At 46.6% G+C, this 144179-nt stretch overlaps 3 protein-coding genes across 3 annotated transcripts; 1 reads left to right on the top strand and 2 right to left on the bottom strand.

The window, feature by feature from the left end:
• Positions 1-20654: 20654 nt before the first annotated feature.
• LOC138350049 (UDP-3-O-acylglucosamine N-acyltransferase-like) lies at positions 20655-27747 on the bottom strand. Its single transcript, XM_069300331.1, has 3 exons — positions 27713-27747; positions 23490-23620; positions 20655-20929 (listed from the first exon to the last, which is right to left on the bottom strand). The coding sequence occupies exons 1-3, from the start codon at positions 27745-27747 to the stop codon at positions 20655-20657; spliced, it is 441 nt and encodes a 146-aa protein (XP_069156432.1).
• A 34826-nt stretch (positions 27748-62573) lies between these two features.
• LOC138350048 (proline-rich protein 36-like) lies at positions 62574-71638 on the top strand. The gene is made up of 3 exons (XM_069300330.1): positions 62574-62705; positions 64883-68164; positions 71564-71638. The coding sequence occupies exons 1-3, from the start codon at positions 62574-62576 to the stop codon at positions 71636-71638; spliced, it is 3489 nt and encodes a 1162-aa protein (XP_069156431.1).
• LOC138350047 (putative uncharacterized protein ENSP00000383309) lies at positions 71635-119485 on the bottom strand. The gene is made up of 2 exons (XM_069300329.1): positions 119397-119485; positions 71635-74515 (listed from the first exon to the last, which is right to left on the bottom strand). The coding sequence occupies exons 1-2, from the start codon at positions 119483-119485 to the stop codon at positions 71635-71637; spliced, it is 2970 nt and encodes a 989-aa protein (XP_069156430.1).
• Between the last annotated feature and the right edge of the window lie 24694 nt (positions 119486-144179).

Genomic DNA, 144179 nt, shown 5'->3' with positions numbered 1-144179 from the left:
CAATTATTGATAATAGCCTCTTAATTAGCCTCTATGAAACTTCTAATATTATCAAGAAGTATTAAATATTATTAGTGACCGCGAAATAAACTCCACAAAATTCATAGATAATCTCTCGCGAAATGTAACACCACGAAATCCGTGAACAATCTTGCGAGGACACAGCCACTAATTTGGCTGGCTTCTATATTAGCGCTGTCATTTCACGAAATAACACGCCACCAAATATCTGTGGGTGTCCCTGAAACCGCTGATGAGGCAGATCTGAACTGAGCGGGGCTCGTGAACTCGCACGAGTCAACGCCGCCGTCTTGACTGGCTTTGTTTAAATCACACTGCACTAGTTTATTTAATGAATCCACTGGTTAACTGGTTCATCCGGTACTAAGATGACCAAATGTGGGTTCAAAGGATCAAATAATCCGTCATCCGGTTCGAAGATGACCAAATAATGTGGGAACCGACCTGTGAGATTTATATTTATTTAATTTATATGAATTTATATTTACGTTAATTTATATACTTCGATAGCAATTTGTATAATGATAAGTGGACTGTATTTCTGCAATAATCTCATAATCTCACAAATCGATCCTCTACACATTAGGGGGGTTTATTAAATTAATATATGCAGCCAATCAAACTACAGTAACTACATACATTGAAAAGGTTCCTTATCTTATAGTACAGCAGGTTAGTCCACCAGGTATAACTAGGGTGTAGACACCAAATTATCCTCTTTGAGGTAGCTTCCATCACCCAGTAACTGGTGCACAAACTCTTCCTCGTCTTGACCTGTCAAAAGTGCGCTAGCTGTGAAGCCAGAATCCTATATATGACAAGTATTTCAGAGAAAACTGTACATGGAACATGAAGACCTGGCTTAATTACCTTTAGTTTGAGACTTCCACGTGCTCTAACCGGTTCACCCTATATAATGACATTAATGGCCATAAATGAAGATACATGGGTTTCGGAAAGAACACTTAACTTGAATTTGTTGACAGCGTGTTGGAGATGGTACCTTTGGTTTCCATAACACTACGTCCAAGTAAATTTAACAGGAGCCGAATTTGCTCCCGTGTGAGCCTCTGGTCTCAATATAAACAACAATGGCTGCCCCTTCCTCCTCACTCTGACGCCTGGCTTACATTGTCCACATTTCAGAAAGTGATAGAAGGGTCACATTTACTTTACTTTAATATTGATAATTAAGTTAATTTATATAAGATGTTTTATGATGGTAAAGTCCAAAGACTAATGTATTTAAGAATAATTCCCACCATAATAGGTGGTGAATTATAATAGTATGTGGTGATGATATCCCGTTTTCTATAGACGGTAATTCCACTACAAGTTACGTTTTCTATGGGTAACTTGATTATACAACACAGCTCTTATCTGTCTGTATGATATTATTAAATGGTGTCGGATTTTCCGACAAATCTGCCGCAAAAAGCTCCCTACAGTGTGTGGCTCAGTTGTTGTGCCTATAATCTTCTGTAACTGAATGTGTCTCTTAACCCTGATAAAACTGTTCACTATATTCCCCCTTGGAAAGATGTGGAGGTCTCTCTGCATTATACTCCCATCAGTGTAAAACAAATGTATAACACTGACATTTTGAGATGTATAACATTAGAAGCTATTGACAATCATCTTCAAATTCTCAAACCGACTGAATCCTATGCCTTTACTGATGGCTCTGTGCAGTTAGGCACTGGTAGAACAGGTTGTGCATGTGCAGTGTATAAAGGGAATGAAATGATCATGACTAGTACACAGAGATTGAACAACTGGGCAAGCACGACACAGACCGAGCTATTGGGTATTTATCTAGCCACTGAATACCTTAAGCTCAATGGTGGTGGAGTTATTTTCTGTGACTCTAAAAGTGCTCTGCAGTCCTTAAATAACCCATCACAATGTATGTCGGAAGTAGCTTGTAATATTAAATGGAATGTAATTTTTGCCAATGATAATAACTCTTGTATAAAATTTGTGTAGATCCCATCCCATGTTGGAGTTGGAAAACATGACTTTGTAGAATGATTGGCCAATGAGGCTTGCAGGAAAGAAAACATTGATTATGACTTTGGACTATCTAATGCAGTTATTAGAAACATACAAATTAAAGAAATTAATTCAGATTTAGAAGAACTAAGAAATGCACAGAGACCTGAAAGCTGCAGTATTAAAAGTTATGACAAGTTCTGTAATAATAGGTATTTGTATGGTCAGCACAGTAACCGGACCAGGCAATGTGATGTAGTAATTGCGCGAATTCGCCTTGGCTATAGACACATCTGGCAGGTTAGTGAGGCTGAGCCACTACCAGAATATTCAGATTGTAAACTCTGTGATAAACCTTTAATGCATTCACTAGAACACTATATTGATGAATGTGAAACCGTAAAGGACTTTAGACCTCCTGGCCTATTGTACCACCAACTGTGTAACTATTTTATTGACTCAGGTGTTCTGGACGACATCCTAACAATTTACCCAAAATTTGCTTGTCCATTTTAAAGAATGAAGAACAATTTCTATTTATACTCTAAGCTGCATCACTTATGAACCCATCCCTGCCCTTGTGTGGCAGTGCACAATAGAAAGTTGTTTTCACATATCCACACATTAAAACATTGATTGTAACCATGATATATATGTGCTTCAGCCTACAGTTTAGACCTATTGTCTTATGTATGACCCTCTGTCCTGCGTGACAGTGAATACTAGCATTAACCTCAATTTAATAAGACTATCAAAATCCTCAGATTAGGCAAAATTGTAATTAATTTTGTCAATAAAGATGTTAATAATAATAACACAAAACCCTGGGGTCACGGAAGGAACAACCAAGAAAGAGAAGCCATCCACAATATGATAAGGAACGTAAATCTAACCCACCTGGGCCCAGACCTCCCAACTTACGTCAGACAAGGCCACAGTGGTAAACCAGACATAATACTGTCAAACAACCACCACTTCCTAAACACCCACATAGAAAGGGGCCCCTGTGAGCACAAGCGACCACCTACCAATAATAATGACGCTGTCAACTAACCCCATTCAGAAACCCTCACCACCAAGACTTTCCTTAACTGTAGCCTCTGTTTAACGCAACAGTAAAATGTGTACTTGGATGAAAAAACGATTCTTCGCGGCGGGGATCGTATTCCAGGGACCTGCCCGAAACGCTACGCGTACTAGTGGCTGTACAAGAATGTAACAACTCTTGTATATATCTCAAAAAAAAAAAAAAAAAAAGACTTCAATACACTAAAACTGACTGGGAAGCGTTCAAAAGCAGTGCACAGGAAATCAGTGTCACAGATTTTAATGGAAAGGAAACATCATGCATAAGCAATGACTTAAATACATGGATTAGCACCATAGAAAAAGGCATGAACGATCATATCCCCGTAGCTTACCATATAACGCTCCCCCCCCCCCCAGCCACTGAGGCACTCAGGACACAACAAACCAGATATAACAATCATTTACAACTCATAACGCACAGTGGGTGGACGGACGAGTGCAAAAGACTACAAAGAGAACTTCAAGATGAGCTGCAAGATCTATGCAAAACAGAGAACACCAAACAATGGGATGACCTAATAAACAAAATCCAAGTCGACTACAGAAACCCGGGAAAGTTCTGGAAAAAAGTAGAAACCCTGATGGGAAATTCAGCTGAGGAAACACCCTATATCATAGACGCCTCAGGAAACAAACTCTACGAGGAAAGAGAACAAGAACAGGAATTCAGGAAGTTCTGGGAAAAAATATTCAGGATAAACCCAGAAGAAAATGTGAACTTTTGCCCTATTAATGAGAGGGACATTACAACTCAAGTCGATAACAGAGCTGCAGCACTACTCCCGACGCAAACAATAGACCTTAACAACATCCGCGATGACTGCCACCTTATGAAACACATAACCATTGCAGAGGTCCATAAAACAATTATGGGTTTCAAGAACAAGGCGCCGGGCAACAGCAAGATAAATAAGATGGTATTATCCAACCTACCAGTGATTGCACTCCATCATTACACATGTATAATAAATGCAGCTCTTTTATCTGGACTATTCCCCATGTTACGTACTCCTAGCTGAATACGTATATAAATTTAAATAACCTTATTCTATTCCATTTCATCATATATGTACATATATTATATTTTTGTAAATTATTGTGTGGTGTGGCAATGTCAGTGGGGACAGGAGCGCGGTGGCTCTTCACACGTCTAATACCTGTTAGATTCGGGAAATTAGAATTGCTGGACCTGTTCAGTTATGGGAGTTCCAGATGTCACTTTTACTAAGTTATATATAATTGTTATTTACTGTAATTAAGCAGGTGGCATTGTACTTATATATTTTGCAAGTAACTATTATATTTAATTTGCATTCTTATGTGTTTTAAGAACAAGTGGTTGTTCAATTTGTTTTAAATATTAAAAAGTTTGTATTTTCCATCCCTCATCCTGGATGAGGCAGAGAAGGAGAGAATTATGGGTAGCGACAGAGCGAGTAGTCAGTAGCTGATACGGGCCAGGAGAGATCACATCTTTGTAGAGTTAAGTCTGTAACATTCATGTTGTGCCATATTTTTATTTTATTATATTATGTGAGAGACAATACTTTTGTTGGTTGTATAAGTTAACTTGACCATCTGTGTTTTTATATTATACTGTATTGAATATATATATTATAAGTTATATGTATAATTCTTCAGTCCTAAGGGAGAAATACTTTTAATTCTTAGCCTGTTATCATTTATGGGGTTATACTGGTAACCCGCTTTAGAGAGCAGCAGTTGTATCCCTAGACAAAATTAAAGCTTGGCTGCTGTAGGGTCACGAGCCTTAACGAACGATAGGTAACACCCCACGTACTTCAAGAATGCCACAATAAGATTCATCACCAACCCAGGTAAACCCCCCCACCCCACATCCAACCCAAACTGAAAACTACAGGCCAATTTCCCTCTTCGATGTACCAGGTAAAATATTCGAAAAAATAATCAATCAGAGACTTTTGAAGTACATGGAAGAGGAAGGGAAGTATAACACCAGGCAGCATGGGTTTAGAAACCGCAGAGGGGCCCATACAGCTATAGCCCTGATCTACCAGCATATAGCCAATACAGTGTCGAAAAAAGATCAGTGTAATATATTGCTTAGAGACGTTTCGAAAGCCTTCGACAAAGTGTGGCACACAGGCCTAAAATATAAGATATCTGAACTAGGGCTTCCTGAGAGATTTACTGCTACTCTCTGCAGCTTTATAGACAACAGAACTGCTCGGCTTAATATCGGCAGCTACTTGGGTGACGTAATAGAACTGAAAAGTGCAGTACCACAAGGAAGCTGCCTCTCCCCCTCTCTATTCAACATATATACAGCTGACCTACCCCAACCCCAACATGGAGAATACATCACATACGCTGACGATGTCACCCAAATAATATGCCAACCGGGCCCATCAAAGCCGCTACTAGCCGACAAGACCAAGGCGGCAATTGAACTCATAAACAACTTTGAGAAGCAATGGAAAATTAGCACCAACAAACAAAAGTTTCAAATAATACACATTGCAAAAAGAAACCCGGACCCCATCATCCTTGACAACCATCCGATCCAATATGCGGAGGTAGGCAGAATACTGGGACTCATGATAAATAGAACAGGGATACAAATTCATGTAAGGGACCGACTAAACAAAGCCAAAGCAGCCTTAGGAAAACTGAGGAGATTCCGAAGCCTCGGTACTAACATACAGATACATCTATGTAAGGCTCCATTTCGGCCGCATTTAGAGTATCCCCCAGTACCACTACACACCATAAAGAAAACTAACATGCAGAAACTGCAAACAGTGCAAAATAAGGCGCTAAGGAGAGCAGCAAAACACCGTCCACCATATGATCAGACAATCCAGGAGCTCCACGAACTCCTGAACATACAGCCACTAAACATCAGACTGCAGCACCAAGCCATCAGGATGTGGAACACCATCGAAATGTTAGAGGACCCAATGTTAGAAAGATTACTCCAAGATGAGACGCCCCGCTCCCACAGCTGGTGGCCCAAGATGAGACGCCCCGCTCCCACAGCTGGTGGCCCAAGATGAGACGCCCCGCTCCCACAGCTGGTGACCCAAGATGAGACGCCTCGCTCCCACAGCTGGTGGCCCAAGATGAGACGCCCCACTCCCACAGCTGGTGGCCCAAGATGAGACGCCCCGCTCCCACAGCTGGTGGCCCAAGATGAGACGCCCCACTCCCACAGCTGGTGGCCCAAGATGAGACGCCCCGCTCCCACAGCTGGTGGCCCAAGATGAGACGCCCCGCTCCCACAGCTGGTGGCCCAAGATGAGACGCCCCGCTCCCACAGCTGGTGACCCAAGATGAGACGCCTCGCTCCCACAGCTGGTGGCCCAAGATGAGACGCCCCACTCCCACAGCTGGTGGCCCAAGATGAGACGCCCCGCTCCCACAGCTGGTGGCCCAAGATGAGACGCCCCACTCCCACAGCTGGTGGCCCAAGATGAGACGCCCCGCTCCCACAGCTGGTGGCCCAAGATGAGACGCCCCGCTCCCACAGCTGGTGGCCCAAGATGAGACGCCCCACTCCCACAGCTGGTGGCCCAAGATGAGACGCCCCGCTCCCACAGCTGGTGGCCCAAGATGAGACGCCCCTCTCCCACAGCTGGTGGCCCAAGATGAGACGCCCCGCTCCCACAGCTGGTGGCCAAAGATGAGACGCCCCGCTCCCACAGCTGGTGGCCCAAGATGAGACGCCCCACTCCCACAGCTGGTGGCCCAAGATGAGACGCCCCGCTCCCACAGCTGGTGGCCCAAGATGAGACGCCTCGCTCCCACAGCTGGTGGCCCAAGATGAGACGCCCCGCTCCCACAGCTGGTGGCCAAAGATGAGACGCCCCGCTCCCACAGCTGGTGGCCCAAGAGCCGCGATTTACTAGATGAAAACCCCGCCCCACAGTACATAATTCCCAGATGAAATACTGACCAGATATCCTTCCCCCATAATTGGAAAAAAGTGAGTATGTATATATATATATATATATATATATATATATATATATATATACATATATATATATATATATATATATATATATATATATATATATATAAATATATATATATATTATATATATATAAATATATATATATATATACATATATATATATATGTCGTACCTAGTAGCCAGAACGCACTTCTCAGCCTACTATGCAAAGCCCGATTTGCCTAATAAGCCAAGTTTTCATGAATTAATGTTTTTTCGACTACCTAACCTACCTAACCTAACCTAACCTAACTTTTTCTGCCACCTAACCTAACCTAACCTATTAAGATAGGTTAGGTTAGGTTAGGTAGGGTTGGTTAGGTTCGGTCATATACCTACGTCAATTTTAACTCCAATAAAATAAAATTGACCTCATACATAATGAAATGGGTAGCTTTATCATTTCATAAGAAAAAATTAGAGAAAATAAATTAATTCAGGAAAACTTGGCTTATTAGGCAAATCAAGCCTTGCATAGTAGGCTGAGAAGTGCGTTCTGGCTACTAGGTACGACATATATATATATATATATACACATATGAATAAATCAATAAATAATAATAATAAAATAAAGAGCCTGAAACAGAATAACATGTGTGGAAGCATCGGAGTGTGTATATATGAATGCTACACAGTATTCATCTATAGACATCCATATATGGTGAAACACATGTGAAGAACCTCTCACACACTCACAGCTCCCTGACAAGAGGGAGCCAGCTTAGCTTAGCTGCCAACACCCACACATGGTGTCAGCAAGGCGGACAGCCCGCCTGCTTTCATACCTCTCACTGTATTTCCCTCTTCTATACTTCCCTTCACCTACGCCTCTCCTTCCTCTTTACTCCCTCCCTCCCATCCCCCACCAAAAAAAGGTGAAGGGGCCGACCATTGGTATACACATGTTCTCTTTTTTTTTTTTTTTGGAGTAAAGAGGAAGGAGAGGCGTAGGTGAAGAGAAGTTTAGAAGTGGGAAATACAGTGAGAGGTATGAAAGCAGGCGGGCTGTCCGCACATGCTCTCAGGGGTTAGGGGAGGGGGGGGGGAAGACTACCGGGACGTGCATGGGCCCAGGGGTGAGGGGGGAAGACCATACGTACAGAAGTTGTCTATGGGGCGAGTACAACAATTTAATGAACGATTACCGCCATTATGATAACGAGGTGATAAGTCAGCCAACTTGAAAGAGAGCGAGCGAGCCTGCATTGTGTAATCCTCTATGTTATCTTCACGTCAAGTATAATATTCCAACACTTCCAAGGATTTACTTTTTTTATAAATTCAAGTGCTTTATGACATTTTAAATGTCATAAAGCACTTGTCCAGGGGCTGAGTGCCTCTCATCTGATGTGCCTCACTGGCCACCCACCAACCTCTTCTCACTAAAAGCTAGGACTTTCCTCTCTTGAGATGATTTTGGGGCTTAGCGTCCCCGCGGCCCGGTCCTCGACCAGGCCTCCTTTTTGTTACACCACCCCAGGAAGCAGCCCGTAGCAGCTGTCAAGCTCCCAGGTACCTATTTACTGCTAGGTAACAGGGGCATCAGGATGAAAGAAACTTTTGCTCATTTGTCTCCGCCTCCACCGGGGATCGAAACGGGAACCTCAGGACTTCGAATCCGAAGTGCTGTCCACTCAGCTGTCAGGCGCCCGTATATTTCCTGCCATCAAATACAACAGAACATTATAATACTGTAAATAACTGCATTTCGATATATTGTATCAATACACTGGCTTTAAATTCCACTAAAGTAAATTTGGATTAACGTGTGAACAGTCGTTTGTGGAGCGCGAAGTGATTTGTGCCGACTAACCTTTGAGTGAAGGGAGATTGTTAACATTTCAGACCACAGGTTAAGGTCACCTGATATGTTGCACTCTACCGCCGTCTCGGACCATGGTCCTCTTTATTGTCTCACTTCAACTTTACTGGGAAATACATAGCAATGAACAATATGTGTACATATATTATTGGCACAAATAATATTAATAACAGTAATATTAAGCTTATTATATTTATCATTTGAGAAGAAGGATAATATATAGTTCTCGTGGTTTATAGTAAGTTTGGCCGCAGCTGTTTTGCTCACTATGTACACTACGTTCACTGAATTGTTTTGAGGGGAAAAAAAATCGGGGGGGGGGGGGGCGCCGGCGCCAACTCTGGCCTATTGAGCGAGAAAGCCTTACTCCCGCGGATTACCATTATATTTAGGAAATAACTTAGCTTCAATCTCTAGCTAAGAGGATGGAAGTAATACATAACCACCTCTTTCCCATCATTACTCGGTAATGAATCCCGAAACTCGGGATTCATTCCCGAGTTTCGGACAAGCAACTCGGCAGTCATACTATAGAAGTGATCCTGTGAAGTATGATCATAACACTATGTACAGAGTAACACTGAACAAGAACATTAAGATCTTTCAGTGCTAACAAGAGTTACACCTGATTTACAGAATATTGGCTCATAACCTGATGGGCCTTATGGCAGTGTACTCACCTAGTTGTGCTTGCGGGGAGTTGAGTTCTGGCTCTTTGGTCCCGCCTCTCAGACGTCAATCAGCAGGTGTACAGGTTCCTGAGCCTATGACTGTGGAGTAATGATGGTTGTGTGTAGTTAAGAGTGTTACAGGACTAAAGATGGTTACAATTACGGTCATGTGGAGTGGCGATGGTTAGTGATTAGAAGATTGTGTAATGATGATTGTGATGGGGTAACCAACAGTGGCCGGGTAGTGAAGATGGTTACAATGAAGAATAGTGTGCAGTGAAGATGGTTACAATAATGTGGTAAATAATGAGAATGGTGACACACTGTCTACACTACTCTGAGGGTAGTTCATAATGAAGATGGTTATAGTGATTACAAGACTGTGCAACACAGGTGGTCATCGTGAAAGGTTGTGAGAGACTAGCCCTAAGCGTCTACCCGCCCACCAATATTGGACTTCTATTTTTTTTTTTTCTTTTTTTTTCTTTTTTTTTTTTGAGATATATACAAGAGTTGTTACATTCTTGTACAGCCACTAGTACGCGTAGCGTTTCGGGCAGGTCCCTGGAATACGATCCCCTGCCGCGAAGAATCGTTTTTTCATCCAAGTACACATTTTACTGTTGCGTTAAACAGAGGCTACAGTTAAGGAATTGCGCCCAGTAAATCCTCCCCGGCCAGGATACGAACCCATGACATAGCGCTCAGTTAGATTATGTCCCCATGTGTTTAACAACTTCTTCCGCTCTGTTGAATCTAAGTTTGCTTGACGCTAAGAGACGCGTTGTCTTAACACGTCAACATCTTCAAAGGCAGAGATGAAGGCATACAAGTTAGTTTGAGCGACCAATGCGTAACCATGAAGGATGACGACTAAGGTGTCCCGTGGGGCTAATAGGCCTTCTGCAGGTTCCTTATTGATGCTTTTATAATGACTGGAACAGTGTGTTGGATAGTTTACCTTGGTTTACACCATAGTTACTTGTACCGGAGTGTGAGCTGGCTCTTAATAAAGCCTTCATATTGTTGATGTGCCGTGTATCTAGTGTCTAGTGTCTAGTGTCTAGTGTCGGTGTATCTAGTGTCTAGTGTATCTAGTGTCGGTGTATCTAGTGTCTAGTGTATCTAGTGTCTAGTGTATCTAGTGTCTAGTGTCCAGTGTCTAGTGTATCTAGTGTCTAGTGTCTAGTGTATCTAGTGTCCAGTGTCTAGTGTATCTAGTGTCTAGTGTCTAGTGTCGGTGTATCTAGTGTCTAGTGTCGGTGTATCTAGTGTCGGTGTGTCTGGGTGTTGGTCAGGACACGTGGGTGTGTCTGGGTGTTGGTCAGGACACGTGGGTGTGTCTGGGTGTTGGTCAGGACACGTGGGTGTGTCTGGGTGTTGGTCAGGACACGTGGGTGTGTCTGGGTGTTGGTCAGGACACGTGGGTGTGTCTGGGTGTTGGTCAGGACACGTGGGTGTGTCTGGGTGTTGGTCAGGACACGTGGGTGTGTCTGGGTGTTGGTCAGGACACGTGGGTGTATCTGGGTGTTGGTCAGGACACGTGGGTGTATCTGGGTGTTGGTCAGGACACGTGGGTGTGTCTGGGTGTTGGTCAGGACACGTGGGTGTATCTGGGTGTTGGTCAGGACACGTGGGTGTGTCTGGGTGTTGGTCAGGACACGTGGGTGTATCTGGGTGTTGGTCAGGACACGTGGGTGTATCTGGGTGTTGGTCAGGACACGTGGGTGTATCTGGGTGTTGGTCAGGACACGTGGGTGTATCTGGGTGTTGGTCAGGACACGTGGGTGTGTCTGGGTGTTGGTCAGGACACGTGGGTGTGTCTGGGTGTTGGTCAGGACACGTGGGTGTGTCTGGGTGTTGGTCAGGACACGTGGGTGTGTCTGGGTGTTGGTCAGGACACGTGGGTGTGTCTGGGTGTTGGTCAGGACACGTGGGTGTGTCTGGGTGTTGGTCAGGACACGTGGGTGTGTCTGGGTGTTGGACAGGACACGTGGGTGTGTCTGGGTGTTGGTCAGGACACGTGGGTGTGTCTGGGTGTTGGTCAGGACACGTGGGTGTGTCTGGGTGTTGGTCAGGACACGTGGGTGTGTCTGGGTGTTGGTCAGGACACGTGGGTGTGTCTGGGTGTTGGTCAGGACACGTGGGTGTGTCTGGGTGTTGGTCAGGACACGTGGGTGTGTCTGGGTGTTGGTCAGGACACGTGGGTGTGTCTGGGTGTTGGTCAGGACACGTGGGTGTATCTGGGTGTTGGTCAGGACACGTGGGTGTGTCTGGGTGTTGGTCAGGACACGTGGGTGTGTCTGGGTGTTGGTCAGGACACGTGGGTGTGTCTGGGTGTTGGTCAGGACACGTGGGTGTGTCTGGGTGTTGGTCAGGACACGTGGGTGTGTCTGGGTGTTGGTCAGGACACGTGGGTGTGTCTGGGTGTTGGTCAGGACACGTGGGTGTATCTGGGTGTTGGTCAGGACACGTGGGTGTGTCTGGGTGTTGGTCAGGACACGTGGGTGTGTCTGGGTGTTGGTCAGGACACGTGGGTGTATCTGGGTGTTGGTCAGGACACGTGGGTGTATCTGGGTGTTGGTCAGGACACGTGGGTGTATCTGGGTTTTGGTCAGGACACGTGGGTGTGTCTGGGTGTTGGTCAGGACACGTGGGTGTGTCTGGATGTTGGTCAGGACACGTGGGTGTGTCTGGGTGTTGGTCAGGACACGTGGGTGTGTCTGGGTGTTGGTCAGGACACGTGGGTGTATCTGGGTGTTGGTCAGGACACGTGGGTGTATCTGGGTGTTGGTCAGGACACGTGGGTGTATCTGGGTGTTGGTCAGGACACGTGGGTGTATCTGGGTGTTGGTCAGGACACGTGGGTGTATCTGGGTGTTGGTCAGGACACGTGGGTGTATCTGGGTGTTGGTCAGGACACGTGGGTGTATCTGGGTGTTGGTCAGGACACGTGGGTGTATCTGGGTGTTGGTCAGGACACGTGGGTGTATCTGGGTGTTGGTCAGGACACGTGGGTGTATCTGGGTGTTGGTCAGGACACGTGGGTGTATCTGGGTGTTGGTCAGGACACCTCTGGAGGTGATCTCGCTGTGTGGAGAAATATGTTTTTTTGATGGAGCTTAGTTGTTCGTGCATTGACCAGACGCGTCTCATTAAGAGCTATGTTTTGCTCAAGCTCTATATATATAACTGAAAACTCACACCCCAGATATATATATATATATATATATATATATATATATATATATATATATATATATATATATATATAATATATATATATATATATATATATATATATATATATATATATATATATATATATATATATATATATACACACCATGTAAAACAAGGGTACTGGGCAATATATTTCTACATTCTCATTGGTGTAATTGGACACTAGGGATAGTGTCTATGTATGGCAGTTTTGTATTGATCATGTAGGTGGCAAGGTGCACCTACGTGTGAGCTGCTTGGTAACTGTTTGATGAGTGTGTTTTATATGTAATGCTTAGGCTATGTCTAATTGCCTATTGGTAATAGTCTGGTTGTCTAGAAATAATGTGATCTGTGATAGAGCCTTGTTGTGTGTTCATGGTCAAGCACCTTGATGTTGCCCACGTGACTATGCATTAAGATCGTTGCGCCTGACAGTCCCTAAGTAGTCCACAAATGCTTTCACTAGTTCATGCTGGACCTCCAGTAAAAGCACATTTCGTACTGGCAGTATGTAAGCAAGCTACTGATCTGATCAGCCATTGTTTGGTTATCGATGACGAGTGGCCGTCGATGGCAGAAACAAGGCCTGGCGGAGATATATAAGTACCTTTTTGCTCGCAATAGCAACATTCACAGACAAGTTACTTGTCAAATGAAAGAAGTTCAAAAGTGGGTTAATTGCAGATGGGAGTCAGAAACCAAAAAAAAAAACTTGCATCAGGAAGAATTGATTCCAAAGTCATGTGATCTCTGGTTGAAGATCGGTACAAATATTCAGGTGTGGACACAATCCAACCACTATAACGAGAAGATGGAACTGCTGCAACCAGCAATCGGGAAAAGGTTGACATACTGGCAAACCATTTTGCTTCCAAGATGCAAATGTCTTATCCAGAACGACAACTTTTACAGCTTGATCCAAGCACACTATAAGTTGTCTGAAGTAGATATTCAGCAAGATTAAGTCTACCATTTACTTAAAATTAACAAAACACAGGTCAAGCCTTGGGGCTGGAATGAGATCAACCAAAGACTATTCACATCGTCGTGCGGACGTGTTGGCCTCACACACGACTCTTATCACAACTCTGCCTAGCTCAGGAAATTTGACTCCCTCTATGGAAAAAGGCAGATATAGTTCCAGTCGACTAAAGTTCAGTAGTCGGTAACCACAAACCATTGGCTCTGCTTTCAATTGCTGGAATTTTCTTTAGACATTAATCTCTTGTCAAGTGACGGCCTTTTTTGACCATTGGTTACTATGTGGATATGAATTTGGGTTTGGGAAAAGTCATTCTGCGGCTGAGCTAAACTTCTCCACTAAGTGGCATCAAGCAGCGGATGATTCCCAAACAAGTTGTGTTATTGCACTGATCATTGCAGAAGACTTTGATCTGGTATGGGATTATCTTGAGATTATCTTGAGATGATTTCGGGGCTTTAGTGTCCCCGCGGCCCGGTCTTCGACCAGGCCTCCACCCCCAGGAAGCAGCCCGTGACAGCTGACTAACACCCAGGTACCTATTTACTGCTAGGTAACAGGGGCATAGGGTGAAAGAAACTCTGCCCAATGTTTCTCGCCGGCGCCTGGGATCGAACCCAGGACCACAGGATCACAAGTCCCGCGTGCTGTCCGCTCGGCCGACCGGCTCCGTAACAGTAGTAGTAGTCCAGCGTAGTCGTAGTCCAGCGGGACGCTGGACTACAAACATAGTTTCAAACACTTGGTATTTCAAGCTTCATTTTATTGCTAATAACAGACTACCTTCAAGAACGGACTCTCAAGAGCAGTCTTCAATGGAGCAGAATTTGAAAACCAGTCAATTGGTGCCAGCACACTACAGGGTAGTATGCCTGGCCCTTTGTTGTGAAATACCTGCTTCAAAAATTCCACTATACCTTATCGCTGAAGCTCAGACCTATGCTGACGGCTGCATTCTGACCTTTACATATGGAAAATAACAAATACCAACTGCCATAAGGCTCATTAATCACAAACTTCCAGAAACAGCTAGCTGGGGAAGGCGATGGCAAGTCACACTTGCGGCAGAAAATTAGAGGCGAGGTCCATAACAAGACGGCATGATATTGCAAATGTGACACACATACAAATGAGTGGCAAAAATCTAGTGTTCAGTTTGAAGTTGACATGTTGGGAGTTGTTTGACTCTTCACTGGCCGCGAAAGTCAAGTGCTAAACCCAGAATGCAAGACAGACAATAAACCTTGTGCCTTAAGGCGAATCTCAGACCTTGACTGAAGGTGGTTACAAAACATTATACGAGGCCCATTGATTTTGATTGTTGCCGCCGGAGGCGGCTAGTTTATTGTGTACCCCCAACTGTGTAACTATTGTGTACCACCAACTGTGTAACTATTGTGTACCCCCAACTGTGTAACTATTGTGTACCACCAACTGTGTAACTATTGTGTACCACCAACTGTGTAACTATTGTGTACCCCCAACTGTGTAACTATTGTGTACCACCAACTGTGTAACTATTGTGTACCACCAACTGTGTAACTATTGTGTACCACCCAACAGTGTAACTATTGTGTACCACCAACTGTGTAACTATTGTGTACCACCAACTGTGTAACTATTGTGTACCACCAACTGTGTAACTATTGTGTACCACCAACTGTGTAACTATTGTGTACCACCAACTGTGTAACTATTGTGTACCACCAACTGTGTAACTATTGTGTACCACCCAACAGTGTAACTATTGTGTACCACCAACTGTGTAACTATTGTGTACCACCAACTGTGTAACTATTGTGTACCACCAACTGTGTAACTATTGTGTACCACCAACTGTGTAACTATTGTGTACCACCAACTGTGTAACTATTGTGTACCCCAACTGTGTAACTATTGTGTACCACCAACTGTGTAACTATTGTGTACCACCAACTGTGTAACTATTGTGTACCCCCAACTGTGTAACTATTGTGTACCACCAACTGTGTAACTATTGTGTACCACCAACTGTGTAACTATTGTGTACCACCAACTGTGTAACTATTGTGTACCCCCAACTGTGTAACTATTGTGTACCACCAACTGTGTAACTATTGTGTACCACCAACTGTGTAACTATTGTGTACCCCCAACTGTGTAACTATTGTGTACCACCAACTGTGTAACTATTGTGTACCACCAACTGTGTAACTATTGTGTACCACCAACTGTGTAACTATTGTGTACCCCCAACTGTGTAACTATTGTGTACCACCAACTGTGTAACTATTGTGTACCACCAACTGTGTAACTATTGTGTACCCCCAACTGTGTAACTATTGTGTACCACCAACTGTGTAACTATTGTGTACCACCAACTGTGTAACTATTGTGTACCACCAACTGTGTAACTATTGTGTACCACCAACTGTGTAACTATTGTGTACCCCCAACTGTGTAACTATTGTGTACCACCAACTGTGTAACTATTGTGTACCACCAACTGTGTAACTATTGTGTACCACCAACTGTGTAACTATTGTGTACCACCAACTGTGTAACTATTGTGTACCACCAACTGTGTAACTATTGTGTACCACCAACTGTGTAACTATTGTGTACCACCAACTGTGTAACTATTGTGTACCACCAACTGTGTAACTATTGTGTACCCCCAACTGTGTAACTATTGTGTACCACCAACTGTGTAACTATTGTGTACCACCAACTGTGTAACTATTGTGTACCCCCAACTGTGTAACTATTGTGTACCACCAACTGTGTAACTATTGTGTACCACCCAACAGTGTAACTATTGTGTACCACCAACTGTGTAACTATTGTGTACCACCAACTGTGTAACTATTGTGTACCCCCAACTGTGTAACTATTGTGTACCACCAACTGTGTAACTATTGTGTACCACCAACTGTGTAACTATTGTGTACCACCAACTGTGTAACTATTGTGTACCCCCAACTGTGTAACTATTGTGTACCACCAACTGTGTAACTATTGTGTACCACCCAACAGTGTAACTATTGTGTACCACCAACTGTGTAACTATTGTGTACCACCAACTGTGTAACTATTGTGTACCACCAACTGTGTAACTATTGTGTACCACCAACTGTGTAACTATTGTGTACCACCAACTGTGTAACTATTGTGTACCACCAACAGTGTAACTATTTCATTGACTCAGGTGTTCTGGACGACATCCTAACAATTTATCCAAAATTTGCTTGTCCATTTTAAAGAATGAAGAACAATTTTTATTTATATTACTTCTAAGCTGCATCACTTATGAACCCATCCCTGCCCTTGTGTGGCAGTGCACAGTAGAAAGTTGTTTTCACATATCCATACATTAAAACATTGATTGTAACCATGATATATATGTGCTTCAGCCTACAGTTTAGACCTATTGTCTTGTGTATGACCCTCTGTCCTGCGTGACAGTGAATACCAGCATTATCCTCACTTTAATAAGACTTAATCGAAATCCTCAAATTAGGCAAAATTGTAATTAATTTGGTCAATTAAGATGTTAATAATAATAATAATACTTCCCCTCTGCCTCTTAAGACGTTGACAGCCTCAACGAAACGCATCTCTTAACTTCACGCCAAACTGAAAAATGAACTTTGGAAAACTAACTTTTTAACTTCCTAAGTTAAGATGAAAAAGAAATATAAAAACTTGGTTCTAGAATCATTTATACAAACCATAGGTGGCACACATGATGCCCGCTACTCCAACCCCACCTTTAGCACACAATTAACATAGTTAAAAATACAACATAGTTATTCGAGGAAACTGAATCATTATAAATATGAGCATCAATATTCAGTGTTTTTTTTACTTAGTCGTGTCAGCAAACAAACGATCAACAAATGGAGAGCGTCGAGTTGTATAGGAATAGTGGAAAGAAGTTAACTTTTTAATTAAATATAACGAAAACTAACATGTTTGATTTCAAAACAAGAGACAGCTGGCTGGAGCTGAAGGTCTGACAAATATACAACTTTTCGAAGCCTTTCTCAGAATGGAACTTGATATAAAAATATATAATTATGTCTTCGTAAATTATTTGCTCGGAGAAATGGGAAGATTTTGCAGAAATAAGATTATCAAGAAATACAATTACCGAATAGATCTGTAAGTTACCAGAGAATATTAACAGTCGACTCTAAGTGAAAGAAAATGGTCTTACTGCATTTTATATTACAACTGATGCAACTGATACAGCATAATTGTATATGTAGGTTGTGATACAACCTACAACTGGATGTGATACAGCTATGTTATATGTAGGTTTGAAAGTTTGCAGGTAACAGAAGAGTTTGTGGAGTTGGTACCATGAAAGGGAAAAACAACAGGTGGAGATATATTTATAAATATTATATTAGTCCTGGACAAATTGGACATTGATTAGACAAAATCTGAGAGTGTGGCTACAGGTTTAGCACCGCAAATGATGGGTTGAACACCTGCTGTAGCTTTTAAATTGAACGAAAACTGCTATCATCTTAATTAATTTAGGAATGTCTTAAATTTCATTACATTATTTATAAAGAAGTGTTGTACAGTAAAACACTAAACATGAATAATTCGTTGTTGTTAGTAACAGTAGGCATCCATTAGTCTCAGGAGACTATGGCGTTGCGCTCTGGTTGTCAGTCTGGAGCAGCAAATTTGTCACTGTGTTGTTATAGTGACAATTACCGTTATACGAGGGTGAACTACAGGCAGTTACACTACAAGAGGGAAGAAAATAAGAACCCTTGCGGACTGCCACATTACACGGTTATTGATTGGTTCAGTCACGGAGCTTTGCTGAAGCGCTTTAACAACCAACATGATGAAATATGGATTTTTATGAAACAAAGGAAAGAAGGTTCATGTGCTGAAAGATAATGAATAGATTGAGTCATTATGGTCATGTAACATCACACCTAAACTACATGACTACAAGGATGCAAAGTCGCAACAAATTGGTAACAGTTTATGACAGTATTTCTACCTTCAAGATGAAACTATAGCCTTTGAGAGTCCCAACTTACAAAGTAATCTGTTCATCATAGTGTATTGATTGGTTCAGTAATCTGCAGAGTAATTACAGTCCCCCGTGGCGTAATGGTAAGACGATCATGTGGCATTTCGCGAGCGCTTAGTGCTGGGTTCGTATCCTGGCCGGGGAGGAATTACTGGGCACAAATCCTTAACTGTAGCTTCTGTTTACCCAACAGTAAAATGGGTACCTGGTTGGTAAACAATTTGGTGGGTCGTATTCCAGGGAACACAGGATTAAGGACTTGGCCGGTACGCTACGCGTGCTGCTGGCTGTACAAGAATGTAACAACTATTGTATATATAAATAAACAAAAATCAAATCTTTCACTTTCCAACCATGAAATCCCTAGAAGAGCCGTCTGAGAGTTATACTGATACCCACAGAGGAAACTACTCCGGCAAGACCTCTCAAGTTAAGGAATGAGTAACGATGATGAAGAGTAACAAACTTAAATAACTTGAGAAAGAGTTTCCATTTTTCAATTGGACTCATTTTTTACCGGTGTAAATAAATAACAATTTCTTCAGCTAGAAATAATTGTTACAATATGATAGTGTTCAGAGTGTATAGTGGCACATCTGATGAGTATCTGACACTGCATCATTACCTATGATAGTGTTCAGAGTGTGTATAGTGGCACATCTGATGAGTATCTGACACTGCATCATTACCTATGATAGTGTTCAGAGTGTGTATAGTGGCACATCTGATGAGTATCTGACACTGCATCATTACCTATGATAGTGTTCAGAGTGTGTATAGTGGCACATCTGATGAGTATCTGACACTGCATCATTACCTCAGGATTAAGTATTTTGCCTCAGATTATATCCTTGTTTGGAATTATATATATATCCGTGAAAAGTTCTTTTCTGTGATGAACATAAGAGATCTTGGCATGGTTCTAAGGTCACTAATGTGCACCTAAACTCACTACTGAGGGCTGGTAAGAAACGGCAGCAATCAGGCAATAAGAAAATTATTTTTATTATTTAACAAACAGAAATCACACTATAGTCATATATATCTGGTCCGGTGGTATATGCGACTGGCAATGTTGGGGTCGCAGGTTCGCGCCCACCTCACAGCCCTCCTCGGCTTTCTCATTATTATTATTATTATTATTATTATTATTATTATTATTCAGAAAATTATTTGGGGCAATGAGGTGACTTGAACCGGTGATCAAGTGAGTCCCAGACACCTGCCCTTAACCCACTCGGCCACGCTAGGACGAAAGCAATTTAACCCGAAACTCTACTGAACTGACCGGGGCTGGAGGTCCAATATTATAGTTTGCGAGACCGTGACGTTTGTCCCTGGGCGAGGAAGGTGTCCTTGTCGTGTCTCTCATCACGTACACTCACGTCATCACGTACACTCACGTCATCACGTACACTCACGTCATCACGTACACTCGCGTCATCACGTACACTCGCGTCATCCCGTACACTCACGTCATCACGTATACTCACGTCATCACGTACACTCGCGTCATCACGTACACTCACGTCATCACGTACACTCACGTCATTACGTACACACACGTCATCACGTACAATCACGTCATCACGTACACTCACGTCATCACGTACACTCATGTCATCACGTACACACACGTCATCACGTACACTCACGTCATCACGTACACTCACGTCATCACGTACACTCACGTCATTACGTACACACACGTCATCACGTACAATCACGTACACTCACGTCATCACGTACACACACGTCATCACGTACAGTCACGTCATCACGTACACTCACGTCATCACGTACACTCACGTCATCACGTAGTCACGTCATCACGTACAGTCACGTCATCACGTACAGTCACGTCATCACGTACACTCACGTCATCACGTACAGTCACGTCATCACGTACAGTCACGTCATCACGTACACTCACGTCATCACGTATACTCACGTCATCACGTACAGTCACGTCATCACGTACAGTCACGTCATCACGTACAGTCACGTCATCACGTACACTCACGTCATCACGTACACTCGCGTCATCACGTACACCCGTATAACAAAGGGGGGAAATTTGTAGTTCTTCTGTTAGTAAATTCTTACGCTGTTTACATGTAAAACAATTATTATGTATTACGTGTCTATCGTCAACCATTTTAATTTAAAACGGTATAACTCATACAATAAGAACTGAATTAAAATAAATAAAAAAAATAAACAATGAATTCAACCCGATTTTCAGGTTTTCATTTAACTTGAGAGTGATGATAACCGCTGTTAATAAAGAATTAAATAATAGTAACTGTTAATGATAGTAATGATACTCTTGCCTCCCACCACCACAAGTACAGACAGGCACCGCTGTAACACCTGTAGTTACCTGTGTAACACCTCTGCAGGATTAGCTACGTTTGCTTTTAAACTAAACGAACTTTGTTGACCAGACCACACACTAGAAAGTGAAGGGACGACGACGTTTCGGTCCGTCCTCGACCATTCTCAAGTCGATCGTGCTTCAAAAGATTTTAAATAAAAACACTACTAAAATAAAATACTTAAGATCAATACACTTCATTTTTCGCCCTCAACATAAGAATATACCGTTCCTCCGGCGCCGTTCGGTGGGGGCGGGGGGGGGGGGGGGGAGGTCGAGGGTCTGAGGGGCATCACCTGTGGAGTGGGAGGTGAGGGGGGGGGGGGGCTGTGGGGGTCATGACCAAGGTGAGGTTCTTGTGCCTCTGCGCCTCTACGCCAGCTGTCAGACCCCCCCCCCCCCCCCGGCCCCCCCCCCCCCTTGACCGCTGTCAGGGGGGCCTCACTTATATTGCAAGCTTCCATCTCGCTTTTTTTATATTTATTTAGTGTAGGCCTTGTTACAGCACTCGGTTTGTTGGTAGTGTAGTGTTGTAGTTGTTGAGTCGTGTTCTGAAGCAAGGCGCAGCTGAGGGAGGCCGGGGTACAGGTAACGAACACAGCGCCACACATGAGAGACTGTACCACAGAGTCACACACATCAGACTGTACCACAGAGCCACACATGAGAGACTGTACCACAGAGCCACACACATGAGAGACTACCACAGAGCCACACACATGAGAGACTACCACAGAGCCACACACATGAGAGACTATACCACAGAGCCACACGCATGAGAGACTGTACCACAGAGCCACACATGAGAGACTGTACCACAGAGCCACACACATGAGAGACTGTACCACAGAGCCACACACATGAGAGACTACCACAGAGCCACACACATGAGAGACTGTACCACAGAGCCACACACATGAGAGACTGTACCACAGAGCCACACATGAGAGACTGTACCACAGAGCCACACACATGAGAGACTGTACCACAGAGCCACACACATGAGAGACTACCACAGAGCCACACACATGAGAGACTATACCACAGAGCCACACACATGAGAGACTGTACCACAGAGCCACACATGAGAGACTGTACCACAGAGCCACACACATGAGAGACTGTACCACAGAGCCACACACATGAGAGACTACCACAGAGCCACACACATGAGAGACTACCACAGAGCCACACACATGAGAGACTGTACCACAGAGCCACACACATGAGAGACTACCACAGAGCCACACACATGAGAGACTGTACCACAGAGCCACACACATGAGAGACTACCACAGAGCCACACACATGAGAGACTGTACCACAGAGCCACACACATGAGAGACTACCACAGAGCCACACACATGAGAGACTGTACCACAGAGCCACACACATGAGAGACTACCACAGAGCCACACACATGAGGGACTGTACCACAGAGCCACACACATGAGGGACTGTACCACAGAGCCACACACATGAGAGACTACCACAGAACCACACACATGAGAGACTGTACCACAGAGCCACACACATGAGAGACTACCACAGAGCCACACACATGAGAGACTGTACCACAGAGCCACACACATGAGAGACTACCACAGAGCCACACACATGAGGGACTGTACCACAGAGCCACACACATGAGGGACTGTACCACAGAGCCACACACATGAGAGACTACCACAGAACCACACACATGAGAGACTGTACCACAGAGCCACACACATGAGAGACTGTACCACAGAGCCACACACATGAGAGACTACCACAGAGCCACACACATGAGAGACTACCACAGAGCCACACACATGAGAGACTGTACCACAGAGCCACACACATGAGGGACTGTACCACAGAGCCACACACATGAGAGACTGTACCACAGAGCCACGCACATGAGAGACTGTACCACAGAGCCACACATGAGAGACTATACCACAGAGCCACACACATGAGAGACTACCACAGAGCCACACACATGAGAGACTACCACAGAGCCACACACATGAGAGACTGTACCACAGAGCCACACACATGAGAGACTATACCACAGAGCCACACACATGAGAGACTGTACCACAGAGCCACACACATGAGAGACTGTACCACAGAGCCACACACGATAGACTGTACCACAGAGCGACACACGATAGACTCGCCAGAGTTATGTCAACAGTAATGTCATTCATGCATACTGGATCATTGAAACACTGTAAAGTATTCAGTCAAATGTTTGTGTGTCATGCTAGGTCAGAGAGGACACACCTTGCTGACTATTCCACAATATTGTCACCGTAGATGTGACCAGCTGCCTGGCGCCGTCATGTTCTCCTGTGCTAGTGATGTTGAATATGTTCCACTTGAGAGCGTTGGGCTCCCAGAGCTCACTTGTTGCACTGTATATTTCAATGAATCTTACAGTTTACCTATTTTTAATGTCCTCGTGACTCCACTGGTGTGCAGCAGCCAACATGCCACAGTGCCAGCTGGTCGCCGATAATTGACAACCATCTAGCAGTACAACCAGCTGCTGTGATAAAGTTTCCAACCATCCAGCAGTACAACCAGCTGCTGTGATAAAGTTTCCAATTGTGGGAAATATGGAGCCTCTTACGCTTAGCGAGTTCTCCGAAGCCAACAACAATGGACTAACTCCCAGGTACCTGTTTTTTGCTAAGTAAGCAGAGGCAGTGTGGTTAGGATAGAGGACGAGACATCTCGCCCCACCCGGGAACAGTACCCTGGACCAACTGCTTGCGTGTCCAATGGGCCTACTACAGCGTTGCCTTTTTTACATTATGCAAAAGACACATCGAACACTTTATGTAGGACAGACGTAAATCTGTGTATTTATGAATTTCTGTATGTAGGTTAGATTAGTTTTTTATAAGCACTACAGTCACCCTCTGTGGTTGATTGTTCAATAAATCACTGAACTATATGTTTAACACATCTCTCACCCTGTCCATGGAGGACAGAAGAAAATGTATATATGCTGGTTAGCATTGTGAATGTGTGGCCACGTCTGTGGTAGACAATAATAATAATAAACTGCGCTGCCTACCAAGAAGATAAATTTGATTTAATAACAATTTTGGCGAATACATACAATACAGTCGTATTAGTACACGCAATAGCTACAACATAATATATAGAAGCAAGTGAGGTATTCCGGCAGGGGCACCAATACCTGCAGGTTGTCGGGTCCATTCCGTACATCTAACGCAAGAGAAGGAACGGGTGATTACACTCAATAACGTTCACACTGTCAAGCATCTTGATGCATTCGTGCTTTTCAATTATTTGCAAAGGTAAGACAAAGAAGCTGCAGGCAGTGTTTCCTTTGTGGGTTTGAAGCCTTCATTAGCTCCGCCAGTGAAGGCTCGATAGCCATGCAAACTCTGCGATAACGGCTAAAGATAACTACTGCAGCCCGTTGGGTACATTCATGGTTAAATAGGTACACTTTTCCTGCTCTAGAGTTGAAGCAAGACTGAAAGTCTACCAACTGTCGGGTTCACAAGGCCGCAGGCTACTTCCTTTCTAGCCGTCAAGTTTCCTAAATCCCTGACAATCAAGGCAGAAAGTAAACTACATATTGCCCGAGAAAATTCCCGCGGTAATATACACGTTAAGAACTACTCCCAAGTTCTGGTTGGTGTCAAGTGTAATGTGTGTTAATAAAGGTCGAAACGACCTTAGTTGAAAGATGTGAACTTAGGACGCAAATATTTACAATGTTACGGTATCGAATGTAGAGAAAGATGAAAGACAAAATACATAGAGTGAGGTGGAAGGGAGTGTAACACCGATATTTGTAACCCCTATAATTGTACCACTGGAACCAAAGGTACCCTTCCAAGGAAATGCTACACAGGATTAACTACGCTGCCACCATCTGCCTTGTCCATTAACTATATCAAGCAACGAGACAAGAAACATTGCTTGACTTGGAGTCCTTTTTTTTTCTTTAACTGCCAGTAATTACAGGACGGTTGATAGCAAACTATATCCAGAGGCTAAGAGGGTCCAAAAATTGACAAAGACGGAAAAGTTAACAGGAGTTTATTGAGAACAAATTATGAAATTCACCAACTATAAATCCTTACTTTAACACTGGCAATTATTACGGGATCCAGACATGGAAAACGTATCAAAGATCACACACATTACCTTAATTAAGACCACTCTCTGCCTCTCAGTCTGGTGGACTCACTCTGTCTCCTGAGGCTTGCCTGATGACCTGCAGCCTCACACTGCCTCCGACACTCCAGCACTGTCTCTCTCTCCTAACTATCATACAGGGGTATATATACAACTGAATCAGGAGGGGGGAAGGGGGGGGGGCGTTTTACACTGTTGTGGGAGAGTCTGGTGTGGACCTGTTCCCAGCTGATTCAGCCAACTCGGGAAAAGTGTGTTTTGTACACCTAAATGGTTGGTCAGCACATCAGGGCGTCAGCTTACCATGTCGAGCAAAACAGCAATCAAGCTGCACCATTAAGTTGTTTGTCAAGACCATCAGGATTATTCATAAACAGGAACAAGCTGACTAGGGAGGAGCCAGATGATATTTCAATTAACTCTAGCTGAATCTGAGGTTACAAGCTGATCTTACCGGGACGTTCCCATGGTGAGTCATGGGTGCACTCTCCCGGCGTTACAGGAGGAGTGAGGAAGAGTGGTCATGAGAAATGGGATGTTTAGAATGAGAGAAAATGGGTAAGAGTAGATAAAGTAGGTATGAGGTAGATAGAAGAGTAGAAGTAGAATAAGTGCTAGAAAAGAGGAAGGAGGAAAAAGTGCTGCAACCATCCATTCAAAAGTTGTTTATAAAACAAGGAACTTGTCTGTACCACAATATTATCTGATGTTACCAAGTAACAACTGCAAAACATGTTAGTCATATAGTCAAGAATCTTTAAGTCATAATTTTTATCAAGTTCAGTTCAGAGTTCTCTCTACTCTAGCTCTCACTATATCATAGACATGAATCCAAGATTAGGGAACAGAATTAAAGACAATTTAAAAGCATGTTAAGCAATTATTAATTTAATATTACATATTCCCTAAGATTCAATCATATGGACGTCATAATTCAACCATTCCACTTGACGATCAAATGTCAACCTTAATTCAGAATTTGAGTCACCACACAAGACATTGAGAGCAACTACGGCTGACTGATGTGGGAAAATATCCACATATTTTGCATAAATTTTATACAATTAAATATACCCTAAAGAATTGTATTTCAGTTGTGGCAGAAACCTTAATAAAACTAAATATACACGAATAACAGCCATCATGATTAAATTCTCCACTCCATGTGGAGAACACACGAAATTGCGTCTCAATAAGTATAACATATCAAGTGTATTTACGACTTTATTTAAATTCTTCACTCCGAGGGCTGAATTACGCTTCATTAAATTCATTTAATTATAATATTAAACAACATAAGTCTACACCCACTCCTTCCTAAGAAATAAATATTAAAATACAGAGCCTCATTATAGAAAACGAGGCGTGCTTTAAATTTTTTTTATTTTTTCCCCGAGGGGCGAGTTTATTGGGCAGCGCCACTCATCCCGTGAGTGAACATACCGCCATAGTGACAGTATTGGGCAGCGCCACTCATCCTGTGAGTGGACACACCGCCATAGTGACAGTATTGGGCAGCGTCACTCATCCTGTGAGTGGACACACCGCCATAGTGACAGTATTGGGCAGCGCCACTCATCCTGTGAGTGGACACACCGCCATAGTGACAGTATCGGGCATAGCCACCCATCCTGTGAGTGAACATACCGCCATAGTGACAGTATTGGGCAGCGCCACTCATCCTGTGAGTGAACATACCGCCAACGTGACAGTATTGGGCAGCGCCACTCATCCTGTGAGTGGACACACCGCCATAGTGACAGTATTGGGCAGTGCCACTCATCCTGTGAGTGGACACACCGCCATAGTGACAGTATTGGGCAGCGCCACTCATCCTGTGAGTGGACATACCGCCATAGTGACAGTATTGGGCAGCGCCACTCATCTTGTGAGTGGACATACTGCCATAGCAGCATGTACAACACTCCCCAATAGGAAGAAAACCCGCTGGGTTGTTCATCCTGTCACTTGTACCCAGACACAGCTGGGACTTGCTTAACTGTCTCAAGTGAACAGCTCCTCAAACAAGAAGATTAACATCTATCAACCCTTGAAAGCTTACGTTATCTTGCGGGTGCAAAATGGGGGAAACTTTTAAGAACAGTATCAATATTTGACAAATAGTGTTTTCCTAACTCAAACAATGTGGGGTTTATTATTCTACACATATTCCTAATGTCTCTCAGGTGTTGACATTCACGTAGATAGTGGTCAAGGCGGTGTCCATCACTCTCACCACAGATTCTGCAACTTCGCTGATCAACTGTTGTTTCCATTCCAAGTCATCATGGGTATTTGTATCCAAGACGGATTCTCGCTATTACTGATTCTCTCCCTCGTCGTCCTCCTCTTCGGCCATAATGATTGGGATTGCCAACTGCAACCATGTTGTACCATCGTATAGATTCACTGGTTTGTGCTTCTATCCTCCTTTCCTCAGTTACCTTGTCACGGTGATGTTGCCTGACAATACCTCTAATTTGTAGTTGAGTTTTGGGTATGAAGTATTCAATATGGTCTCCTTCAGCGCCTTCAGTAGTCAGCACATCTGCTCGTTCATTTCCACATATTCCAACATGGGAGGGGATCCACAGAAACTTGATGACTCTTCCCTGATTGGTAAGTACTCTCACAGCTCTCTTAATTTCAGCGACTATTGCAAGATTTTCGTGTGTGGGAGGAGGGAGAGACGCCATTAGCACATGTAACCCTCTGGTCGTGATACAGGCAGCGCGCCGCTGGTATCTAAAATTAAAAGATACCTATAAAGTCTGAGCATTTCAATCGTGACATCAAACATGAAAGTGAAAGTGTCAGATAAGCTTGTTCTGTCATTACTTTCGTGTATACGATTGAACAATTGTGTTGCGTGTTAGGTATTGGTGGTTAGGACGCAGGACTCTCACCCCAGAGTGGCGGGGGTATCTAATAACTCGACTTGAATGAGTTAAGTTCATCAAATAACAATGAAACATTTTGTGTTCGTAGCTAAATTGTAATATTTTGGCAGGCTGGAGTCTGGCTACACAGGTGAGGAGGAACTTGTCCCTTAGTGAGGAACTTGTCCCTTAGTGAGGAACTTGTCCCTTAGTTGAGACAGCGTCACCAGGGAGACGACGCCATTATTCTTTAGCCGAAGACCGACACACGTGTACCACACACCTGACTGTCGGACCGACTCACGTGTACCACACACCTGACTGTCGGACCGACACACGTGTACCACACACCTGACTGTCGGACCGACACACGTGTACCACACACCTGACTGTCGGACCGACTCACGTGTACCACACACCTGACTGTCGGACCGACACACGTGTACCACACACCTGACTGTCGGACCGACACGTGTACCACACACCTGACTGTCGGACCGACACACGTGTACCACACACCTGACTGTCGGACCGACACACGTGTACCACACACCTGACTGTCGGACCGACACACGTGTACCACACACCTGACTGTCGGACCGACACACGTGTACCACACACCTGACTGTCGGACCGACTCACGTGTACCACACACCTGACTGTCGGACCGACACACGTGTACCACACACCTGACTGTCGGACCGACACGTGTACCACACACCTGACTGTCGGACCGACACACGTGTACCACACACCTGACTGTCGGACCGACACACGTGTACCACACACCTGACTGTCGGACCGACACGTGTACCCCACACCTGACTGTCGGACCGACACACGTGTACCACACACCTGACTGTCGGACCGACACACGTGTACCCCACACCTGACTGTCGGACCGACACACGTGTACCACACACCTGACTGTCGGACCGACACGTGTACCACACACCTGACTGTCGGACCGACACGTGTACCACACACCTGACTGTCGGACCAACTCACGTGTACCACACACCTGACTGTCGGACCGACACGTGTACCACACACCTGACTGTCGGACCGACTCACGTGTACCACACACCTGACTGTCGGACCGACTCACGTGTACCACACACCTGACTGTCGGACCGACTCACGTGTACCACACACCTGACTGTCGGACCGACTCACGTGTACCACACACCTGACTGTCGGACCGACTCACGTGTACCACACACCTGACTGTCGGACCGACACACGTGTACCACACACCTGACTGTCGGACCGACACGTGTACCACACACCTGACTGTCGGACCGACACACGTGTACCACACACCTGACTGTCGGACCGACACACGTGTACCACACACCTGACTGTCGGACCGACTCACGTGTACCCCACACCTGACTGTCGGACCGACTCACGTGTACCACACACCTGACTGTCGGACCGACACACGTGTACCACACACCTGACTGTCGGACCGACACACGTGTACCACACACCTGACTGTCGGACCGACACACGTGTACCACACACCTGACTGTCGGACCGACACGTGTACCCCACACCTGACTGTCGGACCGACACACGTGTACCACACACCTGACTGTCGGACCGACACACGTGTACCCCACACCTGACTGTCGGACCGACACACGTGTACCACACACCTGACTGTCGGACCGACACGTGTACCACACACCTGACTGTCGGACCGACACGTGTACCACACACCTGACTGTCGGACCAACTCACGTGTACCACACACCTGACTGTCGGACCGACACGTGTACCACACACCTGACTGTCGGACCGACTCACGTGTACCACACACCTGACTGTCGGACCGACTCACGTGTACCACACACCTGACTGTCGGACCGACTCACGTGTACCACACACCTGACTGTCGGACCGACTCACGTGTACCACACACCTGACTGTCGGACCGACTCACGTGTACCACACACCTGACTGTCGGACCGACACACGTGTACCACACACCTGACTGTCGGACCGACACGTGTACCACACACCTGACTGTCGGACCGACACACGTGTACCACACACCTGACTGTCGGACCGACACACGTGTACCACACACCTGACTGTCGGACCGACTCACGTGTACCCCACACCTGACTGTCGGACCGACTCACGTGTACCACACACCTGACTGTCGGACCGACACACGTGTACCACACACCTGACTGTCGGACCGACTCACGTGTATCACACACCTGACTGTCGGACCGACTCACGTGTACCACACACCTGACTGTCGGACCGACACACGTGTACCACACACCTGGCTGTCGGACCGACACACGTGTACCACACACCTGACTGTCGGACCGACTCACGTGTACCACACACCTGACTGTCGGACCGACTCACGTGTACCACACACCTGACTGTCGGACCGACTCACGTGTACCACACACTTGACTGTCGGACCGACTCACGTGTACCACACACCTGACTGTCGGACCGACTCACGTGTACCACACACCTGACTGTCGGACCGACTCACGTGTACCACACACCTGACTGTCGGACCGACACACGTGTACCACACACCTGACTGTCGGACCGACACACGTGTACCACACACCTGACTGTCGGACCGACACACGTGTACCACACACCCGGCTAATGTGACTCGCAGCTACGAAGTCAGCTAAGCTGACAAAAACTTTAAATTAACCGCTATTAATTACTAATTAATCATATTCAAATTTAATATGAATTGCCCCATTAACCGTTTAGTTACGGCTTAATGGAACTTAATGATGTGCTAACTGTTTAATTACTGGGTAGTAAAAGTTAATTAGAAACCCCCCAAGCTTGTGATGAGTTTATTAGTGGGAGAAAATTATCCTATACAGTCCACTTGGAGATAAATAATTTAACAAGAAAATTAAAAAAACTATTTAATTAAATAAATAATAATTTAAATAAATAAATAAATTATTTAAATTAAAATAATAACCCACTGGTAAATTGTACACAACTGCCCCTGAAAATCACACCACAAATAAGTTGGAAAACACAATATACATCAGCCTTACAATTCAACTCTCCAGAGTCTGAGTATAAGATGGTTAGAGAGGAAGAGGAGGAGAGGGAGACAGTCAAAGTCCCCACCGGCCTGGGAGTTGGCCAAGACTTTTGCTCGTAAAGAGAGAATTCATTACCAGCTTGGATTGCCTTAGAGCAGCCTGAGGGCAGCAATATTCCGGGAACATCAACTAAATTTCGTAGACTTGAGGAAAAGTGAAATTCCACCAGGCATTCCATCTATCATCATTCTATTATGCAGGAAGAACCACACGTCTATGGGTCATCCAATAATGTTAGCAGACTTCTAGATGTTACCACTGCTAGGCTTAGGCTCGGCTACAAGTACCTCTGGCAGTTTGTAACATCTGCTGATGTAGATTTGACTAAATGTAAACTCTGTCAGCAGAACTATTCGCATACTTTGCGTCATTATATAATGGAATGTGGAAAAAATAGAGGAATTCAGAGACAACACCATCAATAGATTCCAAGAAATGTGACATTACTTCATTCATAATGATATACTGTCAGGAATCTTAGCGAAATATCCAAAATTTGCTTACTGTAGGTGCAGCCTGCACATGACTGTAAAGCTGCCGCCCAGTTGAGTGGGAGTGGAGCACATGACTGTAAAGCTGCCGCCCAGTTGGGTGGGTGTGGAGCACATGACTGTAAAGCTGCCGCCCAGTTGAGTGGGAGTGGAGCACATGACTGTAAAGCTGCCGCCCAGTTGGGTGGGTGTGGAGCACATGACTGTAAAGCTGCCGCCCAGTTGGGTGGGTGTGGTGCACATGACTGTAAAGCTGCCGCCCAGCTGGGTGGGTGTGGTGCACATGACTGTAAAGCTGCCGCCCAGTTGGGTGGGTGTGGAGCACATGACTGTAAAGCTGCCGCCCAGTTGGGTGGGAGTGGAGCACATGACTGTAAAGCTGCCGCCCAGTTGGGTGGGTGTGGTGCACATGACTGTAAAGCTGCCGCCCAGTTGGGTGGGTGTGGAGCACATGACTGTAAAGCTGCCGCCCAGTTAGGTGGGAGTGGAGCACATGACTGTAAACCTGCCGCCCAGTTGGGTGGGTGTGGAGCACATGACTGTAAAGCTGCCGCCCAGTTGAGTGGGTGTGGAGCACATGACTGTAAAGCTGCCGCCCAGTTGGGTGGGTGTGGAGCACATGACTGTAAAGCTGCCACCCATTTGGGTGGGAGTGGAGCACATGACTGTAAAGCTGCCGCCCAGTTGGGTGGGTGTGGAGCACATGACTGTAAAGCTGCCACCCAGTTGGGTGGGAGTGGAGCACATGACTGTAAAGCTGCCGCCCAGTTGGGTGGGTGTGGAGCACATGACTGTAAAGCTGCCGCCCAGTTGGGTGGGAGTGGAGCACATGACTGTAAAGCTGCCGCCTAGTTGGGTGGATGTGGTGCACATGACTGTAAAGCTGCCGCCCAGTTGGGTGGGTGTGGAGCACATGACTGTAAAGCTGCCGCCCAGTTGGGTGGGTGTGGAGCACATGACTGTAAAGCTGCCGCCCAGTTAGGTAGGAGTGGAGCACATGACTGTAAAGCTGCCGCCCAGTTGGGTGGGTGTGGAGCACATGACTGTAAAGCTGCCGCCCAGTTGGGTGGGAGTGGAGCACATGACTGTAAAGCTGCCGCCCAGTTGGGTGGGTGCGGAGCACATGACTGTAAAGCTGCCGCCCAGTTGGGTGGGTGTGGAGCACATGACTGTAAAGCTGCCGCCCAGTTGGGTGGGTGTGGAGCACATGACTGTAAAGCTGCCGCCCAGTTGGGTGGGTGTGGAACACATGACTGTAAAGCTGTCGCCCAGTTGGGTGGGTGTGGAACACATGACTGTAAAGCTGCCTCCCAGTTGGGTGGGTGTGGAGCACATGACTGTAAAGCTGCCGCCCAGTTGGGTGGGTGTGGAGCACATGACTGTAAAGCTGCCACCCATTTGGGTGGGAGTGGAGCACATGACTGTAAAGCTGCCGCCCAGTTGGGTGGGTGTGGAGCACATGACTGTAAAGCTGCCACCCAGTTGGGTGGGAGTGGAGCACATGACTGTAAAGCTGCCGCCCAGTTGGGTGGGTGTGGAGCACATGACTGTAAAGCTGCCGCCCAGTTGGGTGGGAGTGGAGCACATGACTGTAAAGCTGCCGCCTAGTTGGGTGGATGTGGTGCACATGACTGTAAAGCTGCCGCCCAGTTGGGTGGGTGTGGAGCACATGACTGTAAAGCTGCCGCCCAGTTGGGTGGGTGTGGAGCACATGACTGTAAAGCTGCCGCCCAGTTAGGTAGGAGTGGAGCACATGACTGTAAAGCTGCCGCCCAGTTGGGTGGGTGTGGAGCACATGACTGTAAAGCTGCCGCCCAGTTGGGTGGGAGTGGAGCACATGACTGTAAAGCTGCCGCCCAGTTGGGTGGGTGCGGAGCACATGACTGTAAAGCTGCCGCCCAGTTGGGTGGGTGTGGAGCACATGACTGTAAAGCTGCCGCCCAGTTGGGTGGGTGTGGAGCACATGACTGTAAAGCTGCCGCCCAGTTGGGTGGGTGTGGAACACATGACTGTAAAGCTGTCGCCCAGTTGGGTGGGTGTGGAACACATGACTGTAAAGCTGCCTCCCAGTTGGGTGGGTGTGGAGCACATGACTGTAAAGCTGCCGCCCAGTTGGGTGGGTGTGGAGCACATGACTGTAAAGCTGCCGCCCAGTTGGGTGGGTGTGGAGCACATGACTGTAAAGCTGCCGCCCAGTTGGGTGGGTGTGGAACACATGACTGTAAAGCTGCCTCCCAGTTGGGTGGGTGTGGAGCACATGACTGTAAAGCTGCCGCCCAGTTGGGTGGGTGTGGAGCACATGACTGTAAAGCTGCCGCCCAGTTGGGTGGGTGTGGAGCACATGACTGTAAAGCTGCCGCCCAGTTGGGTGGGTGTGGAGCACCTGACTGTAAAGCTGCCGCCCAGTTGGGTGGGTGTGGAGCAAGACTAGTAACTGTGCGACTCACCATAGATGTAAAGTGCCTTGTATAGTGACTGTTGTGAGCCTCTTGTTGAATCACTTGTGATTTAGAAAGATTATTGACATGTATATGTATTTGTGTAAATGATTGTATATGTGACGCTGAGCAAGTAACAATCTTGTGAAGCTAGTTACACAATTATCAATGTTATATACACGCATGTACATATATACATCCATATACATAAATACATATGTATATTAATAATCTTTTTATATCACAAGTGATTTAACAAGAGGCTCACAACAGTCACTATACAAGTAATTCCATTCACTAGGCTACTGTGTGTTGCAAGGTAGATTGTGATAGACTAAGGCATTATCTCCCGCACCATTCCGTTACCATACAACTTATAAGCAGGTTTATTTTATTTGCGACAAAATGCATATTATGTATCGCGAAAGACATTATAGAGTGCGCTACCACATACCGTACAATTGTTCCAAAACGATACAATTTGAAGATAATAGTATTCGACATTATCGAAAAGTCCTATTTCGCTAATTTTTTCTGTACCACAAAGAAATCTATATTTTCTCCCTACATGAAGAATAGCATTTGTAGATGAAACAAAACAAATACACAAAAATACAACACGGACGGAGTCTTATCCATATGAGGTGTTACTGATAATGTTCTTCACTCAACATTATACGTTTAAACAGTTAGTGACTGTTGGGCCCCATCAAAAGCCAGTAAAGTGACTGGGTTACTGTTTAGTTAAACAGTTATAAATCACAACGTAAGAACGACAGCCCGCGAACTCGGCCATGATGAAATGTAATAGCGTAATGATTTAGTTTCGTAATTTTTTATAAAAATGTGTTTTCATCGGCAATATTGGCTGGTCTTCAGGAACTTTCCCAAAATGTTAATTAAATTCATACCATCAATTTCACTCGAAATAGTTCGGATTTTGTAAATAAAAAGTAAGAACTTATATTAAGGAAATGACTGATTACAAAAACGCTTCGTTTAACGGGCTCAATGTAATTAATTTACCTTGCATTAGTTTTTGGGATCAACGTACCCTGCGGCCCGGTCTCAGACTAGGTCTCCTGGTTGGTCGTCAGTTCAACGAGGCAGTCAGTTGCAGCTGTTCACAACTTAACGAATGGTTCACAGACTGAATGATCAGATATCCTTATAAGGTATTTCTTAGGCTCGCTCTCGAACACACTGAGAATTCGGTTAGTTAGGCCCCTTATGTGTAGGGGGAGAGTGTTGAAGTCTTGGGCGCTTGATGTTGATAAAATTGTCTCTAGGCAAATCTATTGCATCTCTGCTTTTTAATGAGGTTATTCAGCAGTTCCTGCCATGCCTCCATGTCTCATGAGGCATGGCAGGAACTGCATCAAATCTGCACAGTCATTTCCGCGTGCAGATTTGGAACCAGTTTCTCTAATATTTTCCAATTGTAAATTACTATACATCTCTCCTGCTTGCACTCTAGGGAATACAGATTTTTAAATTTTAAGTGGTCCCGATATTTTAGATATTTAATTGAGTGGATTCTAGCAGTAAAAGATCTCTGCGTGTTCTTCAGATCAGCTATTTCTCCAGCTATGAATGGAGCTGTTAATTTGAAACAATATTCCACCCTATAGACTATAGAGCACTAGTTAAATTTACATTTTGCCCCGAGGGGCGAGTTTATTTGGGGAGCGCCACTCATCCTGTGAGTGGACACACCGCCATAGTGACAGTATTGGGCAGCGCCACTCATCCTGTGAGTGGACACACCGCCATAGTGACAGTACTGGGCAGCGCCACTCATCCTGTGAGTGGACACACCGCCATAGTGACAGTATTGGGCAGCGCCACTCATCCTGTGAGTGGACACACCGCCATAGTGACAGTATTGGGCAGCGCCACTCATCCTGTGAGTGGACACACCGCCATAGTGACAGTATTGGGCAGCGCCACTCATCCTGTGAGTGGACACACCGCCATAGTGACAGTATTGGGCAGCGCCACTCATCCTGTGAGTGGACATACCGCCATATTGACAGTATTGGGCAGCGCCACTCATCTTGTGAGTGGACACACCGCCATATTGACAGTATTGGGCAGCGCCACTCATCCTGTGAGTGGACATACCGCCATAGCAGCATGTACAACACTCCCCAATAGGAAGAAAACCCGCTGGGTTGTTCATCCTGTCACTTGTACCCAGACACAGCTGGGACTTGCTTAACTGTCTCAAGTGAACAGCTCTTCAAACAAGAAGATTAATATCTGTCAACCCTTAAAAGCTTACGTTATCTTGCGGGTGCAAAATGGGGGAATCTTTTAAGAACAGTATCAATATTTGACAAATAGTGTTTTCCTAACTCAAACAATGTGGGGTTTATTATTCTACACATATTTCTAATGTCTCTCAGGTGTTCACATTCACGTAGATAGTGGTCAAGGCGGTGTCCATCACTCTCACCACAGATTCTGCAACTTCGCTGATCAACTGTTGTTTCCATTCCGAATCTCCATGGATATTTGTATCCAAGACGGATTCTTGTTATTACTGATTCTTTCCCGTGTCTTCCTCCTCTTTGTCCGTAATGATTGGGATTGCCAGCTGCAACCATGTTGTACCATCGAACAGATTCATTGGTTTGTGCTTCTATCCTCCTTTCCTCAGTTACCTTGTCACAGTGATGTTGCCCGACAATACCTCTAATTTGTAGAAGTCTTGGGTATGAAGTATTTAATATGGTCTCTTTCAGCAGCCAGCATATCTGCTCGTTCATTCCCACATATTCCAACATGGGAGGGGATCCACAGAAACTTGACCACTCTTCCCTGATTGGTAAGTACTCTCACAGCTCTCTTAATTTCAGCGACTATTGCATGATTTTCTGCTCAATTTTAATTAGGCTTTGCAGTGCTGCTTTTGAATCAGAGCAAATCACTGCACCATTAATGTTCCGTTGAAGAAACGTTAACGCCATAACAATGGCAGTTAGCTCTGCTTGCGTTGAAGAGGCATAGTTTTCAATACGCGTTTTTTCTTCATTTCTGCGTTGGAAAGCATTATTCTTAATTACTGTGTATGCTGCACCAGCCCTGCCATTGTCAGGATTAGATGATCCATCAGTGTAGATTTGATCCAGTTCATCTCCGGCTTCTTTACAAATTTCCTCAAGATATTGTGCCTCATTTCTTGTGGTATTATGTTGGATTTTTTTTCGTTGCCATTTCATTGATGATGATCTTGCATGAGTCATCCTCCCAGGGAGGTAACCTCTCTACAGGCAGGAGCTCACGGGCTTGCTCAAGCAGGTGAAGCTCTTCCAGGTAGCAGACTGACCTGTGATGCCATTTTTTGCTTCTCCTGTTTCCACCTGCAAGTAACACAGAGCTCAGTTTTTTCTTAGCAATACCATTGTAATGGGGATCTTTGGCTATCCTAATTGCAAGTTTAGCATTCAGTTCCTTAATTCTGCTTTTAACACTGGGGAGGGACAACTCCTCTCGTAGATTAGAAGTTTTGGCAGTTCTTGGAACTCCGAGAATGATTGTCATGGCTTCATTTTGAATGCTTTCGAGCCTTTTCATATCGCTTTGGGAGTAGGTGCACAGACCTGGTGCGGCATAGTCTATGACGGAGAGCACATAGGCTGTGTACATCATTTTAAGCACGGCAATAGAGGCTCCATGTCATAGCTTTCAGTGCCTGAGTCGACTTTTACATGTGCCTATGAGTTGGTTGAGCTCCTCTTTCTTCCCCTTGTTAGAGCCGACAGTGACGCCAAGGTACCGATAGTGGTCAACCCATTCAAGTGTTACACCATTAATCTGTAGTTCTTCATTTTCTCCCGCTTGTGATGAGAGTATGCTTTTGTCTTGTTCGTGGAGAGAGTGAAACCGAGCTCAGTACATTTCCCCGAGAAATCAATATTTACAATGGTGTTGATAAGTACATTGAATAGTGTGGGGTTTAAGACTCCGCTTCGGGGGGTGGGGGGGGGTACCGAGTTCCATATTCATTGTTCTTGAGACTGCTCCATTGAAGTAGACCTTGGTTTTCCTACCTGTGAGATAGTCTTCAATCCATTTCATGAGTCTCCCCTTGACACCCATGCATGCAAGCTCGTCCAGGATCGCAATCCCCTGTGTTTTGTCGAAGGCTCCTTTGATGTCAACAAATACAGAGTACTTAGATGTGTAATGACACAGCCAGGTAATTAACTATACAATTTGCTGTGCTCCGTTCTTTAACAAATCCATTGACCCCCTCCCCTAACCTGCCTATTTTGTGCAACGGTCGGTTTAGGATGATCCTTTCAAGCATCTTGCAAGTGCATGACATGAGACTGATAGGTTTGTAATTGCCAGGGTCATTGGGCTTCGGTATGGGGACAATTATTACGTGTTTCCATTGTGTGGGCAACACTCCACTTAGGAATGACTTGTTAAACAGGTGGAGTAGTGGATTCCCAGACACTTCACACAGTGCATTGAGTATGTCGTAGGTGACGCCATCCTCACCAGATGCTGTACTTTTACCCGTTTTTCATAACCCTCTTTACTTCCTGGGCTGTGATTGGTTCCCCATATTCGTCATCACTAGATTGATAAGATAACTCTTGTTATCTTAATCCTTCTGTCATTATGTCGGAGGAGCTGTTCCCTGCTTACTTCTACAGGGAGGGAGGAGGAGGATGCTGCATCACTCCACTTGTGAATTAGTTCCTCAGCCTTACCCTGGGGGTCTTTGTGAGCCGCAGGCCGGGCTCTGCCCCCCTTAACTATCTGAATTTTTGCCCACACTTGTCTTGCAGTTGTTTCCCGTCCAATAGAGTTAGTGAAGTCAAGCCATTGTCTTTCCCGCTCTTTAATCTTCTCTTCCCTAGCTACTTGACACACAGTTTTAAACAGCTCTTGGTTACTTTCAGTGGGATGTCTCCGGTACTCTCTACTCATGTTCCTAACATTTGCGTTAAGCATCTTTATGTAATCGTTCCCATACCATTTTATTTTCTTCTGAGGAGCACTTCGCCCAGGCGTACGGCGCGGTACTCTTAGACAGCTCTCAATTTGGTGATTAAGGTAATCAACAAATATATCAATGACTTCTGGGATTTGGTATTCCGTGAACCAGTCACTCATCCTGTTTATGAAGTGCGGCCTCATGTCTGGTCCGAGTGATATCCTTTTTCTTTTATTTGTCTCTTTCCTTCTCTTGTTCATGTCGACGGTGGTAATCAGCGCTCAGTGGTCACTACATAAACTGTGCACAATGTGTGTACTGGCATCCGTGTCCTGTGCATTCAGCAGGAGAGCATAGTCTAATCTTCCTCCTCTGAGGTGAGTTGGCTGTTCATCACGCAGGACTCTAAGGTTTTCACTTCCCCTGACAAAGAGTGACAGTTTCCGTCCATTGACATTGGGCTGATGACAGTTGGCACCAAAGTGTGGGTGTCTGGCATTCAGGTCACCGACCAGCAGGTAGGTTCTTCATTAACAAACTCAGGCAGTGTGTCAAGGTCAAGTTTACTCTGTGGCACATATAGGTTGATTATATGTAGGGCATTATTGTTTAAGTAAAGGGTTACTCCCAGTGATTCAAACTCATCCCCCATGTGCAGGTCATCAATAATCTGTGCGGGAATGTTGTTATTTACAAAGGTAGTGAGACCCTGTTTTCTTTCCCCAGCTGGAAGGGAGAACTTCTGATAACCGCTGAGTCTTGGGTTGAAGTCATCACCCATCAGTGTTTCTTGTAGCACTATGACGTCAGTGTGGTGTTCACGGACGTACTGTATGATGTCATTAATTCTATTGCGAACTCCATTGCAATTCCATTGTAGTATAGTGAGATGTTCTTTCCTGTTAGTATCCATTTTGAAGTTGTTTGCTAACAGATGCACTTTGAGCATTATTATGATGTTCACTTTCGTTGTTGTGTATTCTATGGTGACTGGTGTGTGCACTGGTGTTACTATGTGCACCGGGGGTACTGTGTGCACTGGTGTTACTGTGTGCACCGGTGTTCGTGTGCTCTGGTGTTACTGTGTGCACTGGTGTTACTGTGTGCACCGGTGTTCGTGTGCTCTGGTGTTACTGTGTGCACTGGTGTTACTGTGTGTTCTGGTGTTACTGTGTGCACCGGGGGTACTGTGTGCACTGACGTTATGGGATCATTGTTGTGTGTGCTGTCATGTACCATGAGAGCATGTGCTGCATCACCTTGTACCAGACTCTGGCATGTTGGGCCTTCACATGATGGACTCTACTGTTGCAGGAGCTGGAGGATTTGGTCCTGTGTCCTCTTCATTTGGTCAAGGGTGTTCCCAAGTTCTGTTTGCTTTTGCATTATTTCTTGGACGACTGGATGATTTCGAATCCTATTTGTATGTGAATTCGGAGTTAGGTTTGGTATTACGACTACTCTTACGTCCTTTTTTTCGAGTTGTTACAGGGAGGTAGTTTTCCTTCTTTGTGTCCTGTCCCTTTGGTCTTCTGCCTCCTGTTCCCTTTTCCATCACTTTACACTAGCTCGCGTTGACCTCCAGTAGCCATTTCTCCGACCATCTCTCTAAGTTGCTTAAGTCCGCTTTGAGAACCCTTCAATCCTCATCTATCACAACTCGCCTCAATAATTTTGTATCATCTGCAAACATCGACAAATAAAACTCAATTCCAACAGATAGGTCGTTTACGTATATACAAAATAAAACTGGTCCCAGCACCGATCCTTAAGATACTCCACTTGTATCGCCAGTCCGACTTCTCGCCCCTTACTGTTACTCTTTGGCTCCTTCCTGTTAGGTAATTAGTTATCATTGTTAGGACTTTTCCTCTTAGTCCTGCCTGCCTCGCAAGTTTGTATAGTAATCACTTGTGAGGTTCTGTGTCTAAGACTTTTTGGCAGTCCAGAAATACGCAATCTGGCCATCTTCACTGTCCTGAATTTATCTTATTACATTATTATTCAACTCCAGTAGGTTCGTTAGGTACGTTTTCCCTTCCCTAAAGCCATGCTAGTTTTTACTTACATACTTAATTTAAAGTGTGTAACTACTCTCAAACTGAGTATTCTTTCAAGTACTGTGCAGGGGATACTTGTGAGTGACACTGGCCTGTAGTTAAGTGCATCTTCTCTATCTCCTTTCTTGAAGACTGGCACCACACTTGTCTTCCACCAACTGGGCAACTCTCCCTTTGTAAGAGATTCATTATTATCCTTACTTGAGGTATGCCGAGGGCCTCTGTTGCCTCTTTTAATATCCACGGTGGTACGATGTCTGGTCCTACAGCGTGAAGTTTAATTTAGTGATGCTAGTTGTTACTTTAGTTCCTCTGTCGTCACCTCAATATTCAACACATCTTCTCTTCTAACACGGAACGCCTCACCACATGTAAACTGGCGTTCAGCACCCCACACATTTCCTTAACACTTAATGTGTATACTCCTTCAAGATATCCTCACAGTCTACCCAAAATTTGTTAGTGCCGGCTATTAAACACATGGCTCTGTATGACTAACCATCCTGCGAGATGGGGATTTATTAGCATCACCTAGTTAGCTTTTTTGACACACTGTACTCCACTTCATAAAGTCTAGGGTAGCTGCACTAATGCAGATGTACCTCATGTATTAATAATAATAATAATAATAATAATAATAATAATAATAATAATAAAATACTCCTCCCGTGTTAAGTAGTCTTGTCACTTAGTAGTTTACTGTTGTCTTCCTTCTTATATAGCTGGGTAGTACCTTCTTATATACCTGGGTAGTACCGTCTTATATAGCTGGGTAGTACCTTCTTATATAGCTGTGTAGCACCTTCTTATATAGCTGTGTAGTACCTTCTTATATAGCTGTGTAGTACCTTCTTATATAGCTGTGTAGTACCTTCTTATATACCTGGGTAGTACCGTCTTATATAGCTGGGTAGTACCTTCTTATATAGCTGAGTAGTACCTTCTTATATAGCTGGGTAGTACCTTCTTATATAGCTGAGTAGTACCTTCTTATATAGCTGGGTAGCACCTTCTTATATAGCTGTGTAGTACCTTCTTATATAGCTGTGTAGTACCTTCTTATATAGCTGTGTAGTACCTTCTTATATAGCTGTGTAGTACCGTCTTATATAGCTGTGTAGCACCTTCTTATATAGCTGTGTAGCACCTTCTTATATAGCTGTGTAGCACCTTCTTATATAGCTGTGTAGTACCGTCTTATATAGCTGTGTAGCACCTTCTTATATAGCTGTGTAGCACCTTCTTATATAGCTGTGTAGCACCTTCTTATATAGCTGGGTAGTACCGTCTTATATAGCTGTGAAGTACCTTCTTATATAGCTGTGTAGTACCGTCTTATATAGCTGTGTAGCACCTTCTTATATAGCTGTGTAGCACCTTCTTATATAGCTGTGTAGCACCTTCTTATATAGCTGGGTAGTACCGTCTTATATAGCTGTGTAGCACCTTCTTATATAGCTGTGTAGCACCTTCTTATATAGCTGGGTAGTACCTTCTTATATAGCTGGGTAGTACCGTCTTATATAGCTGGGTAGTACCTTCTTATATAGCTGGGTAGTACCGTCTTATATAGCTGTGTAGCACCTTCTTATATAGCTGGGTAGTACCGTCTTATATAGCTGGGTAGTACCTTCTTATATAGCTGGGTAGTACCGTCTTATATAGCTGTGTAGTACCGTCTTATATAGCTGTGTAGTACCTTCTTATATAGCTGTGTAGTACCTTCTTATATAGCTGTGTAGCACCTTCTTATATAGCTGGGTAGTACCGTCTTATATAGCTGGGTAGTACCTTCTTATATAGCTGGGTAGTACCGTCTTATATAGCTGTGTAGTACCGTCTTATATAGCTGTGTAGTACCTTCTTATATAGCTGGGTAGTACCTTCTTATATAGCTGTGTAGTACCTTCTTATATAGCTGCGTAGCACCTTCTTATATAGCTGTGTAGTACCTTCTTATATAGCTGTGTAGTACCTTCTTATATAGCTGCGTAGCACCTTCTTATATAGCTGTGTAGCACCTTCTTATATAGCTGGGTAGTACCTTCTTATATAGCTGTGTAGTACCTTCTTATATAGCTGGGTAGTACCTTCTTATATAGCTGTGTAGCACCTTCTTATATAGCTGGGTAGCACCGTCTTATATAGCTGTGTAGCACCGTCTTATATAGCTGTGTAGCACCTTCCGCTGTCTTTGCTGTAACAGCAATATCGCGTTCGTAATTTGTTTCCGATTCTCTTCTTGTGTGTACTCAACCTAGTTGTATTCACCTAGCTGTGTCCGAGGGTTGAGCTCTGGCTCTTTGGTTCCGCCTCTCAACTGTCTATCAACAGGCGTACAGATTCCTGAGCCTACTGGGCTCTATCATATCTACACTTGAAACTGTGTATGGAGTCAGCCTCCACCACATCACTGCCTAATGTTGTTCAGTAAACTCTTGAACTATATGTTTAACACATTTCTAACCCTGTCCATGGAGGACAGAAGAAAATGTATACATGATGGTTAGCATTGTAAATGTGTGGCCACGTCTGTGGTAGAAAATAATAATAAAAAAAATAAAAAAAAAATAATAAAAATAAAAAAAAATATAAAACTGCCTAGTGCATTCCATTTGTCAACTACCCTTACATTGACACAGATGTATAATGCCTCATGTGTAATGTGCCTTGAGGAGTGTTCTACACGCCACAAGCACAGTGTACTACACACTACAAGCACAGTGTACTACACACCACAAGCACAGTGTTCTACACACCACAAGCACAGTGTACTACACACCACAAGCACAGTGTACTACACACCACAAGCACAGTGTACTACACACCACAAGCACAGTGTTCTACACACCACAAGCACAGTGTACTACACACCACAAGCACAGTGTACTACACACCACAAGCACAGTGTACTACACGCCACAAGCACAGTGTGTTACGGCCCTATTGGGTCGCAACTGGGTTCTTCTCTGATGTTATTAGAGTTTGGGTATCCGGCCCCAAGTTAGTAGTGGCTTTCAAGGGGTGTGTTCCGTAACGCAAGTAAATTAAAGGGGAAGGGATACAAATTCACTAATTTAAATATATATTCACCACCACCAATAAATAAATATATAAACAGTCACTCGCTGGGGCTATAACTACACTTATGTACATTAACTAGTCTTCCTCTGAAGACACAGGATGCTCTACGGTGCTCAAGACGAGTAGCCCTGGTTCTCTTCTTGTGGCCTCACGATGAATCCTTCAATTCCCTAGGCGAATCTACCCTGGCCACAGGTCAGCCAAATCACAGTCCAACTGGGTGCACCGTCGTGGAGGCCTTCAACCATAAATCCAGCCTGTAGCTGGCAGGTTCAAATCAGCTCTGCTTCGTAGGCCACTCCACGACCGATACTAGGGTTGCGAGCCCTAGGCAGGAGCCTCGTGTGATCCCGCTGATCACTCTCCTCTATATAGCACCACAGTGGCTAGTCTCTTCCACCAGTCAACCCCCGGGTACAACGATTCCTCAACTCTGCCACGTCCTAGGCAGGCTAACACTCTCAGCAGTGTTCGTCCGGGAGTAACTCACAGCTTCTTCAGCAAACACGTGGAGAGACTTTGGTTGCCTTGGGTAGACTGATCCACCGTCCGATTCAGCAGTCCCAGGTCGACTCTGTAATCAGACTCGTCATTAGTACTGGGTATACTCTAGGGCACCTCACTTACAGGCTTAGACACAAACGCCCACCTATCCACTCCATAGATGGCGTTGCTGTCTAAGCGTCACCTCACCAGAGGTCAGCAGCGGCTATGTCATGAGCTGATCAAGACGGGAAACCAGCCCCTGTGGCCGGTATACCTCGTCCTCACTAGATGGCATCGTCCATTTGGAGGGGGTTTCGGGAGCTGACCCACAGATGGCGTGGTCGTCACAGCTCCGTGCTACGACGCTGGACTCTGGTTCGTAACACAGTGTACTACACACCACAAGCACAGTGTACTACACGCCACAAGCACAGTGTTCTACACACCACAAGCACAGTGTACTACACGCCACAAGCACAGTGTTCTACACGCCACAAGCACAGTGTACTACACACCACAAGCACAGTGTACTACACACCACAAGCACAGTGTTCTACATACCACAAGCACAGTGTACTACACACCACAAGCACAGTGTTCTACACGCCACAAGCACAGTGTACTACACACCACAAGCACAGTGTACTACACGCCACAAGCACAGTATTCTACACACCACAAGCACAGTGTTCTACACGCCACAAGCACAGTGTACTACACACCACAAGCACAGTGTACTACACGCCACAAGCACAGTGTACTACACACCACAAGCACAGTGTTCTACACGCCACAAGCACAGTGTACTACACGCCACAAGCACAGTGTACTACACACCACTAGCACAGTGTACTACACGCCACAAGCACAGTGTTCTACACACCACAAGCACAGTATTCTACACACCACAAGCACAGTGTACTACACGCCACAAGCACAGTGTTCTACACGCCACAAGCACAGTGTACTACACACCACAAGCACAGTGTACTACACGCCACAAGCACAGTGTACTACGCCACAAGCACAGTATTCTACACACCACAAGCACAGTGTTCTACACGCCACAAGCACAGTGTACTACACACCACAAGCACAGTGTACTACACACCACAAGCACAGTGTACTACACACCACAAGCACAGTGTACTACACGCCACAAGCACAGTATTCTACACACCACAAGCACAGTGTTCTACACGCCACAAGCACAGTGTACTACACACCACAAGCACAGTGTACTACACGCCACAAGCACAGTGTACTACACACCACAAGCACAGTGTTCTACACGCCACAAGCACAGTGTACTACACGCCACAAGCACAGTGTACTACACACCACTAGCACAGTGTACTACACGCCACAAGCACAGTGTTCTACACACCACAAGCACAGTATTCTACACACCACAAGCACAGTGTGCTACACACCACAAGCACAGTGTTCTACACGCCACAAGCACAGTGTTCTACACGCCACAAGCACAGTGTACTACACACCACAAGCACAGTGTACTACACACCACAAGCACAGTGTTCTACACACCACAAGCACAGTGTTCTACACGCCACAAGCACAGTGTACTACACACCACAAGCACAGTGTACTACACGCCACAAGCACAGTGTACTACACACCACAAGCACAGTGTACTACACGCCACAAGCACAGTGTTCTACACACCACAAGCACAGTGTACTACACACCACAAGCACAGTATTCTACACGCCACAAGCACAGTATTCTACACACCACAAGCACAGTGTACTACACGCCACAAGCACAGTGTACTACACGCCACAAGCACAGTGTACTACACGCCACAAGCACAGTATTCTACACACCACAAGCACAGTGTACTACACGCCACAAGCACAGTGTACTACACACTAGCACAGTGTACTACACACCACAAGCACAGTGATCGCCACATGGTCCCAGGGAACCCACGAACCACCCAACAGGTACCGCCTAGGCATCGCACAATCCGCACCGTCAATCTAGACTAATCACGAGCCGAAAATGTCACATAATTGCATAACACACCCGGTATACAACTTTGACTCTTATACCTCACGACGTTCAGTTCATATTGGCACACGCTGTTGGTGTGTGGTCCGCCCTTCTGGTGATCCCAGGGACAGAAGAGCGGCTGGTGAGTGTGAACCTGAGTACAGTGAACAGTGTGCGGTGAATGGTGTGTGTGGTGCCGGCCCTCACTCACACTCCTACAGTACCTCATCTTAGCTAACCATAAATGTCTATACCATTTATTGCGTCAATTAGACTGTAAATTAATCTATTACACATCGCAATAAATGGGTTAACAGTTGTAAGCCTGGTGCGATTGTGAGAGGTTGTAAACTAGCCCCTCGAGGCGTGCTGGGGGAGGGGGGGGGGGGGGAGTAGGGGGAAGGCGGTGGACGGATGTGTTGGATTGGACGGCGGTGGACGGGTGTGTGTTGGGGTGGACGGGTGAGGAGCTAGGCAGCTCCAAGCGTGACTGCAAGCAGCGGACGCGACCCACACCTGCATACACCACGCCTAACCCACAACCAAACGCATGTAAAGTGTTGCTGGGGTAAAATACATGTTTGGTGTTCCAGTTCGTCTTTCATTTGTACCTTTTTAATCGATGTTTTACACTAAAGCTGAGAGCAGGTATTCCTCGGAGACGGGAGGGGAGGGGAGGGGGGGGTGGCCCTTCTAAGAGACGGGAGGGGAGGGGGGGGGTGGCCCTTCTAAGAGACGGGAGGGGAGGGGGGGGGTGGCCCTTCTAAGAGACGGGAGGGGGGGTCCCTCCCTTACACGGGAAGGGGGGAGAGGGCCACCCAGAGACGGGTAGGGGTTGGGGGGGGTTATAATTCGGACACGGGAACCCTGAGACGGGAGGGTGGGCCCTCTAATAGACGGGAGGGGGTGGCCCCGCCTGGAGACGGGAGGGGGTGGCCCCACCCGGACGCTCCTGGGGGAGACAGTCGGCCATTATTTATGAGCGTAGATTGGTCGTTGCCCCTGACGGGAACAGTGGGCCAACTCTCCCTAAAAGTTGCGGGACGGTGGCCCGGTCTTCCTCTCACCCCGTCACACGCTGGGGGATAGGGTCGGGTTGCCAAAAGTGAATTAATAGAGGGAGAGACGCGGTAAAAAACCCACACCGCTTAATCGTAAACATTACAGTGTCTGCTGTCTTTCTTCTGTACAATATTACGAAATAGAGTTGTGTATAAACACATTCATAATACCATGTTCTTATAAACAATTGGTACCGGTAGCTCACAGCTATTCTGTTTATATACGTATGCTATTACGTGAAGATATCCCTAAACGACTCTAGTACTAAGGCTATTTGGCTGGGATGAACAAAGATGCTTGGAGGGAAGGTAGGCCACGACTAACTCTATATCAACTTCACCCAATTTACCTCAAAACTACAGAGAAAAGGTGATAAAGCATAAGGAGAGGGGAGGAGGGGGGGGGGGAGAGTGGGGGTAAGGTTGTGGACCATAAAAAGATCCCCCTCTGTGGGATACGCCTTCAGACGCCCAAGAAAGATTTTATTTTAGTCACTATATTACCTAGAGTTACGGGTGAGGTTTGCTAATCGCAGGAAGACCTTCAGGCAACCATTTTATTCAATGGTTTTTCATGCTCATATCCGCCAGTGGAGACTTCCCAGGGGCCTGTCTGGTCCTTTAAAGTAGATATCGTCTCGTTATACAGTCTACCACCTTATCCGGAACCGCATAACTGATACAAAGCAGTAAGCAGCTGGATCTCATCCATTCACTGCTATACAGCATATCATTACCCAATAAACTATAATTTGAGGTTATTAAACACAAGAAAATGCAACGAATTGAAAAACGCACGTGAACCGTACCTCCGCCAACACCAGCAGAGAACGTGGGCTTCAAGGTCGGTTACAACACCATCACCCAGGAGGTGGTGGGCGCCCTGCTCCACACCCAGGAGGTGGTGGGCGCCCTGCTCCACACCCAGGAGGTGGTGGGCGCCCTGCTCCACACCCAGGAGGTGGTGGGCGCCCTGCTCCACACCCAGGAGGTGGTGGGCGCCCTGCTCCACACCCAGGAGGCGGTGGGCGCCCTGCTCCACACCCAGGAGGCGGTGGGCGCCCTGCTCCACACCCAGGAGGCGGTGGGCGCCCTGCTCCACACCCAGGAGGTGGTGGGCGCCCTGCTCCACACCCAGGAGGCGGTGGGCGCCCTGCTCCACACCCAGGAGGTGGTGGGCGCCCTGCTCCACACCCAGGAGGCGGTGGGCGCCCTGCTCCACACCCAGGAGGCGGTGGGCGCCCTGCTCCACACCCAGGAGGCGGTGGGCGCCCTGCTCCACACCCAGGAGGCGGTGGGCGCCCTGCTCCACACCCAGGAGGTGGTGGGCGCCCTGCTCCACACCCAGGAGGCGGTGGGCGCCCTGCTCCACACCCAGGAGGTGGTGGGCGCCCTGCTCCACACCCAGGAGGCGGTGGGCGCCCTGCTCCACACCCAGGAGGTGGTGGGCGCCCTGCTCCACACCCAGGAGGTGGTGGGCGCCCTGCTCCACACCCAGGAGGTGGTGGGCGCCCTGCTCCACACCCAGGAGGTGGTGGGCGCCCTGCTCCACACCCAGGAGGTGGTGGGCGCCCTGCTCCACACCCAGGAGGTGGTGGGCACCCTGCTCCACACCCAGGAGGTGGTGGGCGCCCTGCTCCACACCCAGGAGGTGGTGGGCGCCTTGCTCCACACCCAGGAGGTGGTGGGCGCCCTGCTCCACACCCAGGAGGTGGTGGGCGCCCTGCTCCACACCCAGGAGGTGGTGGGCGCCCTGCTCCACACCCAGGAGGTGGTGGGCGCCCTGCTCCACACCCAGGAGGTGGTGGGCGCCCTGCTCCACACCCAGGAGGTGGTGCGCGCCCTGCTCCACACCCAGGAGGTGGTGGGCACCCTGCTCCACACCCAGGAGGTGGTGGGCGCCCTGCTCCACACCCAGGAGGTGGTGCGCGCCCTGCTCCACACCCAGGAGGTGGTGCACGCCCTGCTCCACACCCAGGAGGTGGTGGGCACCCTGCTCCACACCCAGGAGGTGGTGGGCGCCCTGCTCCACACCCAGGAGGTGGTGCGCGCCCTGCTCCACACCCAGGAGGTGGTGCGCGCCCTGCTCCACACCCAGGAGGTGGTGGGCACCCTGCTCCACACCCAGGAGGTGGTGGGCACCCTGCTCCACACCCAGGAGGTGGTGCGCGCCCTGCTCCACACCCAGGAGGTGGTGGGCACCCTGCTCCACACCCAGGAGGTGGTGGGCGCCCTGCTCCACACCCAGGAGGTGGTGGGCGCTCTGCTCCACACCCAGGAGGTGGTGGGCGCCCTGCTCCACACCCAGGTGGTGGTGGGCACCCTGCTCCACACCCAGGAGGTGGTGGGCGCTCTGCTCCACACCCAGGAGGTGGTGGGCGCCCTGCTCCACACCCAGGAGGTGGTAGGCGCCCTGCTCCACACCCAGGAGGTGGTGGGCGCCCTGCTCCACACCCAGGAGGTGGTGGGCGCTCTGCTCCACACCCAGGAGGTGGTAGGCGCCCTGCTCCACACCCAGGAGGTGGTAGGCGCCCTGCTCCACACCCAGGAGGTGGTAGGCGCCCTGCTCCACACCCAGGAGGTGGTGGGCGCTCTGCTCCACACCCAGGAGGTGGTGGGCGCCCTGCTCCACACCCAGGAGGTGGTAGGCGCCCTGCTCCACACCCAGGAGGTGGTAGGCGCCCTGCTCCACACCCAGGAGGTGGTGGGCGCTCTGCTCCACACCCAGGAGGTGGTGGGCGCTCTGCTCCACACCCAGGAGGTGGTAGGCGCCCTGCTCCACACCCAGGAGGTGGTAGGCGCCCTGCTCCACACCCAGGAGGTGGTGGGCGCCCTGCTCCACACCCAGGAGGTGGTAGGCGCCCTGCTCCACACCCAGGAGGTGGTGGGCGCCCTGCTCCACACCCAGGAGGTGGTGGGCGCCCTGCTCCACACCCAGGAGGTGGTGGGCGCCCTGCTCCACACCCAGGAGGTGGTGGGCGCCCTGCTCCACACCCAGGAGGTGGTGGAGGCAAGGAAAATTGAGTGTTCCATCAATCAACATAAAGAACAGTGTGAGAGTGTGTTGTATCAGCACAAGCAACAGTGTGAGTGGTTGTATCAGCACAAGCAACAGTGTGAGTGGTTGTATCAGCACAAGCAACAGTGTGAGTGGTTGTATCAGCACAAGCAACAGTGTGAGTGGTTGCATCAGCACAAGCAATAGTGTGAGTGGTTGTATCAGCACAAGCAACAGTGTGAGTGGTTGCATCAGCACAAGCAACAGTGTGAGTGGTTGCATCAGCACAAGCAACAGTGTGAGTGGTTGTATCAGCACAAGCAACAGTGTGAGTGGTTGTATCAGCACAAGCAACAGTGTGAGTGGTTGCATCAGCACAAGCAATAGTGTGAGTGGTTGTATCAGCACAAGCAACAGTGTGAGTGGTTGCATCAGCACAAGCAACAGTGTGAGTGGTTGTATCAGCACAAGCAACAGTGTGAGTGGTTGTATCAGCACAAGCAACAGTGTGAGTGGTTGTATCAGCACAAGCAACAGTGTGAGTGGTTGCATCAGCACAAGCAACAGTGTGAGTGGTTGTATCAGCACAAGCAACAGTGTGAGTGGTTGCATCAGCACAAGCAACAGTGTGAGTGGTTGCATCAGCACAAGCAACAGTGTGAGTGGTTGTATCAGCACAAGCAACAGTGTGAGTGGTTGCATCAGCACAAGCAACAGTGTGAGTGGTTGCATCAGCTCAAGGAACAATTGAGAGGAGAACTAAAGTTTGGAATAAAACTGGGAAGTGAGAGAAGGGGAAGAATTTAGAGAGAGGGAACAATGAACACTCGGGATGGCAACATCCAGGAGACATATACATGACTATAAATAAAACATGTTAATGTCATTAAGTACATGTGAGAGAGCAGGTGAAAAATATCCCAGTACGATAATAAGATTTAAGACAAATTTACCAACACTAATAAGAGACAATTACAAAATTATAAGGATGTGGAGAAGGAAAAAAAATGTAATGCGAGGTAATAGGAAGGTTGCAAGCAAAGGCAGTTTCAATGGTAGGGCAGTTGCAGGAAATTTATGAATGGAAAGAAGGTGGAGAGAGACAGAGTGAAAGAGAGAGAGAAAGAGAGAAAGAGAGAGACAGAGACAGAGACAGAGAGAGACTAGAGAAGGTCATAGAGGTAATAAAAGAAAAGCTTGACATGAAGGACGAACTTCAATTAGCTTCATTGAGGGTAAATAGCCTGAAGCTTGCATGCATGGGTGTCAGGAGGAGACTCTTGAAATGGGTTGAAGACTACCTCACAGGGAGGAAAGTCAAGGTCTGCTTCAATGGAGCAGTCTCAAGAACAATGAATATAGAACTCGGTAACCCCCAAGAAGGAGTCTTAAGCCCTACACTATTCAATGTACTTATGAACGCCATTTGCAAATATTGATTTTCCGGAAGGGACGCAACAAGTGGATTATGCAGATTATATCCTAACACAAGCCCCAACCTTGGGAAAAATTAAACAGTCCATTGAACTTCTTGGAAGGAAATGTACTGAGCTCGGTTTCACTCTCTCCACAAACAAGACAAGAGCATACTCTCATCACAAGCGGGAGAAAATGAAGAACTACAAATTAATGGTGTAACACTTGAATGGGTTGACCACTATCGGTACCTTGGCGTCACTGTCGGCTCTAACAAGGGGAAGAAAGAGGAGCTCAGCCAACTCATAGGAACATGCACAAGTCGACTCAGGGCACTGAAAGCTGACATGGAATGGTCATGGAGCCTCTATTGCCGTGCTTAAAATGATGTACACAGCCTATGTGCGCTCCGTCATAGACTATGCCGCACCAGTTCTGTGCACCTACTCCCAAAGCGATAAGACAAGGTTCGAAAGCACACAAAATGAAGCCATGACAATCATTCATGGAGTCCCCAAGAACTGCCAAAACGTCTAATCTACGAGAGGAGTTGTCCCTCCCCAGTGTTAAAAGCAGAATTAAGAAACTGAATGTTAAGCTTGCAAATAGGATAGCCAGAGATCCCTATTATAATTATATTGCCAAGAAACAACTGAATTCTGTGCTGCTATCAGGAGAAAACAGGAGAAGCAAAAAATGGCATCACAGATCAATCTGCTACCTCGAAGAAGTTCATCTGCTTAAGCAGGCCTGTGAGCTCCTGCCTGTAGAGAGCTTACCTCTCTGGGAGGATGACTCTTGCAGGATAATAATTTCTCAAGATTAGTAGTATTGGGCTACTTCCATTTCCAGTTAATCATTCTGCTTCACCGTGCTTGTCATCACTGGCATGACGGCCCTTCCTTCTCTACTACCGCTGTCATCTGTGCCGCGCCTGTCGCCACCACCGCCATCGTCACCGCTGCCGTCTGCTGCCATAGTGACCATGGTTGCCAGCGTGTCTGCTGTCACCACCACTCCTCTAAGACCCGTGTATGGGTGGGCCGTGGCGTTCCTTGTGGAGTATCACTGCGGCGTCGGTACAATTGGTACCAGTGTGGCTTCCTGTGCACGCCAGTCTGTCATCAAGCGTTGTCTCAGCCGCGTGGGTGTTGATGGTGTCAGGATCATGCCATGGCTCACACTTACTGCAACCTACATCATTATGATTTCTTGTGACACTGGCATTTGGCTCCCTGTGCTAAGGTGCCAGTGTCTTGTGCTCCCTGTGCTAAGGTGCCAGTGTCTTGTGCTCCCTGTGCTAAGGTGCCAGTGTCTTGTGCTCCCTGTGCTAAGGTGCCAGTGTCTTGTGCTCCCTGTGCTAAGGTGCCAGTGTCTTGTGCTCCCTGTGCTAAGGTGCCAGTGTCTTGTGCTCCCTGTGCTAAGGTGCCAGTGTCTTGTGCTCCCTGTGCTAAGGTGCCAGTGTCTTGTGCTCCCTGTGCTGCCAAATAACACCGGGCGGACCACAGCGGTCAATTTAGTTTCGCACAAGAGCCAGTTTATTGGGATTTGATTTTATATTTTGATTGTTGCCGCCGAAGGCGGCCAGTTTATTGTGCACCCCATACCCATGCTGTGAGCGGTAGCGCAAAAGCATTACAGAGGGCACAAAAGGTCTTTATCAGACCTCATCTTAGATTATTACATAAACAACTTCTTCTATCCTTCACACCTTACAGTTACAATGTCAGATAGTTACAGAGAAAGTGCTATTTCAAGAGCTATATATTTACAATAAGTCATCATACATTAATGGTAGGTCTTATCGCTAATACATAATAGTTTGACCAATGGGGATATTACAGAGTCATAGGGGAGCTTCTGTTTATTATTAGTCCTCACAACTTGTTTCTGAGTCTCATATGTCGTTCATCTACTGGAAGCGAAATGTGGGTACAGTGCAAGGACTTCAGGTATTTTATAATTAGTAATAAGATAGGTTGCCATATCATACAGCGTGAACTTAGATTTATCTCTAAAAGGCTCAATTTTACTACAATCCAAGATATAGTGTTCGAGTGTGTATCCCTGTCTTTGTCCACACACTTTACACTTTACTTCATCAAGATCCCTATACAAGCCGAACTGCCAGAGATACTTGTAGCCAAGTCTTATACGAGCTGTGACAACATCTGTTAGTCTACTGACTTTGTTACTTGCCCCATACACATGTTTTACTTCACACATTTCATTGTGATGAACAATGGACCTGCTAGTTCCAGTTTGCACTGTTCTACTTTCTTCAAATTCATCCAGGAGTTCTCGTCTAATGACACTTTTAAGGAACCTATTTGATAACTCAAGATTCCGTTCAATACTGTCTTTATTTACTGCAAAATAAATAATTTTTACTTATTTATTGTGTAGCTGGGGGGTGTAGCTGGGGGTGTTGCTGGAGGGTGTAGCTGGGGTGTTGCTGGGGGTGTAGCTGGAGGGTGTAGCTGGGGTGTTGCTGGGGGTGTAGCTGGAGGGTGTAGCTGGGGGTGTAGCTGGGGGGTGTAGCTGGAGGGTGTAGCTGGGGGTGTTGCTGGGGGTGTAGCTGGAGGGTGTAGCTGGGGGGTGTAGCTGGAGGGTGTAGCTGGGGTGTTGCTGGGGGTGTTGCTGGGGGTGTAGCTGGAGGGTGTAGCTGGGGGTGTAGCTGGGGGGTGTAGCTGGAGGGTGTTGCTGGGGGTGTTGCTGGGGGTGTTGCTGGGGGTGTAGCTGGAGGGTGTAGCTGGAGGGTGTAGCTGGGGTGTTGCTGGGGGTGTAGCTGGGGGTGTAGCTGGGGTGTAGCTGGAGGGTGTAGCTGGGGTGTTGCTGGGGGTGTTGCTGGGGGTGTAGCTGGAGGGTGTAGCTGGGGTGTAGCTGGGGGTGTAGCTGGGGGTGTAGCTGGAGGGTGTAGCTGGAGGGTGTAGCTGGGGTGTTGCTGGGGGTGTAGCTGGAGGGTGTAGCTGGGGGGTGTAGCTGGAGGGTGTAGCTGGGGGTGTAGCTGGGGGGTGTAGCTGGAGGGTGTAGCTGGGGGGTGTAGCTGGGGGTGTAGCTGGGGGGGTGTAGCTGGAGGGTGTAGCTGGGGGTGTAGCTGGGGGGTGTAGCTGGAGGGTGTAGCTGGGGGGGGGGTGTAGCTGGAGGGTGTAGCTGGGGGTGTAGCTGGGGGGTGTAGCTGGAGGGTGTAGCTGGGGGTGTAGCTGGGGGGGTGTAGCTGGAGGGTGTAGCTGGGGGTGTAGCTGGGGGGTGTAGCTGGAGGGTGTAGCTGGGGGTGTAGCTGGGGTGTTGCTGGGGGTGTAGCTGGAGGGTGTAGCTGGGGGTGTAGCTGGGGGGGTGTAGCTGGAGGGTGTAGCTGGGGGTGTAGCTGGGGGGTGTAGCTGGGGGTGTAGCTGGGGGGTGTAGCTGGAGGGTGTAGCTGGGGGTGTAGCTGGGGGGGGGGTGTAGCTGGAGGGTGTAGCTGGGGGGTGTAGCTGGAGGGTGTAGCTGGGGGGTGTAGCTGGAGGGTGTAGCTGGGGGTGTAGCTGGGGGGGGGTGTAGCTGGAGGGTGTAGCTGGGGGTGTAGCTGGGGGGTGTAGCTGGAGGGTGTAGCTGGGGGTGTAGCTGGGGGGGTGTAGCTGGAGGGTGTAGCTGGGGGTGTAGCTGGGGGGTGTAGCTGGAGGGTGTAGCTGGGGGTGTAGCTGGGGGTGTAGCTGGGGGGGTGTAGCTGGAGGGTGTAGGTGGGGGTGTAGCTGGGGGGGTGTAGCTGGAGGGTGTAGCTGGGGGTGTAGCTGGGGGGGTGTAGCTGGAGGGTGTAGCTGGGGGTGTAGCTGGAGGGTGTAGCTGGGGGGGTGTAGCTGGAGGGTGTAGCTGGGGGTGTAGCTGGAGGGTGTAGCTAGGGGTGTAGCTGGAGGGTGTAGCTGGAGGGGTGTTGCTGGGGGTGTAGCTGGAGGGTGTAGTTGGGGGTGTAGCTGGGGGTGTTGCTTGGGGTGTAGCTGGGGGTGTTGCTGGGGGTGTAGCTGGGGGTGTAGTTGGGGGTATAGCTGGAGGTGTAGCTGGGGGGTGTAGCTGGGGGTGTAGCGGGGGGTGTAGCTGGAGGGTGTAGCTGGGGGGGTGTAGCTGGGGGGGTGTAGCTGGGGGGGTGTAGCTGGAGGGGTGTTGCTGGGGGTGTAGCTGGGGGGTGTAGCTGGAGGGTGTAGTTGGGGGTGTAGCTGGGGGGTGTAGCTGGGGGTGTTGCTGGGGGTGTAGCTGGGGGTGTAGCTGGGGGTGTAGCTGGAGGGTGTAGTTGGGGGTGTAGCTGGGGGTGTTGCTGGGGGTGTAGCTGGGGGTGTTGCTGGGGGTGTAGCTGGGGGTGTAGCTGGGGGTGTTGCTGGGGGTGTAGCTGGGGGTGTAGCTGGAGGGTGTAGCTGGAGGGTGTAGCTGGGGGGGTGTTGCTGGGGGTGTAGCTGGGGGGGTGTTGCTGGGGGTGTAGCTGGGGGGGTGTAGCTGGAGGGTGTAGCTGGGGGTGTAGCTGGGGGTGTAGCTGGAGGGTGTAGCTGGGGGGTGTTGCTGGGGGTGTAGCTGGTGGGGGTGTTGCTGGGGGTGTAGCTGGGGGGGGTGTAGCTGGAGGGTGTAGCTGGGGGTGTAGCTGGGGGGGTGTAGTTGGACGGTGTAGCTGGAGGGTGTAGCTGGGGGTGTAGCTGGAGGGTGTAGCTGGGGGTGTAGCTGGGGAGTGTAGCTGGGGGTGTAGCTGGGGGTGTAGCTGGGGAGTGTAGCTGGGGTGTAGCTGGGGGTGTAGCTGGGGGTGTAGCTGGGGGGTGTAGCTGGGGGGTGTAGCTGGAGGGTGTAGCTGGGGGTGTAGCTGGAGTGTGTAACTGGGGGTGTAGCTGGGGGGGTGTAGCTGGGGGTGTAGCTGAGGGTGTAACTGGGGGGGTGTAGCTGGGGGTGTAGCTGAGGGTGTAGCTGAGGGTGTAACTGGGGGTGTAGCTGGGGAGTGTAGCTGGGGGTGTAGCTGGGGGTGTAGCTGAGGGTGTTATTGGGGGTGTAGCTGGGGGGGTGTAGCTGGGGGGTGTAGCTGGAGGGTGTAGCTGGGAGTGTAGCTGGGGGTGTAGCTGGAGGGTGTAACTGGGGGGTGTAACTGGGGGGTGTAGCTGGGGGGGTGTAGCTGGGGCTGTAGCTGGGGGTGTAGCTGAGGGTGTAACTGGGGGTGTAGCTGGGGGGGTGTAGCCGGAGGGTGTAACTGGAGGTGTAGCTGGGGGAGTGTAGCTGGGAGTGTAGCTGGGGGTGTAGATGGAGGGTGTAGCTGGGGGTGTAGCTGACCAGCAGTGAGTGACCAGAATAATCAGTCAAGTGTATCCAGGATACACCAGAGATACACGCGTATCCGGCAACTAGTCAACAACCACTCACAAATGCACCAAGTTTTGTGTATGAAAAAACTTTCATGGTTTTGAACATTTTTACTGTATAATATATACTGAACAACTTCCTACTTATTACCTTGAAATTTGCAGAATTGTCAATATTATCTAAATACTGGAATTAATGACAAACTTTTCTCAAGACATAATATGTACCTAAACCAATGACCCAACTTGCTGTTATATTAACGCCTTTCATTCACATCATCTAAAACCCTTTCCATTATACTTGCTCTCTCCCAAACCACCCTATACATACATATATATATATATATATATATATATATATATATATAGCTGTCCCATGTATATCTTGTAACCATCAAATGCATAATAAAGCACAAAAAATAAAAAAGGAAGGGGGTGGTAGGAGAAAAGCACACAGAAACTGTATTGGAGGGTATCTAAACATTCCCTCTAATGCGTTATGCGTGGTTTCCTCCAAGGCTATGGGTCCCCCTTCTTCCAGCTAGAGGTGGTACTCCCTCCTATATATATATATATATATATATATATATATATATATATATATATATATATATATATATATATATATATATATATATATATATATATATATATATATATATTCAGTGAGGTCTGACAACCTGGTGAAGGAAATCCTACCTGAGCACCTAGTTCAACAGGCCGGGGTACATGATCCCAGCTTCACAGACTGCACAACCAAATGGGTCTCTCTCGCAGGACCAGCACCCCAACCACCGCCTTGTGAAGCCCATAAGCAATCCAGCTGGGATCGCCCCATTGCCGACCAAGAAGCTGCAACTTTGCTAGAAGCTGCGACGACACCACATGACACTGCCCGACTTAGAGCTGTAGCAGCTCCCCATGCAGGTGATTTCCTATTAGCAACCCCAATGTCAGCAACCGGCACCCGTCTCACACCGCAGGCCCTCCGAATTGCCGTGGCTCTCCGCCTCGCTGCCCCAATCCACACCGAATACAGGTGTATTTGCGGCGAGGCAGAGGCCGACAGATACGGACGGCATAGCCTTCTCTGCCAAAGGACGGGAGGATGGCATGCAAGACACGGCGAGGTCAATGACATTATTAAGAGAAGCCTTACCACAGCCGGTTGTCCAGCAGAGAGAGAGCCCCGTTACCTAATGTCCCGCAACTCTGATGAGCCTGTCGGTCGCCCAGACGGAATTACGGTGAACCCCTGGAAGAATGGTAGACAGTTGGTGTGGGACTACACTTGCGTTTCAACTTTAGCCAATACCTATGTTGACTTCAGTGCTACACAAGCAGGAGGAGCTGCCAATCACCGGGAAGCGACCAAGTCACGTAAATACAGAGACCTTGAGCACCACTACAATTTTGTCCCCATTGCCTCAGAGACACTTGGTGCCTGGGGTAAAAGTGCTGCTAGCTTTTTAAAGGAGTTGGGGTCTAAGCTAATCGAAACAACTAGAGACCCTAGAGCTGCCAGTTTTCTTTTTCAGCGCCTTAGTGTGGCAATCCAGAGAGGAAATGCTCACTGCATCCATGGTTCCTGCCCGCCATCTGAGGAGCTGGAGGAGCTATTCAACTTGTGACAAGCAGCCTTGTACCCTGTATGTAATCAATATTGTAACTTTTTTTGTGTAATGACATTTTCAAATAAAGTTAGATAAATATACACACTTAACAAAAGAATAGGGGTGGTAGGAGAAGAAAATATCAAAGTGTTCAGTGAGGATCCACAAGGTCTTCTCTGAGTACTCTTTATTTTCTTCTCCGAGGCTATGTGTCCCTACATTTGCACCAGAGGTGGTACCCCTTCTAGGTTTAAAAAAAAAAAAAAAAATTATATATATATATATATATATATATATATATATATATATATATATATATATATATATATATATATATATATATATATATATATATATACCATACATTATATTATATATTTTGGTAGCATTCGTTCTTGTAAACTTATATTGTTGAATATGACCGAAAGGGTAAGATTAATGATTCTAACACGAATCTTCTCAATATTTCTTATGTGTTTCTTCACTGTCGAGGGTAATTAAAAAAATTAACTCTCCAAAGTTCATTTTCACATTTTATTTATGGTCTGACGACTAGAAGCGTTTCGAAAGGGACGTCTTACATTTTCAAAGACAAATTTTATATACTCCGTGTTATGCTTATATTCGTTTTTGGGTGAGGTGATATGACAAATGTTTTTGGGTGACATGACAGATTAAACACCTGAGAGATATCAGAAATATGTGTAGAATAATAAACCCCACATTGTTTGAGTTAGGAAAACACTATTTGTCAAATATTGATACTGTTCTTAAAAGATTCCCTTATTTTGCGCCCACAAGATAACGTAAGCTTTTAAGGGTTGATAATGTTAATCTTCTTGTTTGAGGATCTGTTCACTTGAGACAGTTAAGCAAGTCCCAGCTGTGTCTGGGTACAAGTGACAGGATGAACAACCCAGCGGGTTTTCTTCCTATTGGGGAGTGTTGTACATGCTGCTATGGCGGTGTGTCCACTCACAAGATGAGTGGCGCTGCCCAAAACTGTCACTATGACGGTGTGTCCACTCACAAGATGAGTGGCGCTGCCCAAAACTGTCACTATGGCGGTGTGTCCACTCACAAGATGAGTGGCGCTGCCCAATAAACTCACCCCTCGGGGCAAAATTAAAAAAAAAAATTTAGGTTACTTATCCAACAGGAAGTCGTCCGCATTTTTCCAGGAGCACAGGAATGTAACAAGAGACTTGGAACTAGGCACCACGGACGGGTGCCTAGTTCCAAAGTCCTACCTTATTTAATATCTTAATATACACGCTGTTAAACTCTGTACCGAGCAAACCCAACATCCACATCATTAGCTATGCTGATGATATAATGATACACACCACTGGGTATGCTAGCTCTTTACTCTGTATTAGACTCATGTCAGGACCTAGGTTTAGTCATCTCAGGAGAGAAAACACAGATACACAATCGGCGCCCACCCAGGCAGGGAGGAGCTGTTCGCAAGATGCAACTGTACGATGGCTCCCAGCTTGACTATGTAAACAGATTCAAATATCTTGGCTTTGAGGTGCCACTGTATGGTCCTGTTATATTTAGAGTTTGTCGTCAGTATAAAGATACTCAGAGCTCTCAAGGTTGTTGCAGGTCTTGATGCCTAAAAGAAAGCTTGAACAATTGCAGAACGAAGCCTTGAGGATAATCCTTGGGTGCCCTCGCACCACAAAGAGTCTTAACATGAGAAAGGAACTTAATATTCCGAGCGTTGTTGATCGTGTTACTGAAAATAACTGTCAAATTGGTACAAAAATGCTCAGGCTAACTCATACTAACCCTTGCACAGAAGCCCTCCAGAATTTATTTATTGAAGGCCAACATTATTCCAAATGGATAACTAAAACTGGAACTGAACTCAGAATGTATCAAATTTATCAATAGTACCAAGAGAGATAACAATTAAGAGATCAGCCCAAGCTTCGTCTTGAGGCAAAGCTCAACGCCTTAAGCCATATTGATGCTCTGTCCACAGAGCATTCTCTCTCTCAAATCATATACACTGATGGTTCCCTACACCGCACCACGGGTGCAGCTGGAAGTGCAGTTGTCCTGACAATGGGCGATGGCTTATATTTTGAGTGGGGAGTCCGTATAAACAACTGGGCCTCTACCATTGAGACAGAACTATTTGCCTTGCTCCTTGCACTGAAATGTGTACAAGTCTCCAACTTGATACTTAATTGTAAGTGACAATCATCTTTAATTGCTTTCAACTCTAAGACGTAACATGTAGCATGATCGGCCTTCAAATGCATGATAGAGCTGATGAGATAGCCAAAGAATCTGCCTTTAAAGGAGAAATTGAGTATAACCTTGGATTGTCAGTAAGCAGTCAGAGCAGTAGTACACCAAGAACTTCAACAAAATCTTGTAGATCTGAGGCAAAGTGAAATCGACATGAGTAATTCCAGCTATCATCATACTATCATGCAAGAGGAGCTACACATCTATGGTTCATCTAATAAAATCAGCAGACTTCCAGATGTTACTACTGCTCGGCTTAGACTCGGTTACAAGTATCTCTGGGAATTCTCATTATCTGTTGATGTAGACCTGACCAAATGTAAACTGTGTCAACAAAATTATTCGCTCACCCTCCGTCACTATGTGATGGAGTGCGAAAAGATACGTGAATTCAGAGACAATTCTATAACCAATGTTCCAGCGATGTGTAAATATTTCATTCAAAATGATCTGCTACCAGAAATTTTAGCCAAATATCCCCAGTTTGCTAACTGTAGGTAGTAACTAAGTGATTGTAACCTATCCACCGCTGCCCACTGGATGGGGGGCGGTGTGCAGGACAAACATACCAATTTTGACACTAGCTCTCCACATATGCCAGTTGCTTATTAATTTAGAAACTTTATTTGTGGTCGATCTCGAACCCATTGATGATGTGACGATGTGTATTGAATTTTGTAACTAGCTCATCAAGACTGTAAGATTAGACTTAGCTAAATGAATTGTGGGGTTCAGTCCCTGAGCCCATTATGTGCCTCTGTAACCCTTTCCACTACCGCCCACAGGATGGGTATGGGGTGCATTATACCTGAACTAAACTCAACTCTCCAGGAGAGGCAGCCTTACCCTTTGTGAGTGAACTTTTTGTTTGCATGTTCTTCAAGCTGCATATCGGCGTTGGCTGTAGTGTTAGGATGCGAAAAAGTATTAATTTTGCTACACATCTGAGATGAGGATGTTGCATGATTTATGCTTTGCAAAAAAGTGTTCCCAGTGCTAGTTAGTATGTGTTCCGAGTATGTTAGTGTGAGAAGAGAAGCAGAGAAAAAGTACGAAAATGATACAGCTAATAAAGCCAAGAGCGAACCAAAGCTATTACAAAGTCACATCAGGAGGAAAACAACAGTGAAGGAACAGGTGATGAAACTTTGAACCGGTGAGGACAGGTACACAGAGAATGACAAAGAGGTGTGTGAAGAACTCAACAAGAGGTTCCAGGAGGTCTTCACAATAGAACAAGGATAGGTCACTGCTCTAAGAGAGGTAGCAGAAAACCAGGCGGCCTTGGAAGGGTTCGAAATTACAAGAAATGAGGCCAAGAGGCATCTGTTGGATCTGGACGTGAGAAAGGCTGTTGGCCTGGACGGAATCTCACCATGGGTATTGAAAGAGTGTGCAGAAGCACTTTGCTTGCCACTCTCCATAGTGTATTGTAGGTCACTGGAGATGGGAGACCTACCAGAAATATGGAAGACGGCTAATGTAGTCCCAATATACAAAAAGGGTGACAGACAAGAGGCACTGAACTACAGGCCAGTGTCCTTAACTTGTATACCATGCAAGGTGATGGAGAAGATTGTGAGAAAAAACCTAGTAACACATCTGGAGAGAAGGGACTTCGTGACAACCCATCAACATGGGTTCAGGGAGGGTAAATCTTGCCTTATAGGCTTGATAGAATTCTACGATCAGGTGATAAAGATTAAGGAAGAAAGAGAAGGATGGGCGGACTGCTTTTTTTAGGACTGTCGGAAAGCCTTTGACACAGTACCCCAAAAAAAGGCTGATACATAAGCTGGAGAAACAGGCAGGAGTAACTGGTAGGGCGCTCCATTGGATAAGGGAGTACCTAAGCAATAGAAAGCAGAGAGTTACAGTGAGGGGCGAGACCTCAGATTGGCGTGAAGTCACCAGTGGAGTCCCACAGGGCTCTGTACACGGACATATCCTGTTTCTGATATACGTAAATGATCTCCCAGAGGGTATAGACTCATTCCTCTCAATGTTTGCTGACGACGCCAAAATTATGAGAAGGATTAAGACAGAGGAGGACAGCTTGAGGGTTCAAGAAGACCTGGACAAGCTGCAGGAATGGTCGAACAACCGGTTGTTTGAGTTTAACCCAATCAAATGTAATGTAATGAAGATAGGTGTAGGGACCAGGAGACCAGATACAAGGTATCATTTTGGAGATGAAATACTTCAAGAGTCAGAGAAAGAGAATGACTTGGGGGTTGATTTCACGCCAGACCTGTCTCCTGAAGCGCATATCAAGAGGATAACATCAGCGGGCATATGCCAGATTGGCTAACATAAGAACGGCCTTTAGAAACTTGTGTAAGGAATCTTTCAGAAATTTGTATACCACATATGTCAGACCAATCCTGGAGTATGCGACTCCATCATGATGTCCACATCAAGTCAAGCATAAGACTAAACTGGAAAAGGTACAAAGGTTGGCCACCAGACTAGCACCCCGAACTGAGGGGTATGAGCTACGAGGAGAGACTACGGGAATTAAACCTCACGTCACTGGGAGACAGAAAAATTAGACGGAACATGATCACCACATACAAGATTCTCAAAGGAATCGATAGGGTAGATAAAAGACAGGCTATTTAACACAAGGGGCACACGCACTAGGGGACACAGATGGAAATTGAGTGCCCAAATGAACCATAGACGCGTTAGAAAGAATTTGTTCAGTGTTAGAGTAGTAGACAAATGGAATACATTAGGCAGTGATGTGGTGGAGGGTGACTCCATACACAGCTTCAAGTGTAGATATGATAGAGCCCAGTAGGCTCAGGAACCTGTACACCAGGTGATTGACAGTTGAGAGGCGGGACCGAAGAGCCAGAGCTCAACCCTCGCAAACACAACTAAGTACACACACACAGAGGCCTCGTGTGTGGGGCCTCGTAGCCTGGTGGATAGCGCGCAGGACTCGTAATTCTGTGGCGCGGGTTCGATTCCCGCACGAGGCAGAAACAAATGGGCAAAGTTTCTTTCACCCTAAGTGCCCCTGTTACCTAGCAGTAAATAGGTACCTGGGAGTTAGTCAGCTGTCACGGGCTGCTTCCTGGGGTGTGTGTGTGATGTGGGGAAAAAAAAAAAAGTAGTAGTTAGTAAACAGTTGATTGACAGTTGAGAGGCGGGCCGAAAGAGCAAAGCTCAACCCCCGCAAAAACACAACTAGTAAACACAGAGACTGTGTGTGCGCGCGCGCCTCAGTGCCTCAGGAGGCACTGAGTAAGCCTCTCTCCCGCGAGTCTCCACTCAGACACTGTGTAAACACTGTGGGACCCTCAAAGCTCCCCGCCTCAGTGCCTCAGGAGGCACTGAGTAAGCCTCTCTCCCGCGAGTCTCCACTCAGCCACTGTGTAAACACTGTGGGACCCTCAAAGCTCCCCGCCTCAGTGCCTCAGGAGGCACTGAGTAAGCCTCTCTCCCGCGAGTCTCCACTCAGCCACTGTGTAAACACTGTGGGACCCTCAAAGCTCCCCGCCTCAGTGCCTCAGGAGGCAGTGAGTAAGCCTCTCTCCCGCGAGTCTCCACTCAGCCACTGTGTAAACACTGTGGGACCCTCAAAGCTCCCCGCCTCAGTGCCTCAGGAGGCAGTGAGTAAGCCTCTCTCCCGCGAGTCTCCACTCAGCCACTGTGTAAACACTGTGGGACCCTCAAAGCTCCCCGCCTCAGTGCCTCAGGAGGCACTGAGTAAGCCTCTCTCCCGCGAGTCTCCACTCAGCCACTGTGTAAACACTGTGGGACCCTCAAAGCTCCCCGCCTCAGTGCCTCAGGAGGCACTGAGTAAGCCTCTCTCCCGCGAGTCTCCACTCAGCCACTGTGTAAACACTGTGGGACCCTCAAAGCTCCCCGCCTCAGTGCCTCAGGAGGCAGTGAGTAAGCCTCTCTCCCGCGAGTCTCCACTCAGCCACTGTGTAAACACTGTGGGACCCTCAAAGCTCCCCGCCTCAGTGCCTCAGGAGGCACTGAGTAAGCCTCTCTCCCGCGAGTCTCCACTCAGCCACTGTGTAAACACTGTGGGACCCTCAAAGCTCCCCGCCTCAGTGCCTCAGGAGGCACTGAGTAAGCCTCTCTCCCGCGAGTCTCCACTCAGCCACTGTGTAAACACTGTGGGACCCTCAAAGTTCCCCGCCTCAGTGCCTCAGGAGGCACTGAGTAAGCCTCTCTCCCGCGAGTCTCCACTCAGCCACTGTGTAAACACTGTGGGACCCTCAAAGCTCCCCGCCTCAGTGCCTCAGGAGGCAGTGAGTAAGCCTCTCTCCCGCGAGTCTCCACTCAGCCACTGTGTAAACACTGTGGGACCCTCAAAGCTCCCCGCCTCAGTGCCTCAGGAGGCAGTGAGTAAGCCTCTCTCCCGCGAGTCTCCACTCAGCCACTGTGTAAACACTGTGGGACCCTCAAAGCTCCCCGCCTCAGTGCCTCAGGAGGCACTGAGTAAGCCTCTCTCCCGCGAGTCTCCACTCAGCCACTGTGTAAACACTGTGGGACCCTCAAAGCTCCCCGCCTCAGTGCCTCAGGAGGCACTGAGTAAGCCTCTCTCCCGCGAGTCTCCACTCAGCCACTGTGTAAACACTGTGGGGCCCTCAAAGCTCCCCGCCTCAGTGCCTCAGGAGGCAGTGAGTAAGCCTCTCTCCCGCGAGTCTCCACTCAGCCACTGTGTAAACACTGTGGGGCCCTCAAAGCTCCCCGCCTCAGTGCCTCAGGAGGCAGTGAATAAGCCTCTCTCCCGCGAGTCTCCACTCAGCCACTGTGTAAACACTGTGGGACCCTCAAAGCTCCCCGCCTCAGTGCCTCAGGAGGCAGTGAGTAAGCCTCTCTCCCGCGAGTCTCCACTCAGCCACTGTGTAAACACTGTGGGACCCTCAAAGCTCCCCGCCTCAGTGCCTCAGGAGGCAGTGAGTAAGCCTCTCTCCCGCGAGTCTCCACTCAGCCACTGTGTAAACACTGTGGGACCCTCAAAGCTCCCCGCCTCAGTGCCTCAGGAGGCACTGAGTAAGCCTCTCTCCCGCGAGTCTCCACTCAGCCACTGTGTAAACACTGTGGGACCCTCAAAGCTCCCCGCCTCAGTGCCTCAGGAGGCACTGAGTAAGCCTCTCTCCCGCGAGTCTCCACTCAGCCACTGTGTAAACACTGTGGGGCCCTCAAAGCTCCCCGCCTCAGTGCCTCAGGAGGCAGTGAGTAAGCCTCTCTCCCGCGAGTCTCCACTCAGCCACTGTGTAAACACTGTGGGGCCCTCAAAGCTCCCCGCCTCAGTGCCTCAGGAGGCAGTGAGTAAGCCTCTCTCCCGCGAGTCTCCACTCAGCCACTGTGTAAACACTGTGGGACCCTCAAAGCTCCCCGCCTCAGTGCCTCAGGAGGCACTGAGTAAGCCTCTCTCCCGCGAGTCTCCACTCAGCCACTGTGTAAACACTGTGGGACCCTCAAAGCTCCCCGCCTCAGTGCCTCAGGAGGCACTGAGTAAGCCTCTCTCCCGCGAGTCTCCACTCAGCCACTGTGTAAACACTGTGGGACCCTCAAAGCTCCCCGCCTCAGTGCCTCAGGAGGCAGTGAGTAAGCCTCTCTCCCGCGAGTCTCCACTCAGCCACTGTGTAAACACTGTGGGACCCTCAAAGCTCCCCGCCTCAGTGCCTCAGGAGGCAGTGAGTAAGCCTCTCTCCCGCGAGTCTCCACTCAGCCACTGTGTAAACACTGTGGGACCCTCAAAGCTCCCCGCCTCAGTGCCTCAGGAGGCACTGAGTAAGCCTCTCTCCCGCGAGTCTCCACTCAGCCACTGTGTAAACACTGTGGGACCCTCAAAGCTCCCCGCCTCAGTGCCTCAGGAGGCAGTGAGTAAGCCTCTCTCCCGCGAGTCTCCACTCAGCCACTGTGTAAACACTGTGGGACCCTCAAAGCTCCCCGCCTCAGTGCCTCAGGAGGCACTGAGTAAGCCTCTCTCCCGCGAGTCTCCACTCAGCCACTGTGTAAACACTGTGGGACCCTCAAAGCTCCCCGCCTCAGTGCCTCAGGAGGCACTGAGTAAGCCTCTCTCCCGCGAGTCTCCACTCAGCCACTGTGTAAACACTGTGGGGCCCTCAAAGCTCCCCGCCTCAGTGCCTCAGGAGGCAGTGAGTAAGCCTCTCTCCCGCGAGTCTCCACTCAGCCACTGTGTAAACACTGTGGGACCCTCAAAGCTCCCCGCCTCAGTGCCTCAGGAGGCACTGAGTAAGCCTCTCTCCCGCGAGTCTCCACTCAGCCACTGTGTAAACACTGTGGGACCCTCAAAGCTCCCCGCCTCAGTGCCTCAGGAGGCAGTGAGTAAGCCTCTCTCCCGCGAGTCTCCACTCAGCCACTGTGTAAACACTGTGGGACCCTCAAAGCTCCCCGCCTCAGTGCCTCAGGAGGCACTGAGTAAGCCTCTCTCCCGCGAGTCTCCACTCAGCCACTGTGTAAACACTGTGGGACCCTCAAAGCTCCCCGCCTCAGTGCCTCAGGAGGCAGTGAGTAAGCCTCTCTCCCGCGAGTCTCCACTCAGCCACTGTGTAAACACTGTGGGACCCTCAAAGCTCCCCGCCTCAGTGCCTCAGGAGGCAGTGAGTAAGCCTCTCTCCCGCGAGTCTCCACTCAGCCACTGTGTAAACACTGTGGGACCCTCAAAGCTCCCCATGCTCACTGACTCACCCGTAAATTATCACACTTTCCCCTCGACAACTTGCAGTCCCCGCGGTGCAGTGGTAACACTGGCCCCGCGGTGCAGTGGTAACACTGGCCCCGCGGTGCAGTGGTAACACTGGCCCCGCGGTGCAGTGGTAACACTGGCCCCGCGGTGCAGTGGTAACACTGGCCCCGCGGTGCAGTGGTAACACTGGCCCCGCGGTGCAGTGGTAACACTGGCCCCGCGGTGCAGTGGTAACACTGGCCCCGCGGTGCAGTGGTAACACTGGCCCCGCGGTGCAGTGGTAACACTGGCCCCGCGGTGCAGTGGTAACACTGGCCCCGCGGTGCAGTGGTAACACTGGCCCCGCGGTGCAGTGGTAACACTGGCCCCGCGGTGCAGTGGTAACACTGGCCCCGCGGTGCAGTGGTAACACTGGCCCCGCGGTGCAGTGGTAACACTGGCCCCGCGGTGCAGTGGTAACACTGGCCCCGCGGTGCAGTGGTAACACTGGCCCCGCGGTGCAGTGGTAACACTGGCCCCGCGGTGCAGTGGTAACACTGGCCCCGCGGTGCAGTGGTAACACTGGCCCCGCGGTGCAGTGGTAACACTGGCCCCGCGGTGCAGTGGTAACACTGGCCCCGCGGTGCAGTGGTAACACTGGCCCCGCGGTGCAGTGGTAACACTGGCCCCGCGGTGCAGTGGTAACACTGGCCCCGCGGTGCAGTGGTAACACTGGCCCCGCGGTGCAGTGGTAACACTGGCCCCGCGGTGCAGTGGTAACACTGGCCCCGCGGTGCAGTGGTAACACTGGCCCCGCGGTGCAGTGGTAACACTGGCCCCGCGGTGCAGTGGTAACACTGGCCCCGCGGTGCAGTGGTAACACTGGCCCCGCGGTGCAGTGGTAACACTGGCCCCGCGCTTCGCGAGTGATATTTGGCCGGGGAGGATTGACTAGGCGCCAATCCTTAACTGTACGCACCTGTTCACCCAGCAGCAGTGAATGGGTACCCGGTTGTTAAACCGGGGTCGTATTCCGGAAAAAAAATGGATTAAGCACGTGCCCGAATCGCTATGCGTGCTAGTGACTGTACAAGAACGCTATGCGTGCTAGTGACTGTACAAGAACGCTATGCGTGCTAGTGACTGTACAAGAACGCTATGCGTGCTAGTGACTGTACAAGAACGCTATGCGTGCTAGTGACTGTACAAGAACGCTATGCGTGCTAGTGACTGTACAAGAACGCTATGAGTGCTAGTGACTGTACAAGAACGCTATGCGTGCTAGTGACTGTACAAGAACGCTATGTGTGCTAGTGACTGTACAAGAACGCTATGCGTGCTAGTGACTGTACAAGAACGCTATGCGTGCTAGTGACTGTACAAGAACGCTATGCGTGCTAGTGACTGTACAAGAACGCTATGCGTGCTAGTGACTGTACAAGAACGCTATGCGTGCTAGTGACTGTACAAGAACGCTATGCGTGCTAGTGACTGTACAAGAACGCTATGCGTGCTAGTGACTGTACAAGAACGCTATGCGTGCTAGTGACTGTACAAGAACGCTATGCGTGCTAGTGACTGTACAAGAACGCTATGCGTGCTAGTGACTGTACAAGAACGCTATGCGTGCTAGTGACTGTACAAGAACGCTATGCGTGCTAGTGACTGTACAAGAACGCTATGCGTGCTAGTGACTGTACAAGAACGCTATGCGTGCTAGTGACTGTACAAGAACGCTATGCGTGCTAGTGACTGTACAAGAACGCTATGCGTGCTAGTGACTGTACAGGAACGCTATGCGTGCTAGTGACTGTACAAGAACGCTATGCGTGCTAGTGACTGTACAGGAACGCTATGCGTGCTAGTGACTGTACAGGAACGCTATGCGTGCTAGTGACTGTACAGGAACGCTATGCGTGCTAGTGACTGTACAGGAACGCTATGCGTGCTAGTGACTGTACAGGAACGCTATGCGTGCTAGTGACTGTACAGGAACGCTATGCGTGCTAGTGACTGTACAGGAACGCTATGCGTGCTAGTGACTGTACAGGAATGCTATGCGTGCTAGTGACTGTACAAGAACGCTATGCGTGCTAGTGACTGTACAGGAACGCTATGCGTGCTAGTGACTGTACAGGAACGCTATGCGTGCTAGTGACTGTACAGGAACGCTATGCGTGCTAGTGACTGTACAAGAACGCTATGCGTGCTAGTGACTGTACAAGAACGCTATGCGTGCTAGTGACTGTACAAGAACGCTATGCGTGCTAGTGACTGTACAAGAACGCTATGCGTGCTAGTGACTGTACAAGAACGCTATGCGTGCTAGTGACTGTACAAGAACGCTATGCGTGCTAGTGACTGTACAAGAACGCTATGCGTGCTAGTGACTGTACAAGAACGCTATGCGTGCTAGTGACTGTACAAGAACGCTATGCGTGCTAGTGACTGTACAAGAACGCTATGCGTGCTAGTGACTGTACAAGAACGCTATGCGTGCTAGTGACTGTACAGGAACGCTATGCGTGCTAGTGACTGTACAAGAACGTAAAACAATCTGTGTATATCAAAAAATAAGAAGAAAAGCTCCCTCAAAAGATAAGAGGAGAGAAAAATACATTTATAGAAAACGTTCACACGCATGCGCACTTCAACAAATGCTGGGAGGCAGCTGGCTTAGAGAGGGAAAACGAAAAACACTGGACTGACCTATAGTTAACCTAAGATGTGAGACAGAAAAGTGCATAAGCACGAGAGCAGGAAAGAAATACCTTAACAAAACAGCAGCAGAGGACAGAGACGGGAACCAGGAACGAGACTCAGTAAGAGGGAAGCTGAAAACCCATTTGAAACAGACATTACAACTAAGACCCAAGGCGAGTTGCTTGACCGCCACATCAGGAGGAACAGAAGAGTATGGAACACGTGATGATGCTGGGAACAGGCCAGGATCCCCTCACTGCGGACCACTAAGAAGTCTGTCACGAGTCCAGTACGAGCTTCCAGCTCTTGAGAACTGTGCAGAGAGAAGTTATATTACAGTGGTTCTCAACCTGTCCCGCCTCCATGCCCCCTTCTCACCACCTGTCAATGCCATTTTGAAGCATGTTTGACTCAAAAGTTTAATTAGAAAATTTGTATATATTGAAAATCTTGTATTTTAACTATATTTTTACATATACATTTACTTGGATTATTTTAATTCGAGGTTTGCAGATTTAGTAGCAATTGGAAACTTCATAATTTTAAAACAAAACTATTTGTTTATATTCATAGCTCATTAACAGAATAAATTAAAGCATAATTTAATAAACAAAGTTCAATAAATTGCCAGGGTGGTGTTATTCAGTTTATTGAGATGAAGGTTACAGTCAATGCTTACGATTGTGTTCTCTTCACCAATACTTAGATAAGCGGAGGTGTGCTTGTAAGGGCACAAGGCGGAGGTGTGCTTGTAAGGGCACAAGGCGGAGGTGTGCTTGTAAGGGCACAAGGCGGAGGTGTGCTTGTAAGGGCACAAGGCGGAGGTGTGCTTGTAAGGGTACAAGGTGGAGGTGTGGTTGTAAGGGCACAAGGCGGAGGTGTGGTTGTAAGGGCACAAGGCGGAGGTGTGGTTGTAAGGGCACAAGGCGGAGGTGTGCTTGTAAGGGTACAAGGTGGAGGTGTGGTTGTAAGGCTACTAGGCGGAGGTGTGGTTGTAAGGCTACTAGGCGGAGGTGTGCTTGTAAGGGCACAAGGCGGAGGTGTGGTTGTAAGGGTACAAGGCGGAGGTGTGCTTGTAAGGGCACAAGGCGGAGGTGTGGTTGTAAGGGCACAAGGCGGAGGTGTGGTTGTAAGGGTACAAGGCGGAGGTGTACTTGTAAGGGCACAAGGCGGAGGTGTGGTTGTAAGGGTACAAGGCGGAGGTGTGCTTGTAAGGGCACAAGGCGGAGGTGTGGTTGTAAGGGCACAAGGCGGAGGTGTGGTTGTAAGGGTACAAGGCGGAGGTGTACGTGTAAGGCTACAAGGCGGAGGTGTGGTTGTAAGGGCACAAGGCGGAGGTGTGGTTGTAAGGGCACAAGGCGGAGGTGTGCTTGTAAGGGCACAAGGCGGAGGTGTGGTTGTAAGGGCACAAGGCGGAGGTGTGGTTGTAAGGGCACAAGGCGGAGGTGTGCTTGTAAGGGCACAAGGCGGAGGTGTGCTTGTAAGGGCACAAGGCGGAGGTGTGCTTGTAAGGGCACAAGGCGGAGGTGTACGTGTAAGGGCACAAGGCGGAGGTGTGCTTGTAAGGGCACAAGGCGGAGGTGTGCTTGTAAGGGCACAAGGCGGAGGTGTGGTTGTAAGGGCACAAGGCGGAGGTGTGCTTGTAAGGGCACAAGGCGGAGGTGTGCTTGTAAGGGCACAAGGCGGAGGTGTGCTTGTAAGGGCACAAGGCGGAGGTGTGCTTGTAAGGGCACAAGGCGGAGGTGTGCTTGTAAGGGTACAAGGTGGAGGTGTGCTTGTAAGGGCACAAGGCGGAGGTGTGCTTGTAAGGGCACAAGGCGGAGGTGTGCTTGTAAGGGCACAAGGCGGAGGTGTGCTTGTAAGGGCACAAGGCGGAGGTGTGCTTGTAAGGGTACAAGGCGGAGGTGTGCTTGTAAGGGCACAAGGCGGAGGTGTGCTTGTAAGGGCACAAGGCGGAGGTGTGCTTGTAAGGGCACAAGGCGGAGGTGTGCTTGTAAGGGCACAAGGCGGAGGTGTGCTTGTAAGGGTACAAGGTGGAGGTGTGCTTGTAAGGGCACAAGGCGGAGGTGTGCTTGTAAGGGCACAAGGCGGAGGTGTGCTTGTAAGGGCACAAGGCGGAGGTGTGCTTGTAAGGGCACAAGGCGGAGGTGTGCTTGTAAGGGCACAAGGCGGAGGTGTGCTTGTAAGGGCACAAGGCGGAGGTGTGCTTGTAAGGGCACAAGGCGGAGGTGTGCTTGTAAGGGCACAAGGCGGAGGTGTGCTTGTAAGGGCACAAGGCGGAGGTGTGCTTGTAAGGGCACAAGGCGGAGGTGTGCTTGTAAGGGCACAAGGCGGAGGTGTGCTTGTAAGGGCACAAGGCGGAGGTGTGCTTGTAAGGGCACAAGGCGGAGGTGTGGTTGTAAGGGCACAAGGCGGAGGTGTGCTTGTAAGGGCACAAGGCGGAGGTGTGCTTGTAAGGGCACAAGGCGGAGGTGTGCTTGTAAGGGCACAAGGCGGAGGTGTGCTTGTAAGGGCACAAGGCGGAGGTGTGCTTGTAAGGGCACAAGGCGGAGGTGTGCTTGTAAGGGCACAAGGCGGAGGTGTGCTTGTAAGGGCACAAGGCGGAGGTGTGCTTGTAAGGGCACAAGGCGGAGGTGTGGTTGTAAGGGCACAAGGCGGAGGTGTGCTTGTAAGGGCACAAGGCGGAGGTGTGCTTGTAAGGGTACAAGGTGGAGGTGTGTTTGTAAGGGCACAAGGCGGAGGTGTGCTTGTAAGGGCACAAGGCGGAGGTGTGGTTGTAAGGGCACAAGGCGGAGGTGTGCTTGTAAGGGCACAAGGCGGAGGTGTGCTTGTAAGGGTACAAGGCGGAGGTGTGCTTGTAAGGGCACAAGGCGGAGGTGTGCTTGTAAGGGTACAAGGTGGAGGTGTGCTTGTAAGGGCACAAGGCGGAGGTGTGCTTGTAAGGGCACAAGGCGGAGGTGTGCTTGTAAGGGCACAAGGCGGAGGTGTGCTTGTAAGGGCACAAGGCGGAGGTGTGCTTGTAAGGGCACAAGGCGGAGGTGTGCTTGTAAGGGTACAAGGCGGAGGTGTGCTTGTAAGGGCACAAGGCGGAGGTGTGGTTGTAAGGGCACAAGGCGGAGGTGTGGTTGTAAGGGCACAAGGCGGAGGTGTGCTTGTAAGGGCACAAGGCGGAGGTGTGCTTGTAAGGGTACAAGGCGGAGGTGTGCTTGTAAGGGCACAAGGCGGAGGTGTGCTTGTAAGGGCACAAGGCGGAGGTGTGGTTGTAAGGGCACAAGGCGGAGGTGTGCTTGTAAGGGCACAAGGCGGAGGTGTGCTTGTAAGGGCACAAGGCGGAGGTGTGCTTGTAAGGGCACAAGGCGGAGGTGTGGTTGTAAGGGCACAAGGCGGAGGTGTGCTTGTAAGGGCACAAGGCGGAGGTGTGGTTGTAAGGGCACAAGGCGGAGGTGTGGTTGTAAGGGCACAAGGCGGAGGTGTGGTTGTAAGGGCACAAGGCGGAGGTGTGCTTGTAAGGGTACAAGGCGGAGGTGTGCTTGTAAGGGCACAAGGCGGAGGTGTGCTTGTAAGGGTACAAGGCGGAGGTGTGCTTGTAAGGGTACAAGGCGGAGGTGTGCTTGTAAGGGCACAACATTTTCAACCTCCAATCTACTTCGTTACTTTGTTCTCACTTGCGACAGGTAAAGGCCAGCCTGACTCTTAGCGATATATTGACACCAACCCGTGCACCTGTTGAGATAGTAATTGTTCTAACTCTGGACCATCACTGACGTAATGGTTAAGTAGATAGTACAAGTTGGTACTATTCACTTTGCAAAGTCCGAAAAAATAAAGCTAAAAATATACTTAAATATTCTTAGGCCTAGTATAGCGCACACACATGTACTATATTTGGCCTCAGATTTCGTGTCTTAGGCCTATGGAGGTTAAGTTAGGTTTCCCGTGCAACATCAGTACACAAACTTTGTCGGTTTGTCCAAATTCAATAGTACCGATTTCTACTGTCTAATTGCCTTGTACGTCAATGTAATGATGGTCCTCCTCGTTAATATAAGTACTCGGCCCGTCCGCCTCAGGTGCCCCAACGTCAAGAAACTGTCGTACTAAAGCGGCCTTATCCTAACCTACCACACGACACAAAACAGAAAACGGGACATTATGCCAATTTCGCGAGCCGTTTCCATTTTCTAGTACGACATTTTTTGGCCTTGGAGGTACGAATAGGATGAGGTAAGAATGGGATGAATGCAAGAATGGGATGAGGTAAGAATGGGATGAGGTAAGAATGGGATGAGGTAAGAATGGGATGAGGTAAGAATGGGATGAGGTAAGAATGGGATGAGGTAAGAATGGGATGAGGTAAGAATGAAAAGGAAAGGGGGCAAGAAAAATGGGGTAGGCTTAATGTCACGTTTGTTAAGAAGGTTGGAGCATTTGAGTGTGTACTGTGAAAGGGAAGAGTCCACAGCAACACAGCCAGGACTCAGGCTCATGTTGGGTGTATCAGAGCCGCGTCACCACCACGGCGCCTGTGTAGAGTAGAGGCAGGAAACATTATTTTAGAGGAAGACCAATCAATAGGATGATTAGAGTCCCTAACATGACAGAAGAGAACATTGTTTGTGTCTGCAGACTTAACACTTCTCTTGTGTTCCTTAAGTCTGTCATACAGTGTACGGCCAGTTACCCCAGAGTATTGGAGAGGACAAGACGAACAGGAAATAGAGTAGACACCAACAGCATTAGCAACAGGAGGAGCAGTGTGGACCAGATTACTACGAAGAGTGTTAGTGTGTCGAAAGACGAGCATTATGGTAAGAGGACGAAGGGTATTAGTGAGATTTTTCAGTTCAGATATGAAGGGAAGGTGAGCACAGTGCTACTAGTGTTGGAAATAAGTTTGAGATGAACGAAATTACGTTTAGCTTGAGAATACGTACAGTTGATAAAATGTAAGGGTAACCAAGGCGAGGGAAACATTTGTAAATAAAGAAATATAACCAAGAAGATAAGGATCACTGATGCGTAGACCACATAGGAAGAGAAAGAGATATGAGATCACTTTTTTAACAGAAGGAGGATGGTAGGAAAATATGTAAATGTACATGCCACTATGCATGGGTTTACGGTAGACAGAAAGAGAACCCCGGACACAGAGCTATGAACATGAACGTCAAGGAAAGGAAGGAGGGAATTAGATTCCCGTTCAAGTTTGAAATTGATAGGAACCAGATTGTTAAGGGAAGAGAGGAAAAGCCGGAAAAGATTATGGTCATGAGGTCATAGAGCAAAAATGTGTGAGGATAACAAGCGACTGATGGCCTACTTCCATGTCGGTACAATGTACACCACTATACATATAAACTAAAAATAAAAAAAAACATTAATAATGTAACCTTGCTAAATTTGTACACCATATATTAAAGCACCACTAATGGTTTACACCGGAACCAAAGGTAACCAACAAGGAAATGCTTAATTACTCTGCCACCATCTGCCTTCTCCATTTACTATATCAAGCAACGAGGCAAGAAACATTGCTTGACTTGGAGAGTCCTCTTTCTTTAACTGTCAATATTTATGGGACGGTTGTTAGCCAATTATATTAGAAGCTACGGGGATTCAACAATTGATACAGATGGGAAGTTTAACATGAGTTTATTGAGAACAAATTATGTAATTCACCACTATAAAATCCTTCTTTAACACTGGCAATTATTACGGGATCCAGACATGGAAAACGTATCAAAGATCACACACATTACCTTAATTAAGACCACTCTCTGCCTCTCAGCCTGGTGGATTCACTGTCTCCTGAGGCTTGCCTGATGACCTGCAGCCTCACACTGCCTCCGACACTCCAGCACTGTCTCTCTCTCTCCTAACTGATTGATTGATTGATAAAGATTAAGCCAACCAAGAGGTGGCACGGGCATGAATAGCCCGTAAGTGGTACAATTTTTTTTTCTCAGTATTCTGAGGTTGCATCAAGCTGTTATCGTGGGGGAGGATACTGCTTCACAGTCTTTATGAGGGTGTCCAGCTGCTGGACACCTTTGTTGACCAGGAGAGTGGCTGTGTTGATGGCTTCAGGGTGGCCACTGCATGATTCAGGAACTCTTAAAGCTCTTCTAAGGTCATTGGTTGCTTCACATTCCAGAAGATAGTGAAGTAATGGCTTTTCTGTGACAGTTTGGCAGAAGATACACTCTCTCTGTCGGGGTTCACCAATCTCCCAGTTGCATCTGTAACCTAGACGTAGTCTATATAACCTAACTGCTATTTCCCTGTGGATTCCTTTTGGGAATGTCCTAACTATCATACAGGGGTATATATACAACTGAATCAGAAGGGGGGGGGGGGGCGTTTTACACTGTTGTGGGAACGTCTGGTGTGGACCTGTTCTCAGCTGATTCAGCCAACTCGGGAAAAAGTGTGTTTTGTACACCTAAATGGTTGGTCAGCACATCAGGGCGTCAGCTTACCATGTCGAGCAAAACAGCACTCAACATGTACCATTAAGTTGTTTGTCAAGACCATCAGGATTATTCATAACAGGAACAAGCTGACTAGGGAGGAGCCAGATGATATTTCAATTAACTCTAGCTGAATCTGAGGTCACAGGCTGACCTTACCAGGACGCTCCCACAGCGAGCCACGGGTGCACTCTCCAGGGATTACGAGAAAACTGCTTGAAAAGTCGTGAGTAGAGAGCTCATCCTTTGACAAAATTTTAATTTTAATTATTAGATCCGAAACTATTATTAATGGAATGTTCTTTAGGCCAGTGCTTAACGAGCTTTCACAATGAATGGCTTTCACTTTAGGAACACTCCTTCACACTAATTTAATATCCAGGTTTTGTTCCCAAAACAGCTGGAGCTCCATGTCTATAGCTCCCACAGACATCATCCCACAAGAAGATTTTCTTATTTAAAGATGAAATCTTTTACAGAGGATCTGAGGCACTGGAAGTTGTTTTTAGAGAACAAAAGATATTCATCTTTAAATAAACGTGAGTGAGCATATCTTGCAAACGTCAGCAACTGGGAACACCACGCCTTATCTGGTGAGTCATCAAGCTGACTTTAAGTTATGCCAAATGCTGCTGTCTTGATCCTTGATGTCAATCGATGACCACGTTTCTGATTCTTCTTTTAGCAGCATTGTTTGATACTGAGACTGCTGCAAGCTTTTTCTCTAATCCATTTCCAATATAATTACCATAATTTTGAGAGCGCGAAGTTTGACCAAAGTTTTCCCAATTGTGTGCGGTGTTTGTGCCTTGCTGCCTCCAGCGCAACGACACAAGGGTGTGGGTTCATGTCTTGCAATGTATTGTTTAATCCTGTTTCAGCTTTGTAAGAGCATTCCAATGACGTCCAGAAAAGCTTTTGTCCTTGACCATGTGATGAGGATGAACATTCTTCAACTGTTGCTTCAACTGCTTTGGTATCATAAAATTAATTGACAAAGTTCTGTTACAAACAACACTGAGGCTATTTTTCTCCAGTGACGATGAATGTGAATGTATATTAAATATAGGAGTCATCGTACCCTCTTTTTTGACAATCATGAGGCGCTCAACAATTTGTGAATAACAAACCTAAAAGTCAAATATAACTAAAAATGAAATATTTTCCACATAAAGACAGTAAATATTTATCTACTTATAATTTAATCCTACATACAATAGTGTGATGTTCAACAGATTACATACAATCCGTAGAATTATGTTCAATGATAAATATTCCAACAGTTGTATGTGTGTGATGCCAATAACCACCCCCCCTCCCCCACCCTGTACCCCGAGAGTCCCCCCTCCCCCACCCTGTACCCCGAGAGTCCCCCCTCCCCCACCCTGTACCCCGAGAGTCCCCCCTCCCCCACCCTGTACCCCGAGAGTCCCCCCTCCCCACCCTGTACCCCGAGAGTCCCCCTCCCCCACCCTGTACCCCGAGAGTCTCCCCTCCCCCACCCTGTACCCCGAGAGTCCCCCCTCCCCCACCCTGTACTCCGAGAGTCCCCCCCCTCCCCCACCCCTGTTCCCCAGAGTCTCCCCTCCCCCACCCTGTACCCGAGAGTCCCCCCTCCCCCACCCTGTACCCTAGAGTCCCCCTCCCCACCCTGTACCCCGAGTCCCCCCTCCCCCACCCTGTACCCCGAGAGTCCCTCCTCCCCCACCCTGTACCCCGAGAGTCCCCCCTCCCCACCCTGTACCCCGAGTCCCCCTCCCCCACCCTGTACCCCGAGTCCCCCCTCCCCCACCCAGTACCCCGAGAGTCCCCCCTCCCCCACCCTGTACCCCGAGAGTCCCCCTCCCCCACCCTGTACCCCGAGAGTCCCCCTCCGCCACCCTGTACCCCGAGAGTCTCCCCTCCCCCACCCTGTACCCGAGAGTCCCCCCCCCCCCCCTGTACCCCGAGAGTCCCCCCCTCCCCCACCCTGTACCCCGAGAGTCCCCCCTCCCCCACCCTGTACCCCGAGAGTCCCCCTCCGCCACCCTGTACCCCGAGAGTCCCCCCTCCCCCACCCTGTACCCCGAGAGTCCCCCCTCCCCCACCCTGTACCCGAGTCCCCCCTCCCCCACCCTATACCCCGAGATTCCCCCCTCCCCCACCCTGTACCCCGAGAGTCCCCCCTCCCCCACCCTGTACCCAAGAGTCCCCCTCCCCCACCCTGTACCCCGAGAGTCCCCCCTCCCCACCCTGTACCCCGAGAGTCCCCCTCCCCCCACCCTGTACCCCTAGAGTCCCCCCTCCCCCACCCTGTACCCGAGTCCCCCCCTCCCCCACCCAGTACCCCGAGAGTCCCCCTCCCCCACCCTGTACCCCGAGAGTCCCCCCTCCCCCACCCTGTACCCCGAGAGTCCCCCCTCCCCCACCCTGTACCCCGAGAGTCCCCCCTCCCCCACCCTGTACCCCGAGAGTCCCCCCTCCGCCACCCTGTACCCCGAGAGTCCCCCCTCCCCCACCCTGTACCCCGAGAGTCCCCCTCCGCCACCCTGTACCCCGAGAGTCCCCCTCCCCCACCCTGTACCCCGAGAGTCCCCCTCCCCCACCCTGTACCCCGAGAGTCCCCCTCCGCCACCCTGTACCCCGAGAGTCTCCCCTCCCCACCCTGTACCCCGAGAGTCCCCCCTCCGCCACCCTGTACCCCGAGAGTCCCCCCCCCCACCTGTACCCCGAGAGTCCCCCCTCCGCCACCCTGTACCCGAGAGTCCCCCTCCCCACCCTGTACCCCGAGAGTCCCCCCTCCCCCACCTGTACCCCGAGAGTCCCCCTCCCCCACCCTGTACCCCGAGAGTCCCCCTCCCCCACCCTGTACCCCGAGAGTCCCCCCTCCGCCACCCTGTACCCGAGAGTCCCCCCTCCCCCACCCTGTACCCCGAGAGTCCCCCTCCGCTACCCTGTACCCCGAGAGTCCCCCTCCCCCACCCTGTACCCCGAGAGTCCCCCTCCCCACCCTGTACCCCGAGAGTCCCCCCTCCGCCACCCTGTACCCCGAGAGTCTCCCCTCCCCCACCCTGTACCCCGAGAGTCCCCCTCCGCCACCCTGTACCCCGAGAGTCCCCCCCCCCCACCCTGTACCCCGAGAGTCCCCCCTCCGCCACCCTGTACCCGAGAGTCCCCCTCCCCCACCCTGTACCCCGAGAGTCCCCCCCTCCCCACCCTGTACCCCGAGAGTCCCCCCTCCGCCACCCTGTACCCCGAGTCTCCCCTCCCCCACCCTGTACCCCGAGAGTCCCCCCTCCCCCACCCTGTACCCCGAGAGTCCCCCTCCCCCACCCTGTACCCCGAGAGTCCCCCTCCCCCACCCTGTACCCCGAGAGTCCCCCCTCCGCCACCCTGTACCCCGAGAGTCCCCCATCCCCCACCCTGTACCCCGAGAGTCTCCCCCTCCCCCACCCTGTACCCCGAGAGTCCCCCCTCCCCCACCCTGTACCCGAGAGTCTGCCCCTCCCCCACCCTGTTACCCCGAGAGTCTCCCCCTCCCCCACCCTGTACCCGAGAGTCCCCCCTCCCCCACCCTGTAACCCCGAGAGTCCCCCTCCCCAACCCTGTACCCCGAGAGTCCTCCCCTCCCCCACCCTGTACCCCGAGAGTCCCCCCCTCCCCCACCCTGTACCCCGAGAGTCTCCCCTCCCCCACCCTGTACCCGAGAGTCTCCCCTCCCCCACCCTGTACCCCGAGAGTCTCCCCTCCCCCACCCTGTACCCCGAGAGTCTCCCCTCCCCCACCCTGTACCCGAGAGTCCCCCCTCCGCCCACCCTGTACCCCGAGAGTCCCCCCTCCCCCACCCTGTACCCCGAGAGTCCCCCCTCCCCCACCCTGTACCCCGAGAGTCCCCCCTCCCCCCACCCTGTACCCCGAGAGTCCCCCCTCCCCCACCCTGTACCCCGAGAGTCTCCCCTCCCCCACCCTGTACCCCGAGAGTCCCCCCTCCCCCACCCTGTACCCCGAGAGTCTCCCCTCCCCCACCCTGTACCCCGAGAGTCTCCCCTCCCCCACCCTGTACCCCGAGACTCTCCCCTCCCCCACCCCTGTACCCCGAGAGTCCCCCCTCCCCCACCCTGTACCCCGAGAGTCCCCCCTCCCCCACCCTGTACCCCGAGAGTCCCCCCTCCCCCACCCTGTACCCCGAGAGTCTCCCCTCCCCCACCCTGTACCCCGAGAGTCTCCCCTCCCCCACCCTGTACCCCGAGAGTCCCCCCTCCCCCACCCTGTACCCCCGAGAGTCTCCCCTCCCCCACCCCTGTACCCCGAGAGTCCCCCCCTCCCCCACCCTGTACCCCGAGAGTCTCCCCTCCCCCACCCTGTACCCCGAGAGTCCCCCCTCCCCCACCCTGTACCCCGAGAGTCCCCCCTCCCCCACCCTGTACCCCGAGAGTCCCCCCTCCCCCACCCTGTACCCCGAGAGTCCCCCCTGGTGGCCAACTTGTGCTCCAGTAACACGGTGTTCGGAGTCGAGGGGAATGGAACCAAACTAAGCAGCACCAGACTGAAATAACCAGATACGAAGAATGACGGCCGCTACTGGAGTTGGACACGACTAAGGCTGAGGGACCTAATAATATATCACCATGAATCCTAAGAGAAGGATCACAAGCTTTGTGATGGCTGTTTAATACGATATACAAGTCACTGAACACAAAGCTACCCGAGACGACCAACGTAATGTCAAAATACAAAAAGATAAAGTGACAGAAGGCGTTAAGCTACGGGTCAGCGTCCCATTGCATGTTATACAAGGTGATGCAAATTACCGTAGGAAAGAGTCTTGTGGAACATCTGGATTATTATTATTGTTATTATTATCTTTATTGACAAAAATTAATTACAATTTGCCTATTCTGAGGAATTCAATTAGGTCTTACTCGAGTGAGGATAATGCTGGTATTCACTGTCACGCAGGACAGAGGGTCATACACAAGACAATAGGTCTAAACTGTTGGCTGAAGCACATATATATCATGGTTACAACCAACCACATTAGACTGTATACATGTTTCAATATACGAATATGTAAATACAACTTTCTATTGAGCACTGCCACACAAGGTCAGGGATGGGTTCACAAGTGATGCAGCTTAAAAATAATATATAAATAAAATTCTTCTTCATTCTTTAGAATGGACAAGTAAATTTTGGATAAATTGTTAGGATGTAGTCGAGTACACCAGATTCAAGAAAATAGTTACACAATAGGCCAGGAGGTCTAAAATCTTTTACAGTTTCACATTCAACAATATAATGTTCTAGTGAATGCATTAAAGGTTTATCACAGAGTTTACAATCTGAATATTCTGGTAGTGGCTCAGCCTCATTAACCTGCCAGATGTGCCTATAGCCAAGGCGAATTACCACAATGACTACATCACATTGCCTGGTCCGGTTACTGTGCTGACCATACAAATACCTATTATTACAAAAGTTGTCATAACTTTTAATACTGCAGCTTTCAGGTCTCTGGGCATTTCTTAGTTTGTTTAAATCTGAACTAATTTCTTTAATTTGTATGTTTCTAATAACTGCATTAGATAGTCCAAAGTCATAATCAATGTTTTCTTTCCTGCAAGCCTCATTGGCCAATTGATCTACAAAGTCATGTTTTCCAACTCCAACATGGGATGGGATCCACACAAATTTTATACAATAGTTATTATCATTGGCAAAAATTACATTCCATTTAATATTACAAGCTACTTCCGACATACATTGTGATGGGTTATTTAAGGACTGCAGAGCACTTTTAGAGTCACAGAAAATAACTCCACCACCATTGAGCTTAAGGTATTCAGTGGTTAGATAAATACCCAATAGCTCGGTCTGTGTAGTGCTTGCCCAGTTGTTCAGTCTCTGTGTACTAGACATGATCATTTCATTCCCTTTATATACTGCACATGCACAACCTGTTCTACCAGTGCCTAATTGCACAGAGCCATCAGTAAAGGCTTAGGATTCAGTTGTTTGAGATTTTGAAGATGGGTCAATAGCTTCTAATGTTATCCATCTCATAGTTTCAGTGTTATACATTTGCTTTTACACTGATGAGGGAATAATGCAGAGACCTGCACATCTTTCCAAGGGGGAATATAGTGAACAGTTTTATTAGGGTTAAGAGACACATTCAGTTTCATAAAATTATTGACACAACAACTGAGCCACACACTGTAAGGAGCTTTTTGCGGCGGATCGGATGAACAGTCAGAATTGTTTAGAATGGATCTCAATTTAATTTGAATAGAGCTGGGGGTAAGGGGAACCATAAATTTTCAAAATTTTTGCGCAAAACACAGTATTAAGAACAACTATTCTCTCGTAAATAGATTATAATCTTAGTTCCTTTCTCATGTTAACAATTCTGACAGTTCTAGGACAACCCAGGATGATGCACATGGCATCATTCTGTACTACATCTAGGCCTTGTAGTTGTTTAGGAGAAAAATTAAGAAGATGCAAGGCATAATAATCAACAACAGATCGTATACAGGCAATAAAGAAACTACGAGCATGTTTATGTTAATGTTAAATCCTTTGCCCACAAGAGTTTTGAGAGGTTTAAGACGCTCAAGAAGAACATGTAGGGAGAAGGGCCTTTACAACACCAGCAGCATGGTCTCAAGGATGGCAAGTGCTGCCTGCAACTCAGATCAGCCACGATAGAGAAGGGTATGTGGATAGTACGTTTTTAACTATCAAGAACCTTCGGCACAGTACCTCAAAGGAGACTAGTGCACAAAGTGGAGTAAGAGGCAGGTGTGATCAGGACAGTGCCTCAGTGAATAAAGGATTATTTCTATAGCGGAAAATAGTCACAATACGAGGAAAACCTTCAGGACTGGGGCAATGTTACTAGTGGCGTCCTACACCAGTCAAATACTCGGGCTAACCCTAATCCTAATCTATGCTAACCACCTAAGAGGATAGATTCCTTCCTATCAATATCTGTAAATGATGAAAAAATCATGAGTATGATACAATGGGTCCAAGTGGTTAATAGAGTTAAACTCAAAAACACCCAAAGTAATGAAGATTGGTATTGGAAATAGGAGCCTGATTCAAGGTTTTACAAGGGAGAGGAAACCCTCCTAGAATTGGAAGGAGAAACAGACATGGGGGTTGATATTACACTCAATGTCAGCAGAAATCCCCCCATATCAAAACAAAATATCATCAACTGCACACAGAAGGTTGTCTAATATAAGAACTGTGTTACGGCCACTATGGGCCAGTAACCGGGTTCTTGATGTTATAACCTCTTTTATTGTATCCGACCCCAAGTCAGTATGTATGCTTTCAAGAACTGGTTGTATAGCACAATAAAGATGTAAGGGGAGGATAAACAATTCACGATTCCCTTTACCAATATATTCACCTTCACCATTAAATAAATATATATAAGTAGATTATAACTACACTTATTTACAATTGTGTCTCTTTCACGCAGGACGTGAATGCTTCAACAGTGTTCGTCAACTCCAGTGTTCTCACAAACACAGTACCCTGTCCACGTGTACTGGACGACACTGGCCAGTTCATCATTTACACGGGGCCAGTCCACTCACACAGTATCACGATGCGCCTACACCCAACCTTCGCTCTCCAGCTACTCTCCGGCAGAGGGCTTCAGCAGCACTCTGACAGAGGTCCCAAACAAACTCATACAGGGGTAGCTAACCCCTGGCTGAAGCATCTAACAGCTTGCTAGCAACGCTTCATGATAGGCAGCCGGTGGAGCCGGGAGCCGGTGGCTGAGCGGACAGAACACTGGGCGCGTTATCCTGTGGTCCCGGGTTCGTTCCCGGGCGCCGGCGAGAAACAATAGGCAGAGTTTCTTTCACCCTGATGCTCCTGTTACCTAGTAGTAAATAGGTGCCTGGGAGTTAGTCAGCTGTCACGGGCTGCTTCCTGGTGGTGGAGGCCTGGTCGAGGACCAGGCCGCGGGGACACTAAGCCCCGAAATGATCTCAAGATAACCTCAAGAAGGTGCATCACTGTCTTCTGAAACCCTTATTTGCCAATCCCGGGTCCGCCGTTTCCCTGGAATACGACCCCTGCGCACAACGTTGTGCAATTGTGTAATAAGTGTAATACATTCTATAGTTATTCACTTTTTTCTTCACCTTGAAAAACGAACATGACTTTAGGAGAACTCCTCTTTCAACTAAACCCTGATGCAAGAATAATAGTTAGAAAGATAGAAGCCCTAAACCGGATGATAGTAAATACAGAATATGCGGTCATATTCAATGAGACACGTATTAGAATATGTATGTTTGTCCAAAGTTTGATAGACGCCTGGGGTTAGTCTCACTCAACTTTGCACTGTAATGATATGATGTGATAGGGGAATAGGAAGGAAAAAAAAAAAGAGAGATACGAGACTAAAAGAGAACAGTACAGGAGTTCAAGAGAAATGAGGAAAGAGGAAGACTTTAAGAGTCTTAAAGTAGAAGAGACAGATGTTATGACTGAGGATTATATGTGGAAGGGAAAAGGTTGCTGCCACCAACCATTTAACACAACTTTATAGAGGAAAATGGCATTGTCTTTCCCGCTCGATATCTCTATGTGAGGAAAATATTAGTTATGATCCACACAATCATTAATTTTGGTGCTTAGCGGTGCTGAATATTATATAACTTTGTTCAGTCCCACATGTCTTGTACTGCTCGGGGAAGTTATTAGTTACAATTGGCAGAAACTGTTCGTGTTAATGCCTCACTCATTTACTCCTTTCGGTTTATCAAAAATTTGAAGCCAGATACTTGAGCCAGTCTTACCAATATTTGTAGGGGTAATGACCTAGGGTATGGAACGGACATAGGCTGGTTGTGATAGGACTAAGTTAAATGCTTCAAGAAATCTAGCCAATATGCTAACACCCCCCCCCCCCCCGAGCGATTTTTATGAAGTCTGAAATGTAAATGGGACGAAATTCGGCATGTGTCGAGCGTTGAAGTTACTCCCGCCGTTTACCCGTAAATTTTCATCATTTAATTTCATAAATGAGAAATGTCCATGTTCGAGGCTTGAGGGGGACGGTAGGGAGATGGGGGGAGATGGGATGGAAATTTGGGAAGAGGTAAGAGGGAGGGGGAGACAGATAGCTAGATAGGAAGATAGACAGAAAAATAGAAAGAGACACACAGGTGTGGCCCAAAAGTTACTTTACAGTAATACTATTTTATTAACCCAATCATAATTAAAAAATAAAATTAAATACATATATTTAAAAAATAAACAAACGCATTATTTGATTGTTCTCCATTATAATTATATCTTATGATATATTATATCGTATGTTAGCAAAAGTAAAGAAGGGAGAGTGAGCGGTGACATTAGGATGCGCGGGGCGCAGGTTGGCGGGCCAGAGTATTAGCGCGCCAAGAATGCCTGATGAGTGTGGCGGGAATGTGCCATGAGGCGGCGACCTCAACCATCCACAATCGCAGGTTCCTTATCACTGGCTGCTACTTCCTCCTTTATTATGTTGTTCTTGCATTAATGGACGTTCTCTATATTAATTTGACTTCACTTGAAGCACAAATATTCGTGATGGCGTAACTGTTTTAAGGAGAAATTCGCACGGTCCGGTAGGGACAGCCGGAGAAGGCAGGAAGCCACTCCAAAATTATCATGAAAATCTGTGTTGTTTTACTTCGGGCAAATCTTGCTAAAAATTAGTATATATTACTTAAAATGTATAACTTTATTTTATACAAAATTATTCCAAGATAAAGTTTGTTATAATACATAATATACGAAGAAGTCATTTGGGCAAAGGAGTGGAGGAGGATACACACTCCGGACATGGTTCCATCCTAAACTGGCGGGCGCCCGCGGCCCAGCTGCAGGAGGGTGACTGGTGGGATGCCAAACACTTCCATCCACCTTACACTTCACATCATATAACATCTCTCCACTCCACTTATTCATATCATCTCTGTACTTCATGCACTCTTTTAGATGCAATACACATGTACAACGATACAAATAATAACTATAAAAGATGGATAAATTATTCAAAATAATCAATACTTGGTCACCAGGCTATGTTTTGTCATGATTAGCGCAGCGCTGAGGGCAGCGGCCAACCGCTCCCTGGTCAAAGACGCCGACCAAAACTTAAACACTTGATAAGCTGTCCATATAACCGTCTTAAATACAACTGAAGTCAAATTAATTTCGCTACACCTGACATTCGGTTAAAATACTAAAGAATTTAATATAATTTCGGACTTCCATGTGATTCACTAAGTACTCTGCTTAGAAAACCCTAAACGCTATGCGTACTAGTGGTTTAGGTATTGTATGTACTAGCTCTATCTTTAAACTTCAACATTATGTATGTAATTCATCTTCAATATATGTACCTTTACCTGAATAACAAATCTAATCCTAAACGGCACCAATCATAGCTGACTCAACCATACACCACCACCACCACTACTCGAGGCCATCCACCACCACTACTCGAGGCCATCCACCACCACTACTCGAGGCCATCCACCACCACTACTCGAGGCCATCCACCACCACTACTCAAGGCCATCCACCACCACTACTCGAGGCCATCCACCACCACTACTCGAGGCCATCCACCACCACTACTCGAGGCCATCCACCACCACTACTCGGGCCATCCACCACCACTACTCGGGTCATCCACCACCACTACTCGGGCCATCCACCACCACTACTCGGGCCATCCACCACCACCACTCGAGGCCATCCACCACCACCACTCGAGGCCATCCACCACCACCACTCGGGCCATCCACCACCACCACTCGGGCCATCCACCACCACTACTCGGGCCATCCACCACCACTACTCGGGCCATCCACCACCACTACTCGGGCCATCCACCACCACTACTCGGGCCATCCACCACCACTACTCGGGCCATCCACCACCACCACTCGGGCTATCCACCACCACTACTCGAGGCCATCCACCACCACTACTCGAGGCCATCCACCACCACTACTCGAGGCCATCCACCACCACCACTCGGGCTATCCACCACCACTACTCGAGGCCATCCACCACCACTACTCGAGGCCATCCACCACCACCACTCGGGCTATCCACCACCACTACTCGAGGCCATCCACCACCACTACTCGAGGCCATCCACCACCACTACTCGAGGCCATCCACCACCACTACTCGAGGCCATCCACCACCACCACTCGGGCTATCCACCACCACTACTCGAGGCCATCCACCACCACCACTCGGGCTATCCACCACCACTACTCGAGGCCATCCACCACCACTACTCGAGGCCATCCACCACCACTACTCGAGGGCATCCACCACCACTACTCGAGGCCATCCACCACCACCACTCGGGCTATCCACCACCACTACTCGGGCCATCCACCCTGGAAACACAAACCGAAACTGTCTCTATTTTCCGCTTGTTACAACTTGTAATAAAGTTGTTACATCTTGGCTTAACGTGTTTATGACGTATTTGAACGTTGTTACAACTTGCTATATTGGTTGTTATAACTGGTTAGGAGGGGTTAAATCATATTCGAACGTTGTACCAACGTCGTAGTTTCGGTGTGTGTTTGGCGGGCACCACCACCACTCGGGCTATCTACCACCACCACTACTCGAGGCCATCCACCACCACTACTCGAGGCCATCCACCACCACCACTCGAGGCCATCCACCACCACCACTACTCGAGGCCATCCACCACCACTACTCGAGGCCATCCACCACCACTACTCGAGGCCATCCACCACCACTACTCGAGGCCATCCACCACCACTACTCGAGGCCATCCACCACCACCACTCGGGCTATCCACCACCACTACTCGAGGCCATCCACCCCCACTACTCGAGGCCATCCACCACCACTACTCGAGGCCATCCACCACCACCACTCGGGCTATCCACCACCACCACTCGGGCTATCCACCACCACTACTCGAGGCCATCCACCACCACTACTCGAGGCCATCCACCACCAGTACTCGACGCTATCCACCACCACCACTCGGGCTATCCACCACCACCACTCGGGCCATCCACCACCACCACTCGGGCTATCCACCACCACTACTCGAGGCCATCCACCACCACCACTCGGGCTATCCACCACCTCCACTCGGGCTATCCACCACCACTACTCGAGGCCATCCACCACCACTACTCGAGGCCATCCACCACCACCACTCGGGCCATCCACCACCACCACTCGGGCTATCCACCACCACTACTCGAGGCCATCCACCACCACTACTCGAGGCCATCCACCACCACCACTCGGGCCATCCACCACCACTACTCGGGCTATCCACCACCACTACTCGAGGCCATCCACCACCACCACTCGGGTCATCCACCACCACCACTCGGGCCATCCACCACCACCACTCGGGCTATCCACCACCACTACTCGAGGCCATCCACCACCACCACTCGGGCCATCCACCACCACCACTCGGGCCATCCACCACCACCACCACTCGGGCCATCCACCACCACCACCACTCGGGCCATCCACCACCACCACCACTCGGGCCATCAACCACCACCACCACTCGGGCCATCCACCACCACCACCACTCGGGCCACTTACCACTTATCACCAATACTCGGGCTATCTACCACCACCACCACCCGGGCTATCTACCACCACCAACACCCGGGCTATCTACCACCACCAACACCCGGGCTATCTACCACCACCACCACCCGGGCTATCTACCACCACCACCACCCGGGCTATCTACCACCACCACCACCCGGGCTATCTACCACCACCACCACCCGGGCTATCTACCACCACCAACACCCGGGCTATCTACCACCACCAACACCCGGGCTATCTACCACCACCACCACCCGGGCTATCTACCACCACTAACACCCGGGCTATCTACCACCACTAATACCCGGGCTATCTACCACCACCACCACCCGGGCTATCTACCACCACCACCACCCGGGCTATCTACCACCACTAACACCCGGGCTATCTACCACCACTAACACCCGGGCTATCTACCACCACTAACACCCGGGCTATCTACCACCACCACCACCCTGGCTATCTACCACCACTAACACCCGGGCTATCTACCAACACCCGGGCTATCTACCACCACCACCACCATCTGGGCTATCTACCACAACCAAAACCGGGCTATCTACCACCACTAACACCCGGGCTATCTACCACCACCACCACCCGGGCTATCTACCACCACTAACACCCGGGCTATCTACCAACACCCGGGCTATCTACCACCACCACCACCATCTGGGCTATCTACCACAACCAACACCCGGGCTATCTACCACAACCAACACTCTGGCCATCCACCACCACCACTCTGGCCATCCACCACCAACACTCTGGCCATCCACCACCAACACTCTGGCCATCCACCACCAACACTCTGGCCATCCACCACCAACACTCTGGCCATCCACCACCAACACTCTGGCCATCCACCACCAACACTCTGGCCATCCACCACCAACACTCGGGCCATCCACCACTCTCGTACATACAGCAATGAAGCGCGTCAATGACTGGGCAAGTACAACTCAAACCGAACTTGCAGGCATATACCTTGCCACTGAATTTTTGAAAGACAAAGGCAGTGATATTCGAACGAATGTTTTAGCTGCTAAAGAAAACAGATTTTAAATTAAATTCCTATGGATACCATCACATGTTGGCATCTCAAGGCATGACGCTGTTGATATGCTTGCAAAGACAGCCTGTAGAAAACCAGTGGTAGAAATTGATATAGGTGTTTCATTAGCAGTGACAAAGAGAATACTTAAACAAATATCTAATGAAGATCTCACCGACCTAACAAATTCACAAAGACCTGAAAGTTGTAGCATTAAATATTATGATAGATATCGTGAGGAGACATTCACATATGGGACTAATAGAAGAAGAACCCGGCAATGTGATGTTATAGTGGCCAGAATACGCCTGGGATATAGACGTATCTGGCAGCTTTCTCAAAACCCAAATGTCGAGTACACAATGTGTCAACTTTGTGAAAGAGAAAACATGCACTCTCTTGAACATTATATTGTAGACTGTTCCATATTGACTGACTTTCGCCCTCCTGGGCTAAGGTATGCTGAACTCTGTAGTTACTATATGAGTACTGGAACACTTGATGATATATTGGACTTGTACCCAAGATTAACCATGTAATGTATCAATTATACAATGTATGTATGTGATGTAACTATATAACCTGAGCTTGAAAAAGCACCTTAATCACCTTCAGTGATTAAGTGCTTAATTGCACCTTAGTTTCTCTATCAGCTATATCACCCTGTCAGAGTAAAAGAAACAACTGTATGTGAATGCATGTGTGTGTGTATATATGTATGTATATGTACGTATATGTGTAATTACCTAAGTGTAGTTACAGGATGAGAGCTACGCTCGTGGTGTCCCGTCTTCCCAGCACTCTTTGTCATATATCGCTTTGAAACTACTGACGGTCTTGGCCTCCACTACCTTCTCACCTAACTTGTTCCAACTGTCTACCACTCTGTTTGCGAAAGTGAATTTTCTTATATTTCTTTGGCATCTGTGTTTAGCTAGTTTAAATCTATGACCTCTTGTTCTTAAAGTTCCAGGTCTCAGGAAATTTTCCCTATCGATTTTATCAATTCCTGTTACTATTTTGTATGTAGTGATCATATCACCTCTTTTTCTTCTGTCTTCTAGTTTTGGCATATTTAATGCCTCTAACCTCTCCTCGTAGCTCTTGCCCTTCAGTTCTGGGAGCCACTTAGTAGCATGTCTTTGCACCTTTTCCAGTTTGTTGATGTGCTTCTTAAGATATGGGCACTACACAACCACTGCATATTCTAGCTTTGGCCTAAAAAAAGTCGTGAACAATTTCTTTAGTATATCGCCATCCATGTATTTAAAAGCAATTCTGAAGTTAGAAAGCGTGGCATAGGCTCCTCGCACAATATTCCTTATGTGGTCCTCAGGTGATAGTTTTCTATCTAGAACCTCCCCTAGATCTCTTTCTGTATCAGAATTCTTTAAAGATTTCTCACATAATATATAGGTAGTGTGGGGTCTATGTTCTCCTATTCCACATTCCATAACATGGCATTTATTAACATTAAATTCCATTTGCCAAGTGGTGCTCCATATACTTATTTTGTCCAGGTCATCTTGAAGGGCATGACAATCATCTAAGTTTCTTATCCTTCCTATTATCTTAGCATCATCAGCAAACATGTTCATATAATTCTGTATACCAACTAGTAGATCATTTATGTAGACAATAAACATCACTGGTGCAAGAACTGAACCCTGTGGTACTCCAATTGTGACATTTCTCCAGTCCGATACATTGCCTCTGATCACTGCCCTCATTTTTCTATCAGAAAAATTTTCATCCATGTTAGAAGCTTACCTGTCACCCCTCCAATATATTCCAGTTTCCAGAACAACCTCTTATGTGGAACTCTGTCAAAAGCCTTTTTTAGGTCCAGATAGATGCAGTCAACCCAACCATCTCTTTCCTGTAATATCTCTGTTGCTCGATCATAGAAACTGAGTAAATTCGATACACAGGATCTTCCAGACCGAAAACCATACTCTCTGTCTGATATTATATCATTTCTCTCCAGGTGTTCTACCCATTTAGTTTTAATTATTTTATCCAATATTATGACTATTACTCTTGTCAGTGATACAGGTCTATAATTAAGGGGGTCTTCCCTGCTTCCACTTTTGTAGATTGGAACTATGTTAGCCTTTTTCCACACATCAGCTACAACTCCTGTAAACAGGGATGCCTGAAAAATCAGTTGAAGTGGAATGCTGAGCTCAGGTGCACATTCTCTCAGAACCCATGGTGAAACTCCATCTGGACCAACTGCTTTGTACTTATTTAGCTCCTTGAGCATTTTTTCCACTTCGTCTCTAGACACCTCTATGTGCTCTATGTTGTTCTCTGGAATTCTTATTGTGTCTGGTTCCCTGAAGATTTCATTTTGTACAAACACACTTTGGAACTTTTCGTTTAATGTTTCACACATTTCCTTTTCATTTTCCGTGAATCTATTTCCCATTTTCAACCTCTGTATATCATCCTTTACCTGCAGTTTGTTGTTTATAAATTTACAGAATAGACCTGGTTCTGGTTTACATTTGTCTGCAATCCCTTTTTCAAAATTTCTTTCTGCCTCTCTCCTCACTGCCGTGTAGTTGTTTCTCGCATCTTTGTATCGCTGGTATGTTTGGGGGTTCGGCCTCTTCCTGTATTGATTCCATTTTTGTGTCTTTTGGTCTCTGGCCCTCTCGCAATTTCTGTTGAACCAATCCTAGTTCTGCATCTCTGTTTTGGTATAAATTTGTTTGTGCCTTTATCATATATTTCACAAAACTTGACATACATCTCGTGTGTATGTATGTATATGTATGTGGATAAAGTATATATGGAAGCTGATCAGAATTACATTTCACATTTGTAAATGCACATTAATGACACTATGTAAAAGACACATCGAACACATTATGTAGAGTATACGTAAATCTGTTTATCTATGTAATTACGTAAGTAGGTTAGCTTAGCATTTTAAAAGCACCGAATCACCCTCTGTGGTTGATTGTTCAATAACCCCTTGAACTATATGTTTAACACATCTCTAACCCTGTCCATGGAGGACAGAAGAAAATGTATATGTGCTGGTTAGCATTGTAAATGTGTGGCCACGCCTGTGGTAGATAATAATAATAATAATAATAAACTACTCGGGGCATCCACCACCATAACCACCACCACTCGGGCCATCCACCACCATAACCACCACCACTCGGGCCATCCACCACCACCACTCGGGCCATCCACCACCACCACTCGGGCCATCCACCACCACTCGGGCCATCCACCACCACTCGGGCCATCCACCACCACCACTCGGGCCATCCACCACCACTCGGGCCATCCACCACCACTCGGGCCATCCACCACCACTCGGGCCATCCACCACCACTCGGGCCATCCACCACCACTCGGGGCATCCACCACCATAACCACCACCACTCGGGCCATCCACCACCACTCGGGCCATCCACCACCACTCTGGCCATCCACCACCACTCGGGGCATCCACCACCATAACCACCACCACTCGGGCCATCCACCACCACTCGGGCCATCCACCACCACTCGGGCCATCCACCACCACTCGGGCCATCCACCACCACCACTCGGGCCATCCACCACCATAACCACCACCACTCGGGCCATGCACCACCACCACTCGGGCCATCCACCACCACTCGGGCCATCCACCACCACTCGGGCCATCCACCACCACCACTCGGGCCATCCACCACCATAACCACCACCACTCGGGCCATCCACCACCACTCGGGCCATCCACCACCACTCGGGCCATCCACCACCACCACTCGGGGCATCCACCACCATAACCACCACCACTCGGGCCATCCACCACCACTCGGGCCATCCACCACCACTCGGGCCATCCACCACCACCACTCGGGCCATCCACCACCATAACCACCACCACTCGGGCCATCCACCACCACCACTCGGGGCCATCCACCACCACCACTCGGGGCCATCCACCACCAAAACCACCACCACTCGGGGCATCCACTACCACCACCACCACTCGGGGCCATCCACCACCACCACCACCACTCGGGGCCATCCACCACCACCACTCGGGGCCATCCACCACCACTACCACCACCACCACTCGGGGCCATCCACCACCACTACCACCACCACTCGGGGCCATCCACCACCACCACCACTCGGGGCCATCCACCACCACCACCACCACTCGGGGCCATCCACCACCACTACCACCACCACTCGGGGCCATCCACCACCACTACCACCACCACTCGGGCCATCCACCACCACCACCACTCGGGACCATCCACCACCACTCGGGGCCATCCACCACCACCACCACTCGGGGCCATCCACCACCACCACCACTCGGGGCCATCCACCACCATAACCACCACCACTACTCGGGGCCATCCACCACCATAACCACCACCACTCGGGGCCATCCACCACCATAACCACCACCACTCGGGGCCATCCACCACCACCACCACTCGGGGCCATCCACCACCACCACCACCACTCGGGGCCATCCACCACCACTACCACCACCACTCGGGGCCATCCACCACCACTACCACCACCACTCGGGCCATCCACCACCACCACCACTCGGGACCATCCACCACCACTCGGGGCCATCCACCACCACCACCACTCGGGGCCATCCACCACCACCACCACTCGGGGCCATCCACCACCACTACTCGGGGCCATCCACCACTATAACCACCACCACTCGGGGCCATCCACCACCATAACCACCACCACTCGGGGCCATCCACCACCACCACTCGGGGCCATCCACCACCACTCGGGTCATCCACCTCCATAACCACCACCACCACTCGGGGCCATCCACCACCACCACCACTCGGGCCATCCACCACCATAATCACCACCACCACCACCACCACTCGGGCCATCCACCTCCATAACCACCACCACCACTCGGGCCATCCACCACCATAACCACCACCACCACTCGGGCCATCCACCACCATAACCACCACCACTCGGGGCCATCCACCACCACCACTCGGGCCATCCACCACCACCACCACTCGGGCCATCCACCACCATAACCACCACCACTCGGGGCCATCCACCACCACCACCACTCGGAGGAATTAGAGTAAATTTTACCACTAGAAAAATTTACCAACATTGTCAGTAATCAAGAATGGATATATTTCCTCAAAATAATGATAACCAACAGTCAACCAAAATGCTATTATCTTCAATACGCCAAACGAATGCATCAACCGAAAACCATTGACAACAGCCTATGAAAAGAAATATATTCACAGTCCTAAATGGAAGTATGAATTCCAAATCTGATAATAATCTCATTGTAACGTATGTGGAAGTAAAGGTCTGGGCTTGTCCAGAATATTCCACGTGACGGTGCAACTTCCAGAACCGGTCAGCGAGACGAGCCTCTATCTGAACCTTTGTTCACAAAGCAATCAACAGTGGTCACAAGGCCTTCAGATGCTCTTGCTTCAACTGAGGCCGCTGCTACTCGTTAACGGAGGCCGCTGCTACTCGTTAACCGAGGCCGCTGCTACTCGTTAACTGAGGCCGCTGCTACTCGTTAACTGAGGCCGCTGCTACTCGTTAACCGAGGCCGCTGCTACTCGTTAACCGAGGCCGCTGCTACTCGTTAACAGAGGCCGCTGCTACTCGTTAACCGAGGCCGCTGCTACTCGTTAACCGAGGCCGCTGCTACTCGTTAACCGAGGCCGCTGCTACTCGTTAACGGAGGCCGCTGCTACTCGTTAACCGAGGCCGCTGCTACTCGTTAACTGAGGCCGCTGCTACTCGTGAACCGAGGCCGCTGCTACTCGTGAACCGAGGCCGCTGCTACTCGTTAACCGAGGCCGCTGCTACTCGTTAACCGAGGCCGCTGCTACTCGTTAACCGAGGCCGCTGCTACTCGTTAACCGAGGCCGCTGCTACTCGTTAACTGAGGCCGCTGCTACTCGTTAACCGAGGCAGCTGGCACTCGTTAACTGAGGCCGCTGCTACTCGTTAACGGAAGCCGCTGCTACTCGTTAACCGAGGCCGCTGCTACTCGTTAACCGAGGCCGCTGCTACTCGTTAACCGAGGCCGCTGCTACTCGTTAACCGAGGCCGCTGCTACTCGTTAACCAAGGCCGCTGCTACTCGTTAACCGACACTTGCGAGGCTTTAATCAGACCAATCCTCAAAATAGAGCAGGACACCAGAAAGTGAGCCTTTTCTCTCCATAACGTCTTAGCAATATAGATCACGTGACCTGTGAAATGACATCAAATGTGATGACTTGAGAACTCAGCCAAGTGCCATATGGTTTGACTTAAACAATTACATATAACATTTTTGTTACACAAAATTATGACTCATAACTAAAATTAAATATTCATTATCAATCCTATACAATGGTATTAGGCGAGTGACTCGCAGAAAATAATAATGTTAAGGTGCACTTTTGGATCATAATAGGACCTTATCATTGACCTGGTCTCTGAATCCTACCCTTAAGTGCCAGGTTATGCCCTGCGGGCGGTGCCACAAGAGGGCCCCTTAGAAGGTGTACAGAGTCTGATTGGAAACGTTAGACCAAAAAGCTCATGTAGGTATTAGGCATCCCTGAATCCACCTGATGGAACCATTTTATAACCTCCGGTAATAGGAAGTAAATGTTCCAGGCTTAGGAGTGTCTCAGGCATTAGGTAGAGTGAGTGTCTTCACTATGAGGAGATGTCATGGGGAAGGAAAAAGAGAAATAGTAATTGGAGACAAACTTCAGACAAACTCTTGTGCTCCGTTTTATGGGACAAGACGGAGCACAAGAGGATAAACAATACATGCACTTACACACTACCAGCAACAACCAGGGGGCCAGATTCACGAAGCAGTTACGCAAGCACTTACGAACCTGTACATCTTTTCTCAATCTTTGGCAGCTTTGGTTACATTTATTAGACTGTTTACAAGCATTAAAACTTTCCATTCAACTGTTGTTATTGTCAAACAGCCTCTTGGTGCTTCGGAGCTCATTAACTGTTTAATAATTGTAAAATCTATCATAAGAATGATTTCAAAGGTAAATATAAAAATTTTTGTGGATTCCTTCTCACATTGGCCTGCAGGAACATGACAAAGTTGACGCCCTTGCTAAGGCTGAGTAAATAAAGAAAGTATTGAACGGAATCTTGAGTTATCAAATAGGTCCCTTAAAAGTGTCATTAGACGAGAACTCCTGGATGGATTTGAAGAAAGTAGAACAGTGCAAACTGGAACTAGTAGGTCCATTGTTCATCACAATGAAATGTGTGAAGTAAAACATGTGTATGGGGCAAGTAACAAAGTAAGTAGACTAACAGATGTTGTCACAGCTCGTATAAGACTTGGCTACAAGTATCTCTGGCAGTTCGGCTTGTATAGGGATCTAGATGAAGTAAAGTGTAAAGTGTGTGGACAAAGACAGGGACACACACTCGAACACTATATCTTGGATTGTAGTAAAATTGAGCCATTTAGAGATAAATCTAAACTTACGTTGTATGATATGGAAATAATATATGATATGATATATTACTAAGGATAAAATACCTGAAATCCTTGCACTGCATCCATATTTCGCTTCCAGTAGATAAACGACATATGAGATTAAGAAACAAGTAGTGTATTGTGAGGACTAATAATGAACAGCAGCTCCCTTATGACTAATATCTCCATTGCTCAATTATGTATTAGCGATAAGATCTACCATTAATGTATGATGACTTACTGTAAATATATAGCTCTTGAAACACAACATTCTCTGTAACTAGTTGACATTGTAACTATAAGGTGTGAAGGATAAATGAAAATGTTTATGTAATAATCTAAGTTGAGGTCTGATAAAAACCTTTTGTGCCCTCTGTAATGCTTTTTGCGCTACCACTCACAAGATGAGTATGGGGTGCACAATAAACTACCACTCACAGGATGAGTATTAGGTGCACAATAAACTACCGCTGACAGGATTAGTATGGGGTGCACAATAAACTACCGCTCACAGTAGTAGTAGTATGGGGTGCACAATAAACTACCGCTCACAGGATGAGTATGGGGTGCACAATAAACTACCGCTGACAGGATTAGTATGGGGTGCACAATAAACTACCGCTCACAGTGGTAGTAGTATGGGGTGCACAATAAACTACCACTCACAGGATGAGTATGGGGTGCACAATAAACTACCACTCACAGGATGAGTATGGGGTGCACAATAAACTACCACTCACAGGATGAGTATGGGGTGCACAATAAACTACCACTCACAGGATGAGTATGGGGTGCACAATAAACTACCACTCACAGGATGAGTATGGGGTGCACAATAAACTACCACTCACAGGATGAGTATGGGGTGCACAATAAACTACCACTCACAGGATGAGTATGGGGTGCACAATAAACTACCACTCACAGGATGAGTATGGGGTGCACAATAAACTACCACTCACAGGATGAGTATGGGGTGCACAATAAACTACCACTCACAGGATGAGTATGGGGTGCACAATAAACTACCACTCACAGGATGAGTATGGGGTGCACAATAAACTACCGCTCACAGGATGAGTATGGGGTGCACAATAAACTACCGCTGACAGGATTAGTATGGGGTGCACAATAAACTACCGCTCACAGTGGTAGTAGTATGGGGTGCACAATAAACTACCACACACAGGATGAGTATGGGGTGCACAATAAACTACCACACACAGGATGAGTATGGGGTGCACAATAAACTACCACACACAGGATGAGTATGGGGTGCACAATAAACTACCGCTCACAGTGGTAGTAGTATGGGGTGCACAATAAACTACCACACACAGGATGAGTATGGGGTGCACAATAAACTACCGCTCACAGTGGTAGTAGTATGGGGTGCACAATAAACTACCACACACAGGATGAGTATGGGGTGCACAATAAACTACCGCTCACAGTGGTAGTAGTATGGGGTGCACAATAAACTACCACACACAGGATGAGTATGGGGTGCACAATAAACTACCACACACAGGATGAGTATGGGGTGCACAATAAACTACCACACACAGGATGAGTATGGGGTGCACAATAAACTACCACACACAGGATGAGTATGGGGTGCACAATAAACTACCACACACAGGATGAGTATGGGGTGCACAATAAACTACCACTCACAGGATGAGTATGGGGTGCACAATAAACTAGCCGCCTCCGGTGGCAACAATCAACAAGCCGACCAACTCCTCGGTAGCCCTTTATTGCGAGGTACACTGGAGCATTAGGTGATGGTAAACACGCCCAACCATTTGTGTTCCGCCTGGGATTCGAACACGAAATCCCAGAGTGTGGTTCGAGAACGAACCCGAATGTACACTTTTTGTATTAACACATTTAGGTGCATGTGCATTTGTGCAGCTTCCCTTGACTATATGAAGGGAAGTTCAGTGTGTTAAGAACTAGTTACGTGATGTTAAAATCCCCATCACACAGGATAGTTAGTCATACAGAGACATGTGATAAGAAGTCTGCACTGGCAAACTCTGGGGTGCATTATTAGGATATCATCATGAACACTGGCGTCAATAAATATTGACGCCAATATTTCTCAATAACATTGAGATGCAAGACATTGAGCTTGGGATTTGTCTAGGGGGGTTGGTTCCTGCTTCTATGCGTAGGTCCCGGGTTCAAATCCTCAGATGAACCCCTAGCTCACTCTTTTAGTCTCCGTGGTGTAGTGGTAAGACACTCGCCTGGCGTTCCGCGAGCGCTATGTCATGGGTTCGTATCCTGGCCGGGGAGGATTTACTGGGCGCAATTCCTTAACTGTAGCCTCTGTTTAACGCAACAGTAAAATGTGTACTTGGATGAAAAAACGATTCTTCGCGGCAGGGGATCGTATTCCAGGGACCATAGGATTAAGGACTTGCCCGAAACGCTACGCGTACTAGTGGCTGTACAAGAATGTAACAACTCTTGTATATATCTAAAAAAAAAAAAAAAAATAATAAAAAAAAAATAAAGTAATTGCAAAGCTTCAAGTACCTCATGCCGGGGGCCTGAAAGGTCTAATAACTGGGCATTCAATGATGTAGTGGGGAGATCATGCCGCAGTTTTTGCTCACAGAGTTTGCACCTGAGTGCTCAGGATTGGGAGATCCGTCACCTATAGCCACCTGCCACAGGTAACGGTAACCCAACCTGATCCTGGCAACCACTGTGTCGCACAGTGGTTGAATGGAGGGCTAAGGACAAAGCTGCACTGTCAGGGATACTAAAGGAGATAGGAATGGAAGGGCCTGATCAAGGCATAGAAAAGTTTTCCGGATTGGCCAGTACAACAAAGGCAAAAATCGATTGATCAAGTTAGTATTCAGGAACGAGGCCATCAAAGAGGACATCCTAGTAAAGAAGAGCATACTGAAAAATGTAAGGGAATACAGAGAGGTATTCCTTCAGAGGGACATAACCAGGGAAGAGATTATACATGCAGCAGATGCAAGGAAAAGGCGCAGGTTGAGGGAAGGGAGCCAGGGAACCTCAGCCTCCAATCCAGCAATCCCAGAGGGGAGTGGGGAACCCCAATCCAACAATTCAGAAACCCCAGAGGGGACTGCAAAATCCTAACCCTCCGCCCAAAGGAGGCCCCCCCTGCACCCCAAACACAAATCCTCCCTTGCCCCCTCACACAATGCCCACCATATCACCCAAATCCTCCCTTTCCCCTTTACCCTGAGTATCCCCTACCTTCCCACCCCCAGGACCTCTTCCTGTCCCAAGCAGGCCTGGGCAAGATCTAAGCCCTCCATCACCCACCGCACCTCCCCCCGAACCCCTGGTAACTACCCAACAGGAGGATGAGCCTACCCAAAGTAGGAATACCCATGGAACGGCTTCTTACACTTGTGGGGAGGGTGGGTGAAAATGGATATAGGAAAGTGAGCTTCAAGGCAATGTTCTCAAACATCGATAGGATTACCAATAAAGCAAGTAAACTGACGGAAAGGGCGCAGGAGGGAAACCCAGATGTAATAGGACTCATGGAAACAAAATTGTCAGGAGTCACTGCGTTTCCAAAGGACTACTATATAGTAAGGAATGAGAGGGAAAGGAGAGGAGTGGCCCTGCTGATAAGGAAGGACTGGTGTTCTGAAGAGATGGAAATTCGGGGCTGTGACGGGTTCTGAGACTACATTACATAACAGGAACTATGACAAAGGGAGCACCTAAGATAATAGTGACAGTCATTTACAACCCTCCACTAAATGACAGAAGACCCAGACAGGAGTTTGATAGGAACAACAAGACAACCAATAATATAATAGAGAATTTAGTTGCCTGCAGGAATGCCTGCAGGCAATGGGTCTTAGTTGCCTGCAGGAATGCCTGCAGGCAATGGGTCTTAGTTGCCTGCAGGAATGCCTGCAGGCAATGGGTCTTAGTTGCCTGCAGGAATGGCTCCAGACTCTTAATCATGAGCGATTTCAACCGTGGAATTATAAACTGGATAATGGGGACCCACATGGAGGTGCAGATACATGGAGACCTGAATTCTCTGAAGTGGCAACAAGGAACTTTCTGAGCCAACATGTCAGGGAACCCACAAGAATTAGAGGCAATGACGAACCAGCTAGACACGACCCGATATTCATCTTGAATGAGTCAGAAATAAGGGAAGCCAAATTTTAAGCCCCCATGGGAATGAGTGACCACAGTGTATTGACATTTGAGTATCTGGTAGATGTAGGTATAACCTACATCTAGGTATGATGTAGGTATAACCTACATCTAGGTAGATGTAGGTATAACCTACATCTACCAATTACCGAAGTTAATTACCATCTATGAAAATTTGTGAAAATTTCAAAGCAATCGGTTAAGAACGTTCGAAGATTAGCGATTTTGAACAAACGAACATTTCCATTTTCATTTATATAGATGGTAGATGGTACCGAAGAGGAAAGTATGACGAGATGAGGAACTTCCTAAGAGGGATACCATTGGAAACAGAACTCGGAGAGAAGACTGTACAGGATATGATGGATTATGTCACCCAGAAGTGCCAGGAAGCTGCAGACAGGTTTATCTCGGCCCAAAAGGAGAAAAACGAAAAGCAACAGAATCCATGGTTCAATCAGAAATGTAAGGTAGCGAAGCAATTGAGTACAAGAACATGGAGAAACTACAGGAATAATAGAACACCAGAGAGCAGGGCGAGATATCAGAGGGCAAGAAATGAGTACCTCAGAGTGAAGAGAGAAGAGCAGAGAGACAGTATGAAAATGACATTGCGAATAAAGCTAAGACCCAACCAAAACTGCTAAACAGCCACATCAGGAGGAAAACAGCATTGAAGGAACAAGTGATGAAACTGAGAAATGGGGAGAACAGATACACAGAGAATGACAAGGATGTGTGTGTGAAGAACTCAAGAAATTCCAGGCGGTCTTCACAATAGAACAAGGAGACGCCCTTGCACTAAATGGGGAGGCAAACCAAGCAGCCTTGGAGGAATTTGACTTCACCAGTGATGAGGTCAAAAGGAATCTGTTGGAGCTGAATGTGACAAAGAATGTTGGGCCCGACAGAATCTCAATTGTTTCGAGTGTGACAGCTTTGAAAAGAGCGAGATTCTCATTACCTTTCTTGGTGACAGGTGTGTATGATACTTGAATGGTGGGGTACAGATAAAGAGCATTATCAGAGACAGGTAGATTGAATTTAAAAGGAATGTTCAGTTTGATGAGATTGTAGGCATTTTTGCTCAGCCATTTGTCATAAAAGGAGTGAGTTGGTATGTCGGCACCAATCAATAGTGTGTTAACAGCACTGAATAATTTGTCTCTGAGCAATGCAGGAGATGTTGGGTCTCTCATGACTTTACGGCCTCACAACTGAGTGGACAGCGCTTCGGATTCGTAGTCCTGAGGTTCCGGGTTCGATCCCCGGTGGAGGCGAAAACAAATGGGCAGAGTTTCTGTCACCCTGATGCTCCTGTTACCTAGCAGTAAATATATACCTGAGAGTTAGACAGCTGCTACGGGCTGCTTCCTGGGCATAACAAAAAGGAGGCCTGGTCGAGGACCGGGCCGCTAAGCCCCGAAATCATCTCAAGGTAAAGCAAAAGGTAGTGTTGACTTGCATTATTCTCTCTAGTATGGTTGGAAGCTTCAGTTCTTCCCTCATGTTGATGATTCTTGTGCATCTTGGGGCACCAAGAATCAATCTCATGGCTTCATTCTGTGATACTTCTAGTTTGTCCAACACAGAGGCGGGGAAGTTAATTAGGTGCAAGGCCTGATAATCAACTAGAGATCTAACAAACAATATGTATAATAGTCTGGCATATTTGTCATTAACACCAATATTCGTACCAGTAAGTGTTTTCAGTGGTTAGTCTTTCCATTAAGATGTGATGTAAGTCGTTTACAATGTTACTGTTGATACCTACTCCAAGGTATTTGTGATGCCAACAAGTTTCCATGTTGTGGTTGTTGACCTTGAAAGTTAGAGGGACATTAATTAGTTCTTTCTTGGGGATGGAGAGCTCTGGATTTAGTTATAGAGATAACAAGACCATATTCAATGCTTTTAGCAGCGAATGAATCAAGTAGAGCTTGCAGTCTAGTTTGGGAATTTGCAACACTGCATATGTCGTCGGCATAACAGATGACGGCTTCGTCAGGTAGTGTGGGAATATCAATTGTTAATTTGTGCATCCGAACATTGAATAATGTAGGACTTAGCACTCCACCCTGGGGTGTACCCAACTCAAAGGGTGCACAATGTTTACTTTTGATCGCCTTGAAAAGGACTGAGGCGGTTCTGTTACTGAGGAACAGTAACAGAACCATGTTTAAGAACACGCCTGAGTCATGTCCGCAGTCTTCCCTTAACTCCAAAAGAAACTAGTTGTTCTAAGATTGTTGTATCCAAAGCAGTTTGGAGGTCAATAAATGCTGCCTGAGAGCTTGGTATCTCTCTAATAAAATATTCACTATTCGCATCACGTGACTAGTTTTTTTTTCACTGTACTCCTCTTCATATAGTCTAGAGCAGCTGCACAAATGCTGATGTACCTAAATGTGCTAACTAAAAAATAAAGGCAGCTCAGCAAGTTCTCTCATGGTACTGTACGTTATGTCAACCTCTCCAACAGCGGCAGCCTTCCCTTTCTTGAGTGCATTTTTTTATTTCAAAAGAAGTTATACCATAGTTATCATCAGGACCTAATTTCACTACAGGCAATTTCAATACTGAAATTCCGATTTATTCTTGGTAGTAGCAAGATGATGTTGTACATCCAGGGGCAGGCTTTTAACTGGTAGTGCTTGCATGTTGTTGGAGCAACATGTCGGCGTAGTCTGCCGGTGAGTGGTGAGCAAGTTGAACACTTTACTAAGGGTTTCGCACCATCAATAACATAATGGGAAAATTTCGGACACTGTAATCCTATACACCATCTACCACGTACTACTACTAAATGTAATCATTCTTCTTTCAAGTTGACGTTTCTTCAGGACTGAGCACCGCGGCCTGTACCCCCAACTGTGGTAAATCACCCCGTCCCCCCTCCGCGGAGCTTGCCTTTAAACCGTGGCGCCAACCGTCGCACCCACCTAGAGCAGCCCGCCCGCCCGCCACCCTATTCGGGTACACTCATCATCAATGGTTCCTTTCTCAAATGTTAAGCAAACCCAAGCTATATTACATAAATAAAACCGTTCATATCCTATGCTTAAAAAAAACAGGTTCTAATAATCGGATATTTATCTTGCTCTAACTGGACTATGGATGTACGTAGGGACAGGAAATAATTAGGTATAATTACAGGGCGTGGCAACCTTTCCACCTCCCAGTCCCCGACCGCCCTATTGGCAGGACCTTTAACACTGATGCCATATTATGCCCCACTAACACAAATTGATTTAAGAAATATAATTCAACGTGTTATCGTGTACGCTATTTACCCAAGCATATATATACATGTGTGAACTACTGTATACAACAGACGCCATAAAAGCAACAACTACCAACACAGGATTGTAAGTACTGGAGAGAAGGCAGCGTGGCTACTAAGCCAGCTGGGGTTATATATCAACGTACCGCCGCTGTAAAGATAGGCTTGGCCCACCACCGGCCTAATAACCAGGTTTTAGAGTGGATTCCGGCTTGTATATTGACAAACTTGACTCTGGTCACCTCAAGTCTTAAACAATCACTGTTATATTTTAGATTATGATTCAATATAAAATACAGTGATGAATACAAACACAAGGAAATAAATACAGGATATTGGAAATACATGCGGGATGCACACAACAGTGAGTAGTGGAGCTGCTGTATTCACTTAGTTGTGCTTGCGGGGGTTGAACTCTGGCTCTTTCAGCCCGCCTCTCAACTGTCAATAACTCAACTTTTTTTATACACACACACACACACAAATGTGTGGCCACGTCTATGGTAGAAAATAATAAACACACACACACCAGGAAGCAGCCCGTAGCAGCTGTCTAACTCCCAGGTACCTATTTACTGCTAGGTAACAAGGGCATGATGGTGAAAGAAACTACCCATTTGTTTCAGCCTCCACCGGGGATCGAACCCGGAACCTCAGGACTACGAATCCGAAGCGCTGCCCTCAGCCACAGGCCCCCCTCTACATGTGTGGTGAGTGGCGACACCACCTTCACCACTACCAGAGACACTGGACAGACAAAGAGACATTACAAATATGAGTAGAATAATTAACCCCACATTCTTTGTGTTAGAAAACACTATTTGCCAAATATTGAAGTTGTTAAAATATTTCCCCCACTTTACACTCCACTCACAGGATGAGTGGCAGCGTCACTCACAGGATGAGTGGCAGCGTCACTCACAGGATGAGTGGCAGCGTCACTCACAGGATGAGTGGCAGCGTCACTCACAGGATGAGTGGCAGCGTCACTCACAGGATGAGTGGCAGCGTCACTCACATGATGAGTGGCAGCGTCACTCACAGGATGAGTGGCAGCGTCACTCACAAGATGAGTGGCAGCGTCACTTACAGGATGAGTGAAGATGAACCATTAGGAATACAGATCCCAATCTAAATAAAAGTTACTCTTGCACAGAAAAATCTGCACTATCCAATGGTGTCATTCAACACCAAATTGGGAATGACGCATGTTGAGATATATTGGCAGTGATATTTGCATGGATTGGTAGCTGAATGGCTCCCCAAACTACATTTTGATTACACTGCTGTATTCCGCACCCAAAGTTGCCCTGGTATGCCAAATTTCACACATCTCTGGGCACTAGTCGTGATTTAACAATGGGTCAAAATTGATAATTTTTGTAGTATTTACGCATTAACGGGACGAGAGCCCATTCAATATGGACCTGCTATTTAAGAACTAAAGTAGATTGAGCTCTAATATTTTGCACATTTTCATTTGGGGTCTAGGGCTACTTTATTACAAAATTTCATTAGATTTAGAAAGGGTCGAGTGGGAGACCTTTGGTGACTTCACATGGAATGACCCCTCAGCTTCAGAAGGACATAGCTGCTCTGGAGAAAGTGTAACACTGGGCAACAAAAATCATTCCAGAACTCTTATCAGGAACGGTTGAGGGCCACAGAGCTAACAACACTGCGAACCATGCATTACAGGGTGGATCTCATCGAAACTTAAAATACTGAACAATTTAGAGAGTGTTGATCCAGACCACTTCTTCAAAATGTCAGATATAACACAAATAAAGATCAACGGTTTCAAGCTCAACAACCGACAATGTAGGACTAAAAAGAGATGCTTCTTTACCCATAGCGTTATTAACTAATAGAACTGCTTATCTGTCGATAGATAGTTCTTTGCAGTGCTTTGGCAAATGCCAAAGCACTGCAGAATTTTTTATTCCAACTCGATAAAATCATGACAAATGGGGGAAAGAGGCTTTTGAGAAGCCGGCGGATTCCTGTCCTCGGCGAAGCGACTAAAGAGAGTGGCCTTAAAGTAAATTCACGTAGACTTCTTTTCATTAGTCTGAGTTTGCTGATATTTACTGTCAAAGTTTTCATTATTATATATTAGCTAAAATGAAGCTATAATTACATAAATTAGTGAACAAAATATAAACTATTGTTAAAAACTTCACCGCGGCCTCTAATAAACCCCCTTAAGTATAACAGCAATCTGAAATATCGCCAAATCTACAACTTTTTAGTCTTTATCGCTTTGGGTTATTACCGTGAAGTAATCAACCCACAATATTATTTATAATAATATAAATCTTAAACAACCGAAACCATTTAGTCGAATGACGCGGAGATAATTAGCAAACTGGCAACCCATCCTCCAGCCCAAGCTTCATATTTGTTATCTTTGTAAAAATAAAGCCTATATAAAGATGGAATCAAGCACTACAAGATGCACGACAGCTATACAAGATGCACGACAGCTAACAATCACAGCAGCAAACACACATTTACAACCACTGACCCCACCACAAAATCATTCTAGAGCGTCAACTTCACCACACCATCATCGACACTACATAGCTCCCCCACCACCACACTCCATTATTATTAATTTTAACATCTGTATTGACAAAATTAATTACAATTTTGCCTAATCTGAGGATTTCAATTAAGTTTTATTAAAGTGAGGATAATGCTGGTATTCACTGTCACGCCGGACAGAGGATCATTCACAAGACAATAAATCTAAACTGTAGGCTGAAGCAAGCAAGCAAGCGCGCACACACACACACACACACACACACACACACACACACACACACACACACACACACACACACACACACACATATATATTTATATATTTATATATATATATATATATATATATATATATATATATATATATATATATATATATAATGTATATATATATATATATATATATATATATATATATATATATATATATATATATATATATATATATATATATATATATATATATATATATATATCATGGTTACAATCAATGTTTTAATATATAAATATGTAAAAACAACTTTCTATTGTGCACTGCCACACAAAGGCAGGGATGGGTTCACAAGTGATGCAGCTACGTAATATAAATAAAATTATTCTTCATTCTCTAAAATGGACAAGCATAAATAAATTTGTAAGTAATAAATTGTTAGGACGACATCCTAACAATTTGGATAAATTGTTAGGATGTCGTCCAGAACACCTGAGTCAATGAAATAGTTACACAGTTGGTGGTACAATAGGGCAGGAGGTCTAAAATCTTTTACGGTTTCACATTTAACAATTTAGTGTTCTAGTGAATGCATTAAAGGTTTATCACAGAGTTTAGAATCTGAATATTCTGGTAGTGGCTCAGCCTCACTAACCTGCCAAATGTGTCTATAGCCAAGGCGAATTCGCACAATGACTACATCACATTGCCTGGTCCGGTTACTGTGCTGACCATACAAATACCTTTTATTACAAAAGTTGTCATAACCTTTAATACTGCAGCTTTCAGGTCTCTGGGCATTTCTTAGTTCTTCTAAATCTGAAGTAATTGCTTTTATTTGTATGTTTGTAATAATTGCATTAGATAGTCCAAAGTCATAATCAGTGTTTTCTTTCCTGCAAGCCTCATTGGCCAATCGATCTACAAAGTCATGTTTTCCAACTCCAACATGGGAGGAGTTCAACCTGAGCTGCCGTTGGGTGAGGACGTGTCGCCTGGCCCCTCAGGTAGTTTGGGGTGTTTGCCATTTTCGTTGGCAGGGGGTGTGGGTGTCTCTACCCTCCCTGCTGTCCCTGGCTGGTGTTGACGTGGCGCTTTTGCGATGTGCGGCCATATTCCTCCTGTTCTGAGGGTAAACTTCTTGGGTTTGGAGTTTACCTGCCGTGCAGGGTATCCTCTCGTGGAACAGGTCATGTGTGACATGCTCAATGTCCCAGTCATGGAGATCTACGGGGGTTGAGCTAGTGACTGCTCGCCGGGTGATCATCAAGTTTGTGGGAGAGGCAGCGTACCGTGATTTTCTCCGGCAGTACGAGGGCCGTACCTTGCAGTTGCCGGATGGCTCTGGATCTGTGGATTCACTTGAACGTGTCTAACGTAGGATGACTAAGTTAATTCCCCAAATTAGAAATCTTTCATATGAAGAAAGATTAACAAAGCTTAAGTTGCATTCACTGGAAAGGCGAAGAGTTAGGGGTGACATGATAGAGGTTTACAAGTGGATGAATGGACATAACAGGGGGGATATTATTAATGATCATATATAAATATATATATATAAATATATATATATATATTTATATTATCATAGCAATATGGAAGTTGTAGTGAAGGACCTGGTGACTCTAGTGGGAGCCCTGAGGACAGAGTTGGACTCTCTGCGGGAGGAGGTGCGTCAGCTTAAAAAACAACGAGAAGTAACGAAGAAGGAGACCAGCAGTAAAGGGACCTCGTCTTGGAGAGTTGCGAAAGACAGGGGCCTTAAGAAGACTTTGATAAAGCCGCCTTCAAACGCCATAGCAACTTCAAATTCATTTGACGTTTTGGAGGACGAGTGCTGTGGAGAGACTGTGGATCGCGCAAAAGGGAAAGCAACGAAGAGAAAGGAAGCGCAGGCCCCTCAGAAAGTAAAGGAAGTACCTAAGCAAACATTAGTTGTGGGAGATTCCCAGATAAGGTATTTGGATAGAACGTTTTGTGCTAGAGATAGGGGGAACAGGTTAAGGGTTTGCTATCCCGGAGCTGGCATTGGTGATATTATAAACAACATGAATGATATTATGGCTGGTAATGGGAACAATCCCATTATTTGCATTAGCGTGGGAGGAAATGATGTTGGTCGAGTCAGGAGTGAGGAACTGATTCAGAGGTATAAAACAGCCATAGAGTTAGTTAGGAGCAAGGGAGGAATCCCGATCATATGTGGCATTCTTCCAAGAAAGGGAGTGGGAAATGAATGGATATCGAGGGCACTTGGTGTCAATTGCCGGCTGGAAAGATATTGCAAATCAAATGCAATATCTTTCATAGACAACTGGGAACACTTCTATGGAAGAAATGAAATGTATGCTCGTGATGGGGTGCATCTATCGAGAGCTGGGGTTGTTGCTGTTGCGAACTCGCTAGAAGAAGTGGTTAGAGGTGTTTGTTTGGGTTTAAACTGTTAGTAGATAGAGGTATGGGAATTGATTTGGAGGAAGGAGGTAATAAAAGTATGTGTTTGTGGGAGAAAGGAATTGGCAAAACGATCAGGGAAAGAGAAGGTCCGCAAAATAACAATTCACTTAGGGTATATTACACTAACAGTAGAAGTCTAAGAAATAAAATTAACGAATTAAATGCTCTTGTCTGCACAGAAAAAATAGATATTATTGCACTTACCGAAACGTGGATGAATGTAGAAAATAGAGAACTATTAGCTGAATATCAAATATATGGATTTAAACTATTTCACACAGATAGATATATTAGACGAGGAGGTGGAGTAGCCATATATGTTAGGGACAATTTGAAATGTAGTCTCAAAGAGGGAATCAAAACAGAGCCACACACAGAAACTATTTGGATTGAATTAAACGAAAAAGCTAATAATTTTATAATAGGAGTAATATATAGGCCACCAAATTTAGACAGAATGGAAGCAAAGCATCTATGGGATGAAATATCTAGAGCATCTAGATCTAACAGTATTTATGTCATGGGTGACTTTAATTTTAGCGGAATAAACTGGTTGAACAAAACAGGGAATAGTGAAGCAGAAGATTTTCTAGAATTAATTGACGATTGCTTTCTTACGCAACACATTAAGGAACCAACACGGGAAAATAATATTTTAGATTTAATGTTAACTAACAGGGAAACGCAAATTAATGACATCGAAATAGGGAGTGAGCTAGGGAGCAGTGATCACAAAGAAATCAGATTTAGCATAGAATGGAATAGACCAGTAGGAGAAAATTCTGTTAAAGTGCCAGATTTTCGAAAAGCTGATTTTAATAGCCTAAGAAATTTTTTGGGTCAAATTGATTGGAAAGGCTTGGGTATGGGGTCTGGGCCGGTCTTGGAGCGAGACATGAACCCAGCGATAGGTGACTTAAATGGGGATTTCGATGTGGATTCAATATATAACTTATTTAAGAATATTCTAAACAAAGCACAGGAACGTAGTATACCATACAAATTGAATAGATCGTATACTAATGACCCAAAGTGGATAACAAAGAATTTGAAGAACCTTATAGGTAAAAAGAGAGCTTGGTACAAAAGGATTAAAAATGGGGAGGTCACTTTAGAACAGGAATTCGTACAACTGGTTAGAAATGTTAAAAAAGAGATAAGGAAAGCAAAAAGGAACTATGAAGTTCGCATAGCAGGGCAAGCAAAGACAAATCCTAAAGGGTTTTTTCAGTTATATCGTACTAAGACTAGGGAAAGGATAGGTCCATTAAAAACTGAGACAGGTCAAATAACAGATAGTGATGAAGAGATGAGTTGTATTTTTAATAAATATTTTGTATCTGTATTTACTAAAGAGGAACTTAACAATATGCCTTCAGCCGAACAAGTCTATGTGGGTGGGGACGAGGACAGGTTGACGAGTTTAGCAGTTACCAGGGAGGATGTTCTTAAACAAATAGTAAAACTCAAACCAAACAAATCCCCAGGGCCGGATGAAGTGTTTGCTAGGGTGCTTAAAGAATGCAAAGAGGAGCTTTGTGACCCACTGTCAACCATATTTAATAAATCAATAGAGTCAGGCAGAGTGCCAGAGTTTTGGAAAGTTGCTAATGTGATACCAGTTTTTAAGAAAGGAGATAGATCACTTGCGTCTAACTATCGACCAATTAGCCTAACGTCTATTGTGGGAAAGTTACTCGAATCTATAATAGCAAATAAAATTCGTCTTCATCTTGAAAAACATAAATTAATAATTGAGTCTCAACATGGTTTTATAAATGGCCGTTCATGTTTAACAAATTTGTTATCTTTTTATTCTAGCATTGTTGAGGCAGTTGATAGTGGTAAGGAGTGCGATGTTGTATACCTTGACTTTAGCAAAGCTTTTGATACAGTGCCACATGAAAGACTGATTAAAAAAATAGAGTCTCATGGTATTGGGGGTGCTATATTAAGCTGGATTAGGGCATGGCTATACCAAAGGAAACAGAGAGTTAGTATAAATGGAATCAAGTCAGAGTGGGAAAATGTTGTAAGTGGAGTGCCTCAAGGCTCTGTCCTGGGACCTCTGTTGTTTATAATATATATAAATGATTTAGATTCAGGTTTGAGTAGCAACATTTGCAAATTTGCCGATGATACGAAAATCGGTAGGGAAATTAATTCGGAGGAGGACTCACTATCACTTCAAGTTGATCTAGATAGGGTTTTGAAATGGTCAAAGGATTGGCAGATGCAGTTTAATGCTGATAAATGTAAAGTTCTGAGGTTAGGTAATGATGATAGAGTTACAAGATACGAGCTAGATGGTGTTGTGATTGCGAAGTCGGATTGCGAAAGGGATCTGGGAGTTATGATTAGTAAGAATTTAAAACAAAAGGATCAATGCATAAATGTTCGTAATAAGGCAAATCGGACACTTGGATTTATTAATCGCAGCGTTAGTAACAAGACACCTGGTGTGGTTCTCAAGCTATATCTTGCTCTAGTTAGGCCCCATTTAGATTATGCAGTTCAGTTTTGGTCGCCATATTATAGAATGGATATAAATTCACTTGAACGTGTCCAGCGTAGGATGACTAAGTTAATTCCCCAAATTAGAAATCTTTCATATGAAGAAAGATTAACAAAGCTTAAGTTGCATTCACTGGAAAGGCGAAGAGTTAGGGGTGACATGATTTTATAAATGGCCGTTCATGTTTAACAAATTTGTTATCTTTTTATTCTAGCATTGTTGAGGCAGTTGATAGTGGTAAGGATTGCGATGTTGTATACCTTGACTTTAGCAAAGCTTTTGATACAGTGCCACATGAAAGACTGATTAAAAAAATAGAGTCTCATGGTATTGGGGGTGCTATATTAAGCTGGATTAGGGCATGGCTATACCAAAGGAAACAGAGAGTTAGTATAAATGGAATCAAGTCAGAGTGGGAAAATGTTGTAAGTGGAGTGCCTCAAGGCTCTGTCCTGGGACCTCTGTTGTTTATAATATATATAAATGATTTAGATTCAGGTTTGAGTAGCAACATTTGCAAATTTGCCGATGATACGAAAATCGGTAGGGAAATTAATTCGGAGGAGGACTCACTATCACTTCAAGTTGATCTAGATAGGGTTTTGAAATGGTCAAAGGATTGGCAGATGCAGTTTAATGCTGATAAATGTAAAGTTCTGAGGTTAGGTAATGATGATAGAGTTACAAGATACGAGCTAGATGGTGTTGTGATTGCGAAGTCGGATTGCGAAAGGGATCTGGGAGTTATAATTAGTAAGAATTTAAAACAAAAGGATCAATGCATAAATGTTCGTAATAAGGCAAATCGGACACTTGGATTTATTAATCGCAGCGTTAGTAACAAGACACCTGGTGTGGTTCTCAAGCTATATCTTGCTCTAGTTAGGCCCCATTTAGATTATGCAGTTCAGTTTTGGTCGCCATATTATAGAATGGATATAAATTCACTTGAACGTGTCCAGCGTAGGATGACTAAGTTAATTCCCCAAATTAGAAATCTTTCATATGAAGAAAGATTAACAAAGCTTAAGTTGCATTCACTGGAAAGGCGAAGAGTTAGGGGCGACATGATAGAGGTTTACAAGTGGGTGAATGGACATAACAAGGGGGATATTAATAGGGTATTAAAAGTATCAACACAGGACAGAACACGAAACAATGGGTATAAATTGGATAAGTTTAGATTTAGGAAAGACTTGGGTAAATACTGGTTCAGTAACAGGGTTGTAGATTTGTGGAACCAATTGCCGCGTAATGTGGTGGAGGTGGGGTCCCTCGATTGTTTCAAGCGCGGGTTGGACAAGTATATGAGTGGGATTGGGTGGTTATAGAATAGGAGCTGCCTCGTATGGGCCAATAGGCCTTCTGCAGTTACCTTTGTCCTTATGTTCTTATATGAGTGGGATTGGGTGGTTATAGATAGGAGCTGCCTCGTATGGGCCAATAGGCCTTCTGCAGTTACCTTGTTCTTATGTTCTTATGAACTTAACAATATGCCTTCAGCCGAACAAGTCTATGTGGGTGGGGACGAGGACAGGTTGACGAGTTTAGCAGTTACCAGGGAGGATGTTCTTAAACAAATAGTAAAACTCAAACCAAACAAATCCCCAGGGCCGGATGAAGTGTTTGCCAGGGTGCTTAAAGAATGCAAAGAGGAGCTTTGTGACCCACTGTCAACCATATTTAATAAATCAATAGAGTCAGGCAGAGTGCCAGAGTTTTGGAAAGTTGCTAATGTGATACCAGTTTTTAAGAAAGGAGATAGATCACTTGCGTCTAACTATCGACCAATTAGCCTAACGTCTATTGTGGGAAAGTTACTCGAATCTATAATAGCAAATAAAATTCGTCTTCATCTTGAAAAACATAAATTAATAATTGAGTCGCAACATGGTTTTATAAATGGCCGTTCATGTTTAACAAATTTGTTATCTTTTTATTCTAGCATTGTTGAGGCAGTTGATAGTGGTAAGGATTGCGATGTTGTATACCTTGACTTTAGCAAAGCTTTTGATACAGTGCCACATGAAAGACTGATTAAAAAGATAGAGTCTCATGGTATTGGGGGTGCTATATTAAGCTGGATTAGGGCATGGCTATACCAAAGGAAACAGAGAGTTAGTATAAATGGAATCAAGTCAGAGTGGGAAAATGTTGTAAGTGGAGTGCCTCAAGGCTCTGTCCTGGGACCTCTGTTGTTTACAATATATATAAATGATTTAGATTCAGGTTTGAGTAGCAACATTTGCAAATTTGCCGATGATACGAAAATCGGTAGGGAAATTAATTCGGAGGAGGACTCACTATCACTTCAAGTTGATCTAGATAGGGTTTTGAAATGGTCAAAGGATTGGCAGATGCAGTTTAATGCTGATAAATGTAAAGTTCTGAGGTTAGGTAATGATGATAGAGTTACAAGATACGAGCTAGATGGTGTTGTGATTGCGAAGTCGGATTGCGAAAGGGATCTGGGAGTTATGATTAGTAAGAATTTAAAACAAAAGGATCAATGCATAAATGTTCGTAATAAGGCAAATCGGACACTTGGATTTATTAATCGCAGCGTTAGTAACAAGACACCTGGTGTGGTTCTCAAGCTATATCTTGCTCTGGTTAGGCCCCATTTAGATTATGCAGTTCAGTTTTGGTCGCCATATTATAGAATGGATATAAATTCACTTGAACGTGTCCAGCGTAGGATGACTAAGTTAATTCCCCAAATTAGAAATCTTTCATATGAAGAAAGATTAACAAAGCTTAAGTTGCATTCACTGGAAAGGCGAAGAGTTAGGGGTGACATGATAGAGGTTTACAAGTGGATGAATGGACATAACCGGGGGGATATTAATAGGGTATTAAAAGTATCAACACAGGACAGAACACGAAACAATGGGTATAAATTGGATAAGTTTAAATTTAGGAAAGACTTGGGTAAATACTGGTTCAGTAACAGGGTTGTTGATTTGTGGAACCAATTGCCGCGTAACATTGTGGAGGTGGGGTCCCTCGATTGTTTCAAGCACGGGTTGGACAAGTATATGAGTGGGATTGGGTGGTTATAGAATAGGAGCTGCCTCGTATGGGCCAATAGGCCTTCTGCAGTTACCTTTGTTCTTATGTTCTTATGATAGAGGTTTACAAGTGGATGAATGGACATAACCGGGGGGATATTAATAGGGTATTAAAAGTATCAACACAGGACAGAACACGAAACAATGGATATAAATTGGATAAGTTTAGATTTAGGAAAGACTTGGGTAAATACTGGTTCAGTAACAGGGTTGTTGATTTGTGGAACCAATTGCCGCGTAACATTGTGGAGGTGGGGTCCCTCGATTGTTTCAAGCACGGGTTGGACAAGTATATGAGTGGGATTGGGTGGTTATAGAATAGGAGCTGCCTCGTATGGGCCAATAGGCCTTCTGCAGTTACCTTTGTTCTTATGTTCTTAATAGGGTATTAAAAATATCAACACAAGACAGAACACGAAACAATGTGTATAAATTGGATAAGTTTAGATTTAGGAAAGACTTGGGTAAATACTGGTTCAGTAATAGGGTTGTTGATTTGTGGAACCAATTGCCGCGTAACGTGGTGGAGGTGGTGTCCCTCGGTTGTTTCAAGCGCGGGTTGGACAAGTATATGAGTGGGATTGGGTGGTTATAGATAGGAGCTGCCTCGTATGGGCCAATAGGCCTTCTGCAGTTACCTTTGTTCTTATGTTCTTATGTTATGTTCTTATGATGTGGGGGATAGTGGCGGTTACTCGAGTCAGAAGTGATACCATTTGCGTCCCCTGTTTGAGGGTGTTTGTTGCTAAGGTTCCGGATGAAATGGCTTCCCCGGTGGGTGAAAAGGACACTTGGGGGTGGTTGCATTGGGAGGCGTTCCATGTGCGGTTCCCGCGGGTCTTGTTCCCGGGCAAGTATGTCCGCTGATTTCATGTTTCATTGCTAATTGTAGTGTTGTGTGCCCCTCTGGCGTTTTGTTTGCCCTACTGTATTTTGTGCCCCGTGCCTCTCCCTTTGTTTGTTGAGGGGCCGGCGTGTTGCAGTGAGTGTTCTTATTTATGTATTTGTTTTTGTGTTGTTGCTTTCCCCTGTGTGTTCTATTCATGTATTATCTTCCTGTTTTCTTTTTATTTTTTATTTTTATTTTGTTTTTATGGCTTGTTGTGTGTTGTGTATTTTCTTGTGTTGTATTTTCTTTTATATCTTATGATGTGTGTTGTTGTCGGTCCTTCCGGCCGGTGCTTGTTTGATTTGTTTATATTGTTCCTATGTTTTGTTTTATTGCTTGCATTGTTTGCTTGTTTGTTATTGTTTTTTATTTTTTGTCTTGTTGTATGCTGTGTTTCTCATGCGTTTCTCCATTTTGCTTATTGTTGCCCTGTGCTGTCGGTCCTTCTGGCCGGTGGCTTCTTGTTTTGTTCATTTTGTTTTCATGTTGTTTTATTGTATTTCCCTTGCATGCTTGTATGTAAAAATAATAACAAAAAAATCCAACATGGGATGGGATCCACACAAATTTTATACAAGAGTTATTATCATTGGCAAAAATTACATTCCATTTAATATTACAAGCTTCTTCCGACATACATTGTGATGGGTTATTTAAGGTCTGCAGAGCACTTTTAGAGTCATAGAATATCACTCCACCACCATTGAGCTTAAGGTATTCAGTGGCTAGATAAATACCCAATAGCTCGGTCTGTGTCGTGCTTGCCCAGTTGTTCAATCCCTATGTACTACATATGATAATTTCATTCCCTTTATATACTGCACATGCACAATCTGTTCTACCAGTGCCTAACTGCACGCAGCCATCAGTAAAGGCATAGGATTCAGTTGGTTTGAGATTTTGAAGATGACTGTCAATAGTTTCTAATGTTATACATCTCATAGTGTCAGTGTTACACATTTGTTTTACACTGATGGGGGTATAATGCAAAGAGACCTGCACATCTTTCCAAGGGGGAATATAGTGAACAGTTTTATCAATATTAAGAGACACATTCAGTTTCAGAAGATTATAGGCACAACAACTGAGCCACACACTGTAGGGAGCTTTTCGCGGCAGATTGAGGGAACAGTCAGAATTGTTTAGAATGGATCTCAATTTAATTTGAATAGAGCTGGGGGGACCATTATTTTTCAGAGTTTTGGCGCAAAACATAGTACTAAGTAGAACTATTCTTTCGTAAATGGAAGGTAAGTTTAGTTCCTTTCTCATGTTAACAATTCTGACAGTTCTAGGACAACCCAGGATGATGCACATGGCATCATTCTGTACTACATCTAGGCCTTGTAATTGTTTAGAAGAAAAATTAAGAAGATGCAAGGCATAATAATCAACAACAGATCGTATAAAGGCAATATAAAAACTACGAGCATATTTTATGTTAATGCCAAATCCTTTGCCCACACTCGACGGCCCCTCAGGAGACCCATCACACTGAGCGGTATGGCGCCATCCTCGCAGAGGCAGACACCATAACAGAACCTGTGTTTCCCTTAACAGGCTATACACGCCCACTATCACACACCCTACCATCCGTCTTAATAGTAAGCATCACCTCTGAGGGGCGGCTCTCTGACCTTACGCTGTCTCGTGGCGCAGCGTCAATCTCTGCCTCCTCCACGCCCCCGCATTTATCTACAGGAGACGCCTCATCATAACTCTCCATCTTTTGCGCTCAAGCCCCTTGTCGCCGGGGACCTCCACATCCCACATTTTCGAGCGGGCACAACTTCGGCTCCACGGAAGGTGCAACAGCCCTCACCAGTAGACGGATCCACACCACAGGGTCCCACCGGGAGGTAAGGCCCCAATATCCACACGCCACTTTGTGACCCTACCGTAAACTACGTAACTATTGCATTGCCCACACCGCCTGCACTTGGGTCCCTATCACCTGGCACCGTAGGTCCACACGACAACTGCACCACATCACCTGACACCGACCTCGCCTTCATCGCATGCACTGGACCCGGACTGTCCTTAGAACTTGGCAGCCGGGAAAAGTTACAGTCACGGGACAAGTTCACTCTTCCGGCCCCCCTCCACCGAACAACCGCTGCCTCATGGCCAGGCTTGAAACAAGTGCGCGGTTGCCCTGATACACTTCTCCTAGGAGGAAGCACATCACCGAAATCTAGGACAGCACATCCTTGGAGAGGATCACACGCACCGTCCTGGCACCACTAACCACAATATACTGTGCACAGGAGACACGGGATAGACGCACCCCAAAGGATGTTCCATAATATCCTATGACACTGGCGATCAACTCGTCGGGAAGTTCAAAGTGGGCACGAGTGATAAATAACCAACAAGGACGCTGCCCGCACCGTACCTGTACTTCGTGGCAGGGGCAACACTCGCCCGCGGAGGCACCCATCAAACGCTGGGGGTAGTTCCCAACTTCACTAATACCATCCCTGAAGACAGCAGCTAGACACCAGCCACATCTTCAGTGTTCACACGCAGTATGTCGACCACAACAACGTTAACCACAGGAGAGTTCCGCTTGCACGCGAATATAATCCAAACTGTATTGTAGCGTCGGAGTATCGTTGCAGAGGACCCCATGGCCACTCTGGTCACCCCTGCCCTGCCAAGCCCCGATTGCCTGCCCGAGAAATAAACAAACTCCACCAAACTACCCAAATCGCTAGTGAAGGGGCACAATGACACACGTCTGTCCTCCACGGCGGCTCCACCGGTCTGGCCAAGCTGTAAGTAACGTATTAACTTTTCCAGATTTTAAGAAGTCAGTATTTGACTTAAATTAAACAGAGGACAACCAACTTACAGGATAAGGCTTCACTAGGGAATAGTTAGTTTAGTTCATTTATTATGCACCCCATACCCATATTGTGGGCGGTAGTGGAAAGTGTTACAGAGGCACATAATGGGCACAGGGACTGAACCCCACAATTCATTTAGCTAAGCAAGTTGAAGTCTTGATGAGCTAATTACAAAATTCAGTATAAATCGTCACATCAAAATGGGTTCGAGATCGACCACAAGTACAGTTTCTAAATTAAGCAACTGACATGTGGAGAGCTAGTGTCACAATTGATATGTTTGTCCTGCACACCGCCCCCCATCCAGTGGGCAGCGGTGGATAGGTTACAATCACTTAGTTACTACCTACAGTTAGCAAACTGGGGACATTTGGCTAAAATTTCTGGCAGCAGATCATTTTGAATAAAATATATTTACACACTGTGGGAACATTGGTTATAGAATTGTCTCTGAATTCACGTATCTTTTCGCACTCCATCACATAGTGACGGAGGGGGATCAAATGTAAACTGTATCAACAAAATTATTCGCACTACGGAATAATAATGAGTTTTCTCCTCACATATAAGTGTAAGTACTTCATTCATAATGATGTGCTGCCCGAAATATTAGCGAAGTATCCAAAATTTGCTTACTGTAGGTAATGCATGCACATGACTGTAAAGCTGCCGCCCAGTTGGGTGGGTGTGGAGCACATGACTGTAAAGCTGCCGCCCAGTTGGGTGGGTGTGGAGCACATGACTGTAAAGCTGCTGCCCAGTTGGGTGGGTGTGGAGCACACGACTGTAAAGCTGCCGCCCAGTTGGGTGGGTGTGGAGCACATGACTGTAAAGCTGCTGCCCAGTTGGGTGGGTGTGGAGCACATGACTGTAAAGCTGCCGCCCAGTTGGGTGGGTGTGGAGCACATGACTGTAAAGCTGCCGCCCAATTGGGTGGGTGTGGAGCACATGACTGTAAAGCTGCCGCCCAGTTGGGTGGGTGTGGAGCACATGGCTGTATAGCTGCCGCCCAGTTGGGTGGGTGTGGAGCAAGACTAGTAATTGTGTGACTCACTATAGATGTAAAGTACCTTGTTTAGTGACTGTTGTGAGCCTCTTGTTGAATCACTTGTGATACAAAAGATTATTGATGTGTGTATTTGTGTAGGTGACTGAATATGTATGTGTATGTACATATGTATATGTATATATATGGACATGTATGTATGACTGAGTATGTGTATATGTATTTAAAACATTAATAATTGTGTAACTAGCGTCAAAAGATTGTTATTTGCTTAGCTAAACGAACTAGAGGGTTCAGTTCCTGAACCCATTATGTGCCTCTGTAATCCTTTACACCACCGTTCACGGGATGGGTATGGGGTGCATAATAAAGAAAGAAATTGAATGTAAGTTGACATTATTATAAAGTGTGAGTTCACGCACAGGAACGTCTAGCCGGACGCTCCACCATTAATATTTTAAATTTATGGTAATTTAGTTCAATAATTAGTAAGGCTTAACAGTTACAATGACAACAATAACACCCTAAAATATGTACCAGTGCGTTCAATTACCTTCTAGTACACTGCCTGGTACTCAGGCACTGTACCTTCTAGTACTCAGGCATGTGTACCTTCTAGTACTCAGGCATGTGTACCTTCTAGTACACTGCCTGGTACTCAGGCACTGTACCTTCTAGTACTCAGGCATGTGTACCTTCTAGTACACTGCCTGGTACTCAGGCATGTGTACCTTCTAGTACTCAGGCATGTGTACCTTCTAGTACACTGCCTGGTACTCAGGCATGTGTACCTTCTAGTACTCAGGCATGTGTACCTTCTAGTACACTGCCTGGTACTCAGGCATGTGTACCTTCTAGTACTCAGGCACTGTACTTTATAGTACACTGCCTGGTACTCAGGCATGTGTACCTTATAGTACACTCTGGTACTCAGGCACTGTACCTTATAGTACACTGCCTGGTACTCAGGCATGTGTACCTTATAGTACACTGCCTGGTACTCAGGCATGTGTACCTTATAGTACACTGCCTGGTACTCAGGCACTGTACCGTCTAGTACACTCTCTGGTACTGTACCTTATAGTACACTGCCTGGTACACAAACAGCGTGGGCTCGTATCACGTTAAACACACATCGACGCTGGAGAAATTTTAGAGGTGAGTCACCAGACTAGTCCCAGAGCTGAGTGGTATGATGAAGGAAGAAAGACTATAGGTGATATGATGACGAACCAGAAGATGGTGTATGGTTTGGTCATCATATCATCAGCCACGTTATTGTGACTCACCGTCTGCACTATAGGTGTTAAACAGAGGAAATATGATTACCGCATACAAAATACTCGGGCATATACCTGAGTATACAGGTTTACAGGACAGATAAACAGATTATTTAGCAGGGGGCTGAAACACGAACAAAGAGACACTGATCAAAACTAAGTACCCAAAATGAGTCACCGAGGCATAATAAATAATTAGTTCTGCATCAGGAGAGTGAACACATGGAAGGCCCCAGGAGGTGAAGTGGTGGAGGCAGACCATACACAGCTCTACATGGGTGTACGGCAGGCTCCACGAGGCTCTCCAACTATACACTAGTCAAGTAAGGGAGGAGAAGTGGGGCGCATTTGCCGCGACTCATCCTCTCAAATCCAGCTTGGCGAGTCTTTGATTTAAATGGGAGTAAAGAGGAGGGAGAGGCTCGGGTGAAGGGAATTATAGAAGTGGGAAATACAGTGAGAGGTATGAAAGTAGGCGGGCTGTCCGCCTTGCTGACACCATGTGTGGGCGTTGGCAGCTAAGCTAAGCTGGCTCCCTCTTGTCAGGGAGCTGTGAGTGTGTGAGAGGTTCTTCACATGTGTTTCACCATATATGGATGTCTATAGATGAATACTGTGTAGCAATCATATATACACACTCCGATGCTTCCACACATCACATCAAGGGACCAACAAGAATAAGAGGAGAGGATGAACCAGCTATGCTTGATCTGGTATTTACCCTAAATAAGTCGGATATAAGGGAAGTTAAGTTGGAAGCCCCTTTGGGAATGAGTGATCACCGTGTATTGATCTTTGAGTACCTGGTAGAGCTAGGAATTATCTCCCCCCAAAAAAGAACTGGGAAACAAGGGGCTGGCGTACCGAAAGGGAAATTACGAGAAGATGAGAAAATTCGATGTGGCACAAAACTCGGAACTAAGTCCGTACAAGACATGATGGACTATGTCACCCAAAAGTGTCAGGAGGCAGTAAACAGGTTTATCCAGGCCCGACAGGAAAAAAACTAAAAGCAAAAGAAGAATCCGTGGTTTAATATGGCACGTATGAAAGCAAAGGAACTGAACAAAAGGGCGTGGAGGAACTTCCGAAATAAAAGAACACCAGAAAGCAGAGTACCTGGTGCTCAGGTACTCTAATATATAATACTAATCAGGTATAAGACTAATACCAGAGAACCAGGAACGAGTATGTTAATGTGAGAAGAGAAGCTGAGAAAAAGTATGAAAATGATATAGCTGATAAAGCTAAGGCCGAACCAAAGCTACTCCACAGTGACATCAGGAGGAAAACAACAGTGAAGGAACAGGTGATGAAACTTAGAACAGGCGAGGACAGGTACACAAAGAATGACAAAGAGGTGTGTGAAGAACTCAACAAGAGGTTGAGTTCAGGAGGTCTTCACAATAGAACAAGGAGAGATCACTGCGCTAGGAGAGGTGGCAGTAAACCAGGCGGCCTTGGAAGGGATCGAAATTACAAAAGATGAGGTCAAAAGGCATCTGTTGGATCTGGACGTGAGAAAGGCTGTTGGCCTGGACGGAATCTCACCATGGGTATTGAAAGAGTGTGCAGAAGCACTTTGCTTGCCACTCTCCATAGCATATAGCAGGTCACTAGAGACGGGAGACCTACCAGAAATATGGAAGACAGCTAATGTAGTCCCAATATACAAAAAGGGTGAGAGACAAGAGGCACTGAACTACAGGTCAGTGTCCTTAACTTATATACCATGCAAGGTGACGGAGAAGATCGTGAGAAAAAAACCTAGTAACCCATTTGGAGAGAAGGGACTTCGTGACAACCCATCAACATGGGTTCAGGGAGGGTAAATCTTGCCTTACAGGCTTAATAGAAATCTACGATCAGGTGACAAAGATTAAGCAAGAAAGAGAAGGATGGGCGGACTGAATTTTCTTGGACTGTCGGAAAACCTTTGACACATTACCCCATAAGAGGCTGATGCATAAGCTGGAAAAACTGGTAAGGTGCTCCAGTGGATAAGGGAGTACCTAAGCAATAGGAAGCAGAGAGTTACAGTGAGGGGTGAGACCTCAGATTGGCGTGAAGTCACCAGTGGAGTCCCACAGGGCTCTGTACTCGGACTTATCCTGTTTCTGATATACGTAAATGATCTACCAGAGAATATATACGCAATCCTCTCAATGTTTGCTGACGACGCCAAATTATGAGAAGGATTAAGACAGAGGAGGACAACTTGAGGCTTCAAGAAGACCTGGACAAGCTGCAGGAATGGTCGAACAAATGGTTGTTAGAGTTTAACCCAAGCAAATGTAATGTAATGAAGATAGGTGTAGAGAGCAGGAGACCAGATACAAGGTATCATTTGGGAGATGAAATTCTTCAAGAGTCAGAGAGAGAGAAAGACCTGGGGGTTGATATCACGCCAGACCTGTCCCCTGAAGCCCATATCAAGAGGATAACATCAGCGGCATATGCCAGGTTGGCAAACATAAGAACGGCCTTTAGAAACTTGTGTAAGGAATCTTTCAGAACTTTGTATACCACATATGTCAGACCAATCCTGGAGTATGCGGCTCCAGCATGGAGTTCATATCTAGTCAAGCATTAGATTAAACTGAAAAAGGTTCAAAGGTTTGCCACCAGACTAGTACCTGAACTGAGGGGCATGAGCTACGAGGAGAGACTACGGGAATTAAACCACTTCACTGGGAGACAGAAGAGTTAGAAGGGGACATGATCACCACATACAAGATTCTCTGAGGAATTGATAAGGTTGATAAAGACAGACTATTTAACACAAGGGGCACACGCACTAGGGGGACACAGATGGAATTTGAGTGCCCAAATGAGTCATAGAGACGTAAGAAAGAATATTTTCAGTGTCAGAGTAGTAGACAAATGGAATGCTTTAGGAAGTGATGTGGTGGAGGCTGACTCCATACACAGCTTCAAGTGTAGATATGATAAGAGCCCAGTAGGCTCAGGAACCTGTTCATTAGTTGATTGACAGTTGAAAGGCCAGAGCTCAACCCCCGCAAGTACAACTAGGTAAGTACACATGTTTTGATGTTTGTTTAAAGTTCTTTATTTTATTATTATTCATTGATTTATATATGTATACATCTGAGGACTAAACCACACACACCAGAAGATGAGACGACATCGTTCAGGTCCGTCCTGGACAATTATCAAGTCGGTTGTGAGGTTGATTTATGAAGACTAAGCCATCCAAGAGGTGGCACGGGCATGAATAGCCCGTAAAAGGGAGCGAATTGTTGTTGCTTTATATTTAGCTACTCACAACAAAATGTCCATGTAGCACGGAGTATAGAGAGCCCGTAATTGAGTTCTGTTGTTCACGATAACCTTGTTACTGTGATATTTGGGTCAAAGTTTTAAATGGCGGTGGGGTTTCCTCCTTTTCTCCTGTTTCTTTTCCTCTTCTGTTTTAGCGCACTGCTTTTAGTCTTGTTTTAATGACATAATTTTTGTGGTGGATATAGATACACAGTGTTCACAAACTTCCCATTCTTCAACTGCTTTTCTAATCATTCTAGTGGCTGTGGAATGTGCATCTAATGCAGCTGCTCTTGTTGGATGAATGTTGAGTTTGATGAGCAGGGCTTCAGTTGCTTCACATACCAGTAAGTAATGTAATAGTAGCGCCTCTGCTTCTGTTCCACAGACATGACACTCTTAAACTATTGGGTTTATTACTTCCATTTATTAATAACCATTTATTGATGGTTAAACAACAGTTGAAGGAAACTGGCTTGTTTTAAGAAGCACTACTTTGTTAAATCACATAGATCATCCATGTTGAGTAAAAGATGTTCATCACATGACAACGAATTACACACGTAACATGATCGGACACTTCACATGTTCTACCTTACCTTGCGTAGGGTTATCTTAAGGTTATCTTGAGATGATTTCGGGGCTTTAGTGTCCCCACGGCCCGGTCCTCGACCAGGCCTCCACCCCCAGGAAGCAGCCCGTGACAGCTGACTAACACCCAGGTACCTATTTTACTGCTAGGTAACAAGGGCATAGGGTGAAAGAAACTCTGCCCACTGTTTCTCGCCGGCGCCCGGGTTCGAACCCGGGACCACAGGATCACAAGTCCAGCGTGCTGTCCGCTCGGCCGACCGGCTCCCTAAGGGTAAGGGAAATGTCCGTCATATTTTAACGTAAGTCTGTGTCGCTGAGTGACTGCCTCTGTGTCGCTGAGTGACTGCCTCTGTGTCGCTGAGTGACTGCCTCTGTGTCGCTGAGTGACTGCCTCTGTGTCGCTGAGTGACTGCCTCTGTGTCGCTGAGTGACTGCCTCTGTGTCGCTGAGTGACTGCCTCTGTGTCGCTGTCTCTCTCTCTCTGTGTGTCGCTGAGTGACTGCCTCTGTGTCACTGTCTCTCTCTCTGTGTGTCGCTGAGTGACTGCCTCTGTGTCACTGTCTCTCTCTCTGTGTGTCGCTGAGTGACTGCCTCTGTGTCGCTGTCTCTCTCTCTGTGTGTCGCTGAGTGACTGCCTCTGTGTCACTGTCTCTCTCTCTCTGTCTGGGGTAATTATTTGGTCAACTATACATATTATTACGTAATGTATTTAATTACCTAATTAATTAATTAATTAAATAATAGTTGTTATCAGGACACAAATAAACAAGTCAGCTAAGTCCCTATTCATTTCACTTTGCCGTCAAGCCAGACATGTTGACCATCTGGTCGGTTTTATACGTATTTCTTTAAGCTGCCTTTTATGCACTTGCTTATTATATAACCCATTAGTTCCTCTCGACAGTTTTCTGTGGTTTTTCTAAGAATTCTCGAACTTTTTGGTAATTACATTAAGCTAGTTTTTTCTTTTATACCTTCTCCACTGTTCTGTGGGTTTCACTGACAAATGTATTGGCCGGTAATATATGCCTCATACTGTATACAGACCAGCTCTAGTCTGGCTGGACATTCAATTCTTCATCTCGTGTAACAGACTTTGAGGCAGTTTGTCCAGGCTGTGTTTACATATTTACTGCCCACATGGGTGGCATGCTATGAATGAAGAGGGGGGAGGGGGGAGTGGAGTGGGGGTGGAGATAAGGACTCCAAGACAACCCCCCTCTCCCCACTGATAACGTCCAGAGGGTTGTGTTGCTGGGCCTTGAAGGACGGGGGATTAGATAGGACTTACCTATCACTACTTACTCAGTGACTACGGGGAAGTGAGGTCTAGCTCTTCATGCCCCGCCTACTAGCCTTAGTGTACCCGTTACGTTAAAGATTCACTATTCTAACAATATTTTTGTCGAAACTTTCCTTAAAGTTGTGTATGGAGGTGGCTTCCATAACTTCATATCTCAGTGCTTCTACTTGTTGACCACCTGTACGAGTATTTCCTCATATTTCTTCGACTCATTAGTGATTCCAGCTTCCTTTTGTCCTTCTGTCCCTCAACTTAAAACGGCTGTCCTAGTCCATTTTGTCAATTCCCCTCAGTATCTTGTACGTTACCTGGTTGATACCTGGTTGATGGGGTTCTGGGAGTTCTTCTACTCCCCAAGCCCGGCCCGAGGCCAGGCTCGACTTGTGAGAGTTTGGTCCACCAGGCTGTTGCTTGGAGCGGCCCGCAGGCCCACATACCCACCACAGCCCGGTTGGTCCGGCACTCCTTGGAGGAATAAATCTAGTTTCCTCTTGAAAATGTCCACGGTTGTTCCGGCAATATTTCTTATGCTTGCTGGGAGGACGTTGAACAACCGCGGACCTCTGATGTTTATACAGTGTTCTCTGATTGTGCCTATGGCACCTCTGCTCTTCATTGGTTCTATTCTACATTTTCTTCCATGTCGTTCACTCCAGTACGTTGTTATTTTACTGTGTAGATTTGGTACTTGGCCCTCCAGTATCTTCCAGGTGTATATTATTTGATATCTCTCTCGTCTTCTTTCTAGTGAGTACATTTGGAGGGCTTTGAGACGATCCCAATAATTTAGGTGCTTTATTGCGTCTATGCGTGCCGTATATGTTCTCTGTATTCCCTCTATTTCAGCAATCTCTCCTGCTTTGAAGGGGGAAGTGAGTACTGAGCAGTACTCAAGACGGGACAACACAAGTGCCTTGAAGAGTACAACCATTGTGATGGGATCCCTGGATTTGAAAGTTCTCGTAATCCATCCTATCATTTTTCTGGCTGTCGCAATATTTGCTTGGTTATGCTCCTTAAACGTTAGGTCGTCAGACATTATTATTCCCAAATCCTTTACATGCTGTTTTCCTACTATGGGTACATTTGATTGTGTTTTGTACTCTGTATTATGTTTAAGGTCCTCATTTTTACCGTACCTGAGTACCTGGAATTTATCACTGTTAAACATCATGTTATTTTCTGATGCCCAGTCGAAAACTTTATTAATATCAGCTTGAAGTTTTTCAATGTCCTCAGCCGAGGTAATTTTCATACTGATTTTTGTGTCATCTGCAAAGGATGATACGAAGCTGTGACTTGTATTTTTGTCTATATCTGATATGAGAATAAGGAAAAGCAGTGGTGCAAGGACTGTACCCTGAGGTACAGAGCTTTTCACTGCACTTGGACTAGATTTTATATGGTTGACAGTTACTCGCTGAGTCCTGTTTGACAGAAAACTGAGTATCCAGCGTCCTACTTTACCGGTTATTCCCATTGACTTCATTTTGTGTGCTATCACGCCATGGTCACATTTATCGAAGGCCTTTGCGAAGTCCGTGTATATCACATCAGCATTCTGTTTCTCTTCTAATGCCTCAATGACTTTGTCGTAGTGCTCAAGTAGCTGTGAGAGGCACGATCTTCCCGCTCGAAATCCATGTTGGTCTGGGTTATGAAGGTCATTGGTCTCCATGAAATTGGTGACCTGACTCCTAATCACTCTCTCAAATACTTTTATGATGTGCGATGTTAGTGCAACTGGTCTATAATTTTTTGCCAATGCTTTGCTCCCTCCCTTGTGTAGAGGGGCTATGTCTGCTACTTTAAGTGCATCTGGTATCTCCCCCGTGTCCAAGCTCTTCCTCCACACTATACTGAGTGCCTGTGCTACCGGCACTTTGCATTTCTTTATAAATATTGAATTCCATGAGTCTGGACCTGGGGCCGAGTGCATGGGCATGTTTTCAATTTCTTTTTCAAAATTTAGTGCGCTCGTGTTTATATCAGTTATATTTACCGGGGTTTGAATATCCCGCATAAAGAAAATGTCTGGATCTTCCACCTTCATGTTGTTTATTGGAGTGCTAAACATGTCCTCATACTGCTTTTTTAGGATTTCACTAATTTCTTTGTCATCCTCCGTGTATGAACCTTCACTTGTACGAATAGGTCCAATACTGGCAGTGGTTTTTGCTTTTGATTTCGCATATGATAACGTTGTTATCATATCTTCTCTAATTCTTCTGTCCTCCAAGATTGTGAGTTCCAGTTCCTTCAGCTTATCCTCATAACTTGACCCTCTAAGCTTTGGCACTAATCTAGTAGCAAGATCTGCACTCTTTCGATTTCAGTTTTATGTTTCACAAGGTATAGATCCCAAGCAGGTGCTGTATATTCCAGTACAGGTTTAGCAAGAGCTGTGTAGAGTGCTTTGATCGCGTCCTGATTTAGGTTTCTAAACGATGTTCTAATGTTTGTTAGCGTTCCATATGCTTCCGATGTCACCCTGTCTGTGTGTGCCTCTGGTGTTAGGAGTGGACCTGTCTGTGTGTGCCTCTGGTGTTAGGAGTGGACCTGTCTGTGTGTGCCTCTGGTGTTAGGAGTGGACCTGTCTGTGTGTGCCTCTGGTGTTAGGAGTGGACCTGTCTGTGTGTGCCTCTGGTGTTAGGAGTGGACCTGTCTGTGTGTGCCTCTGGTGTTAGGAGTGGACCTGTCTGTGTGTGCCTCTGGTGTTAGGAGTGGAACTGTCTGTGTGTGCCTCTGGTGTTAGGAGTGGAACTATATCCACTCCCAAATCTCTTTCTCTCTCAAATTCCTGCAATTGCCTTCATTAATGGTGTAGACACTTTCTGGTCTTCTTTCTCCCTTCATTATCTTGCTCTCGTTAGAACTGAACTCCAGCAACCATTTGTTTGTCCACTCCTGGAGATTGTTAAGGTCGTTCTGTAACATTCTGCAATCCTCCTCTGTTTTTACAATTCCTCATTATTTTGCCATCGTCGGCAAACATTGACATGCACGAGCTCACTCCCTCGGGTTGATCATTAACATAAATTAGGAACAGTAGTGGTCCCAGGACCGATACTTTGGGGACCCCACTTGTTACATTTCTCCAGCTGGAGACCTGGCTTCTGACTGTGACTCTTTGTCTTCTGTCCTTCAGGTACTCCCTTACTCAGTTTAGTGTTTTTCCAATTATCTAAGATTGCTTTTCCTTCTTGTGCACAAGTCTTTCATGAAGAACTGTATCGAATGGCTTTTGACAGTTTAGGAAAATGTCATCTACTCAGCCTTCTTTTTCCTTTCTTATTTTAGTAACCTTGTCATAGAACTCAATCAAGTTTGTTAGGCATGATTTTTCCTTTCTAAATCCCTGCTGCTGTTCTGTTACAAAGCTCATCCTCTCAAGATGATCCAATATTCTCGACCTGATTACTCTCTCTAGCACTTTGCAAGGAATACTTGTCAGTGACACTGGTCTGTAATGTAGTGCCTCCTCTCTTTACCCTTTATTGAATATTGGGACTACATTTGCCTTTTTTCATAATTCTGGAAGAATTCCTGTTTCGAATATTTTATTAAAAGACTCAGTTAATGGGTGGCATAGTACCTCTGCAGCCTCCTTCAGTAGCCACGGTGATATTAAGTCTGGCCTAATTGATTGTTACATCTAGTTCCTTCAGGTATTTTTTAACCTCTTCCACTGTGACTACTATGACATCCAGTGTTTCCTCTGGCCTTTCATCATTCGACTCTGATCATCACAGTGGTTCCATTGTAAAGACCTCCTGGAATCTATTGTTTAGTTCCGCACACACCTTATCGTTTGCTTAAGACTTTCCCCTTCCCTCTTTTGCTTTATCACGTGGTCTCTGTTTTTTTCTCCTTATATGGTATAAAAGTGCTTTTCTGCTATTTCATTTTCAAATTGTCTCTCAGCTTCCTTCCTGACTCTAGTGTAATCATTTCTGGCTCTCTTTAGTGCAACTCTATTTTCCTCTGATCCGAGCTCTCTCTTTACATGCTCTTTTGTTCCTCTCCTGTGCTTCTCGGCACTGCCTATTAACCCAGGGGTTTACTTTGCCGTTTTCATCCACCTCCTTCTTGAGTGGGGTGTACAGCTCTGTTGCATCTTGTTACATCTTGTTGCATCTGCACGTTTCTGAGCAATAACTTCCATCATTTCATGTGTTGTCTTCCCTTCCAGTTCCCTCTCCCACTGGACTTCACTCAGAAAATCCCTCACCTTACTGTAATCTCCACGTCTATAGTCTCTCATATTTCTTAGCGTGCATTTTTGGTCTATCCAGTTCCTTTAGCTCCATTATGTACAATAATGCAATGGTCACTTGCCCCGAGGGGCGTCTCGTCCTCTATCTTCTCCACATCTGACACATTTTGGGTTAACACCATGATGAGGTCCCTCAGATATGGATGATGGAGCAGACTTGCACTGGGGGCGAGGGGCAGCAGGCGTCTGGAATAAGTGAACGTGGGAGGCACAGAATGGGGAAGCACGGACAGATAAAGGGTGAGCCTGGGGAAGGTGGTGGTGGAAGGGGCGTTGTTGGTGAGGTGAGGAATGTGTGTTTGGGAGGGTGGGATGGGATGGTGGTAATTACGGGGGGGGGGGGAGCACTGCATGGGGGGAGGATGGTTGTGGGAGAGGGGGCGGAGGATGGTAGCTTTGTGGAGAGGGTTGCCAGTTAGTGTGGACCGCGGGGCGTTACTAGGCGAGGGTGTTGGGAGTGAGGGAGTGGACCACTGGAGTACTAAAGCTTGTGTGTACTCACCTAGTTATATTTGCAAACAATGGCCTGTGGCTCTTGGGTCCCACTTCTCAATTCTTAATTCACTAGAGCCTATTGGCCGGTATCATATCTACATTTAAAGCTGTGCAGGGTGTTTGTTTCCACCGCTTCACTTTTTAGCGCATTCCATTAATTTGGTCGCAGCCCCCAGAGGCGGCAGTTTATTGTGCACCGCATATTCATCCTGTGAGCGGTAGCGCAAAAAGGATTACAGAGGATTCAAAAGGGTCTAATCATTATCCTGACAAAACAAAAAATCTAATGTCTCTGCAGTTCCCTTGAGTACTAAGTTTCCAGATGTTTCCCCTTATTTGTGCATTACCTGTGGAAACGTATAAACGTTGCACTTGTTTAGGTTGAACTCTAGGAGCCACTAAGGGACCATATTTTCATTTTGCCCCATGTCCTCCTGTAGTTTCTTGCAGTCTTCCACCGCATTTATCCACCCTCATAATTTGTATCCTCAACGAAAATTGGGAGAAAGGCATCTTCCTCCTCTTGTAGGTCCACATAGATTTGGAACAGGATCGGTCCCAGTATTGTCTGTTGTGGGACGCCACTGGTAAAATCCCGCCACTGAGGTCTCCCTCACACTGTGACTGTCTTCTGTTGCAGAGGAACTCCAATATCCACCGGGGTACCTTCCGAGCCAGTCCATGCGTATTTTTATATTTTGTCTCCTGTTGGGTACTGTGATGAATGCTTCCTGATAGTCCAAAACTATATAATCCACACACCCTTCTTTATCTGGTCTGGTCTCAGTCGCCCGTTCATAAAACTATATCAAGTTTATGAGGCAGGGTTTGCCATCTCTGAAACTATGTTGGTGCTTTGTTAGAAAGTCCCTTCTCTCCAGATGTTCTAATGGCCCCATTCTTATAAGCGTTTCTATCACTTTGTATGATACGAAAGTAAGGAACACAGGCCTATAGTTTTATACATCTTGACTGTTGCCCTTTTCATATACTGGCACTATATTAGCTGTCTCCCAGCTCTTTGGCAGTTCGGCTGTTTCCAGTGACTTATATATCATAGTAAGCAGCGAGCACAAGGCTTCTGCTACTTCTCTTAGTATCCTTGGTGATATCCAATCTAGCCCCATTGCCTTATTCGTGTCTAGTTCCTCAGGTGCTTCATTACGTCTGAGAAAGGAACTAAACTTACCTTCCATTTACGAAAGAATAGTTCTACTTAGTACTATGTTTTGCGCCAAAACTTTGAAAAATAATGGTCCCCCCAGCTCTACTCAAATTAAATTCAGATCTATCCTAAACAATTCTGACTGTTCCCTCAATCCGCTGCAAAAAGCCCCTTACAGTGTTTGGCTTAGTTGTTGTGCCTATAATCTTCTGAAACTGAATGTGTCTCTTAACCCTGATAAAACTGTTCACTATATTCCCCCTTGGAAAGATGTGGAGGTCTCTCTGCATTATACCCCCATCAGTGTAAAACAAATGTATAACACTGAAATTTTGAGATGTATGACATTAGAAGCTATTGACAGTCATCTTCAAATTCTCAAACCGACTGAATCCTATGCCTTTACTGATGGCTCTGTGCAGTTAGGCACTGGTAGAACAGGTTGTGCATGTGCAGTATATAAAGGGAATGAAATGATCATGTCTAGTACACAGAGATTGAACAACTGGGCAAGCACGACACAGACTGAGCTATTGGGCATTTATCTAGCCACTGAATACCTTAAGCTCAATGGTGGTAGAGTTATTTTCTGTGACTCTAAAAGTGCTCTGTAGTCCTTAAATAACCCATTACAATGTATGTCGGAAGAAGCTTGTAATATTAAATGGATTGTAATTTTTGCCAATGATAATAACTCTTGTATAAAATTTGTGTGGATCCCATCCCATGTTGGAGTTGGAAAACATGACTTTGTACATCGATTGGCCAATGAGGCTTACAGGAAAGAAAACATTGATTATGACTTATGACTTTGGACTATCTAATGCAATTATTAGAAACATTCAAATTAAAGAAATTAATTCAGATTTAGAAGAACTAAGAAATGCCCAGAGACCTGAAAGCTGCAGTATTAAAAGTTATGACAAGTTTTGTAATAATAGGTATTTGTATGGTCAGCACAGTAACCGGACCAGGCAATGTGATGTAGTCATTACGCGAATTCGCTTTGGCTATAGACACATCTGGCAGGTTAGTGAGGCTGAGCCACTACCAGAATACTCAGATTGCAAACTCTCTGATAAACCTTTAATGCATTCACTAGAACACTATATTGTTGAATGTGAAACCGTAGAGGACTTTAGACCTCCTGGCCTCTTGTACCACCAACTGTGTAACTATTTCATTGACTCAGGTGTTTAGGACGACATCCTAACAATTTTTCCAAAATTTGCTTGTCCACTTTAAAGAATGAAGAGCAATTTTTATGTATATTACTTCTAAGCTGCATCACTTATGAACCCATCCCTGCCCTTGTGTGGCAGTGCACAATAGAAAGTTGTTTTCACATATCCATACATTAAAACATTGATTGTAACCATGATATATATGTGCTTCAGCCTACAGTTTAGACCTATTGTCTTGTGTATGACCCTCTGTCCTGCGTGACAGTGAATACCAGCATTATCCTCACTTTAATAAGTCTTAATCGATATCCTCAGATTAGGCAAAATTTTAATTAATTTTGTCAATAAAGATGTTAATAATAATAATCTGGTTATCCCAAGGTTATATGCAATCTCGAGTGCAGATTAGTTTGTTTCGTTCTCTCCATATTCTCCTCGCTCTATTGAGAAGACCCTTTGGGGCCTCCTGTAGAGTTCCTCACACACCTTGTCTTTCTCAGTGAATGAGACCGGTCTTATCCTCAGTTTCATCACCTGTTCCTCAACGGTTGTTTTCATCCTGATGTGGCTGTAAAACACTTCGGGTTGGGTCTTTGCTTTAGCTGCAATGTCATTTTCAAATTGCTATTCTGCTTCTCTTATTACTCTGAAGAACTCCTTCCTGACTCTTGTGCCACTCTCTGCTCTCTGATGCTGTTTTCTTCTTATAGTTTTCCATGTCTTCGTGATTATGGGTTTTGCTGCAATATATCGTTGGTTAAACCAAGGGTTATACTATACTTTCAGTGACCTTCCTATGGAGAGAAACAAATTTGCCAGCTTCCTCCCGGCATCTCTTGTTGAAGAACTCCATCACTTCCTGTGGGCATTTCCTCCTGGGTTTTATCTTTCATTGTATCTTTGCTGCAGATTGTTCTAAAATGAAAGTACTTATACTGTGTGGTCCAAAGTATAAATATGTCATGATGGACCACCAGAAAGTAGTCTTTTGCAGCACTGAATTTGGACGAACAAGAAAATATTTTATATTTATATTTGTTGCTAATAAGACCTAACCTAACCATCCCAGGCCTAATACACGCTATCTAAGGCCTCCATATATGTACATATACATATATGTACATATACATATTTGTACATATATGTGTGTATATCACGAAAATAAACACGTGATTAAGAATGTGACAATGTCAGACCACGAAGGAAAAATGAAACAGGAAATTTCCTTAAGTACTTTCGTATATTAAATACATCTTCAGAAGGTCACCTTCTGAAGATGTATTTAATTGTACATATATGTATATAGTACATATATGTGCTATTTAAGTTTGGTTTCGAGTTTTATTTTTGCGGACTCTATAAAATAAAGTACAAAAAGTGGCTCACTGTGGCTATTATTACATATTGGTAAGTTCTCTACATTGTTACACAAAGTACTATCATTTTAGGAGGATGGATTGAGTTACAGTTTCTCTCAATACTTCATATTTTTCCCTAAGACATGGCAACCGTATACCTTCTGGACTATCCCTACTTCCACAAGGAACTCAAATGCCCTTACTAATTGATCGCATTACTTCTAGTTCACCATTTTGTACTACGAAGTGTGTGTGTGTGCATTTGTACACTTCCTGGAAGTATAGCATGTGTGCTTGCCTTCTAGTACACGACCTGGTACTCAGGCAAGTGGGTGTACCTTCTAGTACACGACCTGGTACTCAGGCAAGTGGGTGTACCTTCTAGTACACGACCTGGTATTCAGGCAAGTGGGTGTACCTTCTAGTACACGACCTGGTACTCAGGCAAGTGGGTGTACCTTCTAGTACACGACCTGGTACTCAGGCAAGTGGGTGTACCTTCTAGTACACGACCTGGTATTCAGGCAAGTGGGTGTACCTTCTAGTACACGACCTGGTACTCAGGCAAGTGGATGTACCTTCTAGTACACGACCTGGTACTCAGGCAAGTGGGTGTACCTTCTAGTACACGACCTGGTACTGAATGACCTCCCCGGATTCTGAGAGGCCATTCAGAGTCCCGGGTCTTGGAAAGCCTTCAGCCTACTTTTGTTCTGTTTTTGGCAGATGATCCTTCATGTTCTATGTGGGGGTTCTTAGATTTCATAAACGCTTATTGTGTTCATGACCACAAGAGGGGGGGGGAGGGGGCCTTCACGGTCCGGGATGTGGAAGTGTTTCTTACTATAGAGGCGCTATCTTGAGAAGTAGTTGAGTCTTATATTCATCATAGTCATCATCTTGAGAGGACCCTGGAGCTGGCTTGTTCTTACTCTGTCGCTCAAGGAGGTGTTTGCTGATAAGCGGAGTGCCTTGTTTTGGACTCTGTTGTTGTTTGTTGTTTTAGATTTAGTTACTCAGAACGAAATGTCCATGTAGCACGGGCTATGGTGAGCCCGTAAATTTGGATTTACGGGCCCGTTTTGGACTCTCTGGAGCTTCATTTTATTGTTTTTTTTGGTTAGGTGCAGCAGAAGGGGGGGGGGGAGGGGTGATGTGGCATGTGGACATTCTAGTTTTGGTCTAATGGTCATTTTGTTTAGGTGAGCGTGACATGGGCCTGACATTGTCTGAATCATTAAAGAACTGACAGGAAGCTTTTGGTTATTGCTGTTTTCTCAAGAGACGTACCGGGAGGAGCTTAGTAATCTGTTGTTGATGCAGCCTAAGACGGTGATGGAGTTCTTGATGGCTATGTTCTCCCATGATTCTAACCCAACCGTAGTTTTCTACTGAATATGTCGTACTCTGCTTATTTGGATCTTGTCAGGTTTCATGGTGATTCGCCATATTTTGGTCATTGTACTGTTAGGGTTAACGCTACGTTGGCTTTCCTCGTGACACTGGCACGTTTGGCTGACTGCACCCCTGGGCTGGACGTTATTACATCTGTTACGTTGTCCTCAAATTGGGTGATGATGATGCCTCTATATTCTGGTTGAGGCAGGTCGTTATCAAATATGTTGAATAACACTCTGCTTGGCCAGGAGCCTTGTGGAACTCCAGCTGTTCGCGGTGAAGGGTTCACCATTGTCCCTTTTGAAGCAAGGGGTGACTGGCACAACGGTCTTGTGTACAAATTTGGGAATATCCCAGCCCATAACTGGACTTTCTTTTTGTTAATAAGGAAGTTCATACAGAACAGACGAGGCCAGAAGTCCAGTTCTCTGTCTTTCCTTATAGGTCAACCCCTTCAGCGCAGAAAACAGCCTCGTTGCATATCTTTCGAAGTTTTCCAGTTTCTTCTTGTAGTTTTTCAGGTTTTCAGTCGAGGGGTCAGTGGTGGGGTAATTCATATTTAAAAGTTGGTTTTACCTTTGATGTGTATAGGGCCCAGACAGCCCCTTTGTTCACGTTACTGAAGGATACACTGACGTTGGGCAGTATGTCATGTTCCTGCCGATATTCTCCTGGTGTGGGCGTCTGGCCTCAGGTTTGGGGTTATAACTACTTCCAGGTCTTTCTCTCCTCAGTGAAGAATCTGTGTTTCCTAATATATATATACTGCTGTACTGGCTTTCGTACTCCTGATCCAATCCTCATAAATTTGCATTTGGCTGCATTAAATTCCTGCAGCCATTTTCAGACCACTTCCGGCGTGTGTCCAAATTCGTATGGAAGGTATGACACTCTTATTTCTGTCTGGACTCTTCTCGTAAGTTTTGCATCATCTGCAAACACTAATATGAAGGAGCCAATTTGCTGTCAGGTCATTGTGTATTTACTATTTGAGCCTGCAGAATCGAGCTATTAGCTCTAGAACTCCGCCTTTCTAATCAGTCTTTTTTCCTCTATTATGTCTGCAATATAGATTTATCTTTTCACACACACACACACACACACACACACACACACACACACACACACACACACACACACACACACACACACACACACACACACACACACACACACTCTCTCTCTCTCCCTCTCTCTCTCTCTCTCTCTCTCCCTCTCTCTCTCTCTCTCTCTCTCTCTCTCTCTCTCTCTCTCTCTCTCTCTCTCTCTCTCTCTGGAGTTTTGAAGAGATGGTTATTCAGGGCTGTGAAGATTTCAGTGACTGCATAACAGGTAACATAGAAATTAGAGAACAAAAAATTATAGTAGTAGTCATTCATAACCCCCCACCAAACACCAGAAGACCCAGACAGGAATATGATAGAAACAACATGACCACCATCAATATAATAGAGAGAGCAGCTTCTGTAGCTAGCAGGAACGGATCCAGACTACTAATCACAGGAGACTTCAACCACGGGAAGATAGATTGGGAGAACAGAGACCCACATGGAGGACCGGACACATGGAGAGCTAAGCTCCTGGACGTGGCAACAGGAAACTTTCTAAGCCAACACATCAAGGGACCAACAAGAATGAGAGGAGGGGATGAACCAGCCATGCTTGATCAGATATTTACCCTAAATGAGTCGGATATAAGGGAAGTTAAGTTGGAAGCACCCTTGGGAATGAGTGATCACAGTGTATTGAGCTTTGAATACCTCGTAGAGCTAGGAATTATCTCCCCCCAAAAAGAACTGGGAAACAAAGGGCTGGCGTACCGAAAGGGAAATTATGAAGAGATGAGAACATTCCTATGGGATATACCATGGGACACAGAACTCAGAACCAAGTCCGTACAAGACATGATGGACTATGTCACCCAAAAGTGTCAGGAGGCTGTAAACAGGTTTATCCCGGCCCGACAGGAAAAACCGAGAAGCAAAAGAAGAATCCATGGTATAATAGGGTATGTATGAAAGCAAAGGAACTGAACAAAAGGGCGTGGAGGAACTTCCGAAATAAAAGAACACCAGAAAGCAGAGAGAGAGAGAGAGAGATTCCAGAGAACCAGGAACGAGTATTTTAGTGTGAGAAGAGGAGCTGAGGAAAAGAATGAAAATGATATAGCTAATAAAGCCAAACCCGAACCAAAGCTACTACACAGTCACATCAGGAGGAAAACAACAGTGAAGGAACAGGTGATGAAACTTAGAACGGGGTGAGGACAGGTACACAGAGAATGACAAGGTGTGTGAAGAACTCAACAAGAGGTTCCAGGAGGTCTTCACAATAGAACAAAGAGAGGTCACTGCGCTAGGAGAGGTAGCAGCAAACCAGGCGGCCTTGGAAGGGTTCGAAATTACAAGAGATGAGGCCAAGAGGCATCTGTTGGATCTGGACGTAAGCAAGGCTGTTGGGCAGGATGGAATCTCACCATGGGTATTGAAAGAGTGTGCAGGAGCGCTTTGCATGCCACTCTCCATAGTGTATAGTAGGTCACTGGAGACGGGAGACCTTCCAGAAATATGAAAGACGGCTAATGTAGTCCCAATATACAAAAAGGGTGACAGACAAGAGGCACTGAACTACAGGCCAGTGTCCCTAACTTGTATACCATGCAAGGTGATGGAGAAGATCGTGAGAAAAACCTAGTAACACATCTGGAGAGAAGGGACTTCGTAACAACCCATCAACATGGGTTCAGGAAGGGTAAATCTTGTCTTACACGCTTAATAGAATTCTACGATCAGGTGACAAAGACTAAGCAAGAAAAAGAAGGATGGGCGGACTGCATTTTTTTGGACTGTCGGGAAGCCTTTGACACAGTACTCCATAAGAGGCTGATGCATAAGCTGGAGAAACAGTAACTGGTAGGGCGCTCCATTGGATAAGGGAGTACCTAAGCAATAGGGAGCAGAGAGTTACGGTGAGGGGTGAGACCTCAGATTGGCGTGAAGTCACCAGTGGAGTCCCACAGGGCTCTGTACTCGGACCTATCCTGTTTCTGATATACGTAAACGATCTCCCGGAGGGTAAAGCCTCATTGCTCTCAAAATTATGAGAAGGATTAAGAAAGAGGACTGTTTGAGGCTACAAGAAGACCTGGACAAGCTGCAGAAATGATCGAACAAATGGTTGTTAGAGTTTAACCCAAGCAAATGTAATGTAATGAAGATAGGTGTTGGGAGCAGGAGACCAGATACAAGGTATCCTTTGGGAGATGAAATACTTCAAGAGTCAGAAAGAGAGAAAGACCTGGGGGTTGATATCACGCCAGACCTGTCCCCTGAAGCCCATAACAAGAGGATAACATCAGCGGCATATGCCAAGTTGGCTAACATAAGAACGACCTTTAGAAACTTGTGTAAGGAATCTTTCAGAACTTTGTATACCACATATGTCAGATCCATCCTGGAGTATGCGGCACCAGCATGGAATCCATATCTAGTCAAGCATAAGACTAAACTGGAAAAGGTTCAAAGGTTTGCCACCAGACTAGTACCCGAGCTGAGAGGTATGAGCTACAAGGAGAGACTACAGGAATTAAACCTCACTTCGTTGGAAGACAGAAGAGTTAGGGGGGACATGATAATCACATACAAGATTCTAAGAAGAATTGATAGGGTAGATAAAGACAGGCTATTTAACACATATGCACACTCACTAGAACACACAGGTGGAGACTGAGTACCCAAATGAGCCACAAGGAAATTAGAAAGAACTTTTTCAGAGCCAGAGTAGGTAATGAATGGAATGAATTAGGCAGTGATGTGGTGGAGGCTGACTCCATACACAGTTTCAAATGTAGATATGATAGATCCCAGTTGGCTTAGGAATCTGTATATCAGTTGATTGACAATTGAGAGGCAGGACCAAAGAGCCAGAACTCAAGCCCCCCGCAAGCACAACTAGGTGAGCACACACACACACACACACACACACACACACACACACACACACACACACACACACACACACACACACACACACACACACACACACACACACACACATACAAAGGAGGCGGCGGTGGAAACAAGAGGCCAGACACAGGATTCAGAATAGGAGATGAAGTCCTTCATGAAACGGACAGAGAGAAATATCTAGGAGTTGATATCACACCAAACCTGTCTCCTGAAGCCCACATAAAGAGAACTACATCTGCAGCATACGCTAGGCTGGCTAACATCAGAACAGCCTTCAGGAACCTGTGTAAGGAATCATTCAGAATCCTGTATACCACATATGTAAGACCAATCCTGGAGTATGCGGCCCCAGCATGGAGCCCGTACCTTGTTAAGCTCAAGACGAAGCTGGAAAAAGTTCAGATGTATGCCACTAGGCTAGTCCCAGAACTAAGAGGCATGAGTTACGAGGAAAGACTGCGGGAAATTCATCTCACGACACTGGAAGACAGAAGAGTAATGGGAGACATGATCACTACCTACAAAATTCTCAGGGGAATTGACAGGGTAAATAAGGATAAACTGTTTAACACGGGTGGTACGCAAACAAGTGGACACAGGTGGAACTGAGTACCCAATTGAGCCACAGGGACGCTAGAAAGAACTTTTCAGTGTCAGAGTAGTTAACAGGTGGAATGCATTAGGCAGTGATGTGGCGGAAGCTAATTCCATTCATAGTTTCAAATGTTGATATATTCCTGAGCCCAGTAGGCTCAGGAACCTGTACATCAGTTAATTGACAGTTGAGAGGCGGGACCAAAGAGCCAGAGCTCAACACCCGCAAGCACAAATTGGTGTGTACACACACACACAAGCGCGAGACGTCACAAGTGGAGTCTCGCAGGGGTCAGTCCTTGGACCTATACTGTTTCTGATATATGTATATGATCTCCCAGAGGGTATAGACTCGTTTCCCACACTGTTTGCTGATGATGCAAAAATTATGAGGAGGATTGAAACAGAGGATGATAGCAGGAGGCTACAAGATGACCTAGACAGACTGAATGAATGATCCAACAAATGGCTGTTAAAGTTCAACCCGAGTAAAAGCAAAGTAATGAAACTAGGCGATGGAAACAGGAGGTCAGACACAGGATACAGAATAGGAGATGAAGTATTAAATGAAACGGACAGAGAGAAAGATCTTGGAGTTGATATCAAACCAAACCTGTTTCCTGAAGCCCACATAAAAAGAATAACGTCTGCGGCGTATGCGAGGCTGGCTAACATCAGAACAGCCTTCAGGAAGCTATATAAGGAATCATTCAGAATCTTGTACACCACATATGTAAGACCAATCCTGGAGTATGCGGCCCCAGCATGGAGCCCGTACCTTGTCAAGCACAAGACGACGCTGGAAAAAAGTTGAAAGGTATGCCACTAGACTAGTCCCAGAACTAAGAGGCATAAGTTACGAGGAAAAGCTGCGGGAAATACACCTTACGATACTGGAAGACAGAAGAGTAAGGGGAGACATGATCACTAGCTACAAAATCCTCAGGGGAATCGACCGGGTAGACAAGGACAAACTGTTTAACACGGGTGGTACGTGAACAAGGGGACACATTATTATTATTAACATCTTTATTGACAAAATTAATTAAAATTTTGCCTAATCTGAGGACTTCGATTAAGACTTATCAAAGTGAGGATAATGCTGGTATTCACTGTCACGCAGGACAGAGGGTCATACACAAGACAATAGGTCTAAACTGTAGGCTGAAGTACATATATATCATGGTTACAATCAATGTTTTAATGTATGGATAAGTGAAAACAACTTTCTATTGTGCACTGCCACACAAGGGCAGGGATGGGTTCATAAGTGATGCAGCTTAGAAGTAATATAAATAAAAATTGTTCTTCGTTCTTTAAAATGGACAAGCAAATTTTGGATAAATTGTTAGGATGTCGTCCAGAACACCTGAGTCAATAAAATAGTTACACAGTTGGTGGTACAAGAGGCCAGGAGGTCTAAAGACCTTTACGGTTTCACATTCAACAATATAGTGTTCTAGTGAATGCATTAAAGGTTTATCAGAGAGTTTACAATCTGAGTATTCTGGTAGTGGCTCAGCCTCACTAACCTGCCAGATGTATCTATAGCCAAGGCGAATTCGCGCAATGACTACATCACATTGCCTGGTTAGGTTACTGTGCTGACCATACAAATACCTATTATTACAAAACTTGTCATAGCTTTTAATACTGCAGCTTTCAGGT

The sequence above is a fragment of the Procambarus clarkii genome, chromosome 43, assembly GCF_040958095.1.
Source record: "Procambarus clarkii isolate CNS0578487 chromosome 43, FALCON_Pclarkii_2.0, whole genome shotgun sequence".
In the NCBI taxonomy this organism is placed as follows: domain Eukaryota; kingdom Metazoa; phylum Arthropoda; class Malacostraca; order Decapoda; family Cambaridae; genus Procambarus; species Procambarus clarkii.
Note: the sequence above shows the minus strand (reverse complement) of the source record. Positions and strands in the feature narration are given on the sequence as shown.

What these genes read in the sequence shown, in the direction of transcription:
- LOC138350049 (XM_069300331.1), bottom strand. Translation starts at nt 27,747, where the DNA reads ATGGCCGAAGAGGAGGACGACGAGGGAGAGAATCA. An exon ending in GACGACGAGGGAGAGAATCA is followed by an intron (nt 23,621 to 27,712) that starts GTAATAGCGAGA and finishes TGAAATATACAG; the next exon opens with TGCAACAAGTGAGCTCTGGG. An exon ending in ATTGTGGAATAGTCAGCAAG is followed by an intron (nt 20,930 to 23,489) that starts GTGTGTCCTCTC and finishes ATTTACTAACAG; the next exon opens with AAGAACTACAAATTTCCCCC.
- LOC138350048 (XM_069300330.1), top strand. Translation starts at nt 62,574, where the DNA reads ATGTGTTCCGAGTATGTTAGTGTGAGAAGAGAAGCAGAGAAAAAGTAC. An exon ending in AAACAACAGTGAAGGAACAG is followed by an intron (nt 62,706 to 64,882) that starts GTGATGAAACTT and finishes GGACCCTCAAAG; the next exon opens with CTCCCCGCCTCAGTGCCTCA. An exon ending in CCTCAGTGCCTCAGGAGGCA is followed by an intron (nt 68,165 to 71,563) that starts GTGAGTAAGCCT and finishes ATAAATTGCCAG; the next exon opens with GGTGGTGTTATTCAGTTTAT.
- LOC138350047 (XM_069300329.1), bottom strand. Translation starts at nt 119,485, where the DNA reads ATGGAGAGTTATGATGAGGCGTCTCCTGTAGATAAATGCGGGGGCGTG. An exon ending in GCGCCACGAGACAGCGTAAG is followed by an intron (nt 74,516 to 119,396) that starts GTCAGAGAGCCG and finishes TACCCTTACAAG; the next exon opens with CACACCTCCGCCTTGTACCC.